The 126,994-nt window shown below is 38.7% G+C and overlaps 5 protein-coding genes across 6 annotated transcripts; 3 read left to right on the top strand and 2 right to left on the bottom strand.

Moving 5' to 3' along the window:
• Positions 1 to 595: 595 nt before the first annotated feature.
• Positions 596 to 50,541, bottom strand: LOC139734568 (uncharacterized). 2 transcript variants are annotated; one of them, XM_071645342.1, is made up of 17 exons: positions 49,700 to 50,541; positions 20,512 to 20,675; positions 17,572 to 17,719; positions 16,047 to 16,292; positions 15,066 to 15,281; positions 14,376 to 14,585; positions 13,595 to 13,831; positions 12,872 to 13,053; positions 11,763 to 11,946; positions 10,840 to 11,049; positions 9,261 to 9,467; positions 8,606 to 8,819; positions 4,581 to 4,723; positions 3,974 to 4,110; positions 3,046 to 3,226; positions 2,037 to 2,251; positions 596 to 914 (listed from the first exon to the last, which is right to left on the bottom strand). In XM_071645342.1, exons 1-17 carry the CDS (start codon positions 50,139 to 50,141, stop codon positions 825 to 827), a joined length of 3,426 nt encoding a protein of 1,141 aa, XP_071501443.1. In that variant the 5' UTR covers positions 50,142 to 50,541; the 3' UTR covers positions 596 to 824. The 2 variants fall into 2 exon arrangements, with proteins under 2 accessions (XP_071501443.1, XP_071501444.1); XM_071645343.1 differs by having other exon boundaries at positions 885 to 903.
• Positions 50,542 to 59,086: 8,545 nt separating this feature from the next.
• LOC139734610 (gem-associated protein 6-like) lies at positions 59,087 to 60,938 on the top strand. Its single transcript, XM_071645394.1, has 2 exons — positions 59,087 to 59,253; positions 60,554 to 60,938. Exons 1-2 carry the CDS (start codon positions 59,087 to 59,089, stop codon positions 60,936 to 60,938), a joined length of 552 nt encoding a protein of 183 aa, XP_071501495.1.
• A 5,057-nt stretch (positions 60,939 to 65,995) lies between these two features.
• On the bottom strand, positions 65,996 to 99,407 carry LOC139734611 (putative ATP-dependent RNA helicase DHX57). The gene is made up of 25 exons (XM_071645395.1): positions 99,291 to 99,407; positions 97,297 to 97,665; positions 96,712 to 96,909; positions 96,100 to 96,288; positions 94,562 to 94,683; positions 93,141 to 94,021; positions 92,629 to 92,750; positions 91,838 to 92,033; positions 91,258 to 91,382; positions 90,795 to 90,928; positions 90,334 to 90,388; positions 89,387 to 89,601; positions 87,348 to 87,454; positions 86,834 to 86,940; positions 86,250 to 86,423; positions 80,158 to 80,321; positions 78,950 to 79,026; positions 78,415 to 78,510; positions 77,716 to 77,856; positions 75,398 to 75,493; positions 70,352 to 70,435; positions 69,701 to 69,838; positions 68,756 to 68,932; positions 67,582 to 67,725; positions 65,996 to 66,423 (listed from the first exon to the last, which is right to left on the bottom strand). The coding sequence occupies exons 2-25, from the start codon at positions 97,644 to 97,646 to the stop codon at positions 66,280 to 66,282; spliced, it is 4,236 nt and encodes a 1,411-aa protein (XP_071501496.1). The 5' UTR covers positions 97,647 to 97,665; positions 99,291 to 99,407; the 3' UTR covers positions 65,996 to 66,279.
• Positions 99,408 to 101,613: 2,206 nt separating this feature from the next.
• On the top strand, positions 101,614 to 110,489 carry LOC139734612 (kelch domain-containing protein 2-like). The gene is made up of 12 exons (XM_071645396.1): positions 101,614 to 101,669; positions 101,988 to 102,146; positions 102,734 to 103,013; positions 103,741 to 103,984; positions 104,918 to 105,037; positions 105,638 to 105,825; positions 106,286 to 106,424; positions 107,051 to 107,108; positions 107,572 to 107,663; positions 108,553 to 108,607; positions 109,448 to 109,545; positions 110,272 to 110,489. Exons 1-12 carry the CDS (start codon positions 101,614 to 101,616, stop codon positions 110,487 to 110,489), a joined length of 1,707 nt encoding a protein of 568 aa, XP_071501497.1.
• A 5,565-nt stretch (positions 110,490 to 116,054) lies between these two features.
• Positions 116,055 to 123,308, top strand: LOC139734613 (exosome complex component RRP46-like). Its single transcript, XM_071645397.1, has 6 exons — positions 116,055 to 116,160; positions 119,204 to 119,317; positions 119,847 to 119,968; positions 121,107 to 121,247; positions 122,212 to 122,301; positions 123,059 to 123,308. Exons 1-6 carry the CDS (start codon positions 116,055 to 116,057, stop codon positions 123,161 to 123,163), a joined length of 678 nt encoding a protein of 225 aa, XP_071501498.1. The 3' UTR covers positions 123,164 to 123,308.
• Positions 123,309 to 126,994: the final 3,686 nt, after the last annotated feature.

The following is a 126,994-nucleotide window of genomic DNA, read 5'->3' on the forward strand; positions in this document are numbered from 1 at the left end:
TAGAAGCCGACCATGTTAAATCAAATAAATTAGACTATTTCGTGGTACATTGTATTGAGTACTGATTAGAATAACCATGACGAATAGTAACGGCTAAACGAGAGCATTGTCTTAGAAACGAGAGCGTGAAAGAAAAACATATTCTGTTCACAAAAAAAAAAAATAAATAATGTTCTCACAACAAACCTGGAAGCTTCATCGTCATGCCTCTGTTGGGTTTAGTACTGCCGTGAAAGTACAAGCTTGTAATAAGTAAGAAGTTAATCACTTGAAATTATTAAAATTCTAGTATAGAAAATGATTGCTTACAAAGTCACTTTCTCTGCAATATGTAGTCAGAAAATCTACTCTACACAAAATTGCAATCTATCAAAATGGGTACTGGAGTTACGAAAATATGTGGCGAAAAGGTTTTGCACGTGGTCCATGTCCAGTCTGCATGAAACACTCTGCTAGTTTTTCAAACTTATATCTGTCATGTTTACTTTACAACAAAGAGTGAGGGTTTTCATGCAGTGCTCTTCAGGGCAGCGTATACTGCTACATCTCGTATCTGTACTAGGATTTTAGATACGTTAATTGTGATGACCACAAGCGACACGTATTTCGCGGCAAATGCACTCGCATCAACGCTACTATTAACAAAAACAACTGTCAAGAAGCAAATGCATTTACAAGTTGAGACAGTGGAAGCTTAAATTCTTCGAATCAGCATCTTTAAGTCCTTCGAGATGAAATGCATGCTGAGCCTTGTGAGAAGATGTTGATAACGAAAAGTGCATGGTGTGTAGTCTCCGTTGCTCAAAAGTCAGCATCCGGGTTATTCAGTCGATGTCCAATAACTCCGCCTCACTATCCCGCCTTCCGCTCTCAAGCAGACCCGCGTCACTGAAGCGTCTTTCACTGTGTGAATCCTAAAAAGGAGAATGTAATGATGAGCAAAAGGAAATTACGAATACATCAAATAAGACCAAGCAAAGAGAACACGACAACAGGAAAAAGATAGAAAGCGAGCAAGAACAGAAAGAATAGATGGAATTGGTGCAGGGAAGGAGTAGAGTTTTAATAGATGCTAACCTGAGAATAGAATAAGTTTAGAGGTTAATACAGGGTCATCCTACGATACGAGCCCGACACCCACGAGTCATACGGTCCACCAGCTCGACACTGAAATTAGAAGTTCCATGAGTCATACAGCCAACGAGTCACACAGCGCATGACCTCGACACCAGGCAAATAAGCCCCACGTGTCTGACAGAAGGCGAACACGGCACACAGGTCCAACACTAGGCAAACATGACCTACAAGTCCAACATTGCACTTGACAAAAAAGGACCACGAGAGTGACGAGACCAACGTTGCGTACATTTAGCCCGGTTATGTAATATTGGTCTCGTGGGCCTTTTTTGCCTATAGCGTCGGGCTCCTGAGCCTTTTTGCCTAGTGTCGGACTCATGGGACTTGCTGCGCTAGCGTCGAGCTCGTGGGGGTATGACTCAAGGTTATCAGACTCGTGACAAGCAGCCGTTAATACAAGCATAAACAGCTAAGGCTTTTGCAAGAGGAAACTGTTAAACAGAGTTCGTTTGAGATGGATACGGGTGTACAAGTTGGATGTGTTTTATCTCCCTTCCTTCCGAGTCCTCACAGCACCATCTCTTATATCAAGACTGACATATTATTAGTGTATACACAAGTAATCAACTTTCTCCAATAATTTTGGTTAGTTTTAGGCTAAAGTCGGCACTCACCTGTAAACCCTCTGAATTCTTTATGACAGGTTGTCTGAATCTTGAATTAAAATGAATTTGGTCACTTTTATCAGATGAAACTGACTTGAGACTGCCAAAGGGAAAGAGCAGCTCGTTTTTATGTCACAATGAAAATGACATAGATTTTCATGTCAGACACACTTCTCTTGATCAACGATAATTCTACTCTTCGACTGGTCTGTGTGGGCAGATTCCTTTTAAAGCTTTCGATTTCCACAAACAATGTAGAAAACACATCCAAATGCATTACTCTCTCCTACTCACGTCGTTTTCGTGCGAACCCTCGTACACGTGCTCGTAGTTGGAAGATCTGAAGTTTATTGTGGCGTTCCTTCCGTAGACATCATAGCGCTCCGAGTGTCGTTTTCGGATGCGCACAAAGACGAAGGCTACGACGACAACGAGAAAGATGCATAGGGCAATGACGGTCCCGACAATAACAGCCACTGGTGACGTAAGACTACTGCCGTGTTCCATTGCTACTCGAGATTAAAAACGAGTGAGGGGGAGTGAGAAAGATTTAAAAAAAATAATTGTGAGCCATCATACATAACACTGCCATACTTTCAGCGTGTCGAGTCATCAAAGACTTGATCGTCGCAATACAAGCCGGTGATGAGACTGTCTCTAAGCAACAGGATTTTTGCACAGACTAAGTATATTATAGGCGACACAGAATTATCAGATAAGTTATGGTGGGTGACACAGAGTAAGTGACATTTTTTCTGATCCTTCTCATCTAAGAGGCTTGTACAGTGTAGCATTGATGCCGGAAATCAGACAAGAAGATTGAGTTTAAAGGTCTTTTCGTCTGACGGATGTGCGACTAAGTGTGCCACAAAATGCAAGCGTCTTTGACGAATGCAAACAATGAAAAAATGGTGAAAACGATCAATATTTTTGTATCTATTATAAATTTGGTATTTACCGATGGACATGTAAAACAGCTGAACATGAAAACCCGTACCAGGATATCTTGAGTTCCTCAGACATTACACAGTATTGAATATATCATACGTCTACTATATATTCAACTCGGCAAAGTGACATATATCATGCAACAAAAACTAGGCATTGTATCCTTCAGAATACTTACATCCATTTAACCAGGTCCATTTGGTCTCCTTTCCTGTACTTTATTTTTCATGTTTTCTTTTCTTGCGCAGCTGTAGGTATACCCATCTCAATTTATGAAGATGATATAAATATATTATTGTTCTTTCTAATATGCGCACATTTTTTTCTCACTACAGAGGGCGCACCATATACTTACGGTCTGACAAACTGTGAGTAGTGATAGGTACCGTCTTCGAGCGAACTTCTCTTGTAACAGTTTCATTATCCCACAGACCCAGCAGCTGAATGTGGTACGTGCGTCCAGACGTGAGGTTCTGAATCATGTACGACAACGCCGATCGCTCCACGATCTCAGATTCTAGTACCTTGCTCTCATCCTGAAAATGAAACCAGTGTAGGGGAAAAATGTATGTAATTATGAAGACTGTCACATGTGAACAGACACGAATAGACAGACAGGCTAAGACACACATACCCATATTGAGATCATTTTTGATCTAGAACATGGCGTAAACTTAACTGATATCACTCACAGTTATGCAAAGGTGACTGGTTTGAATTTTATTCAAGCCACTAACAGATCAACATCAAAATGAGAAAAAAAGAAAGAATGTTCCTGAACCCTTTGTGTGCTTGAGTGCGGAGTGGCTTAGAAAACCCGATACCATTGTACACTGTCAAAAAATTACTGGTATAGCATGGGTTCATTTCATTGGATTGCATGTTATCATTATTCACTACTTTGTTCTTTCTTTTGCATATATATGTATGTATGTATAAAGAGAGAAAGTGTATTTTTCACATTAAGTGGCTTTGTTATCGAATTAGCAATGACAAGTTTTGCTAAATCGTTAACGAAAAAAAAAAACCAATACAATAAGAGAATGAGGACTTGGTGACAATATTGCCTCATTTGCTATGAAAATATAATTGTGAAGAATACAGTTGTTGCTATGAAACACTGTGATATTGAAAATTCATAACTTCAGCATTTTTGTAACAATTATTTATTAAGCTTTCCTTATGCTGGCCTCGTTCGAGTTTACTCATCTATATTAGACAATTGTTAGAGCCGAGTTAAACATTTAAGTAAAGTTTACAACTGGACCAGAATGAGTTCACACCTGTGACACGACCATGAGTCGCCATCCAATTATATTTTGTACAATTTCGTTTGGCAAGGCTGGCCATCTGATCGAAGCCGTGGTCGCGGTTACGGCGTAGATGTCGATGTCGAATGGATCCCCTGGATACGGTTTGGCTATGGGTAAGAATGGGAAAACATCAGGACTGTTCATAGCTTGCCCAACATTTAAATCAGTATTACTCAGTTTCACCCTTAACTACAAAACAAAGGAAGTGTTTTGTGATCCCGTGTGCGCACACATTTATATTTTATTCGTATAATAATCATTAGTAATTAACAAGTAATGACATAAGGACAAAAATCTGAATTCGTAATTTCATTTAAATGAAAATGTGATCTGTCACATTATTTTTCCTTCAAGAAGCTTGAAATCTCCAGTAGGGGGAATCAGTTCTGCCATACGAGAACAACAGCGGAAAGTTAGTGGTGTTTTGCATGTGTAGTGTAATCTGTAGGAATCTTTTTCGTATGATAAGGAATGATTTTCACCGTAGAGATAAACAACCATTAATTTGACTGTGTATAACCAAACATATATCACTTAGTCTGCGTCGCATGATGGGTTGTTTTCAATATCTACTTACATGGTAGCCACAGTGTATCAACCTCTATTTTGCTTGTCTGAAGATGAATTCCAACTTGTGTGCTGCCAACCATCACTACTAACTGCACTACGTAGCTCCGGGCGGGTCTGAAGTCCAGAATGGTATACTTCCGTAATTCGGGTCTACAGGATGATAACAAGACAGTGTCTCAGATCCTGCTGGAATCATGTCATTCGTTTGTGTGTTTGGCAATCGATTAATATGACGCGACAGCTGTTACACTCTTGACAAACCAGTTCGTTTTGTTTTCAAAGTAAAATTGCAAGATACTCCTATCCGGAATAGTGTATCTTGAATGAACATCGTACTGCTGTAGACGATGCAGTGAGTGTCATCTGGTGTTGGGAAAATTGCTTCAAATATTAATGGATATCACTTTTCAAACAGTTAGGAATCTTGTGAAATGGAACCCAACGTTCGATCTATCTGATAAGGGCCATCTTACTATCGTCATAGCAACAGAGTTTTCACAGAGGTTTGTTTGTTTGTTTGCTTTTATTTCTGCATTCAATCAGATGCAATTTGAATGCAAAATTCAAAAAGTACAAAGACAAAGAATAACAAGTGCAGTGAAATAAATCGATAACAGTACATAAATAGATACACATAGGTGATTGCATTGAACAATGTAGATACACAGAAACATAAAATAAGATATACAGTATTTTTCAGTAAACAACAGAGATCATTGAATGCAGGAGACCACCATCATAAGCGATTAAGCTTGAAATGGATGGAGGCCTCATAAAATGACTATCCAACGACATAACTCTCTTGGAGGAAGGTGATCAGGTGAGTGCAGTGCAGTTGTAGGTGAGAGTGCAAGATGCAGTTGAAGGAAGAAAATAGAGATTGACAATAAGATGACAATCTATACTATAAATATTTGTTAGCTCAATTGGTTTGGAGAATATAATTGTATCAAATATCGTTTTAGTGAAGCTTTCAAAGAATAAATACTTGAACAAGACTTTATATTATCCGGGAGATTATTCCAAATGTCCGGACCCGAATGTCTTATAGATTTATGTGTCACTAATAATTTGGGATTCAAAAGGTGGAAATTTCTACATATACGAGTAGGGTACGAATGGACAGAAGTATTGAACCTAAACATGTTATCAAACGATGATGGAAGTTGATCATGTGGTATACATTTAAACATAATTACTGCTACTTGAATAATATTCAAATCAAAAACCTTCAATGTTTTAAGCTCATGAAATAAAGAATCAGTATGAGCCAGAAAATGCGATCCTGTACAAATACGTATAACTTTCTTTTGTAATTTGAATATAGAATTTATTTTGGTAGAGCCGTAAGTATCCCATACAACATTGCAATAACTTATATATGGGAGAATTAAGGAATTATATAATAGAAATAAAGTTGAACGAGGAAGAAAGAACTTCAGCTTGGAAATTATCCCTATATTTCTAGAAATACACGTTGTAACATAATGTAAATGCTCATTCCAAGTCAAACTTTCATCTATATATACTCCTAGAAATTTTGAATTCGTTTTCTTTTCTAATGGGATATCATCGATGTTAATATATATCAACGTATCTTCATTATGAAAATGAAGTTTGAAATGAATAAAGTGAGTCTTTTTTTATATTCAAAGAAAGTTTATTAGACTTAAACCAATTTGATACTTTACTAATTTCAATATTTAAAGTATCATTTAAAATCTTAAGATCTTTGTGAGAATAAAATATATTCGTATCATCAGCAAAGAGAACAAAAGAGAAAAGAGAGGATGTATTTATGATATCATTAACATAAAGAAGGAATAATAGTGGGCCCAGAATTGAGCCTTGAGGAACACCACATTTAATCAAAAGGGGGTCAGATTCACAACCATTAAAAGTAACATATTGTCTTCTATTAGTTAGATAATCTTTAAGCCATAAAAGTGCTTGTCCTCGAATACCATAATGACTAAGTTTGGTAAGTAAAATAGAATGATCAAGAGTATCGAATGCCTTACTCAAATCACAAAATATACCTGCAACATGTTCTTTGTTTGCAAAAGTACTCGTAATTTTGTCATAAATTTGTATTAGTGCTAAATCAGTTGAATAATTTTATCTGAAACCATATTGATTGGTAATAAGTAAATCATACTTATTAATATATGAAGTCTATTATAAACAATTTTTTTCTAAAATTTTGGATATACTAGGCAATAAAGAAATAGGACGATAATTGCTAATTTCATGAGGATCATCTTTTTATGAACAGGATTAACTTTCGCTATTTTCAGCAGATCAGGGAAAATACCTTGTGATAAAGAAAGATTAAATATATGTCTTAACGGTTCTGCGAGTGGATAAACTATTTCTTTCAATAACCTCATATTTATTTTATCAAAACCACAAGATTTAGAGCTATTTAAAGATTTAGTGATACTGATAATTTCACTGGGACTTGTTGGATTAAAATAAATAGACTCTTGATTTTGGTCAAAAAGATAATTTGTAAAATGAGCAGAAGTATTGCTTATTTTAGTTGCAAGTTCCGGACCGATGTTAACGAAAAATGAGTTAAATGAATTGGCATACATATTGGGATCCTTTATTTTAATGCCGTTTAATGTGATATCATCCGTTGGCGGAGAATCAGGCTTTTTACCTAGGACCTCTTTAATGATTTTCCATGTTGCATTAATATTCGAAGAAACCTTTTTCATTCTATCAGAAAAATATAATCTGCGGGATAAACGAATCAATTTTGTCAATCTATTTCGATGAACTTTATACATATTCAAATTAAATTCAGTTGGGTTACGAATATGTAACTTATACAAAAAATTACAAGTGTTTATGGATTTCAAAATACCTTTTGTAATCCAAGGATTTCTTGGTTTACTTCGGTTACTTTTTATTCTACATAAAGGAATGTTATTTTCATAATAATACAATAATTTATTATTAACACATTTATATGCCAAATTAACATTGTTAATACTATAAATATCTGCCCATTCCTCTAAAAATAAATTCTGTTTCAATAATTCCACATTACATTTTGACTCTTTATAATACCATATTTTATCATGTAATTCATTACGACCCAATTTGCATTCACAAATTGAAAATATTGGTAAATGATCAGAAACTTCAGAACATAATATACCCCCCCCCCCCCGTAATTGTATTATTATACACATTCGAAAATATATTATCAGTCTGAGTTGATGAGTGTGGATTTATCCTGGTGGGTTTATTGATAATCGACATAAAACCTTATGAATACATTAAATGCATAAAATTAAGGGAATTATTGTTATCAGATGTGGGGGAAAAGTTAATGTTGAAATCACCAAAAATAAAAACATGTTTACTTTCATTACCTATCTTATGGAGATATAAATCCAATTCATCACAAAATAATTCACAATTCAGATCAGGGGGTCGATAAATTAAACCTATAATAACATTTTTAGAAATTGGATTCTCAATTTCAATGAATAACGTTTCTGCATATCTTAACGTGATTTCAGAACGGATTTTGAACTGTAAATTTTGCGCAATATAAAACGCAACACCGCCACCACTTTTTCCTTGACGATCAGCCCTAACTAATTTATAATTGGGTAAATTAAAGATATCTGGGGAGTTTTGATGAAACCAAGTTTCGCTTATTCCAATAACAGAAAATTCAAAATTGTTTAAAGAGTGCAAAAGAGGTCTTGAAAGGCGCCCTGTAAGCAGGGTGCCCTGTAAGCAGGAGTCAACCCTGAAATCATGTTTGTTTGTTTTGTTTTGTTTTTAAGTCACATAGCAATCGATGCGTGGAAAACTCCTGGTGGCTTAACCCACTGGTATCATGCTCGCACATACGCTTTCAATTAAATCAGTGCTTAAGATTACCATAAGTCCCAATTTCAAAGTTGGTTGGCGATGCGATTCAAACTTTGTCAGAGGTGAAAGCGATTTAACAAGAAGACAATCATGTGAGAATGCCGATAAAACAGCTGTGAGCAGCAATCCTTATACCTGAAGGACACGGTGCTGTTCCATGACATATCACCATATGTGAGCTCCCGGTACTTGAGGCGAAACTGCCCGATGTACTGCCGCTGGAGGTCGGTCAGCGCCGGCCAGACAATTGTGGCACTTCGGGCCGAGACGTTTGTGGCCGAGATGTTGACCAAGAAGAATGACAGAGGGAGCGGAAGGGACTTGGTGGGAAACTGGGTGCTTGGTGGCGCTGCAGTTGGTAAATGGTCAATTTGCTAGCATCATCGACAAGTTGTCAGAGTAAAAAAAAAATAAATAAAATAAAAAATACATATACATATACAATTCTCTTTCCAACTCTAGGAATAACCCGAACATTTCACTTGGTTGTCGCGGTAATCAGCTATCATACTTTCATCTTGTCTACAGGGCTACCTGAGTGACAGCAAACAGACAAACAAACATTTTTAAAAAGAGAGATCAGAGTTATGTCATGATTTTCATAATAACGCAGCATGTATATGAGTGAAAGACAAAGCGCGACAATTTCAAGAAATTAAGCGAATTTCACTCCAGAAATCATACTTACATCTTTTTTCCTTATGAGAAAAATGAGCCAGTTTTGAAAGAATGACACGATTGAAAAAAAAATAGTACGAAAGTGGTATGGCATCACACCGACAGTCCTTACCGTCATAACACACCCACTCAAGGCAGCAGGTGTCTGCCACTCGGACCTGAGCGGGAAAGGAACACTCCTGCCGCGGCTGAGTAGCGGTGCTGTTACACACATTACGACACGACACTATGCCCTCATCGCAGCGACAGCGAACATCACACCCCTCCCGCCATTCCATGCCGTTCTGGTAAATCTTGTTGCTATGGCTACAGTCTCCGTCTGCAATAACGAACATTCAAACAAACAAAAGTAAACTAAGGTTAGGTAACACGAAAAAAGAGCAGGCAGCCAGCTGTGATAGCTCAACAAGACTGGGTTTATTAAGTTGCTGGAACACTTAAGGGGGTATCTCACCGGGCTTGAAACTAGTTCGCGACTAGTTTGCGACTCTAGATTTTGCTAGTTGCTAAGACGTCTCCTGAAAATTACAGAGTCTCCGATTAGTCGCCAGTTAGTCGCAAGAAATTTGAACATGTTCGATTTTTCGCGAAGTCTCCGCGACGTCTCCGAGACGTCTCCATCAGTTGCGGAGACGTCGCGGAGACTAATCATATCCGCTACTGCTGAGACGTCTCCGCGACGTCTCAGCGATGTCTCAGAGACGTCTTAGAGACGTCGCCGAGACCTGCTGGAGACCAGAAAAACTGGTGAAAGGTCGCGGAGACGTCTCCGCGACGTCTCTGCGACTCTACTTGACGCTGTTTGACCTACTTAAAAACCACGTGACCTATCTGCGTGCTGACATCCTGCCTAGATCAAGTCAGGTGATCCTGCAACGGCTCCCTCATATTTTAAATTTTTTGGCACCTGCCATAACTCGTCTCAGAGACGTCTCCTTGGTGAGACCGCAAGACATTTTTATGTTGGAGACGTCTCCGCGACTGCTGCGACTGATAAGTTGGAGACGTCGCGGAGACGTCTCCGTTGGTGAGATACTAGCTTTATTGGCGTGAAAATATAAATCATCTGCACTTTTGAATAACACTGACATATTTTTCAAATTCATGAAATTCTTCCGTCGAGATGTTTTTCATTGCAACTGATTGACAAATTGCCCTACATCGACGTAATTAAGCACTGAATTGATCAGTGTTTTAGTAGAAGCCATGATAAAAAATCATGGGCGTACATACTCGAGCAGGATTCGAACCTACGACCTCCTGATCTCCGGACAGGCGTCATCTACACTAGACCACCGAGCTTTCGCCCGACAGCAAGTGTTGGTTCTAATCCTTATAGCATGCACTGACATATTTTGTCATCAATATAAAAAAATAGAACATCCTTCATAAATTATAATCACTAATTCTTAATGTGTGTTCATAAAACTCTAGACAGCCTACCTCAGACGATCTTTCTCAGAAAACTTATGAAAATGTGAAATACCATGACAAGAAGAAAACTACGTCTTCATAAAAGTACGTTATCCGACCTGTGAAAAAAAAAAACACCACCACCAGACTTGTTACGCACAAGTATGATAAAAGAAAGTCCAATAGTGTTCTTCATTATCTGCAATAAAGTAAGTGAATGGACTCGTAGTTTTCTGTGCTTGAAGAGTGAATAAAAACATCAATAGTGAACCATTTACCATTGGGAAAACAGCGCCATTCTGGACAGCATTCTCCTTCTACGATGACCTGTCGTGGATTGGGGCAAAGGTCAGACGCAATGACGTCAGTCTTGGGACACATTTCTCGGCAGATCGTCCTTCCCGATCGACATTCACAGGCCGATTCGCACCCGTCGTTGAAGCGTTCGCCGTGCTCGTATACGTGGTCTTTGAAAGTGCAAGATTGCCCTTTGGTAATGAAGGATGAATTGTTGTTAACCACATGTCATGAGTAATACACTCTTTTAAACATGTTGATTACGAGAAGAATGGTATTCTAGTTTTGGCAGTTAATGCCTCTTCCGTTACTGAAGTGAACGCTATCACATTCGTGAAATATCTTGGAAATATAACGGGACAGAAAAAACGTGTCTACATGCTCACGAAGAAACCCTTTCCTTTTCTTCCCTGACACTCGGAAGTTTGATCTGATGAGGTCTACTTAATCCCAAGAGGAGGATCATCACAACATTTTCTGATCTGTAATATAACAATAATCTAAGGTTTAAATCAAACATCAAAAATACTTCATTTTGTATGAGTGAATGCGAGAGAAGTGGTAGACATTTTCATGATTAGGCCCTACCTTGCAAATCAAACAGGTCACTGCTGCTCAGGAATACAAATCGGCTGAATTTTTGAATGATTTGAAAAAAAAAGAAAGAAATGAAAATATAAGAATCTTGCTTGTGAGAAAGGCTTCGGTACACTGGACAGTTTGCAGTCCAACTGGAAAATGAACACTTTCTTTCGCCAGCGTAGCTCAGAAAAAGTAAATGTACATTCAGTCGTCACTCTCGTAACCAGCAGAAGTTTATGAGGTAATGGCATACTGTCTGTATCCCTGGTTTTGTTATTGGGACTTTTTTCTGTCTCATAATGAGATATTTGGACAAACTCACGCTCATTTTCCGACGTTGTGACGATGAAGATGTCGGTTGACGGGAGAGTGTTAGGCCATCTGAGCTTGGTATGGATGTTGTCAGGGATGCTGACCCGGATCTGTAAGTAGTAGGTGGTCTCCTGGAGCAGGCCATTGATTTCCATCATGATGTGACCCCTGACCTTTAGACCTTTCGGAAAGTCCTGATATCAGAGCACAGTGATACAGGCAAACCATGCGCAGTTTGTTAACAATATTGGCATTACGCAAATTATTCAGAGCTCCTCCGTTCAAAGAGTGTCAGGTAATGGTAAACATCCAAAAACGGTTTTATTTCCACACACTGTGTGCCAAGGAAGAGTATACCCTGAATAAATTGATGGATGGCGATCTGGACACATGATAAGAAGGCCCTGAGTTCGAAACCTGACTTATACGTACAACCTCGTTCAAGATGCGAGTCGGTACGCAACACGTAAGCAACGCTACGCATGCCGGGGCCCTGTTTCATAAAGCTGTTCGTAAAATTACGAACAACTTACGAGCGACTGCTGATCAGTTCTTGTGCTGAATTATTGAAATTCTGATAAGTATAGCACTCCAGAACTGATCACCAGTCGCTCGTGTAAGTTGTTCGTAACTTTATGAACAGCTTTATGAAACAGGGCCCTGGTGTGGTATACCTAGCTACGCTGGTGGTAATAATGATATCAACACTTTCCAGTAAAGCGGTTTAACTTCACTCCATGCATGTACATAAGAAAATGGCAACATGATTTTCAATCAGCATCATGGTTTACTGATTGTCAATACTACGCTCACAGCATGCCTCTTGTCCAAGCTACAGACTGCCTCCTCCAGTCTGCTTGATCGAGAGTAAGACTGGCTGAAAATCTAGAAATCTTTCGATGCTAAAACCCATTCCTTTATCAGCATAAACCAGAATTTTAATCTATACATATTGACTAAGCAATTTTCTAACCAACACTGCTCTGCCTAGTTTAAAATTAAATACATGTTTTTGCCTTTGCAAATAACACAGGACAAATATCCTTTTCTGCAGCTAGGAAGTGCCGAAAAAATACAACAAACACAGAGAAAACAGACAATTACAATCTTCGTGCACACCTTTCTGAGCGTTTGCCAACTCTCCTGGGCAAGATCGACTGCCTCCGATCGATCGGTGTAGTAGATGATGTATCCGTCGGTGATAGCAACCAGCTCGCTGTTCAGTGGTGGTGTGAATCCTACGGTGACGGCCGTAGTGTTGAAGGCCAAGACCGAGACGTCTTGGACTACGTTAGGACTGTCTGTAAAGTAGCAGGACATATGCTATTCTCACCCTTAAAGAACAATTACACTTTATTTTCAAGTTAATAAATGGAGTTCATTTGATTAACTCTGAAAGATAGAGACGTTTGATGAAAGTCGGGCAAAGAAAAAGAATGTCGTGGAATTTTGAACTCTCACATGTTTTCATGAAGAAATTCATTGTTCACAATAGGTTACCTACTCTTACGTGCATAATATTGGTTGTGGTGATGATGTCATACCCTTGGAATCACAAGTCTCTCTTGATCTGCACATAAATCTTCACTAAATCCCCCTCTTTAAGAAATTATAACATCGTGTCTTTCTGTGCAAACACTGTTGTAGTGTTCTCATCGAGAACTGATAACTTTTAGAGGTGAACGGATTGATCTTGCTATTATTATCGTCTAGGCTGATTTCTGTCGAGTTATTTTCAAGCAAACGAGTGGGAGAATTGTAAAGTGACGACAGTATTGTGAGGCTGTTTCAAACATCTCCTTCTCTCCCGCTATTTCAGTCAACTGATAATAGGACACTTACCTTGCTTCGGGTCGTGGCACGCGATCACCTTACAGCAGTCCGTTTCCCGAAGCTTTGTGACCACGGGTTCAGGGCAGAGCGGCGTTGGCGACGGAGGGGATGGCTCTGCGCACATTGGCATGCAGGTCAGCGCGCCTCGTTCGCAGAGACAACGGCTCTCACACCCTTCGTCCATCCATTCTCCGTCTTCCATAGTGATGTTTCCCGAGGGTCCGTGATACATACATCCTGGTGCCGCTGGGCATAGGAGAGGGAGGTTTTAAGACAATGAAGACTTTTGATTTGATTTGATTTGATTTGATTTGATTTGATTTGATTTATTTCTGCTTAATTCCGTTACATCAGATAGGATCATGTACATGTCATTTATGACAAACGCATGTATAAATGTACAAAGGATGGCTCTTGCTGACATCAGTCTCAATAACCCCAATAAAGTAGATAAAGGCCGTGTTTCATTGAGACAAAACTTCCATACAATTTTGGCAATGAACCTGATAATGAGGATTTGAAATGGTTCGGTTTTAGACAAGGAGTTAATCAATATTTTGCAGATAAACGCACTATATTACTATACAGGAGATTGTTTCAGGATTTTATAAACATGCTTTAGGCCAATATACAATACCTAAGTGTAACTTTGTATAAAGCTTCACTGAATGCAGAAGTCGCCTCGAAAATCCTCTAACCGCCGAATTTTAACTCGAGTACGGAATTCAGCTAAGTAACCACATATAATCTTTCATATTTGTATTATGCCCTTAAGATCATGGTGCCTTACGGGGTTGTTCACACTCCCACTGCATACAGCACTCTCCGGGGAGCTGGACCTTCTTTGGGATGGGACAGTCAACGGTTGCTGTGGCGAAGCTGATGGGGCACCGAGGGACGCACAACACGCTGCCTTCCCGGCACTGGCATCGCATGCTGCACACCACGTCAAAGTATTCCCCGTCCTCGTACGTGTTCCCGTTCAGCTCACACGAATTGGCTGAGGAGAAGATGACAACACAATCAGATTACTGTGATTTCTGGAACTTAGAATGAGAAACTGTTGATGGATGCAACATATTTTTGCTCATCTCAGACTGACATGGCCAAGTGTTCCCTAGTACGATCTCTAACTCCGCGTGAGATTCATGTGAAAAAATAATGCCTCCAGCACCCTTCCGGCGGAGGCATAAAAATGCTTGCGTATAGTTATGTGGTTGTTGGTCATAATAGATCATGATCAAAGGACCGGGTACATTGTATTTTGCTGTTGCTCTTGAATGCTAGCGGCCAGGCTTCTGTTCAATGAAATCCTCACGAGCGCATCCAGCGATTCTTCCGCCAATAGCGTCACCTGTAAGGAGGGGGCAAACATTTCTGACCTGCAACGCTTTTAATTCGACCATATATTTTCTATGTGTATTGCCTATGATTATGTTAAAAGAATATCTTATAATATTATTCTCGCTGAGGTACTCACGTGGAGGCGGACACGCCCACTGTGGACAACACTCGCCCTCTGGTGGCTCGTTGAGGATAGGGTGAGGACACGTCTGCAGGTCGGGGATCATGTCCCCTGGGTCAGGACACCTTGGTGCGCAGTCAGGCACGCCATTGTCACAGAAACACACCTCCTCGCAGCCTCGGTAGAACGTGTCCCCATGAGCGTAAGTCACCCCATTCTCTTTACAGTCCGCTGAGAGTAAGAAGAAGCTTTACATAAATACATTCATGCTATGAACTTCTAACGGCTACTCTACACCTTAGAATATTCCATCTTGCGCGGATACAATGTTAGGAGGACCCTATCCTGTACCGTGAAAACACATAAATTTTAAATCTGTGAAAACTTTGTGTTGTTATTGCCTTTTTCTACAAATGACAAGTGAATGTATAATGTATGTACTTCCATTTTATCAGCGTTTCGTGTGTGGCATTTATATGGTTGTGTTACAACGCGTGGTAACCGGCAACCCTGTCACTAAATCGCACTGTCATGTTATGTTATGTTGCGAATAGATTCATGTAAGAGTTTATTTTGGCAAGCTACTTGGGGCATTTTCACATTTCATGTAGATGTCATTTAGTTGCAGCGACTAAGTCCTATTAAGAAAAAAGATTTTACAGATTGTTCCTGCATTAACATTTAAACACTTTAGTCATAATCAAGGGATTCGAAGATCCCTGCATGCAGACAAAAACGCTATATAGTATGATGATTATTGGTTTAAGTTTTGTTTACTTCGAATTAACGTGTCAATCCTTTGTGATTTGGTTTTTCGTTATACCCTGCTTAGAGCGAAATGTGCCTTATATCGATATCAATATGCGCTGTCAGATTGGCAAAAGGTCGAGAAGTGTAAGGTCGCGATCTTTAAGATCTCGAAGTTTTGGCAGTGTGACCACGCCTAATGACACAATTTGCAAGGATGAGTGGATGGAATTATAAACCTCGTTCTACCTTGACTAAAGGGGTCACTGGGACCCTCGCTACACTTGATCATGGTGCAGCATTCCGGGTCGTCGGGGTGAGGCTCCTCGTGGCAGTTGATCGGGTTGACGATACGGACGTCGGGCACTGGCGGGCAGCCTCGGGGTCGACAGATCCAAGAACCGAGCAGGCAGTCGCAAACCGAGTCGCAGGACTGGTGAATGGTCATCCCCTCGTCGTAGTGTTCCTGTCCGTGCTCGCAGCCACCAAGGGGTGCTGTGTGAGATGTCAAGGGGCAGGTGGGACGCAAAGACATATGAGAATCATGATCAACAGGTCTATGTGAATAGGTCATGTCAGTCTCTGAATCGTCATCTCCCAAATAACACATAATCACAATAGATAGGCAGTGGGATGTATGTACACAATTTCAATTTCTCTTTAGTGACATACGTAAACGTTATACACATAATCATATTTATATTAGTAAACGTATTTGCACCATACAGCGCAATCTTTCATACTTTATGATTATTGAATTTAAACTGAAGTAAGTTTGTAAAGATCTTGATTAGGCATGGGGACTGTTACGATGGTTGAAGCGCCACTTTGGTGGCATAAACAGCTTATTCTTCACAGACAGGAGGTGTACATATTCTTCAAGGATTACTGTAAATCTCGTTATTATTTCTTTTATACGAGTAAAATTTAAACAAAAGATGTGAACATTGTATTCGCCTTTGAACTTGCCTTTGACAATAATCAATATAGGAAATAACGTTCGTCTGATCTTCAAGAGCATATTATAGAATCAGGTGCAGTGCATTATTTTTCAATTACAAAGACCGCAGAATAATCATTCACATTTCCAAGTCATGGCCCACGTCATCAACACAAGCAAGCATGGATCAGTTCCAGTGGAGAGCAAAATTACTGGTCACTGTAAAACTTAACTTCCTCTTTCATTTTCGCCAAGTTCCACTTGTTTTTCAATACTGTGACCTGCCCTATTTTGCAATTTCATAAAATTACAAAGAAAGAAACCAAAATACATCATCCTATTTTCGCCAGTTGGCCCATACCCGCCAGCCCAAGAATAATGAAGAACGATTAAATAGACCCACATGCTCCACATGCCAAGCTGACAGAGTGACCACTAGCCAGACGATATGCGCAGCAGGAGAAAGTGACCCAATACGATTCAGTTTCTGGGGTTTGCAGGTCACTGCTACCTTTAGCTTTAGTCTGGGTATTAGTGTCTCAGACATGGCGTGCTTCGTATCAAAAACGTTCCCCAAAGGGTTTATGAACCGACGCTTTTGTCGAAACCTAACCTCTGTCGGTCACGTGTTATTGATACGTGTTTATTCCCTAGCTATTTCTTGACAATCAGCCGTGATGGATCAACGTATCATCAAATTAAGAAAAGCCTCGTGTCAGGAATTACGCTTCATGAACTGTTTTGAGATTATTTTCGCGCAGTGCGTGACTTGCAAAAAGGGGATTCCGGATTCCGTGGCTGAAGTTGAAGGGAAAAATAATCTGAAGTCATTACCCGGTGTTCCCGTTCGATGTAAAGCTACTTCTGACAGGGGTCCTTCTAATCTGATGCCATCTCGACCCGGAAGACGATAGCTCACCCGGAAATAGTAATCCGTGCCGTCTGTAAGTCCTCGAATAGAAATGTATGTGTCGTTTCTGGCCTGCAGGCATGAACAGGAAGGCATGGCATTACACTTTTTATTTGAAATTTAAAATGTTTTAATGTTCTTAGAGTTAGCCCTTTATCATCGATGGCTGCTTCCAAAGACCCTCGGAAAGGCCAAAGATCCTCGGAAAGGCAAAATATCTGGTTCAATGGAACTATCTTCTCAAAATCTGACATATTTCACGCAGAAACGAGGGGTGTTCATGATTAAAAGAACAGGAGATCTAATTTTGGCATTTGAAGGTGCATACCCCAAGGTATTGCACTAATGACACCGTGTATACAAAAGAGATTGAGCCTTCTGAAACTGATGAAAGAAGTGAGGGCGGGAAAACTTATAGTGAAAGAACGGGGGTTTCCCATTCAGCCCTTACGAACCCATCTGCCTTTTCGAGGTTGCCCGAAGGTTGACGTGAAACCATCATCTATCACTAGGACCAAAATAGATAACCATCTGATCATTTAGGTGAACTATGCCAAATCCTAGAAGTATGTTTTGTTGTTTTTGTGGTTGCTGGTTTTTTTTTTGGGGGGGGGGGGGGGTGGGTGGGTAAAAAAGTGTACAAATTCCGATTTATTTTTTAAAGAAAACAAAAAATAGGAAAAAAAAGGATTTCAGACGTAACGGCACTTAGTTTACTGTTGTCAATGTGTGAAAATGGTGTGAACTCGTAGAATTGTACCAAATTTACTCCCATCCAAGTAACTCCGTTCAATCAATTTTAGAGCACTTTGAATATAGATTTCTATTTAAAATCTACTTCCACATGAAATCAGAAAAGTGCAACAACGCTGCGGCGCACTGTCGTCCATATTTGTAAACTTTGAAATTGTATGACTAGCTCGCCGGAGTTCAAGCACATGAATAATCAAAGTTAACTGTAAGAGGTTGGGTAGGGATCTGACCTTTTTCGAGAACTTTTGAAGAAATTGTTTCAAACGGATTAACTAGATGTAATACAACGCATCATATTTACGTGCGCGACACACTTTCACATTATGGTCGACTAGCAAAGTCGAAGATGGTCTTTAAGCGATGTCAGTTTTTCCTAATTTGGTTTTTATTTCAGATACAGTTTCACACGCTTGTGCTCTGTCAAAACACGGAACTGTTTTCACACAAAAAAAGGACTGTCCAAATGTTGGAAGGATCCTCCATCACAGACTATTGTGCCACCACACTTGACACCTTGGGAAACGAATTAGCACAGGGCACCGAATCTTTCGGGGCGTGCTACGTAGGACCAGACGACATCAATATGGTGTTTGGATGACGATTGAGAAATTTACTCTTTCATCGTCAAATCTGATTTCTGCTCGACCTCCACATGCTACCCGTGACCCTTTACTGGGAGTGAAACCTGGTATCAGATTGTTGGAATGCTGATCTTGTACTCGTGCGATTGATGGCCCGCTGTCGTCAATGCCACGGTGGCCGAGATCTTGGCCTGGAAAATGGCAATGGCGACATTTTAAGGTTCGGAAAATTCCTGCCCATCATACTAGAGAGATGGGACATGATGGGACAGCAGTATTTGTCAATATTTGGCTTCAATCATCAAGATGACTGAGCCAGCTCCAACTCTTGGATGTTCCCTTAAATCCTCTGTTTCAAACAACTAACCAATCGACAATGGAAATTCTAGAAAGCAGTAAAGCCCATGTAGTAGCAATATCGCAAGCCGCTGCTCGGTTTTACTCTCGCACTTCAAAGTTGCTGTTTTTTTTTTAGATGCCTTCCAAAGATAACTCAAACAACCGGTAATCACTCTGACGAAAGCTCTGTTGAAAGGTTAAAATTGATGTATCGTAAACTCATACAGGTTCGTTTCGTTTTTTGTTTTTGTTTTTTATGATTACTATTCTGACATATTGTTGGGGTATTTTTAACACGATTGAACGGTAAAAAGCTCAATAGAAACTGAAGTGAAACATAATGTGATGAAAAGGCAGACGTTTCCTTAAATCCTCTGTTTCAAACAACTAACCAATCGACAATGGAAATTCTAGAAAGCAGTAAAGCCCATGTAGTAGCAATATCGCAAGCCGCTGCTCGGTTTTACTCTCGCACTTCAAAGTTGCTGGGTTTTTTTAGATGCCTTCTAAAGATAACAACCGGTAATCACTCTGACGAAAGCTCTGTTGAAAGGTTAAAATTGATGTATCGTAAACTCATACAGGGTTCGTTTCGTTTTTTGTTTTTGTTTTTTATGATTACTATTCTGACATATTGTTGGGGTATTTTTAACACGATTGAACGGTAAAAAGCTCAATAGAAACTGAAGTGAAACATAATGTGATGAAAAGGCAGACGTCACATTCTGACAATCTTGTGCGATAAGAAAACTTGCAGAAAATATAATACGAAACCATTTCATTCGATGAGTTTGTCGTCAACAAGAAATTTCACTTTGACCTTAGATAATTCTGGTGATGCTCATCACGTGACCTTAAATCGCGAGAAAAGCCTGAAATCTGTAGTTGACTATCTCGACATTGGTTTCCTATCTCTCTCTAATATAGGCCTATACATGTATCTCTAAAAATACGTGAGTAAATAAAAATGAAATGAATAATGGTTAAAAGCATCAAGCGATGACGAGTTAAGCCAAATAAAGGTAACATTTTCTCAAATTAGTTAATGTACGAAGGAAACGTAAGGCAACGTTTCCCGTAAAACGCTTGTTGAGATGTTATGACGATGTGTTCATATTCTTCACATAATTCATGAAGATTATTCTTGTTCTCTAGGACAACGCATATAAACTGATGTCAGTTGTATATTACCTCAATTTCGCCTGGCCATTGTTCCACGTTATTGGAGAAATCAGTGGTGTAGTAGACAACGTAGTGACCCCTTGTGGCACGGCGTCCGTACGATGGGAGAAAAGGATTCCATCCCAGGTTGACGGAGGTCGACGTGGAGCTCCGAACTTGGAGATTCATCTTCCCTGCCAAAAAGAAAGAAAACCGTGACAACAATAAGCATGTGTCGACACAATGCACAGATCCATTCCTTTTCTAATTGCTATTAATTATGAACTGACATAATGCCTACACTTATCAGGGAGGTGAGAAGTCACCTCCCTGCACTTATCAAGGATTCCACTGAAAACATCAAAACTTTGAGCGACATTTTCCGTTACCGCTACGTACTAGCATTTAATAGACATGAACTTAATTATCAGATACACCAATAGAGTGTATTAAGGACATTGTTGAAACTATGAAGTAAAAAAAAAAAATTACAAAGATGAGAATCTCTTTATGCATTTTTCATATTGCGTCAGATATGAAACATGTATAAAGTTTTGAATCACCTGAAAACCATAAAATTAATAATGGGACAAGAATAATTGGGTGGTAGAAGGCTTCAGGGTGCACCACGTATTCTTTCTAGAGTATGTGAGTGACCCTGAGTGGCCCTGAAAGGGCCCTTTTCAGGGCCACTCACATACTCTAGAAAGAATACATGAACCCTTTTTACACTTGTGTTTCTTAACCCCGTACTTTCTCTGACCCAGGACTATCGTTAGTCCCGTACCAATTTTTTTCAGCTTTTTACACTCGCCAATTAGTCCCGTACTAAGCTCTTGTCCGGGGCTAAGGAGAAAATTGACCTTTTTACGCTCGTATTTCTTAGTCCGGTACTTTCCAAACCACATGAATATTCATGATTACGCTGTGTACTGTACACGTACACGCACGCACCGGCAGCACTTGATTACCTCGTTTCTGATTGGTCAGTGAGGGTCGGACTTCGTCTCCGTCGCTTAGCCCAGGATTAATTTTTCGTTCTGTTTACACTCACTTGCTTGGCACCGCAATTGCGGTGCTAACCCTGCTATTTTGCAGGGCCAGATAGTACGGGATTATCGGTGGGGCTAGCCCACTTTGGCAAAAACGAGTGTAAACAGAAAGTGGGCTAAGGATAGTCCCGTACCAACGGTGGGGCTAAGGCCCCCCTTAGCCCCACCGTTGGTACGGGACTAAGCAAAAATTTACAAGTGTAAAAAGCCCTATGGTGCACCGTGAAGCCTTCTACCACCCAACGTTCTACCACCACGGAAGCCTTCAAAGATTTCATCGGGACAAAAATAAGCTCTGAATGCGTAGATTTGTATATTGTTGACAAAGTCAAACACAGATATTATGACTAAGTGTATGATATACGAAATCTCTACGGTATCAACCCCCTTTGTGGGCAGTGCAGTTGAGGAGTGTGATTCAGGACCGAACACTTATTACTAAAACGCTGTAGCTCTGCGGTTGCAGGGTGTCAAGGACATCTGGTGAAAGACTTGATGAGAGTTCAACAGACTATAGCGAGAAGCCTTTTCCATCCGCCTGGCCGCACATTCAAGTGCATCATTGTCTTGGCAACATTCATACTCTTTTTTTCTCTCTTTCTCTCGCCTATAAATATACGGAGATGAGATGCCGAGGAATAAGGGAGTGGACGTGAAAATATTGGCTCGATTCATCGTGATTGTTCGTGCGAAGAGACGGACGGAGATGAGTCGTGAAAAATCTCTGACGTCCGACTGCAAATCATGCATCAGCAGCAGAACATCTTGAGAAGTCATTCGATATCATTCAAGATGATGCCGACGCATTCATTCGTGGAGCAACTGAGCAAGAAAGAGATTTCTGCAGTTGTTTTCACGCGACAAGAATGGCCGAGGTATAAATCATACAGTGGATAAAAGTTCATTTTCTCACAATCAGTTGCAACTGACTGTGACAAAATGAACTTCTATCCAGTTGATATTTCAATCAGATGAATCTTTTCAGCGATATAAATCATATACCATGTTTATTTTTCCCGTTGTGAGGCAATACGAACAGTCCAGTTACTGGTCGTTCTGTAAGTAAAAACTAACATCGAATAAGTTGTGATTTAGCATCCTAAATTCTTCTTAATTCAGTAGGTTCAATAGCCATTGACATGCGTGATTTACCTTGTTTTCAAGGGATACAATAAATGTCGTAATAATAAGTGATACCACTTTGTTTTGGATCTAGATAATGTGAAACTGGATCCTACATAACGAAACTGACATTAGGCATCTAATTTGAATCCTACCCAAAAACGACTGCTGTTGACTGCCCCTACCGTCTACAATCTGCATGCAGGCAAAATCTAGAAATTAAATATGTGTATTGGAGAGGATTGTGCTCTAAGGTTCCATGACATTTGCTCCTGCGACAATTGCTCCCATGAAATATCTACACGCAAAGCTAAACATAAATTCTACCCACAAATATATTATCTCTAACCCTAATCCTAATCCTAACATCAAAACCTAAATCCCTATCACAACCCTAACCCTAAGTCCTTGGAGAAAATAAGAATTAACGGAGCAATTGTCGCAGGAGCAATCGTTGTGTCATCGTGCTGTACATCGGAGAACAGAGTGATGATGAAGACAATCTAACTTACAAAAACACAAGCTCACTTTCGAAAATATCTCGCCATTATTCTCACTTTGAAATTTCCTTTAACCTCACTCGAACTGTATTTCTGGCATTTGTAGGGAAGGACTATTCGAAACAAAAACCGGCAAGTCTTACGCAATTTGATCCAATACTAAAACGTGAATTTGTCCTTGTCTGTTCGGCTGTCGTTACTTGGGACTTGGGATTGTGACCTATGTCTATGTGAGAGCTGTATCGAATGAACTTGATCAAATCCTCCTGGTTGAATTCAAGACGGATGAGCAGAACTGGCGGATTTTAGTTCATAACCTAATTTTAGGGGGTCCGTGCAGAGGTTATAAGAATTAAATGCGTGGGTGTGGTGGTATCAAACCGCCTTGTGCCTGTCCAGCAGAGAGGACTATTCAACATGTTCAAGGGACGGGAAGGCAAGAACATCACTTGGATAAGGTGAGAAACAGCAGACTCCTGCGGCGTGATTTCTTTTGATTTCTTTTGCTGGCAGAATATAAACATAAGCAACATTGTATATCTTTGATCTATCATGGAGATAAATTATTGTAACTGGACGAGATAAACAAACAACAAATACACACACACACACACAGACACTCGTATAAGATACATCAAGAGAGAGGAGATATACAGAGAAATCTAGTTGGACGATCATTTCGTCAAGCCAGTAAGCAAGCTTCTACTTGGCATTACGATAATATGACATTAGATGTGCCTCTTGTTTTGTTCTCATGCAGACAATTCTCTTTGGCAATTCCACCGAATTCCGACATTCAAACTGCTGGCTGACGGAAGTCAAACATTATTTCCGTAACTAGAACTTGATATATCTGCATACCATCACCGCAGGAAATCGGAAGACACTTGACATAAATCCACGCTGTTACGTCCCACAGTGACAGAGAGTTTCAAATATTTATAGATTAGTCTAAGGCCTAAAAATAGAATCGGTTGACCTTTCATAACGTGACGAAATGCTCTCGGACCATGCAGAGGAGGAGTGGGACAGATTACTGGAAGCTGCGTTTCAAACTTTCTGGTATCATTCTATTCCCGTACTCAAACAATAAGCGGAGTCTCAGGTTCATAACAGTACTTAATCAATTTTACCTGTTTTCAAAAGGTATACTCGTTGCGCTCTCGATACAGGACATGCCCGTAATTTGTAATAGCTCTTTGATCATTGAACAATGGCAAATACCACATTTGCACAAAGGAAATGCAAAAACGCATATTTGGAGGTAACATAATACCTTAAAGAACCATAAGTATGTTCGTGTATACCTCTTTGACGAGAGAAATTCACTGATGTTACTTTAATCTCACAAAGAACATCTTATCCATATGAACCAAATTATCTAGATTATCGTCAACCATCGTGATTATCCAATCGTAGGCTATGTTAATCATACATCCATAATACAAGAAAGGGGGGGGGGGGTATACTGACGTTCGCTGTGAAGCACTGGTAGGCAGTACATTGTGTTTGGATTGACAGAATTCTTCAATCCATCACATTACATGTTCCATAGAGAATCGCAAACTGCCAGACAAAAAGTCCATCAGCCAAAAAACTTGGCAAGCTTTCTGCAGGCAAACAATAACTTCAGGGAGGTACAAATGCCTTGATTGTAACTCTCGATGGATTTCGGTTCAGCTTTTCAAGAAAATTGCAAGTAAAACACGTGCACAATTGATAAGGCGTCCCTTCGGACGACAGTGTTCTTTGCAAAGCTAAGGGAATGGTTGAAAAAAAAGGGGAGAGTGTTGTTTTCGTCTAACGACATCGCCGTCATATACCCGAGACATGTTCGAAGGAGGTTCTGGGAATGTCAAGGTAGCACGGGCTCCCACTGAGATCTGCAAACGCTGGAAGACGTTTTGTTCTCTCCCAAGGACTGAAGACATGATGAAGGCCCCAGGAAGCAGTGGAGCAACGAGTGGGTGGAGCCAACTATAATGAATTGGGTGTCAGGGGAGCACCGCGTATTGAAGCTACTTCGTGTGGGTTTCCCACACTTGATGCGTGCTCTATGGCATCAGGAGTACCCAGCTTTCTCTTCAGCGTAAGGAATTGAAATGGAATTTTATAGGGAATATTGCAACATCGTTTGGAATGAGAAGAGCTTTGAATTAAAAAAAAGTGACAATAGGCAAGATATAGATCATAAATGCAATGAACAATTATCGTTATGGTTACAGTTCGTTATTCCGAAGGTTTGTAAAATTGAAATAATTGAAATAATTTCGGAGAATCCCTGTAAGTTCAGTAATTTCATGAATACTGTACCCTTTTATCCAACAGGAGGATCAAAGTTCTCCGTGTACATATAGTCTTTGCGGTTGTAGGTACACAGGAATAAAAGGTAATCCCTCGAATGTTTTCGTCAAATCAATACAAATTGTAGTTAGATCTTTTTTCACGAAAAAAAAAATCGTCGACATCGGTGACGGATTAAATAGTATTATTGTTTTTGACAGCGTGCATTCGCTTTTCTGGAAGACATTTCGCAATCACGAGGGCATTCACTTTTCTTTAACTTGAAGTTTTGCTGGGTTTGAAGTTACCAATAAAGGATATCGGTGTGATTCAAAGGGAAATTTGCCACTACAGAAACCGAGTGAAACAAAGGACAAAGATGAGTCAAGCTATGAATGAGTTTGGAAAGGAATACAAAACAAAACAAATCAAAATACACACGACCATTTGACATTTCACATGGTGATCAAGGTAACATTGAAAGCGACGTCATAATGATCACGTGATTACTATTGTATTCGTGATATTTCTTCCTTGTGCAAGTTGCACGCTCCTGACGTCTTTTTTGGCAAGACGGGATTTTGATAGGCCTATGTCACATTGGGTAAATGCAAATTCGCACTTTCACATCCACTATCATATAAGACATACGATGTCAATCGCTTCTTGAAAATTCAAATAACTCATAATTATTCACAAATTGCGTGAAAAACAAAACGTAACAAAACAAAACTACAAAACATCGATCTATACGTTAATTCAACCAGATCGGTGTCTTGAGGTCTCTCCAAGACATCGCATTTACTGATCTCGTTTAAATGCAAGTAACATTTCTGTCCTATTTTATTCAGAGCATCTTTCTCTTTGAGGCGATTCTCCCTTTAACACAACAACGCACATTGGATTCTCATGATTCGTCTTGCAGAAACGTGCCCTGATCTCGCACATCTTCTCCCCTCCCTCCCCCCTTTCTCTTTCTCTCTGTTCATCAGTCTTCATTCCCTTTCTTCAAGGTCAAGCACCAAGTCGAATTAAACGGATCGAAGGAAACGTTGGGTTAGCGTAGTCGAGATTTTCAGACTAGTATCTTCTGCTCGTTGAGGTTATCATAAATCAAGGCTTCAATATTCATTTTGGCAGCGGGTTATGCCGAGAAAATTATGAAGGGAATGCAAATGATGGCGGGTTGATGATTACAACTCTAACAGAAGAAACTTCATAACACTTTATCAAGGCACAAAAGGTGAGATGCGAAGAAATCGAGCCAGCCTAGAAGTGAAACTAGTGGCCATGCCTCGTCATACAGCATATCGACGCTTGGAAATTCTTCCCCACCAATCATCTGGAGAGAGCCGTTCCTGGCATTGACATCGAGTGGGCGGCAGGTAATCGGGTGGGTTTGCCCCGAGACTCGTGGCACGCGCGCCTCAGTTCAGGGTATCTCCACGACGGGCTCTCAAACATCTATCTCTTTTCCCATGACAACATCAAGCTCCCTGAGGACAACTGAGAGGAACGTGTCCGCATATAGGAAGACCAATACGGAAAGACGATAGCGATATTTTTATTCTGTTTCCCACAAATCTTCTTTTATACTATACATTTGTACTATATGATTGTACTATTTTCATGACCATATATTTTCCTTTATGATAAACGAGCCTCTTTGATTTTGCATATCTATGTATTCGCAAATATTATGTTGTGTTCATACTTTCTTGGAAATAAAATGAAATGCAATGAAATGAAATGAAATTAAATCAAATTAAATTAAATGAAATTCTGTCGCACAGCCAAAGAAGGTAGTGTATATAGACACTTGATGTACAACAAAATGCTTGAAAAATATTAACTTTCATGTTGTCTATACTGTCAAGTTCGAGTTTTCGAAATAATCATACTGCCAACAATTAACATTCAAAGATCCTCCTACCACAATCATGCTACGTGTCACAATCATAATTATTATAGCATAATCTAAGTTAAATGCCTGGAAGCAATTACATCTATTTCCTTGTTTGACTGTAATCTTGGCATTATTATGCCATGATATGGTGATAGGCTGATATCGGTTATCTGTTTTGTTTGACGAAAATATTGATCACAGCTTTGCAAACTGGAATTGTGTTGGTACTGGCATGATGTGATGACTCATCCTCCAGCCCATATGACTTGATGTTCATTTAGTTTGACGTGTCATCAACACCTTCGTCTCAGAATTCAATCATCTGGTGTGAAATTGTATTTTTGTATAATGCCTTCAGCTCTTGGTTTTCTCATCATTTTTCCTCTAGTCATCGCCCTGCGTGGGTGGAACCTTCTGGTCCCGCATTCACTGATATTTGATGCGACAAGATTGACGTTACACACACACACACACACACACACACACACACACACACACACACACACACACACACACACACACACACAAGCTTTATCGTGTGGACCCCTCTGAAAACCAGCCTTTGGCTGACGAGGGTGTTCCACCCCATGAGTGGAAAATAAAAATTGAATTGAATTGAATCTATAGAAGAACATCCGAACATTACGTATCGAAGATTTTCAGATTTTCAGAGGAGTAACCATCCCCTTGCATATAAGGCATACCACTCGACATATAAAAATTATAATAATGAATTATTTGTTGAGCACCGAAACTATTATCTATATCATACTGCACTGCCAGAACTCCTTTTAAAGATAACTTAATGTTCTTTTGCTGCACATTTCTAATATAAATAAATATGTATTAAATGAATATCAAATCCATGAAACGTCTCAATCTACTATACTAATTTACTCAACAGAGTAAATACATAAAAATAACAATATTTAACTATAATAAAGCAATCTTATGAGTGTGGGGAAACAAAGCAGGAAGCCTTGTGAATAGTCTGAAACATATCAAACAGGACACACGGTATTTCAAACGCCCAACTCTTTCTAACAATCAGGAAAGAAATTATGGTATGTGATATCACACTGACTGAAATTCCTCTCAGATGAATGTGGTTTCCAGGTTACGATCAGAATATACCACGAGGCAGAGAGACAAAATTAATGACTGACAGGAAAGGATGCATCTGGAAGTCCCATATGCGCTATATAGTCGATGTACAATTTTATTACGTTAATATTCAGTTGTGGTCCGTTTGCGTTCTTTACCATCTTGTTTTACGTCGGTTGTCAACGACAATGTCATTAGTTAATACTGATTTAGGGATACATGACGCTTGGAAAGAGAGACAGCTGAATGTAATCTACAGTGAGAAATCATTTCGAAAGCTGGCATCATACATTCAGACCATACAAAATTAAACTGTATTCAATATTCTGTGAATGCAATGAAAGTTGAACGCATAATTTGTCGCTATATAGGGCCTATATACGCCATGATAAAAGCCACACAATTCATGTGGAATTGTTTGCCATGGTATGTACATAGATTTATAAACATTACGAAATCTCTCTTTAACAATGATCCTGCGGCAGTGACGTATGAGAGATCCTATTTTAGGAAGACGATGTCGACAAGCTCCATGCAGTAACGACTCTGTTCCACGAACTGTAATGGGTGGAGGAATTCCCCAAACTGTGCAAGGCATCTTTGGTATCTCAGTGGCTTTAGTCAAACTAGAATCCAGTTTGGAAGGAATTTAAGTTCCCCTGTCACTCCAATGCCACGGCGCTGTGGATTTACAACTAATCACTTGCAGAATACATATCACTCTCAATGAATTCGAGACATAAGAGATAGGGTGAGAGAGAAAGAGAGAGAGAAAAAAAAGAGGGACTAATCATACACATACACAAACACACACACATACATACATACACACACACACACACACACACACACACACATATATATATATATATATAATATATATTACAAGTGAACGAATGAAATATAATATATATGAATATATTTACATCTATCTATTACACAATATATTCACAGTGTGTGGATGTACGTAAGACCAATATTTGTTTCATGATAATGATATCAGATAATTATACTCATCTATTATGTGCTTTCAATACAAAAATAACAAAATGATTTTGTGGTGATATATTGGCAATAAGTTCTCTTAATCATAAACCTTGAAAATCGCATGTTTTATTGTGTTTCGGAACAACGACAAACAACACACACACACACACACACACACACACACACACACACACACAAAATCTGTTCCTTCAAAATGCTCGACTCATGCAGTATTATATGGTCATCAAGTAATGACCACTTGCAATTTAGACAAGTCTATCACTGGACAAGCTACCCGTAGAACGTTTAAAAGACAGTTACTCCTTCGACTTCATGAGTTATTTGAGCAGTCTCAAAACTTCTTTCTGTGTACTAAGTCGTGTTCTAATGTTCGTGATTGTTACATAACCAAAGCTAGAAATCTGCACGAATTGTCATTTATTGGTATACGCCTGCATAAGCTGCGGCGGCATTGTTATAATACTCATCAATACAGCGGTGAGACGAATAGTCGTGTGTTCATTTACAGTCATTCCCGATTGCGCCTCCGATTGTTTTTCGTCCATTTTCTGTAGATGCGGAGCAATAAGGGGCGCCTAGAATCCGACTGGCGACGTGCTGCGTTTTCTCTGACGCGACAGGTCAACAACAATAATGGGAGCAGTAGAAACTGGAATTGCCGGAGACCATTCTACAATCAAGCAAATGGGCTCCAATTACAACCTATTAAGGTATTCACGATAGAAGAATGAAAGGAAAAGGCAAAAAAACAGGAAATTCTTACATTCAAGCGTAACCCGTTGCTTCGCATTTGCTCTGCGGTGAAAAACAAAGGTTTTCCGAAATGCAATTGAGTGGCAGCTAAGCTTCGACGTGATGACGTATTATCAGAGTATTGAAATGCTTCACAATGTTTTAAGATAATTATGTAGATACAGATATATAAATAAATGTGTGTGGTGTGTTTTGTGGAAGCAGTAAAATTCTAGTGCAAATGTGAAACTCCTTTCTTTTTCTGACTTGCTGATTGCATTGAACAAGTCATAGAAAGGTATACCTTTAGCAGATATTTGCTAATCATTCTGCCGTGCGTAGATGTCTGTGTTTGCTCCGCATCAGACAAAAGCATGTTAACTTGATAACGTGTTACGCGTGTGTGTGTATGTGTGTATGTGTGTGTGTGTGTGTGCGTGTGTGATGAGTGGTGCGTGCGTGTGTGCGCGCGCGTGTTTGTTCAGACTCTAACTCGATTTTCTGGTTTCATATTTCGAATTGCAATCAATCACAAGCCGATATAACATAACGTAATCACTCATCGGCAGGTGCATGGTTGAGAATTTCTGGCATGAGTCCGGAAACACATACCAGGTTTGGGATTTATTGAAGTCTTGAATGTATGCCAAGACAGATGGAAAGGAGTCTCCACACAACATCGTAAACTATATTCCGTCAAAGACGCAGTCGTGACGGTAAATCTTTTTTATTTAAAAAAAATGATGATAAAAGGACTTCGGAACTGTGAAATAAACAGGAGAAGAACAGGAAACGTGACCACAAAAACACCGCTTTCAAGAGTGATTATATATAAATATATATATATATATATATATATATATATATATATATATATATATGTGTGTGTGTGTGTGTGTGTGTGTGTGTGTGTGTGTGTGTGTGTGTAGGCATATAATATGACGTCCTTATATCTTGTTCGACGTGTAGATTTCTCTGCAATGTGTTATATCCTGGGAAAAGCCTAGAGCTCGGTAGGATATCACTGATGATTTCAGCGAACGTACACAATATCATCATGAATATCACTATTGTCATCATTTTCAGCTATTCATTTGTTTTTTTATCAACATCATTGACATCAACATTATCACTCTGTATTGTTTTTTCTACCATCAAAATAAATTGTTATTATCAAAACTTTCATTAAAGATCATTTACAATTCTGATTAGAAGAAGGCGTGATGTTGTCAATCGCTCCTCCTATTACATCCTCTACCAGAACTCGGACGTTGACATTTTGGCCCGCTGTTCGTCGCTCTGTACACTCCCGGGTCATAATATACAACTGCTATACAGTGTTTGTACATCATCTAGGATAGAGAGCCACACACGCGAGGGCCACACGAACTGATCAGAGATAAAAATATATTTCACAGCTTGAGACTTGATCTTTCTGACAGTCACTGGACAACGAAGAACCGCAAATAGAATTGGTGGTTCATCGTTGTCGTTCTGGTTTTTTTTTCTGCAATGGTGGGGTGCCAATTGCGCGGTCATTATCGTATAATATCCATCTTCCAGGGCAAAGTCATGAACTGGATGGATCTTGAACGCGTCCATAGAGTCAAAATAACTTGTGTCTCTTCGAATTCAACAGGAGAATGTAAACAGCAGCTTGGACATAGGCAGTCTGATGCGCCTGACGACAGTATTCAGAATTTGAGATATGCAATCTCATTTTAACGAGCCAAGAATTTTATTCGCCAGTGAAAGGACATGACACATGACATTCCTATATCATTGATTATACCTGTCTGCTCTGTGCTTCTTATTTTGGCTCGCTAATCATTTTTAAAGTATAGTAGGCCTACATCGAGGCGCTCACTTGCAATGCGTCTTTCTTTAATTCAAACTAAATTTTTAAATCAAATTCAATGTTATATGGACCGGAAACAGTGTAGCATGTTGTAATGTCATATGATTATATTTCCTAAGTTATACTGAGTTCATTTCAGTTTGTTTTATTTGTTTCCTTTATACAAATTTAAAAAAAAATAAAAATGTAACCATGGAGCTCCATGGTGTATCAGTGGCTAAAACTTGCAGAGTTTGCAGTACACACTCCTATCACGCGATTTAGCTGTTATATTACAGCATAATTAAGCCAGGTTTTAAAGAGGTTTGATGATGGAAGTAGTTGGGGTATCACGATGTTTCGACGTTTCGCAATGACCTGACGTAACCCGAAAGCAAACTGGAGCCCTCCAACCAACGTTTTGTGACGTCACAGGCATAGCGAATCCGAGAAACACCAAAATCTGATGAGTGCTGACGAAAGATGCCCTTCGCCACAATGACCTCGATCAATACACTGCACCCTGAGACAAAACAACGACACAACAACGACGAAAACAACAACAACAACAACAACCACAACAACAACAACGACAACGACAACAACAACTTGCGGCTGGACTTAGCGTCTTATTGCACTTTGTCGCATAATTACTTTCACAGCTGAAAGTGAGACTCGGGGAGTCGCAAGGCTGCGGACACAAGGTCAATGACCACGCCCTCCTCATCTCTCGTCGTGACATTATCAAAGAAAAGGCTCCCTCGCTGATCTGATGAACTTATTGGGTTGAGGACTAATATGATATTACTAGTACACTACCCACTTCCGTTCCATCTCCTTGAGACTGTGGTTGTGTCAAAGTGGGCACATGATCTGTATGCATCTCTTTCCAAACAGATACATGTATTATGAAGTTCTCTGAGGAGAACTGGCAAGCACTTCATCATTTGAGATATCGCGATATCTTGTAGGAGTTATTGTGCAAATAACTTGTACTGAATATCGATAAGAGGTTTGCTGTGATGAAGAGAAAAAACAAACAAACACAAAACGAAACAAAACAAAATGGTCTGTACTGCAAAAACCAATCTTACCAATGGCTAGAGCTAAATTTGACCATCACTATCAAGAAATATATCGCAGTCAGGATGTCAATAAGCTATGTCCAAAATCATAACTTTACAATGGCTGTGTTAATCACGTGATCGTACACAAACATATACCTCATCTGGAGTTTCCTTAGTGATTTTGTGTCTACGAATAAACTTTCTTTGTAGAGAGGTTGTGTGAAATCATGGAGCTACAAACGTTTGTAGCTCCATGGTGAAAATCAACGCGGCTGCTGTAAACACACACAAATCAAAATTATGAGAATCCCACGTCGCCATCACATGATTTTTTTTTCAGGGAATAACCAACGAATACTGCAAATGGAATGACTTTGTTATGAATCGATATCATGTCCACTAAAAGTCTCTCAAGACGTTTAGTGATAATGGACTAATTACTAATGTTTTGCTACATTAATGCCATATAATGCGTAGCCTATACCGTATTTTGTCAGACATGGTTACTCAAAAAAAAGAAGAAAATGACTGGCTGGCAGTCTAGTTGTTCGGCCGGAGACAGCATTGTTGTCTGGGTGTTCATACTTCGTTCATTATTTGACGGTTACTGCCAAGATCCTCGACTTCTTTATGACGTTGGTTTACTGGCGACCTGCAACACCATCAGGTTCATCCGCTCTGACAGTTGCTAACAGTTCCTCATCCTCACAAACTTTTACCATGACAGCGATACTGTATCCCTCAGAATAAATACGAAATAAATCGATGCCTTTATACATAAATGACATCAATCTGACTGTTACCAGTATGCCCTATATACATTCTATTATACCTCTTCTAAACTCAGCAATTTGAGTATGAACATATCTGTTCAGAGAAGTAAAAGACATAAAGATGCAATGAAAAACAGTCACAAAGAATTAAGGAAAACAAAAATAGGGGCATGCCAATGAGCCCGAGTTTCAGCGAAATGTAGCACACACACAACATACCGAGAAAGGTCTCGGGCCCTCTGTCAGCCAATGTATTTCTACAAGTGTTCATGTTTCACGTCGAAATGCAGAGTTCGGCCGCGAAAATGCGACGAAATTATTTGAATTCCGACACGTCCCACACCTGGCAAATTTCCACTCTTTCTCCCTCTCTACTTTCTCTACTTTCCCCCATACCTTTCTCTCCCTGCGGCTCCTTGGCCCTAGCAGGCAACAACAGGAAAGAAAATGGGCTATGTATACCCCAAGCGGGGCAAAATGAAATTTAGTCGTATTGTGTCAGAAGCACAAGAAATCTTAATCAATATGAAGATTTAACTAATCCATTTAAAACCACACGGAAGCAAGTGGAGCATGGTTCATGAAGGTCTCAGAAGGCATGATGGTCGGTTAAAGAAAAAGTGTAATGTCTAAGTATTAAGTGGTAAAGGCTATCACTAACAAGAGACCCGCGGGTCACGCGCTCACCTGAGTATCGCAATTTCACCTTTCATGCATTCTTGCACACTCTTACCTGAGAACATTGGAAACTTTAGGTCTGCATATGGATCCCTCCCCCCCCCCCCTCAACTCGGGGGGGGGGGGGGGCAGGCAGTCCTGGATCTGAATCTGCAATTAACAAACTTGGAACTAAAGTCATCAATGTACAAACTCATGGCATTAACTTTGCTTTATCATTTCTGGTTCTAGAGCAGAAGATTTTACATATTCCTTAATGTGGGGGGGGGGGTGGGCCCCCTAGTCCCCCCCCCCCCAAGAGGGACATGGTGCCCATTTGAAGGAATTGAGATTCTATCCCCCTAGGGATGCTACCTGCTAAGTTTGGTCAAAATTCATCTTGAGGTTTTCAAGAAGAAGATGAACATGTACAATTCAGGCTCCATTACAACTGTATTGTAGGACTTCTCCCCAGCCCTCTCCTGGGTCCTAAGGGGGGGGGGGGGCACTCCTGATTCCGCCAACCCCATGAACAAACTTGAAACTACAGTCATCAATGTACTAACTCATAGTATCATCTAAGCCCTATCACTTCTGGTTCTAGAGAAGATTTTTAAAGGTTCCTTAATTTTAGGGGGTTTGGCCCCCTAGGGACCCCCCAGGTGGGCAATGGAGCCCATTTGAACAAATTGAGATCCTATCCCCCTAGGGATGCTACCTACCAAGTTTGGTGAAAATCAGACATGGCGATCTCAAAGTGAAGATGAAAATGTACAATTTAGGCCCCATTAGGACCCCTCCCCACCCCCTCCCCTGGGTCCCAAGGGGGGCACCCCTGATTCCCCCATGAACAAACTTGAAACTACAGTCATCAATGTACTTACTCAACGTATCAATTAAGCCCTATCACTTCTGGTTCTAGAGAAGAAGATTTTTAAAGATTCCTTAATTTTAGGGTGTTTGGGCCCCCCTGGGGCCCCCCAGGTGGGCCATGGTGCCCATTTGAACAAATTGAGATCCTATCCCCCTAGGGATGCTACCTGCCAAGTTTGGTGAAAATCGGTCATAGGGTTCTCAAGAAGAAGATGAAAATTTTTAGCTCAGGTGAGCTAAAAACTGAATTCTAGAGGGTACACTCAACAGTCTTTCTCCAGCCATGTGACGGTTTCAGTGATACTTGATGACGTCACGACTTATGGTCGGGTCGTAATAAATGGTTATATACGATAATTATAACGACGAACTTCTATCTCAAAGTATGTGATCTTTCTCCCTGGAAAACTTTTCTGTTTTACCCAACCAGTTGTGTTGTTTTGCTACATCTCACAAACATCGTAATTTTGTCATGTAACTTATGTATGAAGAAGTGGCTGTTGTGCATTTTCAGTGGGCAACCTTACAATTTTGACCAATGACCTGTCCCGTACTGCTTGAGAAGCTACCTTTTGATTGATTGCTAGTAACAATAAATTTGACAGTTACAAGGTTTGATCACTATCCATCCGTTTAACCAGAATTAGTCGCTCTATTCGCTTCGGTACGTATACCTTGCAGCACGGTAGAAGGGGTCAAGGGGAGAAAAGTTGGGAAGAGTGAAAAGGAGGGAGGAAAAGGGGACAAAGAAGAGATCTGGGGACCGTTTCATGAAACTTTTTGTCAGTGATTTACACTGACAACTGTTAAAAGCTACTGAAATCCTTGCGTCTGATTGGCTGATAGCAAATTTGTCGGTGAAAACCTCTGACGAACTCGTCGATGAAACCCCCCCCCCCCCTGGAGGGATGGTATATGCAGCAGAGGAACGGAATCACTTCAGTATCTTTTAACGTGCTCCAAACATAATGTTGCTATTTCATAGTCGTATAGGTGACAGTTAGCAAAACACTGACCGAATCGAATGAATATACTAGTACTGTCTCACGACTTTTTTTGAAGCAGTCATTTGGTATAAGTGACATTCAACCGACAGATGCGTTGTCATGCATCAAACAATAGATGGCTTTATATACCGAAAGGTGTGGGGGGGGGGGGGGGGGGGACTAAACTCTACAGTGTGACAGTTCTGCTAAAAACCCTTCGAGCTAATAACTGTCACTTTCGTGACGTCATGTGAATTGAGGGGATTTTATTCAGGGAAACACGGATCAATCGACGCTCTATAATAACCCAGAGAAATGGACAAGGGGGCAACGCCATGCACGTGCATTAGACTATCAGGTAAACACCTCGCAGAGCTTCCTACATCCGCTTTCCGGTTTAGGATTATTTTCCCGCTTTGCTCCAGAAAGGTCCTATCTCATACGTTTTTGTTGATATACATGTATAAATCATATTTTCGCAGAAGCTAGGACCAATGTCTAGTTATTCGCTGTAACATTAATTCAAAATCATGATAAAATTATGACAAAATTTGCATGGTTATGAATTTCTGATCGATGATACGATGCAGTATTTGTATTTTGTATCATTATTGCTCTCTAGTCTCACGTATATAGTTATTTGCTTCTCAAAACTACACTAACTGATACTGGGTTTCATGCAACACTTGATAGACGGTGGAAAGTTTTGTTGGTTGTTTTTTTTCTATGATGAAACTTTCTTGTGGTCAACTTAACTTCAAATCCAACAATAGATCTCCATCCTTGTACCGTATGTAAAAAAAAAATACAACGAGACTCTCCGCAATGATAACTTTAAAAATAGTGAATCAATCCAAATACAATTTCAGGGTACGAAACTATAACTCATTGCCCACATCTTACAGAAAACCCCATTCGATTTGCTTCAGTGGTCAAAGAGAAATAAGGAATTTTGTAGAGCATGTCAGGAATCTCTTCCCTCCAAGTTCTGTCTATTGTGTTCACACACAATAGCATCCAAGTGCTAAACTTGGAAGAATCAGACTCATGACATGCTTTACAACAATCCACATTTCTCTGTGACTGCTTAACCAAATTGAATGGAGTTTTCTGCAAAATAGAGCTAAGATGTTATATTTTAAGATCTTGAAGGTAGCACATAGACAATTTAATCATATTGGGTGTTATCAATGCCAAAATCTGATTGTAATTTTTTTTTTTTTTTTGGGGGGGGGGGATATACTGTATAGTAAACTGTCGAGGTAGTACTGTGATGACTTCTGAAGAGAGGATCATTTGGGTGCCTGACTGCAACACAACTGCCTAAATGTTTTCTTCTTTTCCTTTTTACACAATGCATGAGTAAGAATTTGCAACACATTTTTTTTTTTCAGATGGTATTCTATTTGCTAACAACCTACACACATAGCAGGTTAACTTTATTCATGAATCTACAATAAATCACGATGTATAATTTATGATAATAACAGAGAACCATTAAACTATAAATATTTATTATAACAGACTACCGACGGCAACTGGAGGTTTTCGTTCTGCGATCCTGTGTCTTCCAGTTATACCAGCGGTCATTAGATGATGGTCGGCAAAGTTGTTGTTTGTCTAGTGCACAAGGGTGCAATTTTTCCCCTTTCATTATCACGTCCAAAATCAGATCGACTCCTTCATTTTGCGCGTGTGAAAGACATATGGCACGGTTGGGCGACAACACACAAAGTTCGTTTCATCACCAGCGTGCCCGGCCAGTCGCTTCTACAGCCACCGTTCGGGGTCACACGGTGTAAAGAAATGTTTGTGTTTAGAGGGTAAAATATAAATACCATCGTTACCCAGAAGAATACTGCAAATTAAGTCGGGCGTGCATATATTGTGGAATCAATGTGAACTTTTCACGTGAATTTAGGCAGAGGAGGTCAAGTTTGGTTTGGTTCCTAGCATAACAAATGTGGCTGGATGGATTCCGATTCCAGTGAAATATTTATAGTCTATTCGTCCTCGTCATGCTGCTATTGTCATCCATATTTCCATAACACACAGCTGGCGTGCGAGCTGAGAACTGTGGAATGTCGTTCTCTCAGTGACTGACATTTGCTTCCTACGTGACCAGAACATCATCAGCAAAACATTTTCCACAAAAGATTGCACTGTGTAATCTATACTCTTGGCAGAGCACCTAAAAAGTTCAAACACTCAATTGGCAGTTATAAACCAGTTCTAGTTCTAAACCATTAAGATAGTATATAATGCTCTAATCTGATTTCTTTTTCATGCAGCGAATAAGTCTATATCAGCGTCACTGTGATTAACATGAGCCGATATAATACGGGAATTCTTTCAAGTGAGAGCGAGCATACCAAACGATTTATATTTATATCTGCGCTATATAATTTTTCCGCCACTCTAAACATTGCGGGTCTTCAACGTCATCGCTACCGCCCGTTCCTCGATCTGATTTATGAATTAGGCTCTCGTAACCCCACGGTGACATTGACCCAAAACATACTCAAGGGATGTGTGACTGGCTACAACTGAAAGCAAACTGGACCATTTTCATCATGGAGATAATCACTTTGCCAGGTTTGATGATAATGTGCCGAACAGAGGACATTTTTTGTCACTTTTCATGGGGTTATCTCTATCAAAGCGACGCATCTTCCCTCCCTTGACTCAGAGTCTAACTGGCGCCATCAATGAACACCGGCTGCTCGGGTTGCGGATAACATCTAATAATGATGATATTCATGAAAATATTTTATTGTTTATCTAGAGTTGCCTCTTCAGTGTCAGCACTGTACGTCTAGAGGGGCCTGCCATTACTACTATCTCAGCACTGCCAGATACTAGTACACCGTACTCTATTTCCATCTAATTACAGAAGTATATAGGGCTTATAGATACAGCGGCTATACGACAGTTTAAACGACACATAGGCCTATCATCTCGGTGCGACTATTGCGCCAAGTGAATGGCAACTATACTTACTGGCAATTATTTCAGATTACATTTTTTTACAAAAGTCGAAAATTTCTACGATGCTTGTTCACACTTCACTTGATATTTCTTATGATCGTATGAAACATATTTACAGAACAACACAACTCAATTTGTATTTCACTGCAATTTTAGCATGTCAAAGTATGCAACATAATTCAGACTGAATAATACACTATATCGAGTTATTGTTACAGTTTTGCGCACTCTCACGCTTCAAACTTGATCAGAATTAGTTCAACCCGGCAAGAATTGATGCGAAATGAATCTTTTAAAAGATGGCACTGTGGCACTGTGGTATAAGACTGCTGACTTTCGATCCATGATCCCGAGTTTATGAATCCCATTGCCTCTATACGCCCTTGGATAAGATGTTTAACCCATGGTGTTCCCTTTGACGAAGTTGTAGTTCTGTACTTGAGTTCCTGGCAATGCTATGAAAAAATAATGGCAGGGCCCTCTGGTACTACAGTATAGTACCAGCAGTAACTATCTTATTTAGACAATATTCCCTTTTCAAACAGCAGAATGACCAGCATAAAAACACAAAACAAAAAGAAAAGTTTCGCAAAGGTGACTTTAGGTCCAACCACAATGAAACCATGAGACCGAAATTTCAAAAGATATGGCCTGGGACAATTAAAATGCTAGTATTTTCATATGGGCACAGAGAGAGGGAGAGGAAAATGCTAATTTTGGAAAGAGTTGAACACTGCGAGACAAATCTATTAAAGGCCAACTATTCTGACCATGATATTAATGAAAACCGTGGCGGGTGTCTTCGAACAGTGACCTTTTACCCTCGCGTTTAATGACACAACCCCTGCTGATTTCTGCCGAAACTCATGGTTTCGATAATATCCACATCAGACTCTGATTAAACTTGAAGACTGCCCATCCAGTTGACAATGGCACAAAACACACCCCTGTCAGAGAAATCAAAATAAACGAAACAAAAATCATGATGACGTCACGGTGCTACTGACATCGCCACATGGTGAAGGCAAATCAACGACCGTCCAAACTTCGGCATGATGTCATTCATTTTGACAGAAACGATTTTGATTTTGTTCAGTGGCAGCAGTATAGCAAATAACGTCATACCATCGGGATGAAATAGATAATTATGTTAAATGCCATTATTCAACATTGGGAGCAGCGATTAAAACATGAATCATCACATTTGATGCATATATTATAGTTCAATTGTATCACAAAACACCCCACCGTACAAAAATACCCAAAAACAAAAACAAAAACAAAAACAACAACAACAGCAACAACCCCAGAATAAAGCCGCGAATACAATCACTAATTTACTCAATAAATCGTCACGGTGACGGTTTATTCTAGATTTTTTTTTCTAATGAAACTATTGTTTACATTTTGTTTACATCTAACAATACTTAACAATGAATAACTCTCTTTCATATCATAAAGAGATTTTCTGAGCCCGAATAGCAAACTTGATAAAGTCGGCTCCACATGGTTTCCCTTCACCGTAAAAATGCGTTTTACCTTGATATGTATAATACCGTGTGCCACATGGACACAGAAAGAGTAATGTGTGTACCCTGTCCCCGTGACATTTTATTACTGACGGATTTTTTTTTCACAGATGCCTGCTCATATCAACTGCATTGTCATTCAATAAACATGCCGGAATGTGACTCACAGACCCAACCAACCCTTCAACATCGCCTCTAGGGCCAACATTGATTTCAGTCAACATTGGCGTTCCATCTATTCGTACCACCGCTTTGCTGCTGGGGATATTTTGATCGGATTTCTTTGTCTGGATGCATGCATGCTCTCCCTTAGCTTCATATTCGCAATCAAAAATTATTTTGGTATCCATGGTAACAACGAAATAAGAATCGATGTTTCAGGTGTGATGGACACCAGACCATGGTCAAGGTGTCCAAACAAAGACGGCGACAGAGCTGTTCCTCGCTTGGTACAGAAGCCTATCTAAACTCCAGACACAAACAGCTGTGTTTATACCTCAGCACTGTGCCCAGTGTCTGCCTTGCTCCTTAGCAATAACAAGTGGGATGTTTCCGTCATTTCGTCAAATCAGAACCAATATAAGCTAACATCGGTGCGTGTAAACGAAAAATATCCGCGTCCAGGATGTCATTAATGTTCTCATATTAGCCACACTTAACCTAATTTGACATACGGCATTTCGACTTTCAGTATGTTGATAATTCTTTTTTCCGAATGAGAGAGATACGAGGTACACTTCAACTCTTTGTGAATCTCTTGCTCCATTTGATAACATAACAAGTGACTCATGCACAGACGTTTAAAGTAATGACTTCTTTACCAATCATTTCTGGGACGAGGCGATCCTTACTACTTTGAGACATCTCATTCAAGGTTCCAGTAAGCATGGCCCGATTTCCATTTCGTGCAAAGTACCGCTGACAATTTGCTCTGATTTTATTGAGCTCATTTTTCCTGTTGTCTGACATTAATTTTTGCGTTGAAGTAAGCAAATCTTAAAGAAAGCTGTCAATCCTTTTTCATATAAAAATGAGTTCACTTGATTGATGATATGGATTTTCGTCGAAAACATTTCTGGATGAAGTGGGTTGTCAAATTGAGATTTTACTGAGCAACACCATCGTGTATCGGCTAAACAGTACTAAATGGTATGGTTTAATAAATATTCAGTTTGACTCCCATTTGATTCCATTTACTGTAATACGGGCTCCATCTTTATCATTGATTCTTTCTTCTAAATGCTACTAAAAGGACATTCGCCAGGCAGATCAAGATCAGACACCATTACCAGACGTTATGATATTCCAGAAATATTGTTTGACTGTTGCTACTAAGTCCCGGCAACTAAGACCATAATGGACAAGTTGAGACCAACCAAGGAGGCATCTTCCTTGGGCCAACCTTCAACATCGCCAGTATAGCGTCACCAACTATAGTAGAGGCATCGTTGCTAAGTCCGGATTATCTCTTCATTGAACGTGGCCGAGTCAGAAGAGGAGAGTGTTTCGACCGACCGTGTTGTCGCGGTGACGTGTGCCGCCGCGGCGTTCGACAAACAAGAGGCGATAAATCACCTTACATACGGTGAAGGTCGTGGCCCGCGAATACCATCAACACTCGTAAGCGAGAAACACATCACTACCAGCAGTACCAATACACTCCAGCGTTCTTCTTTCATAGGGACTTGAGAAAACTGTTACGAACGTCTTTTCGGCACACGACAACGAAAAAAAAAAGAAAAGAAAGAGAAACGTGGTGATTTAGAATTATACAGATGAGGTGATTCGCGAGCCTAAATATGGTTATAATGACAGTTGCTGGAGGGATGTGAAGCTTACCCTCAATAGCATTGTCATGCCTCTACTATCATAAATCAGTTAAACAGTAAAAGTGAAAATGTTACTCAACGAAACAATTGCTTAATACGATATTCACGTAAGGCTAAATTCGTAGAATACTGACCCCAGGAGCATTGCAAGAATTTTCTGTTATTGCTTATTGCTCAGATGGACCCATTACCTAATGTCCATCCCCCTACCCCCGAAATAGGTCGTAACTAAAGGGCTGTTCATTTGTGATATGAGCCTAATTCAAAAAACAAAACAAAAGAGAAACTGCGTCAACTACAAATATTTTAGTGCATCTTCCAAATTTAATTTTCAGGCGTCAGATGTTACAAATCATGGCGATTATACGTAAATCAACTTTGATAAATCTGATTACGTGGCTTTAAAAGATGGCAAACTGACACTAGCAACACAGACATTCCAGCACATTAGTGTAAGTGAAACCACATCAATCTTCCAGGGGAAGAAAAAAAAAAGATTCAGAAAGTTTTCCAAAGGGACAATCGCAGTCATTACCTGTTCGTGGACTGTCAGAGTACAACCGGATGTTTGCTCTAAATCTAATATTCTAGATCTGCAAACAGAGGCAGTCTGCACATTTTATGTTATTTTTCTAGTCTCTTTAAAAAAGGAGGGCATTTTTTGGGAGCAGCACAAGGTATCATCATAAACATTGCTGGCTTAAGGAATGTTCTGTGAGGACATGTTTCTTTGTGGTTAATACTGGAGTATTAAACAGGAAAGGGCGAACACAGGAAAGATTTTATGTTTGTCTTGCTTTTTCCTGTTACTGTCGTTGTATGGCTTCATCGGCGTTTTTCATGAGCGATTCAGTGAGTCTAACTGTGCGATCAAACTTATCTAGCCTGCAATCGAGATGAAAATGCTAGATAGTGTCGGTGCACACCCAGTACCGGAAACAATTTTACAATGGCGCGGTTTGCATGTTTTTGCAAAGTTTTCCAGAATCCATGTGTGATGCATGACCCAGAAACCACACTCAATGCTGCGAAAAACAAACTCTCGCATATTACATCTACTTTAGATTGCCGGGATAGAGTTATCAAAATCGATTGCCACGAACACTTGTTACCATGGTAACCACGGCTCTGACATCATGACCGAACAGCGGGAGAGGGACCAAGAAGCACCAATATGGGGACCAGATTTGCGATGCGGGATTGTATTGTGTGTGTGCCTTTTTCCCCCACTTTCTTTGCGGTTGGCGGACATCATGTACAACGAGAGACAAAATGTTGTGGTTAGGCAGTCGTTGGAAGCTGGCAACACGTTCTAAACACGGCAGAACCCTTCTCAGTTTAGTCATGTATATCATTATCAATTGTGCCTTTGCCACTGGTGTGCCAGTTGAAAGAACATAACTGTCGTCCCACCGCACCCTTTTGGCATTTCATTATTTCCTTCCACGTTTCGGTATCTAGAGGACGTGCCATGATATACATGTAATTAAATAGTGTTATGTGTACAGAAAGTGTAGGATTTAAGAAAAAAAATATTCCGAAAAAAAGTAATATTCGTGTAACAAAATTCAAATTTGAATCAAACTGTTGTCACAATATCATATAACCACAGTGTTAGGTGCGCAAGTGCAACAATGGGGGAAATTAGCTTTACTCCAAGGAATGAGCATGTATGATGTACAATTAGTTGAAACCCCTTTTTTCACCGTGTGCAGACGGTGAGACGCATGTTTTTACCCGCTTCTTTCTCAGAGTCAAAGTCTGTATGCCTATAAACGTATGCGGTGCGATAATCCGATGTTGAAAAAAAATAACACCTTTCCAAACGCAAGACTCTGGCATGTTTTGTTCTAGTTTGCTTGCTTGCTTGTGTGCTTTATCAATCGAACCTCACTTTTTAAAAAGGTTTAGTTTGTAGGCCCCTTTGCCTTTTTTTGCCTTTTGTGACAATATCATGCCAAACCGAAGAGGCGCTATATAGTGCATAGCACATCGACATTGTTGTGCGTCGTATATGGATGCGTCGTATATGGATGTTATTTGCTCTACGTCCCCGTAACGAAGATAGAACACTCAATTATCTATTATTCTTATAAATTTTTAAATCATGGCAGATTACATTTTCTTTTCATAGAGAATAGTCACAAAATTCCAAAGAGGATTCAAAAGGCACACTCCTCAACTTTTGAATCTCTAACAAGGAGTGTTTTCACAAATATTTTCTTAAATTTCAAGAGATCATAAGGCCTGAATATTTAAAGTAGATAAAAGAAGGGAAAAAAAGCGAAGATAAGTATGGGCCTAAAGTCCTTGTTTTAGTGACATTATACCGCATTATCATTATGCAATGAATAGGGAATGTTATCCAAAATTAAATCATGAGAATAAATAGGTATTGTCAAAGTCTGATAATAGAAATGTGATGCATTGTAAGCACATCACAGGGCCATACTTTTAGAAATTGTTTTGTTGATTTCATTTTCAGAAGCGATATATGTTCTGCTCTCAGACGTGTCAGGAGGAGAGTAGCTTATAATCCCACTGGACAACACGGGTCGGGGTTTACAAGCCACCAAGGAGAGAGTTGGGGTGGCGATTTTGGCAGCATTGCGCGTCTTCGGTATGTGGAACATTGATCTGTCTTCTTGGGGTCTTTTCCCTGGTAATTTACCAGACCAGTTCGACAGCAGAAGGGTGGATCATGAATGCGCCTCTCATGAAGAAGAATGAAACCCATTACTTCTCGGAATGATAAACAACCCTGTCCATTGATGATTGCATTATCCCGTATAATCGTTGGTCTAACAATGCTCGGTTGGTTTCTGGGCTTATAGTGACTCAATGTCCAGCCTCCGCTGCTCAAGGCAAAACAGAGCGGCATGGACAGAAGTCTAGAACTACAAAGCTGTATAGCACACTAAAGGTGTTGACAGAGCACCTCAGTAGCCGACAAGGTAGACAAGCGGAATGCGCACTTCGCCACCGCCACGTGTTTCGGGGTCTGTCCGACGGTATGCATCGCAGAGTTTTCGAGGACGGCTCACAACGAAATCGAAGGAAATTGTGAAGATTTCATGTCAACATAAAAACACTAACAACAGTAGAATTAAAGGTGCCTCCGACGAAATATCAAAACACATTAAAACTCGATCCAAGATGCTCAAATGTAATCATGGAGCTACTACTACAAAAAGCTCTATGTTCAAATCTAAAGATGCCTATTACAATATAAGACAGGGAAGACAGATATTCATGGAGACTTTCATCATCACTGTCATGGAACATTAATTTCCGGTGCGCAATGGAAAGATATAGCGGGAGAAGCTCACATCATCTTCATGAATAACATGATACACGTATAGTTCGAAATACACACCAATTCGAAGTGTGCGTATACCGCGTGCCATTATTATTCTTATTTACTTGTTGCGGATTTAGCATCTGTTCTATACTTTCCGATCACGAAAAAATATAAATTATTTTTTTTTTTAATCAACACCTCGTACTCCTGCTTCTTGCCACGGAGTAACTGCGTTCAACCTACCTCATCATCTCAGGCAATCAGCACAAAAGCAGATTGATAATCCTACTAGGAAAGACTTCACGTAATTCCTTGCTACGTATATATATTAGGGTATATTCATGCGAACTAACTCGGAACAAAGTTCTCCCTCGGGAAAAGAGACAAGGTACGCAACAATTTTGGTGCGTGTTTCGAGTTTACCTTATACATAACATGTTACAAAACTCCCCCACACAATATTGTTAAATTAGCCTACTGCAGAAAGAACGACTTCTCGACTAACATCTTGGTGGCGAGACATTGCTGTCATTTTCTCTCGAATGATCCTTTTGACTCAAGTACAAAGTACAACCATGAGCAAATCTCGACAGAAGCCAAACGGAAGTGTCAATAGTGACGGTCACTAATTATTCATGTCAGGCTATCAATTTTCTGTGAGTTTATTGCATTGAATGACAAAGTTGGTGACAGTGATACAGACATGGAGACATCAATGTTAGTTTCCCTATGGCACTTGGGTCTGAATACGACCATCATGTAATCAACAATACAGGATTACAATTCGTCTGCTCTTCATGTCCATTGATATTCGACATATAGCACTGTTGTGTTAGTTACAGCTGAACAGTACAATAAGATACTTCTATGCCATTCGGGAAACTGAAAGACTTTTAAAAGTGATGTTGACTAAAGAAACTGAGCTGAAAGTCATCGCGCTTACAGAAGTATTTGCAATACTTAACTGTGGATTTTGAAATTTGATTAATCGCCTTTAAATCCTAAGTATCAATATCTCTATCGGCATTTATCGGGTCTTTTTAAAAGACAACCAATCTAAGAGTAATATTGATTTCTCTAAAATGACAAGAAATGCACAACCCCACTATGAAGACAGTAAAATGTTCGACATATCCACTAGATGTTCCTCATATAATCTATTCGTCATCTTTCCTTCCTTCTTACTCTCGCTCTATTTCGCTCCTTCTGTCCTTAATTCCGTCTACCGATATTTGACTTTGTTTTATTGCCGTTCATGCGTGCTCACCGTATACTTGCTCGATGTGTCATTTTCTGTTTCCCCCGCCTGGAAAACGACATTGTCCCTTCTTAAACATCAAACATTTACAGGCGAGTGAATGGACATTCTCGGCATTACTTTTTTTCTACATTTGAATGTTTATGATGTCCCTCGAATAATTCTTAACTATTGTTATTGGTAGTGGCATACAGTTATAGACTCATTAACTACAAACTCAGTGGCAATCATAGCACTGACATCAAAAACTCTTCATCATAATCATTACAATTTCAATCTTTTCAGTGATATTTGATCTGCTTGGCCTCTGTTTTCTCGAGGTTTCATTATGATTATGAGGTGGCACATGATAGAGTTCATCATTATAAGGTCAGATCGCTGCCTCTCCCCACCCCCCCCCCCTTCTTGGATCAGGTTTCCGGTTGTTCAACTCCCACACCATATATATCACTCTAACCAACAACAATCACAGTCATATTCGAATAAATTTCAGTCATAACACAATCATCATTTCAAGCTTTCGTGCACGCTGTTTGAACCGGTCAGGTTAGTGGCTTGGAAGAACTATGTACATAGTGCGAATAGAATTCAATGTGAAATCATGTAGGGCCTATAATCAAGGGCCTATATAGCTTTTCAGTCTTGTGTACCGTCACTTCCTTGTATCAAAAACACATTGGTGCACTGGCTTAATAAACAGACAAATGAATTTCATGGGTATAGTGATATATAGATAAAATTTAAATTGTTTCAGAACGAAAACGTGGTAAAATTTGGTAACTTGTGTGAATTGGGGACTTCAATAAAACTTCATTGTGAACTGACCTATTTGACATGATGACTCGTTCAGAAAGTATCGCACATTTCATAATGACTCTTGACTACGATAATGAATAAGTTCATCTCCGGACAACTGGGCAAATCCTTAGCACTCAGATATTTTGAAACATTAAAATTTTCTTCTAATGTATTTATAATGCTTAATGCTTTATTAGGTGATACGCTATCAGCGTATCACCTATTGTGATTGTCAAAATTTCTCTTTTTTTTCTATTGTCAATGCTATAAGTGCTTCTAACTCTTTTCCTTTTTTCACATTGAAGATTTACTGAAGTTTGGAGTCTAACCAACCGCCCCCTGAAGCTCCTTGATGGCACACATGCTATACCGTAATAAATGCCCAGTTTTGTGCAGAAAAAGAAAAAAACTTTAAGAGGTCTCACAAGGAATTATCACCAACAGTAACTTTCATCTCTCGGGATTGGGTAACTGTAGGATTTCATGCATGTGAGATATCATCGTGGGTAATATTTTAGTTTTATGAAATGGATAGGTTTTACTTTACACTATAAACGGACACAGATGGTTACAATATTGTCGCATAAGATTTAGTTGGGCGTACTTTTCAGTTTGTTCGTCTGTTTTCATTTTAGGAGTGCGAGATCCTCACACGCTTTGAACATCATTCAGAAAACTACGAGTCCAGTCTCATTGTCATTTTTTTAAAATACCGGTTATCCCTCGTGGGTGCATAAACATATACAAATGCATAACACATACATGTTTATATCATCATAATAATACACACAAAAACACACGCAAGTTTTCACAGAATAGTAGAAAGCTGACGGTATATTGCAGCTACAAGCTCCATGGTGACAGAAAAGCCATCGAAGGACGGCACACTTCTCTCCGACACCTTCCGTCCGTATGTTCAACTCTCTCAATTGATGAGCACGTGACTGCATGCGACATGACATTTCAATGTGAGTCGGGTGTCATCGGGAATCCACAACGCCTTTGTCCCCAAAATTACCCCGCTCTAGCTAACGATAAGTATACCACACAGAGTTTCTTTCCGATGCTGCGTGTCTTCTCCAAGCCCAGCGCCTTTGCAATAATCGGTACTTGGGACGAATATAGGAGTCTCGTATGGTGTGAATACAGGTTATTTTGTGGCATTTGTGTACTGTATTTTTGCGGGGCCATGGAGTTTATCAAGTGGCTGAATAACATTCCTTTTCCATGAATGTTGTTTGGGTGGGTGACGGTTCAGCTGCTGGTGCGCAGCGAATGACCCGGTTACTGTACCTCACTTCGTTTTATCTTCACTTTGGAAATCTCGCACCGGGCTGCAGGTATTCATAGAAGTTTTCGTTACATAAAAAAAGTACGCTTCTATTCTTATCCTTTTTAGCATACATGCATCACATGAATGGGAGATAAAATAGACATTGGATAGGTACAGATAGGTTTGAGAAACCCTAATGACATAATTGATCAAACGAAAGAGCTCGATGGATTTTCTTTTTTTTAATATACAAGTCATCGTGTGCGTTGCCTCCAGACTGGCTGTATAACTATGAGGTGGATAGAGAGGAGAATGGAATTAAAAGGTCCCAAGGGAACTTACCCCTACACCTGCCGTTGATACAACTCAGCCCGAAAGCCGCATCGCATGGCCTTTTGGGAATACTGCACATTTCTCCCGCCTGCCTCATACACACAGTACAGCAGCCACAAGGGTCTGCAAAGTTTCTGTCGCCCGTGCATCTTTCGGGCAAGCTGGGGCACATCCAGTTACAACTACGATACTCCACTGGGCAAGAATCACTGGCCCCTACTTCAAGAGGGGTCAGAAAGAGATGTGCGAAGCACGCGCACACCAGCACCATCACCATCGAGACTGAGACTCTGCCCCCTCCATGTCGAACACTTCCCGGATTGGATGGCAAAGCCCTCTTCCCTCCCCATCTTTCACGGTAGAGACAATATACAGACATTGTTGATAATTGAATTTGTCCAGTCATTTTGTTGTCTTCCAAGTTCAAAGGAAACACGTTGTCCAGCGGCATCAGCTGTTGATACCATCACAACAACACTGCAGATGGCTCTTGCTGCTTCACTTAACACTTCCCGGAGTCAGTCTTCATTCATTAAACTCGAGCAACCCGAGTTCCAGAGTTCCATCTAGTCTAGTTCCATCAATGTTAATTGCGACGACAGACCAACGCCATGAATGAAAGGCATTATTCCTCATAACAAGTTTCCCTTACAGCCATCACGACATCCTCCACAGCACAGACTCACTGGCCTTGCGACAAGAGTGGCTGGTGGTGGGAGAAGAACTGGGCTCTCTACTGGCATGGGACGACTCTCTGTAGCAGACGAGCTGTAAGACTGAAACGTGGTAGCCAGCAGATATCACATAAATCTCGCAGACCGTAACCGCGCACAGCTTCGCATCGCCTTGTCTCCTCCGGTCGCCCTCTGCTATGCCAAGTGCGCGTGCGTGTTCAATTATACCCACTGTTATAATAATTCACTTCAGATATATCAACTATATTCACGTGTGCGAATTTTGACATGGGCCAAAAGCCGTTTCCGATTTGTTCCCCTCTCCGCTCCGCTCTCCTTGTCTTTCCTCTATCGCGGTGGAATGTGAATAAAGCGGCGCGGGGTCTAAGACCTTTGCTGAGGGAGGAGAAACAAATCTGTGTGTAGAGTGAGCCCAGTTTGGAGATACTCGAGCCAGAATATTGGCCGGAACAATGTAGTGCGAGAGAAATCATTCACGTCTTTACCTCGTCTGCTTTCACAGCCAGCCGATCAGTAAGGCTTTGCAGACAAACAAGAGGAGGAAAGGCAGACTCAACTCTGTTAATGGTCGACTAGTCCGCTGCCCGCTAGAGCGTTTTGACATGCTGTGCAACATACTGAGTACACAGGGGGATATCTTGCTCGCCGGGGTGGTGAATTTGCTGGGTTTTATTCTTCTCTTTTAGGAGTTATTAATACTAGAGCCCTGGGTAACATAACAACATCAAGAACTATATAAACGAACATCCAAACAATAACAACGCATCATGTGCCCAGCAACTGCATTATGCAAAGTCTATATAAATAGAATACGATAAACAAAAAGAAAATAAAGAGTGGAGTTTAATTTTAGGAAAGGAAAATCTAATTCTTAATCGAAAACAATTAAACATAACCTCTTCCTTATACAACATGTACATGAACATGTGGATTAACATGTATCAGAATACCCAAATGATGCTCTGATAACAGTCTGCCGTTGATTGCCATGAAACTGTCATATACGTATTCAGTTTATGGGTGCGCTTATGATTACTCTGAGTTGGTTTCGTGCTTTGTCTACACGTCATACTCGTATGAATGTAACAATCATGACTGGAATATGAACACAGAGAGTCGTACCAGTGAAGACTTCTGATTTCAATCTACAAAGCCTTGTTTATTAATTTATATACGAGATACATTCGGGATCTCCATCATCGCATTTTCAGTTCCCTTGTTGTCTCATCATATTTTAGTGTATGCTGTTGTTTGAAGATACCCTAAGCTCACTGCGCTAACTTTGGTATTTTGGTTGCTTTTTGTATAGAACAGAGGTAAACTAGGATCAGTGAAGCAGAGAGAAGAATTTAGACGTTTCCACAGGGCACTGGGCAAGCGGTAGATATGCGTTTAATCCGATAGTTATTGGAGCAGAATAATCTCAAACCAAATGTATCTGTCTTGTTATGTAGGCACGCGTGTCTATACTGCATTACATCACAAACTTTATATAAGTAAGCCAAAGAAAGTACAGATTCTGAAGTGCGATTAATCTTTTAAAGTTTGGGATATACACACGGTGGTACAGTCATGTTCTATTCTTATCTCTCCATAAGTCTTGCGTCTATCATTGTTCTTTTGTAGAAGTAGTTCGACTCTACATTTGACGGGTAAAGGTGCTACGCTTAGGTATAGGAGTTGGAATTTCGTATGCCATTTCCCAAGCATTGCTCTGCTATCGCAAAGATAACAGGTGCATGTGAGTTATTGATAAGTGCCTGCTTGTTCAATGAGTTCAATAACTTAGGGCGCACTTATCGCAGTGGTCTCAACCACTGATCTCAAAGACTATAAAGAACCAAAACAACAATTATCTCAAGAATTGTTTCAGCACTTTTAATATTTTTTTTTCATATGATTTAACTTAAAATAATTCGCAACTGAGAGCGCATACACTGTATGGGGTAAAACACCTAATAAGAACATTTCGTAACAGTAGAGATTCATGAAAGAAAATGTACTTAGGGAAGAGTTGATGTATATCATAATTATTTTTAAATGAGATTGACGAGTTCTTTAACACCCCCATCCCCTGAGAAGAAAGAGATTCCATGTTTCGAGGAATTAATGCTTCGCTCTCAGGGAGCATAACCAAGAAAGGACTAGCCTACATCGGAATACATGACTGCAGAGATATGACAATCTAAACCATGATTTACGCATGCGATCTACAAGTACATGATTAATTAAGCATTGATGAATGTATTCCCCAAGTGAGATTGAAACAATGTCTTGCGTTTTGTGAACACTCAGGCAACACAACACAGATGAATGTAAACACGTGAATAGAATGTAAATCAGGGCTGAGTGCCGATAGCGTCTCCATTATACCATATAAACGTTTTCTCTGTTTTGTTTCGTTTTCTCTCTCTCTCTCTCTGGCATTACATATATGCCAGGGGTCAGAAAAGTTCACATCATATCACAGTAATTTACATCACAATGTCTACTCTGAAAATTAACTGCAACTTGCGCAGCTTGTCTTGATTCATGACTACTATATTATTGTGTCTTCAGTTGTCAAGAAGACTCAGCAAACAACTTTGATATCACCCCGATGCGAATGTTGGATATCAAAATAACCATTCATGGGATAATCATGGGGATTTGCATGTACACGTCGAATTATTACGCTTTAAGTCCCAGCGAACCTCTCCCAAGAAGAACTAAACATCGATGATTATAGGGAATGTAAACCCAAAGAGCAATGTGGATTGAATGAAAGCAGTAATATTAGAAGAACACGTCAGTGAAAGTTTGAGGTAAATCGGGCAATTGATGCAAAAGTTATGAATTTTTAAAGTTTTGATGTTGGAACTGCTGGATAAGGAGATTACTAGAGGTTATGACGTATGAGAAGACTACAACATGAAGAAAATATAAAGGGAATTCAATAGAAATTCATTTTTCATGAAAATTACACATTCCATCAACTTGAAACTGACATAGTTAGGGGTAGCACTTGTTCCCCCTGCTTTCTGAAAGCGGTTAGTCAAGTACTCTTTCATTTTGCTATAAGAGTGATTTTTTTTTTGAAATTCCTTAAATATTGTTGTCCACTCATACGTCATAACCTCTAGTAGTCTCTTCATCCAGCGCGGTTCCAACACCAAAACTTTAAAAATTCTTAACTTTTGCATCAATTGTCCGATTTTCCTCAAACTTTCACTGATGTGTTCTACTAATATTACTGCTTTCACTCAATCCACATTGCTCTTTGGGTTTACATTCCCTATGGCGATGTTTAGTTCTTCTTGGGAGAGGTTCGCTGCGTAATCATTGTCCGATTTTCCTCAAACTTTCACTGATGTGTTCTATTAATGTTAATAGTTTTACTCAATCCACATTGCCCTTTGGGTTTGCGTTCCCTTTAATGGAAGCAAACGACAAAACAAAAGTAAAAATGAAATAAAGCAGAAGAAAGAAACAAAAGCTCCGTTGATAATCTTCCGGGGACGCCTCATACGTCCTAAGGGGGCAAAACGTATACATAAAAAAGAAGCCTAGACAACCTTAGGATTTGAGTCGAACCTGCCATGTTAGCGATTTTTTATTAAAAAAAGGAAATAATAATGATAATAATGAATGACATTATGCAATCCGATGCATATAGGCCTTGTCACTGCCGATCCATGATTTTAGAGTCAAGGAAGAAACGATTCAAACGGGAAATAACAATATCTTTCATTAGCAAGCTCGTTATATTTTGCTTTTTTATTGTTCGATTGAGGGTTTTTTTTTTTTCTTCTTCTTCTTCTTCTTCCTTTCTTTACGTTGACGCCCTGGCGCTAGCTCTATTCCTCTCTGGCAAGAAATATTTTGTGTTGTGTAAGTAAAGCGAAGACGAGTCATTTCTGCAAGTATATCCTTACAGCAGAATACTGTACATCACTTTTTTTTTCATCTCTCACAGGTTTCAAACAAAATGTGCGGAGTGAAAAAGAAGCAATTATACCGGAGCTAATTATCTTCGTCTCGTAACACGAAAAATTAGGCGCCAGACATGTGTCCGTCTCACATGGCTAAACAGCGAGCATTGTCCAAGCCGACTGGCTCCATCGTCCAGTCGGTCCATTCGCTTGGCCAGTGCCGTTACTTTGTTCGGCTTGACCCTGTTGTCCTTAGAACTGGGTCAAACTCATTGGCCAAACGAAGGTCCCCAGCTGACGGGCTTATCAGTAAACATTCCACAGACCATGACCTGTCTGTTTCAAAGGCGGGGGGGGGGGGGGGGGCTGAAGAGGGGAGATTATGACGTTGGCGCTGAAAACCAACGCAGCGGAACAAGGTGTAACCATGGAGCTCCTTGAGATAACACGATAATGACCTCCCGCGAGAAAGGGCCTTACAGTCTGGGAATGTCTACCAATCACTGTTACCTGACTTTCTCTGTATGGTGTTCGTTCAGTGTGTGCAAAGCGCTGCATTATTGCATCAAAATGATGAAAACGGACTTCGACAATCATGTTTCCATATCCACGCAATCCGTGCTGACTTCACAAAAGACTTGCAGAATGATTGACGCCACAGTTTTGAACAACAGGACAGGTTTTTAAATGGAAATCTGCGCTGAATGGTTTTTGATCGTTGTTTTGAAAAGAGAAGCTCGGACGAATGGTAACCTTAACACCTCAAATCCCCCTCCCATCTTTTCTGCATACTGTCGTCGCGCCAATAATTATACACACTAACTTTGAAAAAGGATACTGGTTTGGTTATTGGTAACTAGATAAAGAATCAGGATAATGTCTTCTTCCATTTTTAGCATAGCAATGACAAAGTAAATCCGGTTTTTTGTCTGGTTTATTCTTTATTCCATAACAATTTTTGAGAGAAGTGTCACTCAGATTGTTGTTATGACACTGTGAAGATGTAAAAACAGCCACAGAAAATGCGTAGGACGTCGACTTCTGTCTCATTTTTTTTTTCTTGATTTATTTACATAGCCATATCACAGACGTGCGCACAATTAGACACAAATATAGCTGGGCAGGAAAGTGTAGGCGTGGGGGCGGGGGTAGCCCAGACTTCCGCCCTTCCGACATAAATCCATCGTTGCTAAGACTATCGGCGTCCCCCCAAAAACAGCTCGTATCTGCAAAATACCGTCTAGAACGGTGAGATGGCGCATGGAGGTGATCATGTTGTGGTGGTGGTAGTCGTGGTGGTATGTGTGTGTTTATGTATGTGTGTGCGTGGGGGGTGGTTAGGGCGTGGTGTGAAACCCCGTATTGAACACATAACAACCGGATCATTAAAGCAAACTTTGTTTGAGTTTGGTTCCGCAATTCACAATCGAGGTTTCTTGCAATGTCAATCTCATCTCACTGTTGCAGGGTAATCATTAGGAAATAGCAGTGCAGGAATCATGAATTGGGCAGAAAGCGCACACTCTCACACATTGACACCACTCTTCACACTAAAAAAGATTTTATAGGTAAAAAAACAAAACAAAACACAAACACACACACACACACACACACACACACACACACACACACACACACACACACGATACAATATTAGGGCGGCTTCTGATGGTTCAGGCTCTAGGGCATTTAAAGAGGAAATCCACCCCAAAAATAAGTAAACTCAAAATGAAAGAGAACAATATTGTCCCTACAGATCATACCATAAAACATGACCAAAAAAAAAAAAAAAAAATCGGATAAGAAATAAGGAAGATACTGGTATGACATTTTGAAATTGCAATTTTTTCCGGAAACATTTCTTGATCAGTCCTTATGAATATTCAAATAATCGACTTTATGATGTGATGCCCTCACAATTTTTCATAATAATGATTATGTTATAATATGAAATTCGGAATTTTTTTAATTTTTGACTGATAGGTCCTACAAGTTAAAGCATATTGCCATGCCAAAATATACCAGAGTAAACATTATTTTTGTTCTTTTTTTATTTTGGGTGGTTTTACGGCAAGGTTTACATTCATGCAGCTGGAATGTTTTTTGTTTTGTTTTGTTTTGTTTTGTTTTGTTTTGTTTTGGGTTTTTTTTTTTTGGGGGGGGGGGTCATTTCTGTATATGAAAAGAATAAGAAATAATGTGAGAGCGTGACATCCTCAACTTGCTGATTTGAATATTCTGGTCAAGAAGTGTTTTCCGAAAACAAAAATGAAATTTCAGAATGTCATAACTTCCTTATCTCTCATCTAATTTTGCTCATATTTGCACTGTTCTGCAGGGATTTTTTCCTTTTTCTTTGAAATTTATAAAACTTTCAAATGGATTTCTTCTTTAAGTTAAAATTTCATGATTAGGCCCCATCTCAACGAAGATCGAGTTATGATCTTAACAATGGTTGTTGTCGGCTGCCTTTGGCGGGGAAAAATGGATGAGGTGGACGGACGCCTGAATAATGTCAATAATACTACTACGAACATGTCTCCAATATCCCTGACACAACCCGGAGGCACATTGCCAACTGAATTGCCGTGAATTAAACTGCAAAGGCCTCGAATTTTATGTTCAAGCCATCCACTGCAATTTGGTGTGGCACATTCAAATTAAGCTATTTTCTTCTGGAGCTAATTATATGATTTAAAATGACAATGAATTGAAATCACTGACGTCTTGCTTTGTCATTATAGTTCGTATTTTTTATTATCATTATTAGCATGTATCTTTCGACTATATCCTATACATGTTCCTTTTGAAAGCTTTTGCTGTTGGACCCAGTGTGCACTACAGTACAAGAAATTCCTTTGTGCAAGTTGGTTATCACTTTTGAATTATAAGCACTGTGCAATCCAATAGCTGTTAGTGCATTGATCTAGAAACTGTAAAACTTGCAATAGCCTACTCTCACTCGCAACCAAAAAAAGAAAAAAAAAAGTATTGCTATTACTAGTATTTCATCGCTGTGCCATATTAGAAAGGGAATTACAAGAATATACAAATATGAATTATTACAAAATTCACGCACACCATAAATTGGACCAAATTTAAAAGTCATTCCAAAAATGACTGGTTGAGTTACCTCTGGTACCAAGTAATGGATGTTCAATATGGTCTAGAGCATGGCCGGCGGAAGCGGGGGCCGTGGGGGCTCGGGTCCCCACACTTTTTGTGCACCATAATACAAAGGAATACATAAGGTGTCATCACTTTGGGCCTCCCGTAAGTGGCACAAAAAAAGGAATAGATAGAGATCTTGAAGTGTGATCGCGGTAAGGTTATGTTTTTTTCCGCTGAAGACCTTTTTTTTTGCTTGTTAGCTCATCAAACCCGGAAGTGCCCCCCCCCCCCCCCCCCCACACACACACACACACACACTTTTGAAAACGCTCCGCCGGCCCTGTGGATTAGGTTTGTTTTGTTGGTTTGTTTGTTGTTTTTTGTTTTGTTGTTTGTTGTTTGCTGTTTTTGTTGGTTTTTTTTTTTTCATCAGCTAGTAAAGAGTACGCGGGAGTTCTCAAAAGTCGGGGTCAAAAGTACAAGGTGAATTGCGTTCACTGCATACGTAATGTACGCACTTCTTCAATTTGGCAAAGAACAGAGTAACAGTGCCGTAACTGCACCAGCAAAAATGACAAAGTGCTAGTGTAGGTTACCTACGGTGTCGTACATAGATACAGATTATGATCTCTCAAATACTAAGTACGGCACTGGCAAAAAGGCTCTGGCAAGTGTTAGGTCTACTGCAAATTGAGTCTGGCCAACTCGGTTTTTGGCCTACTTGTTTTGAAGCCTGTGATTGGTCAAAAGCTGGTCCCGTGATCTACAGGCGCCATGTCGTTACTGAAGTGCGCTCATACGCAATGCCCATTGTTAACTGCCCCTTATTTGGCTTGGTTATTTTGTTACGTCTGAGCGTACACGCTAATCCTGTGACGCGTAATACGCGCGGTAACGACATGGCGTCCAAATTAGCAGTTGGCCAGACTCTCTTAAAGGGGCATAGTCCCGGTAGCGTGTTTTTTTTTAGACGGCACAGATTGGGGAAACTAAAAATCTATCGGGGACCCTATCCCTAAACCTAACCCTAATCCTAATCCTAACCCTAACCATCAAACCCTAACCCTAACCCTAACCCTAACCTCAATCCTAACCCTAACCCTAACCATAACCATAACCAAAAACCCTAACCCAACGTTTTTCCCATAGGTTTAACACGCGCCATGCCCCAATCTGTGCCGTCTTAAAAAAAAAACGCGTCCCGGTAGTGTAGATGGCGCTGTTGATGATACTGCCGAAGATTACCGAAGTAGAGCTGTCATCAAGAGTAAAGTGCGTAGGTGTTGCTAAGTAACGTTGCCTTTGTTGTCTTCTCTGCGCATCGCGCAGTCTGTAGTAATGCCAGGGTGCGTGCATATGTGCTTGTTATTATGACATCACAAAAGAAGTTTGCTGAAGCTGTCATCCCCCTCAGCCGAATCATGAGCCGAAGTGTGATCGGACCACTGACTACAGTGAATCGGTCTTCTTCGGACTCGGGAAAGTGGGCCAAAGCGTAAGCGCCAAAAGAAGTCGATAGCGTAGGTCTCTATAGGAAACTTGCGCCGTGCGCCCGCGTACGCATTTGACTAAAACACGGGGACCATGCACCTTTAATATACGGCACTGGCAAAGTACAGTGTAAAGTAATGTCAAGAGCGCCATCTGTGTTGAAAAGCTGCTTATAAAGTCTTATCAAAATGGCAGCGCCCTGTGGAGGGAAAGACGAAATCATTGAGGGAGATGTTTTCCGGAAAATGGATGCTATATCTTGGCAAAAGCTGGTTTACAAGAAAGTTCGGGTACAAGCAGCTCACAAGTATAGCTACACTGGCTGGATATACACTATTGATCCTGTATCTAAAAGGTATGAAAAATTGAAGCATATTCAAAGTCAGATGACGGGATAATGTTTCTATCAGTCCCATCTATTAACTTTCATGTCGCTTACCATGCATTACATTACGGTAACGTAACCAGATTTTAGAGTGGTCGCCGGGGATCACCCGCCCGGCCCCGGTGCTGTAGATCAAGTCTGATGTGAAAGGGATATAGCACGTTGACTACTGCTTAGAAATTGAGTTTCTGTAGTCATGAATATAGATCTAGTGCAATGATTCTCATGAGCCTGCTATTTGATGTAACGACCATGTGGACTATGCAGTTGAATTGTGGTGTAGCCTGGGCCCTGGATCCAAAAACACCTTGTAACACTCTCCATGCTAATTTCAATGCTATTGTATTGAAGTAAAGTTTAGTGTATTACAGTTGTATGTCAGGAGACCCTGACGACAATCGGTCTTTTAAATTCAATGTAGGTCTACATGTAATTGGTATGCAACGTCTCTTAACTTATGTAGTTCTGTACTAGACTACTAGACTAAATAGTGTAACGAAAGTATTGTTGAATACAGACAAGTGCAGTGTTGACTCTAGGGCTGGATACGGATACCGGGTAGGATAATTAAGTGCAATCTCTTTTTTTAATTAGATAAATATCAATAAGTAGTGATACTATATAGACTGATGGAACCATATAAGTAAAAATATACCCACTGCACTGTTTGGTTGTGATGTTCTGAAACTGAATAGCCCGTAAGTGGTGTACTGAAGTTCGTCAAAAAAAGTGAATATTCAGCGCCAAATTGAGATTTGTACCAATTATCTTCAGGTCATGTACAATGTATGCTGACAATATCTATGTACATTTGAACTAATGCATTTACTGCCGGTATATGTGGGTGAATGGAATGCTTCCAGCAAATAGCACCTATTGTTCCTTTGCAAGAGCTACAGTCAGTAGCAGAGACAGAAGACTGGCAAAGTCTAAAGTCTGAAAGCTAGGCCCTTTCTCATCTTTGATGGAAGTTTTGCTGACAAGTCTCACTCCATACACCAATTTATATACAATGGAATAACAGCCAACCCCCCCCCCCCCCCCCTCCCCCTTTCTTTGAGTTGGCTGTTTAATAAGAAAGGGGGGGGGGGAATCAATTAAATTTTTACAGCAGCTATAATCAGCTATACAATGAATGCATTCACTTTTGACCAATGTGCAATAAGGCTTTAAACCTTCATAATACCAGTTAATGTATGTCTGACATCAAGTGGTTTTCTTGGTTAGTGGTAGCGACATGTTTTAAACTTCCTGTATTCTCCATCCGCAGCATCCTCTTGGCTGACTTTGACACCAAGTCCTCAGATGGGCAGATACCTCTCACTGTCGTCCTGGGGCAGGAAATATCCCACGTCCACATCCTTGAAGAGGACATAGACAAGCATAAAATCTCACTGGACCAACTCTTCCATTGTCAATCACATGAACCTTCACTGTCCAAAGAGGAAATATCTGCAAAGAAGCAGAAGTTGAAGGAGTGGCTGGAGCTACATAGGGTCCCTGTTACGGAATCTGGCAAAGATGGCGAACTGCTTAATGTCTCACAGGTGTTGACCATTGAGCCACCATATTCAGCAGAGAACTGTGTGTGTACAAATGAGATCATACTTGCTAGAGTGCAAGCACTAGTGAGGAACATGCTTGATACAACATGACAAAGAGGCTGCTTCAAAGAGGAAAACAGTGTGATTGGTTCACACAAAAAAAAATGTCATAAATTTGTATCAACTTGTGAGCAAGTCCTAATGAGGTGTTCTTCAGCAGAAATAGACCATAGAATGAAAGGATGCTGTGTGGATAGTCCATGTGATGGTGTTCATCTGCAATGAACAAATATTGGCATAAATGTCTTGCAATATCTATCAGTAAATATAATGTACTCTCTGTCTTGGTGTTTGACAACATTGCATCAACCAAGTATTTAATATGGAGACTTTGTGATGACACGGAGACAATCACATACACATGTATGGGGCACTCCATGTGCAGGAATGAGTATGCGCAAGTAAAGTGAAACTGTTCTTTGTAGTTACAAAATACTGCTTTAGCCATCGAAGCACACTTTTCATGTTGCACAGCCACTCAGCATTTGGATTTCAGTTTTGTGTAGAGTAGAAAGACACGCATTCAGCATAGAAGAGAAAGTGTTATCCATTGCACAGAAAAACAAAGAAAAGAAAAAGAAGGTACACTGTATAGCCCCACTAGATGGAATAAGGACGTCACACTTGATTCTGTGGGTAAATACATTGCTAGAATGTTTAAGAATGTGTAGGAGTGCTTTAACCTGTTGAGGATACTCGGGCAGGTGTCTATGGGAATTTCGTGCTGCAGCAAAATCAGCCCGTCCTCAACTGGTTAATGGTAGAATACAATTAACCTCGCGAAAGTCAACATGCGTGGGACTGGAGAAAATCTGTCGACTTAAGTGAATGTTGATTTATGCAGAAGTCAATAAAAGAAAAGGAACTTCAGAATTCAGGACTTTTTCTTTGAAGTGACTTTTGCAACTTATCAACTCATGTGACATTGCCTTAGGTTTACATGAGATGACTCTTGAGTGATACAGTCATAACATTGTGTTGAAGCAGTATATTTCATATGTCTCAAATACTGTAAAAACAACTTCAGCCATTCCAACAAACAAATGGGATTGTTGCCATTCAGACATTCTGATGACATTTTAATATCTTCTCCTTTTGCTTGACACTGAAGTACAATCGCACATTTTGATCTAATAATTTAGTATTTTCTTTTTCTAGAGCTCTACAACTACATTTCTGCAGATAAATATTTTGCATGGACTTCCACACATACAATATGTTTAAAAAAAAAACACCATCAGGTTATCATAACTATTTCAAAGCCTCAAAGCTTTGATAAGGTTAGATTATGCTTGGCACTTTATTATTAACACAATAAACAACTAGAAGAGTCTATTTTACGCGGAAATGTCACTAAGACAGTACAAGTGTAATTCAGTATGGATTTTAAGCATGCTTGAGTTCAGCACAATGCAATAGCGCAAGTAACACACTGTATTTCCTGATTAGCAGCAAGATTTCTTTGACCATGATTGCAAGGCACCATTCATGTAGACTAACATTTCTTGGAAGACTTTTTCTTTACACTTGAGTAAATTGGGGTTTAAGTACAAGCAGACCAAACCGTTTGTCCTTATGCCTTTTAAGAAATATGGCAGCAGCATCTCCAACAGAGTACATGTATTTATGTTCCATAACATGTAAGTTTTGTAACAGTGATCCTGTTTCAAGAACAAATAGACTGTATATTTCTTCGAATGTTTGATTACACATTCAAATACATGTTGAGTATATTAAATTTGCATACATATAGGGCATACCAGCTTCATGGGCCTACCAAAATAAAACCCGAAGTAAGACAAATGCAGGAGGAAAAGTACTTCCTAATATTGTGCGACTCATATGGAATACATTGGTACATGTACATTGAGAAATGGATTAAAATATTTTCTCAGTTCCAGTGCACATTATTTACTATACTTTGTGTTGTCATGTTCCGTTCTCAAACATAAAGCCCTAATGATAAAATCTGACTTCTCATATTCTCTTGCAGTCACTGAGGCAATCCTTCTCGTGCAGCGGACAGACAGTCTCACTCGGCCCAATCCTAGCGTTATTACAAATTATTTCTAATAAAGTCCAAAGTCCAAGTTTATTTGCTCCAATGTGGGAAATTTAAAAAATCAAATGAAAATTCCGAATTCTATTTGGTCTTCCACTCCTTTCATTAATAGCCATTATTAAATGTACTACAAAGTATACTTGTATACAGGTATGAAAGTTGTATTTCAATGGTAGGGCCTTCAGGAGTGTCATTTCTTGGGTATGATCTTGAAGGCCATACACAGAAGTCAAAATGTGACACATTACAATGTATATATCAGTCATTAGAATATATTCGAAAAATAATATGTCTAGATTCCACAAGCAAAATTACAGACCAGTGAAATGACCATTAGTGAGCACTGTCAGAACAGTTTCAAGCACATTGTATTTGTAATGCCATTTGGTCATCTTACATAGCATTCAACAGGGAAAGCTGACACTGAAAATATGTTGGTGTGAATAGAAACAGAAGAATGAGAGGAACAGGACGGTGAAAGTTTGAGCAAATTCTGTTCAAACCTAAGAAAGTTGTGATTTTTTAAAGTTGTGGTCTATCACACTCAAATTGGCAACTCCATGATGTAGTATGTGAGCCCACCTTCCATTTGTCAAGATACATTGTAATAAAATTCCACAAATCTCTCTCTTTATGTTTCATCAGAACTGCTCAAACTTACACTGTCCTGTTCCTCCATTTTTCCTACACACTAATTTTCAGGGTGGACTTCCCCTTTAATTTGGGGACTCAATGTAAAATTCTCTTGGTCTGGTGACTTACTCAGTTTGCAAGTGCACTTGCACAGACCTTTGCAGGTAAATTAAAAAACAAAACAAAACAAAACAAATTCAATTTAAGAAAGGCATGTTGAGCTTGTACATCCAATATGGAGATTGCTTATTTTGGTTCTCTGTCACAAAATTTAACATTGCATGACAAACACATACAGCGGAAACCATCATCTCCAACATTTGATAACACACTAAAAATAAGAAACTTGCATGCAAGTTATGCAAGTCTACAAACCAATCTACATTTCTCCCTTGGATTACAGCTCATTCACCAAGGTCAAACTTTTAAATACAAGGTGAAGGTACTGTATTTCGCGAGTCGGGAGCTATTCGCGAAATTAACAACACGCGAAAATATTACCTTCAAAAATGAATCCCTTGCCTTGATGATACGAACATTTTAGTACTAGTATACCACGTCACGGCTTACCGAACAGACCATACTGGCAAAGCTTGTTTACGCACGTCCACGTCTACTTACGAATACTGTAGAGAGCCAATCCATTATCGCAAGGGGACCACTCGTCAGAAATCTAGCGCGATGGACTTAACCACTTCAAAAATGTTGAATTCTAACTTACTAGTTCGCAGAGTTTGGTAAGTTTTTTTCATGCAGTGTATCACTAGTATCATTCTTATTTGCTAGTAAGTTGAAAATTCACACTTTCTTTGCCACTTCATATTTTTCTCTGGTCCCCCAATCGCGAATTTAACCACTCGCGAAAATGTGTGACAGCAGCAATTCGCGAAAATTTATGTATGCGAAAATTATAGCGTATACAGTAGTAGCCAAAGCATCTAGATATATCCCTATATATTGCAGAACCATGGCTAGACCCTGGCTGGATCCTGGCCAGTACAACAACAAGATTTATGTGGATTTCCATTCACACGCTAAAATTTCAGGTTACGGACCGCCCTGAACCATACATGTTCTTTCATTTTTAGCTAGATTGAGAAAATTTAATTCAAACAGATCAATACATGCTGTACTCCTCATGTACCTGTCAAAAGACAGTTAAAATGATGTAGAAGCTCATATTCCACTCAGCACATGTACAACAGTTCATTAATTTGGGGAGCATATGGCACAGACTCTTTGGTAAAAACTTGTGATGCTTCAATATTTGAGCATGCACTACAGTATTCTTCTCAACTGAAATACATTGTATCTCACATCTCCTGATTTCTGCATACACACATTGATAACCACATTCAATGCAAATAGTATAATTGTATAATTGTACAATGTATTTGCTTTTCTCTCAATCTCAACTTTTTTTGTTGTTGCAATGACTAAGACAAATATTTAATTCATACTGACTTCCATATATGTATTAGCATACTAGCGGAACTACATCGAGTGTAGACATATTGTAGGATTGGCAGGCTTATAGCCTTGTAATACTGTACATCTAGTTTCATATTTTCACTTTTGCATACTACATTGTACAGCTGCAATTTACTTACTGGTAATTCATTGCTAGATGAAAACCCAAGTTGTGACAAATAATTGCACTATACCCACCATGAAGAGTTGTACTGATTGTATGTATCATGCCTTCATCAAGATTTTAAAAATAAAAGATCTAGGCAATACATTGCAACTTCCCCATACGCAAAGTTCACAGAGAGTTCTATTCCCTTCTGAACACGAATGCACAATTAAAAACAACTTTAGTTGTTCATAGCATCTCCTTCATGGCTTAGTTGCACATCATGGCACTCTTTGATGTTATTGCTTGCATAGATTAATCTTCTGAATGGGACAGGATTGAATTCATGAATTCATTGTCAAATAATTCATTCCCTTTGCACATTTGCAAAACATTCATATAATTCTATTTCATGTGCCTTGTAAATTCTAGCAAAGTAATGATGATAGTAATGAATGAGATTATAGTGATGATGAAAATTATAATAATTTTCAATATTACTCTTCTATTGTTATGATTTCTTGCCACACTGGTAAAGTAAACAGTAATCAGAAATGCCTAATTCCAATTGCACATCTCACATTAAGGATGTTATGTTTAAGTGGCATGCCAACTAGTCAAATATGATTATAAATTATATATCATCCAGGTACTGGAACTCCTAATGATAGACTTCACCTATTAGTACACTGATTGGTCATGCAAGCAAGATTCATCTATTGGGAACTCAGAGACTCCAACCCCAAGCACCTTCTGATCTGGAGATTCTCCCGCCCGAAACCCCTAACAAACGGGAGACTCCAAGTTGATGTGTGCGAAGCGCGAAGTTCTTAGGGTTTTAGATGTTCTCTGGTGCTATCTAAGGCTTATTTTTTCAACATACAATAGCAATAAGTAAGAAATCCTTTCCACCGGGAGACACAGAGCCAGGGCGGGAGAAATCAAATCTCAAACGGGAGAACGGGAGATTTTGCGAAAATGGGCTTTCGGCGGGAGATCTCCCGTCGAAAACGGGAGGGTTGGAGTCTCTGGGAACTCCCTACATGGCTCCCTCATTTGAGCGCTTCAGTTTTCAGTTGTGCGTAAGGAGACAGACATCTTCTACTGTCAAGAGCCCAGCATCACTGGGTGCTGATGAGCTGCACGATGGCTGCAATGATGCGGCTCCCTCGGGGGCAGGTGTTGAGATCCATGTCTGGCTGCTGGATCTTGTCAGCCAGGAGCTGATCCAGCTCCCTGCGCAGCTCCCTCATGAGCTCTCCCACCTGCCAGGGGGGGAGTCGGGGAAGGTCAGGGAGGTCACTTTGTGGGATAGGCATTAACCGTTTTGTCTGATTTTTTTCTGACAAACTGATTTAAAGGGGAAGGCTAGTAACTGATCAGTGGGAATCAGTGGAAATGCTGGGAGATGATTGTTCCAATCCTTATGGGATTCATTCAAGAGTTCATTGTATATCTATTGTTGTGTGAAAATGATTTGCTTCAGAACGGTCTCATATTCAAGTAATGTGCAGATTAATGCTCCGTCACTGACCAGGGACGCTAACCTGGAAGCATTAAACTGCACATTACTTGAATATGAGACCATTCTGAAGCAAATCATTTTCACACAACAATAGATATACAATGAACTCTTGAATGAATCCCATAAGGATTGGAACAATCATCTCCCAGCATTTCCACTGATTCCCACTGATCAGTTACTAGCATTCCCCTTTAAGCTACTGAAATCTATTATTGTAAAACCAGAAATGTTTGCCTACATGAAACTCACAAAGTTTGTGAGGAACCATGATAAGCAAAACTAAAATGCACGTAAAGGTTTTTGTCTCCACAATCCAGTACATGTAGTATATTCATAAGTTTGTTTTGTTTTTTCTATGGGCGGAAATTTGCGAAAGTTTCATGTTGCAAATGTTTCTGGTTTTACTGTAGTTCCTCAACACATGATATCTTCATACAATTTCCTCCACAAGAAAACCTCAGCTAAACGTTATATTTGTTTGTGTACATTTTCCTTACAATGTGAATTTGTCTATACATGTACAATACTTAATAACATCTCAGTCATTTAGCAATAAGATTCTTATATCAACTGTGCAAGAGTATAACTTTCACACAATTATCCCTCCCATTCCTGCACAGACTTTTGAAAGATTATCCCTCCCATTCCTGCACAGACTTTTGAAAGAAATCTAAACTGAAGATCAAAAGAGATACTTCTGTCAAAATCAGAATTGGTGTATGCTAGACATGTTGAACCATGTTGTAAACTATCAAGCAAAGTCATTCTCCCTGAAAAATAAGCTACTTATTGATCAACATCTTAAATTTTCATGTACTATCGATAACACACACATAAAATTTGAATATGGTACTTTGAGAGAAACAAGGAATTAGCCTTTGAAGACTGGCACAGTTACCTCAATTGATTTGACCTTAAACTGAATCCAGCCAGAATCAAGCGAGATGATGAACTCCCCGGCTTTAAGGTCAATGTTCAGCTCACAACCACCAAACAGCAGCAATGGGTAGACTGACACCATGCTGCAGTCACGAATGTAGACCTGTTTCATAACCAAACACACAAGGACAGTACGGATGGATGTAAGCTACGATTTGCAACTGTCACTGATGTATGAATACATCTACTCAACACCAAAGACACAGAGATGACATAGACACAGATGATACAGAATGCTGGAGTAACAGCTGTACACCTGTATCACACCCATCACAAGTGTAATACAAATTAATTAATACTGCACCATGATGCATTGATGGGTGGACATCTGCTAATTCCATACCAAACTTCTGATGATGATTTTTTTTTGTGTGGTTTTTTTTTTTTTTTTTTTTTTTTGGTGGGGGGGGGGGGGGGGGGGGAGCAGTCTTGAGTGTCTACTTACATGTAATAAACAAGTGTGAGTGATCTAGACCCTTGTTTCTTTTCTACTCAAGAAGATATTTAGTAATGTAGGAGAGAAGAGGGGCAGAAACAATACTTTTCATCCTCTGACAAAGCTTGATTGAATGTAACACGTAATTATACTTGTACAGTTTTACAAATACATATGTGGCTAGCACAATGCACTGCTGAATCCCTTGCTATGAGCAATAATGGGACTTCTATCTTGTTTAAATAGTGTTGATAAAACAAACAATACAAAACTTTACTCAAAACAGCCTTTAAAGAAGCAAAACCTTTGTCTTTAAAAGTATTCTTACCTTCGACGTTTTCACCTTCTCCAAGAAGACAAGGTAATGTCAAATCATAAGCTAATTTAAAGTGCAGTGATATACAGTGACACTCGTGGCATGATTTTACAGTCAAGTTCATTTATAAGGTCAGTTGTTGTTTTAGGGGGTTTTTTGGTGGGAGAAATTTATTACATGTATGATACTTGTTCCCACTGTAGTATGCAATTTTAGATTTGAAGCAGAGCATAATATGTTATCGTAAGAATTCAGTTTCTCCTAACACACTGATATGAAAGCTTCTTTCTGACAGTCAATATCACAACAAAACATACAGTATGAGGAATTTCTTTCCCCAGACAACTTAAAAGGAAATCAGGATTTATTCCTTAAACTCACATAGCCATCATCCTTGGTTTTGAACTTGAGTTCCTGGGCCTTGGGGTTCATGGGGATAGCTCCTGAGCTGGTCAGACTGTACTTGGCCTCCGGAGTGAGGACCTGTACCACGTTGGGATAGAGGGCAGCACACAGTACTGCTACAATCAGCCGGTCATTGTTGGCATTGGTATTCACCTAGGTCCAGAGGGAAAGCAGTAATGAAACAGAGATGTTAAGATGACAGTTATTCATGAAAAACATTAAAAAAACACTTTGTCTATTATTATTTTTTCAATGATTGTCAGGAAAAGAAGGAAGCAAATGGCATGCATGCACATGATAGTCCACACAAGAGCAAAACAAAGATGCTGCTTGATGAAATTCAGCAAACAGTTTTGGCCTACCTAGTACTGCTTAAAAATAATACTTATCATGTGCTGGTACATCTGACAAACCATAATGTATGTTAGCATTTCTATGCATACATGGTTTGTGGAAGGGATTTGGAACTTTTTTCATCCACACTGTCAACTCTTAAGCAAATATTTAGCAACATTTTCTTTGCAAATTTTTTTGATATTAATCAATACTAGGTTAAACAGTTAAGGATGACAGAACTATTTGTATTTGTGATATCATTGATTACAGCTTAATGAAACCCTAAAACCCTTAAAATCCCCTATAGAAAATTGATTGACATACAAACACCGGTGTACACATACTTACAATTTACAACTTAAAAAAAAAAAATCATCATGTACCTGACAACACATGTTAGGATGGGAAATTTTGTCTATGTCCATTTTGGACAGCATACAGAAGATTATGATACTACTATGAGAAAGCTTTGTAAATCAAGCCACAAAGCATAATATTCCTCCTCCTAAATATCTTGATTTTTTTTTTTTTGAGTCTTTCCAATAACATGGCATGATTAAACATATGATAAATATGATATCATACCTGTGGATGACAGGCCTTCAGGATCATGTCCCCAAATCCGTTAGACTTCCTGTCCATCTGGCGGGCTGACATTCCCACATCCACAAAGCCAATACTGCTGAGCAGCTCAGCAAACTGATGCTTCATGCTGGCTATCATCTACACCACACAGAAGCAGACATGTGGGACTAAGAAAACATATACTCTAGCCATGGGCTTCTATCTTAAAAACTGATGAATAGAAACTGCCCCTACTCGATTTCATGTCATCATTGACCTTAGTGAAATTGCTTAATATCTTTTTATTTAAAAAAAAGCTTGTTTCATAACATTCTGCAAATCACTTTAACACAAGAAAAAAAAAATGATCCATGACAATGTGAAACATCTATTGCAACAATTGTGAACCACATAGAAATCTTGACAAAGTTCCTCCTTCACAGAATTTTATACAAATTATTGCTTCTTCTTTCCTTTGTTGTTTTGCCTAAATTTCTTCTTGAGAATATATTTGATAAAGCAAATAGACAAACAAAGTTTTAGTGCTCTATACATTTTCTGATTATTTTCTTAACCGAAAATGTCTGGTATACTGTACATAAATGAAACTCTCTTTATTGTAGATGATCTTTCATAGATACTTTTCTCTCCACACATTGAAATCATACCTACCTGAAGAGTCTTCACTGACAGAAAGTTCTCATGGCAATATCTGTATCCAAAGTAGTTACTTCTGTCCAAGGCAGTTGTCCAGCCCTATGAAGTCATCAAAGTAAACAAGACAAATAAATAATAATAATAACAATCATGCTCAAATATGCACCTAGAAACGGTTCATTTACTTAACCATTGCATGATAAACTAAAAGATTGATATTCAAAAGCAATTTGAAGTAAAAGCAAAGCTTCAGTATAAATATGTAGACTCATAATAAGAAAGTTATAGAGAATTCAGTGCCAATGAGTTACTTACATATTCAGTTGGGATCTTGGAATAACCATTTATGTCATTTGGCACCAACTCGTCTGCCAACTCGACTACTTATAGTCTGGGTGCCAAAGCCACTTTTTTGGCCTAACCTTGTTTTACCGTCCACCCAATGTTTTTTGATGGTTTTACCCTATTTCGAGGGTGCTGAATCCGAATCTGGATGATGCAACTCTTGCATCCTTGAGGGTTTTGAGATATTGAAGATGGCCGCCAAAATGGCCGCCCAAACCGGAAATTCCCATATATTTTCTTCTAAATGGTGAGAAATTGAAAACATTTTGATGGTTTTATCCTGTTTGGAGGGTGCTGAAACCGAATCTTGATGATGCAACTTCTGCATCCTTGAGGATTTTGAGATATTCAAGATGGCCGCCAAAATGGCCGCCAAAACCGGAAATTCTCACGTATTTCATTCTCAATGGTGAGAAATTGAAAATACTTGATGGTTTTACCCTATTTCGAGGGTGCTAAATCCAAATCTGGATGATGCAACTCTTAAATCCTTGAGGATTTTGAGATACTCAAGATGGCCGCCAAACTGGCCGCTGAAATACGGCCGCCAATTAAAACCAGATATTCCGATGTATTTCCTTCTAAATGGTGAGAAATTGAAAACAATTAATGGTTTTCCCCTGTTTTGAGGGTGCTGAATCCGAATCTGGATGATGCAACTCCTGCATCCTTGAAGATTTTGAGATTTTTAAGATGGCCGTCAAAATGGTCGCCAAAACCGGAAATTCTCACGTATTTCATTCTCAGTGGTTCAAAATTGAGAACAATTGATGGTTCTATCCTATTCCGATTTCAAAATGGCCGCCAAAAGCGGAAATTTCCACGTACACTATATTAATTTTAATGTTTCGCAATTGAGAACAATTTTATTGATGATTCTACCCTATTTCGATCACTGTGCTGAATGCGAATCTGAACGAAACCACCCTTGCATCATTGAGAGTTTGGAGATATTCAAGATATCCGCCAAAATGCTCGCCAGAATGATGAGAAATTGATAACTGTTTTTGATGGTTTTACCCTGTTTCAGGTTTTCGTCAATGGCAAAATCTAAACCAAACCATACTCTGCTGATAAACGAACGCATATTGTACATCCCACTTTGAGCTTGCTGTACAGTGAAACCAGCTTTACCGGATATCTTGGAGTTTGTACGATACAGCTGTGCCAGGAATGAATCATGCAAGACTACAGATGCGGTTGAATATTTGAAAGATTACACTGTTTCATTTACATATCATGGATATGTTTTGAACACTAACAATCAGTGGACAAGACATACCCATCTCAATCATTATTGTGATAGTGATGTAGAGAAGTTTACTGAGATTCCCAATACAATTTGTATTGCCTGTTTTAATCCATGAACAGTTTTAATCGTTTCATCCATGAACACTCATATTGGTTAATTGGTTTATATTGGTGGTCTTGATGACATTGTTGAAGACAAGAGTTGGACATTTTTATAGTTCTGCTTTAAAATTTTCTTCAATTTGATGCATATATATAATATATATATATATATATATATATATATATATATATATATATATATATGACCGTGCACCTCAAAACGAACATAAAGTCCCACACAATGATTTTGCGTGAGGACTGAAAATAAGTGAAATGGGTCAACCTTGCAGAACTTGACTTTTTCATCTTTTCTGAAAGAGCCGGTCGTCTTTTACATTACGCTAAAATTTGGTTTCATAAAACGGGCAGGAAAGTGTGTTTTTTTTTTAGCAGTTTATCTCGAACATTTTTGGTAGAATAGCGTGATTAGGTGTGTCTTTAGAATCCCTTTTTCATTTCTGAAACACCTTGTCCACATTCTTCACTTTCAACTCTAATAACTTTTGAAAGGATAGTGCTACTGCTTTGAAAGTTGGCATTGATTATGGACAGAATGTGTTAATGAGGCATAAATAATTTCACTTTAATCTGGTAATCCCTTCATTGTTGTTACTCTGGTGGTTTACTTCCTGTTTTTTTTTGTCGCATTCATCGCACAGCCAGCACGGTTTGGTAAAGATTAAGCGCTTGAATAGACACTGTACTTCAGAGCCACACTTTTCCAGAGTTTGTGCTTTCTTTCCATATTTAGTGGTTAGGAGAGTCCATTTGCTTTGAGTTATTCATCATTTTAAAGCTAAAAGTCTGCTCTTTCAGAATATGGTCTTAACTAAAAATTCATGTCTGGCGACTTTTTGTTTGTTTTGAGGTGCAGGGTCACACACACACACACACACACACACATATATATATATAATATATATATATATATATATATATATATATATATATATATATATATATATATATATATGGGGCGACAAACCTCGTATCTACAAAAACAAAAAACAAAAACAAAAAGCAAACAAACATGGCAGCCAAAAGCACTATAACAAATGAGAGAACCTTTCATTTGACATGCCATGGTAGCTTCATTTTTGGGGTAAGACAGCTAAGGTTTGGACAGGACATCATTAACTGATTATCTGTTTAGTCAAGAAAGTCATTTTCACTAAAATTTCAGATACAGGGTCTTGTTTTCCAAGCGACGATATCATATATACACACGATGGGATGGAAAAATCACAGGTAACGCGCAGTAAAAAAACAGAAATGATAAAAACAAACAAACAAACAACAACATGTAAGTTAATAGTTGATAGCCCAGTACTTACGAATATCATAATCACGCAGAGTGCTTTTGAAATTACCTTTATATTGATATCTACTATAGTGGTCATGGATGCAACCATTTCTAGTGAAGTAATCAGAACATGCCACAAGTTTCATCAGAATACGCGGCGAGACTCAAAAGAATACAAGACAAATTTCAACACCAAATACCATCAGCAGGCCATAATTTAATATTACTCTTATAGCCAAAAAGGATTAACTTCACATCAGTCTGCGGAGCCCTTCTTCGCTATCACAGGCATTACTTTATAACAATTGTGCATAAAGAAATTTTCAGTCTTATCTCTGTGTTTGTACGTTTCAGTATGATGTCAATATCATTTTTCTTCCCATTACGTGTTAAAGTTCCGTTTGAGACATATCGGAATATCTCAGTATATTACAATACCATTGTGGCAGTCATTTTGGATGCCATTAATTGTAGGCTGATTTGACAAATTTGCTCAACAGAGTCGAATTCAAGAATACGGATTATTGCTTTTGAGCACTCGCTTCACGTAATAGCACAATATTTCACAATTTGTAAGAAAATATCAAGAAATTTCCGTTCATACAGGACATTTGTAAATATCTCAAAACCTTAAGCACCCTCGAAATGGGGTGAGACCATCAATTTATTTTCAAATTTTCACCATTTAGAAAAAAAAATATTAACATTGGAATTTCACTTTATGCCAATTATTTTGGCGGTCATCTTGGACATCTCAAAACCCTAAGGAACGCAAAAATGGCAACAACAAAAATGATGTCGAGGGTGCTGAATAGGATCTCAAAAATTTCAATACTGACAGTTATTTTGGCGGTCATCTTGGAATTCTCAAAACCCCCCAAATCACAAGAGTTGCATCAACCAGGTTCGGATTCAGTACCCTCAAAAAAGGGTAAAACCACCAATTGTTTTCAATTTTACACCATTTAGAACGAATAAGGGGGACCTACATTGGAATTTCCGTTTTTGACGGCCATCTTTGTCATCTCCAAACCATTAAGGATGCAAGAGCTGTATCCTGCAGCTTCAAATTCAGCAAACTCAAAATAGGGTAAAACCATCAATTAATTTGTTTTCAATTGACACCATTTAGAATGAAAAAGGGGGTCTACATTTGAGTGTCCATTTTTGGCGGTCATTTTGATGGCCATCTTTATTATCTCAAAACCGTTAAGGATACAAGAGTTTTATCAAGTCTGATTCAGCACCCTCGAACTAGGATAAAACCATCAATAGTTTTTCAATTTCTCACCATTTAGAAGGAAATACAGGGGAATTTCCGGTTGTGGCGGCCATTTTGGCTGCCATCTTGAATATCTCAGAACCCATAACGATGCAAGAGTTGCATCATCCTGATTCAGATTCAGCACCGTCGAAATATCTTCGAACTATCAATTGTTTTTAATTACACACCACTATTAAAGAAGGAAATACATAGGAATTTCCGGTTTGGGCGGCCACTTTGGCGGCCATTTTGGTGGCCATCTTGAATATCTCAAAATCCTCAATGATGCAAGAGTCGCATCAGCCAGATTCGGATTCAGCATCCTCGAAATAGCTTAGAACCATAAATTGTTTTGAATTTCTCACCATTTAGAAGGAAATACATAGGAATTTCCGGGTAATTTGGCTGCCATTTTGGCGGCCATCTTGAATATCTCAATATCCTAAAGGATGCAAGAGTCGCATCAGCCAGATTCGGATTCAGCACCTTCGAAATAGCTTAGAACCATCAATTGTTTTCAATGTCTCACCATTTAGAAGGAAATACACAGGAATTTCCGATTTTTGCGGCCATTTTGGCGGCCATCTTGAATATCTCAAAATCCTCAAGGATGCAAGAGTTGCATCATCCAGATTTGGATTCAGCACCCTCGAAATAGGGTAAAACCATCAAAAAACATTGGGTGGACGGTAAAACACGGTTCAGCCTTTGGCACCCAGACTATTAAACTTGGAAATAGCTACCATATAGGTTTGAGGGAAATCATTTTAACATTCACACAAGTTCATGCCCTGACCTTGTATGCCCTTAAAAGTGTCAGGTGATCACTGTTTCCAACAGCAAAGTCCAGTCGCTTCTTGTCTGCTTGGTCTCGTTTGTCAAATGGCGCCATCTATAGGTTGGAGATAAAACGTAGAATGTCATCTGATCAAAAATGAACACACACAACATATCTCAAGCTAAGTGAATATGCAAGAATCTCATATTTAATGTAAACACCCTTTCCATGATGAGGGAAACAACTATGAACCTAGCAGATCACATTCAAGCAAGCAAACACTAATCAATGCTATGCAAACATGCACTGTAGCTATAACTCTTTTACAGGTTGGCAAAACAACAAAGGTAATTAAATGATCAGAGACACATTAAAAAAAAACATGATATCTAAAATTTTATGAACAAGACGGAGCATGAGTAACTATAATTGTATAATTCATAGTATACTACTCTAATGCAGGGATTAAAGTCAATGTTTGTTGGTGATTGCAAATCTGTGTACAAGATATAACTGAAGTTACCCAGGTCGAAAAACCAGTAGAAACCAGTAGAAACCAGTAAGCATTTTTAACTGGTCTTTACTGGTTTTAACTGGTCTTAACTGGTTTCAACTGGTACCAGTTGAAATCAGATGGTAACTCCAAATTTCCAGTAACAAAATAAGCAATTCTAACTGAAACCAGTTGATACCAGTTGAAGATGTACTGGTACCAGTTGATACCAGTTTAATCATACTGGTACCAGTTAATACGAGTTGAAGTTGCACTGCTTACCAGTTGAAACCAGTACAAGTCTACTGGTACCAGTTGAAGTCTTACTGGTACTAGTTTATACCAGTTGACGTTGCACTGCTTACCAGTTGAAACCAGTACAAGTGTACTGGTACCAGTTGAAGTCTTACTGGTACCAGTTTATACCAGTTGAAGTTGCACTGCTTACCAGTTGAAACCAGTACAAGTCTACTGGTACCAGTTGACACCAGTTCACATCTTATTGTGTACCAGTTGACACAAGCTGAAGTCTACTTTTTGAATTCCATTAGTTCATCAATTAAAACTGAATTAAAAGATTAACAAAACTTAGTTAAAACATTGAATTAAAAAGTAAACAAAACACAATTAAACAAAACATTTGACGTGAGTGAACTTGGACTCTTAATGACTTCAACTAAATGAAACTGGAACCAGTTATATAAAGATCAGTTGACACTTCAACCTGACAGACTGTATTTTGACCAGTTTGTGCGTGTGTGCGTGTGTGTGTGCGCGCGTGTGTGTGTTTCGGTGTGTGTGCAAATTAGTTTACGCAATTTGATACCCATGTAACAAACTGGACTTGCTCATAACTTCATTCCATATTAACACCCACTAAATCATCGAAATTCTAATACCAGTTGATACCAGTTGGTTTCTATTGGTTTTTACTGGTTCTTTTGCTTGTGAATATTCATAAGCTATTCAAATTATCTTCGTGAAAATGAGAAAATATCGTTAAATTCATCTTTTTTTATGATTTGAATAAACTCAGAAATGTCTGAAATGCATTAGAAATTTATTTAATATTAATGCCGTGATATTCACAATTTCATCTTGTACCTCTGATGAGGTATTTTCATATTTTTATAATAAAAGTTTAATCTACTTGGTAACCATGTCTTAAATCATTACAGCAATATAGCACTATATATATGAATGAAACATCCCTGGTACTAACTAGGTCTAGGATGTAGGCTAAGCCTTAATGTAGTTATAAGTATAGGATTTAAGACTAGCTGTAGGATTATGTTAGGTTAGATATTAACAATGTCCTGACATACACCAAACACCATACCCCAAATAATTCAACACCAAATTAATTTTGTCAACTGGATCCCAGTTGATTCCAGTTGATAGGTTAGATATTAACAATGTCCTGACATACACCAAACACCATACCCCAAATAATTCAACACCAAATTAATTTTGTCAACTGGATCCCAGTTGATTCCAGTTGATACCAGTTGACAACTGGTACCAGTTGATACCAGTTGACAACTGGTACCAGTTGATTCCAGTTGGACGAATACCAGTTGATACCAGTTGAATGAATACCAGTTGATACCAGTTGATTTCTAGTCACTCATTCCAATTTCCATATTTAAACCAGTTGCCTTAACTGGAATCAACTGGTACCAGTACCAGTTGCCAACTGGTTTTTCGACCTGGGTAGAAACTAGACAGGAAATTTAAAGAAAAATAAACTCACAATAGGTGATCTGCTGTAGTTTGCACAGCCATGCACCAAAATATAACTAAAGTTAGAAAATAGACAGGGGGCGGGGGACCCTGAACTTACAAAAGGTGATCTGAAACTGAGACTAGCTGCAATGGTGAGTACAGGGTCCAGGCACTGAAAGATGGCACCAAACAACATCAGCTTGCCAATACGGACATCGACAGGGAGAGAGGCCAGATGGTAGCCCAGAGAGGTCAAATCCTGGTGGGTCAATTCAAAATGGAGGTGAAACCAAGGCCTAATCCATACATGATTCGACATAAATAACTCAACAATATCATGAAAAGTAGTCGTCATCGATATACTGTACATAGAACCTGTATGGAACTTAAAATATCACTGCGTGTCTTATCAGAATTAGATTGTATGGCATTAGACATTCATTTATCATCAAAGTTGGAAACAGTCAGTAAATGAGAATTCAGTTCATGAATACTTATTATATTCATTGATTTATACTTGTATGTGTATCATACATGTATGTGGAAGTATGCATCATGGAGGTTTCTGCACAATACAGGAAGAAGAGGAAGAAACAAAATGATTTCTCTATTGGTATTCATTTTACAAAATATCTACACACACTGTACACACATCACTTGTGTATCACACAAATATTTCTAAGAAATAATGCAGTCACTATTTGTGTCAGTTTTTGCAATGCAAATTCTGCATATAAAAACCAAATTTGTACATTCAAGCAAAGTCTAAATATTTAATACATATTAGAAGTCGAAAGTGAAAGATGTATGAATTTACCTGCTCCACTGAGAGGGCACCTAGGTCTTGAAGTCGCTGCACAGCATCATCAATACTCTCAGTCTTTGGAGGCTCCAGCAGTTTGTTGAGAACATCCTTATAGGAACATGAATCGATATAAACTTTTCAATACATCATTGAATACCTCAAGCAGTTTGATATGACAACACATACCACCAGAAATATAAGCATGTTGTAATTCAGTTATACAAGAAGTAAATTACTAGTGTTGAAAGTCATTGCAAACACAGGGTTAGATTGCAGATATTTTTAAACCATGATAATATACTAATAAATGATGTTGAAACTCTCATTCTGCCCCTTCAAACATTAGTATTTTATCCAGTCATTCAATTACCCAATTCCTAGTATTCCTAATATGATGTTACAACACATTCTGCTTATCTTCACATGTCGATAACCTCTCTACATTCAAATGGTGCTAACCGACTTTTGTTAGCATCTGTAGACATTAATGGAGTCAGCCTGAATTGACTGATTACAAGAAAATATTTGGATGAGCACATGTACAGACCTTAACATGGTATCCCTGGAATACATCCAAAATCTTAATCCTCAGAACAAGTTGCTCAAGAGGAATTCGCTGGATCTCTGTAAGAGAACAAAAATTACAGAATTGAGAGAATAGTATTATTCTGTAACACACACACATATATATCAATCAATCCACCCATCTGTGTGTATCTAATATCTATAGGTTTAAACATGTGCATATGCATATAGTCTGCATATTACAATAGTCATTTCGGCATTTGCCTCAGATGGGATATATTTTGAGATGTGGAAAATAGCCTTAAATTTTCTTTAATAAAAACCAGATATATCTTGTATTCAATATTTGAGAATCCATCATATCATATCATATTCATGGACATAATATATCACATGGCCTTCTCTTACTAACTTTATTGTTGTTAGTCCTGGTCACTAGCTATATTGCAAGCCCACTTGGTAATGGATGCCATCTTTTACCTACCAAGAGAGCATTCCTTCCCACTTCTCAAAATCAAGATCAGTCTACATACTAGTAAATCTTTTACATCCTGGAAGGTACCTAGTCCACTTCTAGGCAGGGTGCACACAAACATATTGCTGCATTATCTATGTGCGAAGCAATTTCATTGGCATGAAGATAACTAGCCCTAACACTAGTGTCATTGAAGTTACCAGCAAAGCAAAAACTAAGTCAAGCATTAACACTGCCACTCTTTTCAATACAAAAGAGATTACTAGAATTTCTGGTATGTAATTCCAGTCCATGAATGGTAAACTTCTGGAAATCTGTTCTCTGATTGGCAAAACAAGTACAGGAAGGGGTCACAACCACCAGTGCCAATGCCCATACTGTAAAACATGATATTTTCGCGGCATGAAATTTTCGCAAATTGGAGCTGATAGCTTTTTTCACTGCATGAAATTTTCGCAAAGTGCCTCTGGCATTTTATGCATATAGTGTAGACAAGAACTTTTGCATGCATTTTAATTTCACAAATCTTTTCTCGCAAAATTTGCCAAATCAAAATGCACATAAACATTTCTCATTTGACAGAATAGGCCTACACGGCAGGGAAAAAATTCAACCAACCCATCCACATTGTCCATGTTTCAATTGAAATCATGTCCACAAACAATCCAACACAAAACAAAACAGAAGATTTGCACATGATTGTTATCATCATCATCATCATTATTATTTTGTAATCATTAGAGACCACACCATACCTGGTTGCTGCTGGTCCCGAAGAACGTGTCCAAACGTATGGTTGGTGAAGAGATGGAAACACACACCTGCTGCCACACGACCTGCACGACCTCGTCGCTGCATGGCATTAGCCTTAGACACCCAGACTGTTTCAAGGGACTCCATACGCTTGCCTGAGTCATACCTACAAAGATGGAAACAAACAGAGAGAAGATACAGACAGAGGAGAAGGAAAGAGGACAATGAGAAGGAAGGAGGAGAGACAGATTAGGGAGAAAGAGAATAGGGAGAGGAGGGGAGGGGTGGAGAAAAGGAGTAGAGCAAGAGAGACAGAAGACAGAGAGGTGAGGATATTATGCAGCTTTTTCTTACTCATTCATAACATCCCATCTGCAGGCATATAAGTAATAAAAAAAATCATAATTTCTACTCTATACTGCTTTTCAATACATCAAGACTATTATAAAAGTGTGCATGGAGTACCAGTCATATAGATAGAAGCTCCTGTTTACATGTCCTTACTTATTTCAGACAAAACTAAGCTGAAGTTAATACTTGGTGTAAGAACAGGAGGTGTCATATCAGGATGTAAACTGCATACGAGCATGGCAGAAAGCATAAAGTAATACTTAGTTAAATAACTAATCTGCTTTGTGAGAACTCTAAAGGTTTCTACTAGCCACCTTGGAATAAAAGAATAAATCAGTTTGGTAACTCATCACATAATCAGCATGAACAGAATATTGTGGAATGCTTGCCTCATGAATGCCAATTCTAAGCTCAATTACATCTTGTTTGACAATCTGTGTGATGTTTGAAAGAATGAGGGCTCCTTTATTTTCAGCTTGAATGAACCTTTCCTATTATGTATTCAATGAACAATCAAGCACTATTGAATTTAAAGAATGCACCAGAAAAAAAAAAGCAGTAGCATGTCATGTGGGTTTTTTCAAATGGCAAGGAATATATGAATAATTTCATGAAATAACACATTGATAAATAGCCAACAATTAAAAAAAAAAAGTGTTACATAAAACCCAAACAGACACAATCCATCTGCTTGTGGGGGAATTCAGGAACTTAAAGTAAATAATACTGTAAACGTCAATATTTTCGCGCGATTAATTTTTCGCGCTGAGCGGCTCGAAAACATATTCGCGGGTTCTTAAATTCGCGCTCGGCAGCGGGTTAATACACAATCGCTGTACAGCTGTTTTCATCCAGCGATGCCAGCGTACGATAAGCGACGTAGCGAGCGGCGCGAGTGCGAGTACAAGTAGGCCATGGGGTGAGCTGGTTTTTTCGCTTGTTTCGTTCCGACAACTGCGGCACTAAAATTTCTCCACAGCTACGTGTAAACAAATAACCAAAAAGGCTACAGGAAAAAGTTCGACACAAACCCTCCTGCAGTATTTTGGTAATTTAGGGGGAAAGAGTGAACTTTTTTGTCACTGAGGAGCTGAATATGTACACTTTGCCGTGTACGATATTCATTCGCGAACGATCATGTGATGTATGTTATCCAATCCGAATCGAGAATTATTGTTTACGAGTCAAAATGGCCGCCCCCTGTTAGCCTGTCGACGCGTCTACGTCGTCTGCTCAGCCGAAACTTATTATGCGTTATTATGCATGTAACATCGATGAAGTTTGAAAATTTCACGGCTATGACAAACCTAAGATAGACGAAACCTATTTTGTGTGCCAAAGAGTGGATCAAATTGAGTGGGGGAGACCGTGAAATCGCAGACCAGAACGAAGTGATTCAGCTGCTCAGGGGGACTGACTGCAACCTACGTAGTATGTAGGATAATTTACAGGTTAGTTTACGTGCGTACAGTCGAGTCGTAGCAGTCGACACTGCAGTGCAGTCTCACTCATAATGAATTAATGTTAATGACCATGATAACTACAAGTACAATTGTACAACGTTTAATAGCTATGTTATGAACGTTGCTTGTGTATGTTATAATGGGCGCTAATGCAGTAGCTTAGCCATTAGCGTGTACGCCTTACTTAGATAAATTATCTTGAATTTCACCTTAGTCCTTGGCATGGCAGAGCGCCGTTATAATGTCGCCTAGATGTAATTTTACATGTTGTTCTATGTACAGCCCAGGTTAGGTTGATGTAGCTGATCGGTGATATTGTTTTGTAAAAGTCTTGACACACAGGACTGGATTGAAAAAGGTCTAAACTGCATGTAAATTTATATTTTCATAATCATGGCCATGGAGTAGAAATCCATCCTGTTTCTCTCACCCCGAAATTGGCGAATCCTCCCTCAAAACACACATTTAGCATCTCATTAAATTAACTTATTAATATTTGATATAAATAGATCTAAAAGACCAACAATGACAATAACATAATTGCAACAATTAAACTCCCTAAAACATATGATTACCATTATGTTGTGCCAAACTATAAAGCAGTGGGTGGTGGTGATAGTGAAAGGCCAAGGATTCTAGTATTAATGATGATAAGGCAGTTGTATTCATAATTATGATAATTGATATTGCATGTGATCAGGTGCTGAAAGCTGTAGATGTAATTTAAAATCAGTAATTGCACTGCAAGTACAAGTTGAAGTAGTTGATGATGACAATGATCATGAGGTGTTAATGATTTGGCATAGTACTAGGGCCTGTGCATTGGTAATTACAAGATTCAAATATTGGCAGTCAATAGTCTACCGTACATTTAATGATATATTGAGTGTAATGTTCAACCCCTCCCTCTAGCATTTAGCCTTTTTTCCCCCTAACAAAATCCAACGGCTAATCATTGCTGTTCATTTCTCCATTGTATTAAATAGGATTCCATGAAACGTGCTACAAGAGGTTTATAGATAGCAAACGCCTGAATCTCGCTAGGAAACGAAAGCTGAAGGAGGAGCCTGGTCCGTCAGCAGGAGCATCTGTTTCCTCCCCTAAGACGCCCACATCAAGATCAAGATTTTCTTCTGGAAGCTCTTCAGGTTCTGCTGTGTTGCCTGTGAAATGCATCATTTGCAACAGAGTCAACCTGCTCATTAATTGCCAAGGGAAATAGGTTAATATGATTGATATTGAAGCATGAAAACATTGTCATGTTACTATAAGTTGTCCTTGATAAAATGGAGCAATATATAGGCCTATACACCACTGAAACATTCACACACATACACAAAGAACTTCAGTGCAAAGTTCAGAAACAACAGAATGTACTGTATATGCACCAATGCTTTGGTCAATGTGATTGATATTCAAGAATTGACATCTTACCAAAGTTGTGCATGATAAAATGTCTTTGTAATACAGATTGCTTCCTGTATTTTGAATGCCAATGTTTATGCAACATGTTTTGACTCCTTGCCTCAGTATGTGATTGTTCGCCCTTTAGCAAACATTTCTGCCCACTATTATGATTTGATTAGGGTTGAATTATTCTAAGAACAAAGATGTTTTCCTAAGTGTGTTTTTTTTTTCATAAAACTGAATGACTACGATTAAAATTTGTTTCTCCCACTCTGGGGAAAAAAAATATGTAACTATTATTAATACTGAAACAGAATGTTCATGTAGAAAGGTCAGTACAATGTAGGTGTGAGTACAAAATCAGTTTGCTAAAACTAATACACACCAGCCAAATGAAAATTGTGCATAAGTTGAGTCAGGTTTGCACAGATCCTCTGATATTGGATGTTAATTGCAATGTTATCATAATTTTTAATGCCAAACCTGTTTTATTCTCTCCAAGATTTTCAGGTACACATTGCCTCCAATGCAGATTCCAACAGTTTTCACTCACGAATGGGTAAACTATAATTTTGCCTTTATTTTATATATTGGCATTTTTCAAAACTTTTACACCCTTTCAAGGATATTTGAACCATGGAATGTTCCAGGAAATTTATTAAAACTAGAAAATTTGACTGATTATCATTTTGAGCTATCTTACATGAAAGGAGGTAGTGTCCCACCATGTTGTAACCTAATGATAGCAATGAAAACTTCAGGAAATTTTATGAAGATTAAATTTTCATTTTGAGCTATCTTACATGAAAGGAGGTAGTGTCCCACCATGTTGTAACCTAATGATAGCAATGAAAACTTCAGGAAATTTTATGAAGATTAAATTTTCTAGTGCTAAAGTAATGTATAATATTTCATGAACAACGTGATTGCTATGTGATCTAAGTATATTAAAGCTTCTTAAGAAGAAGAAGAAGAAGAAAAGAAAAACATGTTTACTAATAAACAATATGATCTGTTTAATAGTAATGTCTCATGTGTGTAAATGAGTTTGTATGTGTGCGTGTGAGTGTATATAATATGTCAGCGTTTTTATGCACCTGTGTATGTGTAATGCACTGATCAGTACATGTATTATATCATTGTGTGTGTTCATGTTTATGATAATCTTTTTTATGATGCTGATGTGATAAATGGCCAAGGCATGAAGAATAATATTTTAATACACTTGGGTATATTGAATCTTCATAACTATGTGTGTGCGTATGTGTGTGTGCATGTGGGTGTGTGTGTGTGTGTGTGTGTGTACAATAAGATTCTCCCACATGCACGCGGACACACACACAAACAAACACACTGATTTTGTTTTCTTTTTTTTTTTGCCTTGAATGATTAGTCATTGATTAATAACATGTCTTTGAACAGAATATAAGGCATTTGCCTTGACCTCTGACGGTCAGTCAGTGCTCTCTCTCATATGGTCTTGGAACCACTTTGCTCTTGTCCTCCTTTGCATAGCCAGCATCAGGAAAAGCTGAAACGTGAGATATAATGCAAGTATTAAACCAAAACTTCACTTTTTTTTTCTAGGTACAGTATCTGGCTAAAAGCAGTGCTTTACAAATGTGTATATGCATTTCAGCTTAGAAACACTATGGGAACTACTAGTATACTGCGGCTAGCAGCCCCATACGCATAACTGCGGCTAGCAGCCCCATACGCATAACTGCGGCCAGCAGCCCCATACGCATAGCGTCATGGGGCTGTGAACTGTAGCATACAGGATCATGACGGATATTTTATCGCGGACAAATATCAACTTAAAATCGGGAAAAAATCTTCAATTTGAAGACTTATTAATAAATTTGAAGTATTGATAACAGAGTTCGTGCTAGGTTTGCTTCTGCAAATATTTCCTTTCTGTTCAAATTGATGACTAAATGTGACTCGGTCGAGAGGAAACTGGGAGAGCTACACTGAATTGACGGCCAGCGCATGCACACACAGACATCTAATATCCAGTCAATGGATACGAAATTTGTGCGCAGTGATGTGTGCGCCTGCGCTGACCGTCAATTCAGCGTAGCTCTCCCAGATTCCTCTCGACCTAGTCATATTAAGTCATCAAATCGAACAGAAAATGACTATATGTAGAACCAAACCTTGCACGAACCCTGTTGTCAATACTTCAACCTTACTTGTAAGTCTTCAAATTGAAGAATTTTTGTTCGATTTAAGGTTGACATTTGTCCGCGATACTACTCTGTCATGATCCTAAATGCTACAATCCACAGCCCCATTACGATATGTGTATTGGGCTGCTGGTCGCAGTTTATAAAATATGGATTTTCGCAAAAACTGCAGGATATTTCGAGGAGAACTTTTTACAGTACATTTAGGATGTACAAAACATCACATATCCGCATTCAGAAAGTAGTGCCAGTGTTGCTGGAACGAAACCCATTTTCTAAGCCTCTTTTTCAGCTTCACCCCATGGCCTAAAGCACTCAACTACGTAGTACATGTATTTTACTCGATACATGTTCTGTAGGACTAGTACCTGTAGTCGCGGGGATGTAGCACACGAATCGGCCGTGGGCTCGGTGCGTGCGGTGCGTGCGACGATACTGCTATATGCGTAAACATGTCTGTACTACGTAGCAGTTTCATCGATGAAGCGCACCAGGCCGTTCAAAATGTGCATAGAAAATTGCGAAGATATATTCGCGCGTTTTTGAATTCGCGCTAGCCGAACGTAGCGCGAAATCCGCGAAAATTAATGTACCGCGAAAATTTCCACGTTTACAGTAAGTTAATTGATACATTAAACAGAAAAAAAGCAAGAAACGTAAATGTCGTCTCGTGGGTCTACAAACCTCTTCTCTTTCATTCTGCCAGCATCAATGACATACACAATATCATCAATGGTGATGGAGGTTTCAGCAATGTTGGTTGCTATGACGATTTTAGTGACACCCTCCTGGGGCTTGTCAAAGGCTGCATTTTGTTCATCACTTGATAGGGAAGAGTGCAGCGGTACCAGTTTGTATCTAGTGGACGAGATCAAACAAATTCATTAGCATAAAGGAAAGCAAAAGTGCATGAAACATTTGACTGCAAAAGGCAACTTTTCCAAGTTTACTCATGATTGGTATCAAATTCCTTCACAGTAATGTATATTCTCATTACAGACTTTCTGAAAGAATCATACAATTGGCTTCAGGTAGTCATTACTAGATCACATTCTTGCAACCTCATCCATGTGTCCTTGTAATATGTCCACTATCAAAAAATAAGGCCCCAACAAAAGTTTGTATATGACAATATGGTAAAGGCATAAAAATATTTGAAGGACATAATCCTGACATATCCTGCCTTTAAAGGAACAAACAAGTAAGTGAACACCAACAAATAGAAAAAGTAACCAACCATGACTTCTATTGATGAGAGCATCACTCACTTTTTCTGTTTTCTTGGTCCACATAGAGAGCTCTGGAGCTGTTCATACAAGTCTGATATTTCCCCCATGCCAGGCAAGAAGATCAGAATAGCACCATCCTTTGGATACTAAAATAGGATACATCCAAATGATACAATAATAGTAAACTTTGAGGTACAGGAATCCTAGGTAAGATTAGTACGACAGTCCAAAGTAAATGATATAATTTTTCAGCTACAGCTAAAAAAGCAACAAATAACATCCCTATGCATCCCTCCCTGCACTCAAGGTTTTATATGCCTCCTGTTAAATAATTGTATATCATCAGTGTTGCTTTGCAATTTTCCCCTTGTGGTTTCCCAAAACTTAACAGCCTTTCCAACATTTTAAGAAATACTAAGGCTGTCAAATGTTCAAAGAAATTTGTAGAGCATACTGTGAGGTAATCCTTGCTGCAATGGGTCATATAACTTAAAGAATTAACTGCAGTTTGAGTACACAAATGGAAATTCTTTGAAGAGAATGACAGACTTACTTCATGATCTCCATCAACAATCCATTTGACAAGCTCCTCTATAAGGTCATTGTTGAGTTTCTCTGGGTCAATGGTGGCAAGAGTCTTGATGGTTGACATTTCATATTCTTGACACAGAAGGAAGAAAAAAAAAGGCATATTACTACTAGTAGTTGACATTTATAAATGCTTAATTTTGATTTGCACATATGAAACACTACTAACTCTGCTGCATTTTCAAATGTGAAAAATTAAACAAAAAGAGATAAGAAATGACTTAAGCTATATATATATATATATATATATTTTTTTTTTTTTTTTTTTGAAACAAGGAAGGAAAAACTGACCAGAAACAATTGTAATAATAAATAGCGAAAACTTTGAGCAAAGAAAATGGGTTTTCATCGGGATTCGAACCCGAGACCTCCGGATTACTAGACCGGTGCTCTACCGACTGAGCTACAATGTATTGAAAGCCCTAGATCGGTGTTCGTCCCAAACCCTTAACTCTCTTTGCTCGTGTGGTCAGAAGCTATAGTGTGTGTATGTGTGCCACACACACACACATTAACCTGACATAAACCCAAATGATGTAAATCAACTTTGGAATAAATGTGAGGGATCGCCGAAGCGATGCAGCTTTTTGTAATATATTTTGAAACAAGGAAGGAAAAACTGACCAGAAACAATTGTAATAATAAATAGCGAAAACTTTGAGCAAAGAAAATGGGTTTCTTTGCTCAAAGTTTTCGCTATATATATATATATATATATATATATATATGGCTGCTGCATTCCTTCATAGATAACAAATTGACACATTTCAGGAATATTTACAGAGTATAACTGGACAAAAATTTGGAAAACTGCTTCATACTTTATGCCTCATATCCATGAACTTTGGATACCAGCAAAACATGACATTAAATCCTCTCCTACAGTATTGCTTGTTCATTCTGTTCCAGGGCTCAAGTTGCAAAGACCTTTTCTTGTCCACAATTACTCAGGCACTCTGTATTTCTCTTGCTGTTGATACTATAGAACTTGTACTGGTCGTTTACTTTGGTGCTGATCTTCACTGACATGATATCTTTATGTACATATATCCTACTGCATCTATAGAGTCACTCTAATACTGTAAAACATGATATATTCATGGCACTCAATTTTCGCGAATTGGAGCCGACAGCCTTTTTCGTGGCATGAAATTTTCGCGAATTGCCACTGGCCTTCAATGCATATAGTGTGACAAGAAATTTCGCGTGCATTTCAATTTCGCGAATCTAGACGCTCGCGGAATTCGCAAAATTAAAATGCACGCAAACATTCCTCGTTTTACAGTAATCAATCATACGCAAGTTCAATGTCAGGGAACAATGAAGCCAGTAGTATCCTCTGCTATAATATTCCTGTGAGCTTTCTCTATTCAATTATTCTTCAAATGCCAGAAAGGAGTATATTCAGTAAATACAGCTTGAAGGGATGGTACAGTATCGGCGGAGATGAGAATTGGGCTTTTAACTTTTTGCGAGATACCAAGAAAACACTTATGAAATAGTACAGAGCATACCATTTTAAGAGGAATTCAAAGTTTACTTGGTCAATGAAAACCGGGTTTTAATGACTGAAACATCCAAAAAACAGAGTAAAACAAAGCGATCATATTACTATTAGTAATAAAATGTGGGGTCCCACACTTTATTAGAATCGCTCTGTTTTGGATTTCTCAGCCATTTCAAAACCAGTTTTCATCAAATAAACATGGAATTCCTCATGGAATTACATGCTTTTTCATATTTCATAAAGAGGTTTCTCATTATCTCACCAAAATGGAAACCTGAAACTAGGTCTCAACCAAAACTATACGATCCCTTTAAGAAAACATAACTTCTTTAATGTGAAATTAAATACAAGATTAGGCAATTCTTCACGTAATTCAATTCATTCTTGTCAGATCTTGTAAGACACCTGCATACTCAGTCATTGAGATTGACTTCCAGTCAATTTTTCTGACCACCAGATGTCTAAATTAGAAAGCAAAGGCTGCCACAACTATTTACCCGAGTATCTAAGAGCCACCTGAGGGACGGTCAGGTTGGAATCTCTGATGTTATCAGCTGCTGGAGTGAACGTAGTTTGAGCAAATGCTGCAGCAATGTCTTCCTCGAGGTCAGCATACCTGACCTTGCCTAGCGCCCTCGCAGATGCCTCCGAGGGTGCCGCATTGCTTCGTTTGAGAGGTCTGGCTAGCGGGGAATTCTCATCAAGGACATACCTACCAATATCAAAGAGAACAAAATGATATAGCTTTATCTTGTTTCAACTAAATTTTCATAGTGATGCCAACAAATGTTGTCTTCAAACATGAAAGTCTCTCTCTAGGATTTACTATCTCTATTGTGATCAAATATGCTGTTGTATCTATGGGTAGGGTGTACATTCATTGGTCAATTTGTAAAGGGGAAGAGAGAAGAAATGACCATGACTGTGGCAGTGATGCATGTGAATTCCTCAGAAAAAAAAATAGAGGTCAACAGAAGTGTGAGACTGTTGCTTTGTACAACACAGTTGCTTTTGTTTTGTGCATTCATTTTCACTGTGCCACTTTCAACTGATTAAGTGATGTACTAGATCTAAAAGTAAATGCTCATGATATTGTTGGCTAATTTGACACAGTCCTATTATGCAGACAGAGCATGAATTTCTGCTGACTTCTTTCTATCCATCAACCTCAGCTACTGCTAACTTACTTTAACTGTTTCTGGTAAGTACCTGTGATAACTAGAATGAAAGAAATGCATCAGTGTTGAAAGTTAACAACTATAGACCATTCTACCTTTTTAACGGCTACAAATTAATGATTTTTATTTTGACACTGCTCTTTTAGGCATCTTCTGATAAATGCTTACATATGGTAGTCACTCCCCTTACAAGCAATGCTGAGTCCAGAAACAGCCTGGGCAGAAACACAGAAAAGATGACTTAAAAATGATCTCGTCAAACTTACCCAGTAAACTCTATAGCATCCTCCAGAAAATACTGGTCCACAGGAAACGTTTTACCTGTATATGATTTGAAAGAGACTCCAGTGTGACTATAAGAAATATTCTTCAGTGCATGAAAGATGAATTGCATGAACATCAAAATGGAATCAGATCTCTCAGATTAGGTTTCTATATAGAAATTGAAACATACATTTGCTGGTCTATAATTGCCTACAAGGTGCAGCTCATAATAATATCACAAACACTTGTTTCTCTCATTTGTACTAATTTACTAGATTCCCTTCAGCAGTGGCTACTACAACTTTGCAACAATGAAATGTACGTCTCCATTTCACCTGCAGGAACTTTCTGAAAATTACTAGTTTAGCTGTGATGAACTGCACCTTGAAATCGATACATATCTAAATAAATGTCATGCAGATCTATATCAAACAAACACAACACTTTGTTGTTGGCCACATACCAGGTATATTTATGACAGGGCAGTTAAAGAAGTACTGAGAAAAGAGATCTGCATTCAGTGTGGCGCTCATGAGGATAACACGTAGGTCTGGTCGCTGGGGAAGCATGTCTCGTAGCACCATCATCAGAAAGTCACTAAATACACGTAGGAGAAAATGCAATCAGAGGCAAAATATACATTACTGGTATTTAAATTGACATGAAATCAAGGCGTAATATACATGTAATCCATGAACTAGCACCTCATCAAACCTCCATACATGAAACATCAAACTTGAAATATAAGAAAAATTCAGATGTAAAGGAGAATAGGAGTGTGTTCTGAAGTACATACCATAGGCCCTTGTCACTTACATTGATAAAAGTAGTGCGTGCAAGCAAGTACCAACCCAAGTTCTGAGTGGTCTTTGCCTCATTTTTAAGTTTTGTCTACAACGACAAACTCGTGGAGACCTAGAGCTCACCTCTCTTCACTTCTCTCATGGACCTCATCAACAATGACATGACTGACCCCACTCAGCTCAGGGTCACTCTCCAGTCTCCTTAGGAGGATCCCCGTTGTGCAGAAGGTCAGTCTGGTGGATGATGACTGCAAATACAAGACGGTTCACAACATCATATTCATCAACATTCAACTTTCAAAACCTGGATGTTGATTCCAGTATAATGTGCCTTCACATTTTTCACAAGATAAATTCCTACTCACAAAGATCAAAACCAATTGGATTGACACATTTCTGGGAAAATAATTGGAGGCTAAAGATGGCAACAGATCAACACTGCTATGTGTGTCAAAATTTTTAAAACAAACTTTTCATTAATGTACTACTACAGGAGCTCCATTGCAATACTTTGTTTCATTTGTCACAGCATTCCACATTTGTCAAATTGAACGCAAGATATCACTTATACGGAAGGCAGGTTTTGACAAAAAACACGTAGTGATCTGGCTATTGGTAGCTCTGGAAGAGTTTCATCTTGATTTTTGTCTCTTGTTTCCTATGCAGAGGTCAAAGTGACAAATCAATCATTGTACTCACTGACCTGTTTATTTTCCAGTCTGATCTGGTAGCCAACAATGTCTCCTATCCTAGTGGTTCTCTCCTTGGCAACTCTCTCTGCCACAGCAGTGGCAGAGATCCTCCTTGGCTGGGTGCAGATGATGTTGCACAGCTCCGACCCTTTCTTCCTCAGGGATGTATCCAGGATGAACTGAGGTACCTGTGTAGTCTTGCCACAGCTGAGTTTCACAAAAAATCATATGTGACTCACATGTAAGCACTGGTCCAGTAGTGTTTAGTGTGTTTGGTTTGCAAAATGTCTGTCACAGGTCTGAGCTCTAGCTCTTTCATGGAAGTCCATAAAGCATGGTTAAATCTTTACTGCTTCTGTTTGCACATGTGATGTGTGCAAGGTGTACCAGAAAAAAAAAACAAAAAAAAAAACAAATGGAATAAATCTAAAATAGTCTATCACAATGAATAGGCATACTCCTACCATGGCAGAAACAGTGTGCAAAACTATTTTAATTTCAGATGAATTAAAGACTATGGAGTGTCAAAATTACTTAAATAGCAATTTTGTAAAACTGTTGGTACACAAAGAAGTAGGATTACTGGGGGACAGGGTGTCTGTAAACAAATTAATAGGATGCTCAAACTAAGTTCATATGATTTCACGATTGGATTTATGATATCAACATATCGGTTTATTATTTGATTGGTAATGCAAAGCCTTGCCTCTCATAGCAAAGTTCAGATAAACAGGAAAGGAGTTCGAGAATGGGGGCTCATATCCTTAAAGGCAACATGGAATTGACAAAGAAGTTTATTCACCCTGTAGCTCCACTGACAACAAGGACCTGATATTCATCCAGGGTCTCCAGGATGTTGTCCTGTTCTTTCCATGCTGGTAAAGTCTCTCTTCTTCCCATCATTGCTTTGTAGGCACTGCTGGTCTAAATCATCAGTAAAGAGGCATGTACATCCATGAAATATCATGAAATGGAAGTGCATACTACATGAATAGAAACATAGAATTATGGACGAAGGGAACTATTCTTAAAGTGCATAAGAGAAATACAGAAGGAAATTCTTTATTGTCTTCTAAATTCTATCCTCCAGTGATTAAACATGACAGCTCAAAATGTCAAGGAAACCTCACTTGTGCTAGTCTACCTTCAATACTGGATGTTTACGGAAATAATATTGTTTTTAGATGTGAACTGAAGCAATGTAGCAAAAAAAAAATGTCATACGGACTTATCAAACAAGAGGAATTAATACCCAAATTAATTCTATTATTGAAGTACTTGAGAAAAAAAAAGGAAAAGAAATAAAGAATGAACCTGTGATCTCCTGAATTGGTCTTTCAATCTCTTGTTATCCTTCTCCTCATCTTTTCTGCTCCTCTTTGGTGGTACATACAGGCTCTTTCCCAGACTTTTGGCCCCATCTCGTCCTGTTAGCACTGCAGACTGCTTTTCAATTTCCTTTGAAATTTCTGCAGATTGGCTACTCGAGGGCTCCTCCAGGATTTCTTTACCAGCATCCTCCAATGGCTCGTCATCTTCATCGTTCACTTCCTCATCTTGCACTTTACTCTTGGAGGCAGATGACTTTGACGACTGGAACCTGACCAGTTTTTCCACCAGCATGGCTGCCATGTCCTCCTCATCCTCCAAGATGCCCACGAGGCTAAACACGGCAGGGCTCCCACTCGGGGCCTGCTCAGCCGCAGCACTCGCCAGCCGCTTCGTCACATTCAGGCACCGGGCAGTCTGGAAATCTGGATGGGTGGAGGAGAAACCTATAATGGGCGGTTCCCATGGATACAGGTTATCTTTGGGAAATCTGATCTCCAACAAAAACCACTTGTTATCCTCTACGGCCTCAGATGATGCTTGTTCAGCTGCACCCTCCTTGGTGTCCCAGAGGGGGTCATGGAAAAATTTGCAACTGCTGCCAAATTTACAGTGTCCCTGCTGGTAGAAGTGGCACACATTTCGCCTCTGCCCACTCGGTGGGCCTCTCCTTTCGGTCCTTTTTTTATTGTTCACATGGGTTTCTTTGAGGCATGTATTGATGTGCGAGAGCTCTAACTTCATGGTCCACACATTGTTAGGTATCCTCTCCATGAAGTCAGAGCCATAAATGGCACTTAAGGCAAGGGCTTCTTCTTGTCTCTGTTCCAATGCATCTTCCATGGAGACACTATCATCGAGTGCGTCTAGACAAAGAGAAACAATACCACATACAGGTAAAGCCTTAACATTAAACATCACAGAACAGTCTGTGGTGAGATAAAATTTCCCTCATTTCACTTCCAAGACCTTTAAGCATCTTATGAGATATATTTGTATGTCTCTTGTACACATAATTCAAAAATATCCATTTCTAGTCTGAAATGCATTGTATCTGCTAATATCTTGTAAGGAAGGCAAAGTTCAACTGCACAACACCTCACAGAAGAAATTTTAGTGGAATCAGATTTCTTTGATTATAAGAAATCTATCAAGCCAAGAAACAAGGCAGTTCTGTAAATGGTGAAATTCATCTTATCTTTCATTGTCCATGGGTTCTTCTTGGTTTTAGAGAAAAGTCAGAGACTTTTTATCACTTTGCATGCCTAATTTCTACTGACACAGGAATCTTTTAAACCATCGTCAGCAATACATGATGCATGTGACTTATCTTTTGAATTCAGACGCAGTGAACAGTCAACTTTTAAATTGTCACGCGCTGAACGAATAGCCCCTTTCATGGGTACCTTTATCTAATGTAAGTTGCACACTCTTTGTGAAATCCCGATAGAGTTGCTCAAGGGCCAGCCCGGCATCTCCATCATTCTCCTCCAGAGCCTGCATACACTCCTGCCTTGGGTAACCACACCTGTAGGAAGACACAGTGTGATCATACAGTGGCCTGTAAATACCGGTAAAGGCCCTCTCGCTTTAAAAGGTTTACATTCCACACTTTGCATATTCTTCCAAGACCAACAGTAAGGCAAAGAGTGAATCGTGCAAGTGATTTACGCTCCCAACAGAGCCTGTATGGACACAGGTTGGAATTCTTTCTATGTTAAAAATTGTTTCCTATTTGAATTCTCTATCGAAATGGTATTGGGCAATCAGCAAGCTTACAGTTAAAATGACATTAGTCTATACTTGATACATTGATCTTATGCAGCTGAAGATGAAACACTCATTTCATTTGTTTTCATTTGACACGGCACACACGAGCCTTCCCCCTGGATACAGGAAGAGTGCGACATACATAGACTAGTGCCTTGATGGAATGCTATTTATATGTTTCATATGGGGATTGTTATACCATGATAGGTGTAATCAATAACATATCATATTTCAGTGCATTAAGATATCACTTTATCAGAATTAATAATGATGATACAGTACATTGTATATCACTAATCATAATCAAAGTTTGCAATCAAAGATATCCTTTTATGAAAGAAAATAGACACTTCTGTGAGTTTTACAGCAAAAGCACACTCTTACATAGAAAAGGTAATATGCAAAACTACACACAATTCTGACACAGAAAGAGAACAGATATTGACAGCAGAAACTCTGAACTTTCTAGTTAAGTAGTTTTTCACCTCAGTAATACTCAAAAACAAGAATTTAGGCCACAAAGGCAGACACAATAGTGTTCATTTTGGGCACCTGATATACAAGGTGCCTGTCTATAAAATTGATGCTACCATCTGGTTTTGTTATGGCATGCAACAATTTATTTCCTGTTTGCAATGCTACCAAACTACGTTCACTGTACAGTGTATGTCTCTTTTCCTTAGTCAAATAATGTGAAAAATCACATTTTTATTTCAATTCCCAGTACCTACTTCCTATTTGTTTCATTTTAGTTAATGCAGACACTTGCACTTGTAGTTTTACTAGTACACATCTTCAATGATCTGTCAACTCAGACCTCTTTGAAATGAACACATAGTCTACATACTACCGTAAAACGAGGAATCTTCGCGTGCACTTTAATTTCGCGAATTTCGCGAGTGCCAAGATTCGCAAAATTAAAATGCACGCGAAAGTTCTTGTTTACACTATATGCATTGAACGCCAGTGGCACTTCGCGAAAATTTCATGCCACAAAAAAGGCTGTCAGCTCCAATTCGTGAAAATTTCATGCCGCGAATATATCATGTTTTACAGTATATCCCACTCTACTCTATCCTCAGTCCAATATGAATTGGACATGGGCTATGAGCTGTAGCATGTCTTGTTTTGTTCTGTTCTTGGTTCGCCATGATGAGACGTGGAGCACACGTACCTGATCAGCTTCTCAACCGCATACTTGCTGAACTGCTGTTTGTCTTTCTTGGCATTGCCATCACTTCCCTCTGCCTGCCAAGCAACCAGTGGATTGAAAACAGATCCTGCTGCTTCTACTACTAGCGAGTTATCATCTGTCCAAAAATGCCTAGCAGTGTCATAGTCCAGCTCCTCATAATCCTCCTCACTGAAACAAGCACAGGAAAAAAGAAACAAATTATCAATCATAAAACCATTGTATCTGACATCTCAGTTTAAGATCGCCCCCTCAGTGTATCCTAAATAGTCACATCCATTTATTGTCAATTGTTCAATTCAACAACATTCTTATATTTACTGACATCAGTCATCTAGCAGATTAAGTACAAATAACAGGACTTTAGTTGATACACCTTCCTGTTTTGTCAGAGTTGGGTTTGCATCACGTAAAATTCAAAATTTCCATGATTTTGCTCACAGGTTTGCTGCAATGACATAAGACTATAAAAAAGATCTTTGTTGCAATCTAAATGCAGTAAGTATTCTAATTTGATCTGCTTGCCGAGAATGAATTCTGAAGAGAGGAGGAAGATGAGGAAAGAGCAGTAATCTTGACAATGTCATAACTCACTCAATGTCAAAGTCCATTTCAGTTCCATGCAATTCTCTGAGGACATCCTTGACAAGTTCCTGATTCTCATCACTCATGTGGAGGGACTGCATCTTGACCTTGCTGGAAGGATGGGCTCGTCTTCTGCCTTGATGAGACTGGTTGTAGCCTTGATGAGACTGGTTGTAGCCTTGATGAGACTGGTTGTAGCTCCTTCCACTATCAAGGAAATGGAATTACACATAATAGATGGTCTTATCATCTGACAGTGTACACTGCTTGACCGATATCCTTGCAACGACCTTTCCATGTAATAGTTATAAATTCATTGATCTTATTACAGTGAGACTGATCCACAGTATTCTCTGGTGAAGGGCAAAGGAAAAAGTGTACCAAATTTGCATCAATCTTTATATCTTCACCCTCTTTGGAACACTTCACATCACAAGGCTAAAAAAAAAACACAACACACAAATCAACTGTCTGTAGTATTGAGACTTGCAGCACATTTTTTAAAAACCAAATACGCACAGTCAAACACAATTTCTCTCTGCTGTATTGTACATTGTTTGACATTGCTGATAAAATAAACAGATATTTAATTACCTTGACGAGCTACCTGATGAGCTTGTTTTCTCTTGCCGAGGCATCAACACAAAGTCATCATCGTCATACATCATGTCAATGCCTTTGCCTTTCCTTGCACCAGTCTCTGCTCGTGGTCCCTGGGGCCTTGCCCCTCCCTGCTGCCTCTGCTGCTGACCCCCCTGACTGCCAGGGCCACCTCCCCTTCCTCTGCCTCCTCCTCTGCCTCCTCCTCTGCCTCCTCCTCTGCCTCCTTGTGACCCTCTTCCAGCCCCTCTTCCTCCTCCACCTCGACCCCTTGGCTGATTGAAGCGCCCACCACCTCGATTGGGTCTACCCCCTCTCTTCTTCACACCTGTTGGCTGACTCATGATTCTGTCCTCCCTTTCACTGATAGATACCAAAGAGGTTCAAATGAAACTGGAAAATGTGATATGAAATGTAGGTATTTTCAACTATGTCAGAATGTTGGCACGTTTGACACTCTATGAAGTACTATTAGTACTATTAGTAAAATGACAGTACAGTTCGACCTCGATTATCCGGCCATGTCGGGACCGGCGCTCATCCGGATAAGCGAATTGGCCGGATATGGGAGACACAATGTTAATGTATAGCTGCCATCCAAGCTGCCGTCCCAGTGCACTGGCAGCTAGGCAGGTAGCGTACTCCGCAACGGTGGTGATGACTGCTTACTTTTACGATGATAATGTGGTGTGAAGGAAAATCGTGTGAGTTTTGTAGAAATTTTCATTGAGTTTAAAGTCACTGTTTTATCTAAATTTTTGGATGAAAACAAAAAGTCTTTCACTGCATGAACGTGTCCGGATAATAGAGATTTCCGGATAAAAGGAGGCCGGATAATCGAGGTCGAACTGTACTTATTTGGAACATGTCACATGAAAGCAATTCTGAAATTGTGTGCAGCTTTGTACCATCACTTCGAGCTGTCACCTGTGAAATGTAACAATTTTTAACCAAGTATTTGTAACATCACAGAGCAATTCTGGCATCGTGCACTGTGTTGTACCATCAATCTGTGAAATGTAGCAATTTCAAGCAAAGCAATTGTGATGTCACAAAGCAATTTTGATATTGCGCAATGCTTCATACATTCAATACGAGAAATGTAACAATTTCTAACAAAACAATTGTGATGTCACAAAGCAAGTCTGACATTGCGCATTATTGCTCATACTGTCACTCTGAAACGTACCATTTTCGAACAAAACAATTGTAATATCACAACTAGCAATTCTGACATCATGTGCTGCTTCTATCTTAAGGTAGCCTAAGTGTAGGGCTCCCTCACAACATTGCATCACCGACATGACTTCTTGCCTCACATGTTTTTCTATTTTCCCCTTGTTCTGTTTACATTTTTTATCCAAAATACACACACAAAAAATATAGATCTTGACAGTCTATGCCTTCTTTGCTTAATTTCGAGTTTCTGGTTAGAACTGTTGTCTATGTATAGGCCTCTGAGCCAGTAGTTTAACCAGAAACTCTCACGGCAAAGTATTTGTATGTAGGCCCTTTCTCTACTAACCGTTGGAACTTTAAACCCCTAAGCAAGTTGTAACGTGTTACTGTTTATACTATGATACTAATGATAGTACCGGCGGTACTTGTACTGATTTTTGTGCCTAGAATTTCTAGTAGAAAGAGAGGGAGAGAGAGGAGAAGTATTAATTGGAAGTGTGGGGAAGAATATAAGTTTTCAATGAGGTTTATGCTTGAATAATGCTTACAAAAACAACATTAGATGAGGAGGAGGTAAAAGCTATGCCAGAAAGTATACCTCTATCATAGTCTATGACGATAAACTCTCGCAACGTTGCAGTGCTAGTAGCTAGTGCTAGGGCGAGCGAGTGATAGTGAGCGAGCCGCACTAGGCTTCGCCTGTCTGCCATGACAGCTAACACTGCAGCAGCCCCCGCATGTGCACTAGACTAGTTTCTACTCCCTAATCATCCACAGCACAGCATCCATACAAGTCCTAAGTTACAAACCTTTAGATATCTACTAGAAGTCAGTCCGTGTCACTATGCGAACGGTTCTGAAGATATATAGGTGCTAATACATTTCGGGCTTCTTTAGACTCTACATCGAAAGCTGATGAAAACAGCAAGCCAGGCCGGGTAGATAAAAGTGGCTGGTGTCTTCCTGACTGCAGCTAGCGCTGTGCACACTCTCCGTCCATAGCATACATGTACAATGTACGTAGTGTAGATTCCAGTACAATGCAAAAACTATTTTTCTGAGATGTCAAGACGTTGCGCAACATCATGAATGATCATGTTGCATGCTGTAGACTAGACGGCAGCGGCAGTGCAGGGGCTTGTACAGTTGCAATTACTGCATTGATCATGCACGCACACGCACACGCGCACGACACAAACTTACAGGATCAAAGAGATTAGATATAAAATCTCTTTTGCACAGGATCCTGACCTCGAGGATCACTTGAAAGTTAGAGTTGAACGTTTATATTACTACTCAACAACCCATATTCTGGGTATTGGAGTCCAATGTAAAATCATAAAGATTTCACGCTATAAATTCGATAATACAGAGTTGCAAATTACTTTAACAATATAAAATACAAAATAACTAGTGTATAATAAAGTAAACAAGAGTGAAATAAAATTGATGAACAGAAAAAAATTTACAGAAATAAGATATACACGATATAGTGATCCGAACAAAAAACAAAGGAAGAAACATTTATGACGAGAGGGAGAGAGGGAGAGGGAGGGGGGAGAGCGAGGGGGAGAGAGGAGAAATGGAGGGGAAGTAGGAAGAGTGAAGGATGCACCAAAACTGATTACAAAGTACTTATAAAAATTAACAATAACAAAAGAGACACACGTGACATAATTGAAAAAAAAAGAAAAGAAAAATGCAAAGATGTATAGAAATAAAAAAGTGAACAAAGAATGTAGGAAATATGGAGAAGAAAACAAGAGGAGATCAGAAATGGAGAGGAAGCGGGGAGATCGAGCTGGAAAAACGAGTTACAAACTGGAAAAACGAGTTACAAATTAATCATAGAGATGAAGATCCCAGGCACAGCCTGTAAATATAGCTTAGGTAGTAACTAAGAAAAGGATGAAATAGATAATCTAAACATGTGTCATATATGTATTTCACATGCAACTCCATCTTCATATATAGTTTCAGGTTTATGTCTTTTTAATTCCAGTATTTGTTTTTGTTGTTCATTAAAGAGGCTGCACTGATATAGGTAATGAAATTCATCATCAATTTCATCTTCATTGCAATGGGTACAAAATCTTTCATTTCTACTAGGAATGTGATTATATCTTCCAGATACATTGGCAATATGTGATTACCACAGCGGAATAGGCCTATGCATAAAAATTTCAATTGCAAATCAAGTGTTGAAAGTATTTCTCAAAATGAAGCTCCCGTTTGAAAATTTGATAGTTCAAACATTGGGAATTTTGTTTTACAACACTATGCCACTCTTATTTATAAATGCCATGTAATATATTGGTGCTAACTACTAAACTTTTGAAGCCAGCTGTTTTGGATGAAATCTAACTATTTGGAGGGTCTTGCACTGGGGTCTAGAGACGAGTCTAGCTAGTCGTATGGCCAATTTCATGTACTGATTTTATGATAGGTATTATTGTTAATAAATGTATCATAATAAAGTATCAGTATGAAAAAAAAATATTTTTATACATATAGCATTTTATGTATTCTAAGTGGTTTTTAAATATTCTATTATAGCCTATAAATACTTGAAATGAGAGATTTTGTAATAGGATGGTCATCGTCAGTAAACGCGCGACATGTGAAACTGTCGCTGCTAGCTAGCCCGTGAACAACAAGCGGAAAACCATACCCAAGCAGCTGATTGACACCGGTATCGCGCCTTGCCTCCACTCCGCTCCTCCGCATCCGCCGGCCTGCCCGGTACTTACAGCTAGCCACCGACGATCGAACGTGCCGTGCAGCCGTGAACACAGGATGAACTGACCAAGCTGACTGTTATGTTGCCTAGCTGCCTTTCCTGCTGCCGAGAGCTCTCCCTCTAGAACGCGTTCTAGTTCCCTAAAGAGCAACATTAGTACCCTAGCTACGGCAATAAATAGATATTGACCGCAGTTAAGACCTGACGCGAGGATATTTTCGATAGTGCTCAGACTCAGGTCAGAGACGAGACAAGAGTAGGCCTACGACTAGATCTGTGAAGCAAAATCCTGAAGAGCTGATGCCGAGCTGATCGACACGTTGCAATAGCAACGAGTATCGAGTTATACAGTGCAGTGTACTCTAGTCATAGTCGTACCATTGACATGTGACATGGAGTACTACGTCATATTCTCTCCATCTTCCAAGCCCACTGGCATTACTCCTGGGTAAGTTCAGTTCATTTCTTTCCGGACAAAATCATTCATTGACATTGTGTTGGTTATGTTTGTATGTCTCCAGAGGAAAGCTATAACGTCAACAAATAAGACTTATCCAGACAGATGGATCTTTCTGTCTATGGTTATGTTTTCACTTGTAGTACTACAGCAATATCATGACATTGATATGTCTCATAGAGTCTTTTTTAGCTGGATTGTGATATGATTGTACAATGTACATGTATGTACGGTTCCTTTGATCTCATATATTATGGTGTAGGGCTAGATCTAAATCTATGCATTTCATGTAAATCTCAACCTCCACAGGCAGAGCTATGTTCTTCCTCGCTCATTTCCTGACGTGGTAGTGGTGTTTGCCGTGACATCAAAGCCATGGAAGAGAGACCTCAGGCTGCAGGTTGTCCTTGTGAATCTGAAGAAGAGGTCAGATCATCTGAACATAGGAACCATGCATCAAAGTGAAAGGTCAGTTATTATATGGGGGGAAAACTCATATATTGCAACAAAAATGGCAATAGTGTTTTTATTGTTTACTACAACTACTTAATCACAGTCCAAACAGATAAATCACAGCGGCTTGCTAAACACATCTTCAACTGTCAAAGGCCAAACATTTTATTAGCGTGGTAACACGCACTAAGAGAAAAGATAAAGATTGGTAACTACTATAGTAATATACGGCAATAGACAAAATTGAAATTGTGATCTGCCTACATGTATCTAGTGCAATGACAAATCACTATTTTTTGCCAGACTTGGTTTTCTGGAAACCTGTATTTAATGCCTATCTAGGAGGAATTATAACTGTAAGGATATTGATTTGAGTCAAGTTAAAAGCAAGATAGTCAACAACAAGTTTGAACAATATTAGAGAATTTGGGAGATGAATTACCTGCACTCTACTAATGATGGTTGTGAGTCACAAGAGATCAGGGCTACCTTTCAGGTTGTAAGCATTTTTTACCTACCACAAACTCTTTTATGTTTTGTTTTGTTTTGTGTGGCTTGGTTTGTTTTTGTTTCAGAGCAATTTCTTGGCAACCTTGTTATAGCAAAGGTTTTAAAGTCCCAAAAGGAACACACAACTACCACCTTTATATTGGGACTGATGCAGAACTGAAGAAGTTTCTTGAGACTCCAGAGAAAGCTGGGTACCAGTTATCATCTGTGACAAAGAATCAAGAAGAAACAGTCGAAAGTTCACAGACGGAATCTCAGGAACTCATGATGGGTGATTGCCTTCCTGAGGCTGACAGGCTTCTCATGACGTCCACAGCAAGCCCCAGCCCCAAGACACAGGGCAAGGCAGGCATTGATGAGATAACACCACAGGTATATACTATCCTGCATAGTGTACATGACATAGTTGTTTGAAACCATCTTTGCTTATGGAGCAAATAACCATTATAATCATTAGATGGTAGGATTTTGACAGTTAAGAATTCTATCACTTTACACAATGTACTTCAAGAATGTTTGTCCTCTGGTTTGTCATGTAACCTGATGATGCATTAATAATAATATCCTTACCAGATGCAGCACGAAAACCTCCATGATTATGTTTCATTTGCTTCTAAGTCTTAAAAAAAAAGTTGTGTGCAGTATAGAAGGATTGTTATTACTTTATCAGCTATAGTGCTGATAGGACATTTTGTATGAATCATTCTAACATTGTTACTTTGTTGCTAATCTCAGGGTGGTATAAACGTTGAAGTCAGGAGTATTTTGTTCATGTACAGATACAAAGTTTTTGACTGAGGCAGGCCTCAAAGCCTCACATCAAATATCCTCTGCTTTCAAACTCCATTCTCAAGTATTGCTTGGTCCAGGTCCTCTTGCAGAAAGCATGTTTGCCTATTTGTCCCTGCTACTGCTCTCTTAACCCAATAGGAGTTTCGGTATTTATGCTGCAGTTTTTATGTTTTACAGTACCAGTATGTGTTCTACAGTAATGTAATACTGTATTTAATTGCATGTTTAATTAGTGTTATGGTGGGCTCATAGTTGAGAGACAAACACTTGCCAAACCATGTTGACATCGTTTTATGTGCTCCTTTAGCTGCAGATACAGACAACGCTCAGTACACCACCACACCTTTCACACTCAGCCAGCAAGAAACGGAAAGCCAGCCTGGGAAAAGGCAACACCTCAACACCTCCCTCCAGAAAGCGGCAGTCAATCAGACAGAAGTCCTCTGTTTCATCGCCCCTGTCTTCAAAGACTGAAAACAGCAGAGGGCAGCAGACTCAGGCCACAGCTGCCCAGCAGGCATCCTCTGCAAAGAGGGACAGTAGAGACTCAGGTAAACTCAAACAAGTACATAATTGGGTACCTACTCGGCAAAGGCAGCCTTAAGTATGGTTAGAGCAATCTTGACCTAGCGGTCAAGATGTACCACTTTCAGGAGAGGAGGTGGTGCATATTACCCAGAGGGCCCACCATCCATCTAGTAGTTAGATATCCAAGTTTGATGTCAGCTTGATAGCATGCCAGGAGCTTACTTTAACAAAAACATATCCATCATCTATTGTAGAACAGAAAATGGCAGCTTCACAAGAAGTCTTTACTGACATTTGTTGTTGTTCATTTCCATCTGCGAAGATGGCTGGATAGCCCATATTCAGCTACACTAAGCTGGTCTTCCATGGGGTCCAGTTGGATGTGGGGTGGGACCACTTCACCGGGTTAGACACCCTGCTCTTTGCTATGAATGAATGAGGCGCGATCTTTTACGTGCATGAGCTGTGACTCTCTCATACACGGGACCTCCATTTTATGTCCTATCCGAGGGACAGAGTGTTTTGCCTCTTGCTAGAGGGGACGGTATGTGTACACACATTTTGATATTGGCATAGCATGCATCAAATTTGATGCAATTACAGTAGATCAATACACACAATTTTGTTATCAAGTGACTATGTTGCTAGTTTGCTGATAAAGTCTTTGCTCTAAAAGACCACATCACGATGGCAGACTACATTGTAATAGGCTGTGTATTTTGACAATTACCTTAGCAGTGTTTTGTTTTCCCTTCCATTTTTTGTTTTGTTTAGTTCTGCTACCTGTGCAGATTATCCTTCATTGTGGTGAATATCATTTGAAAGAAAGAACTATGAGCTTATAATGATGATAGTAAGTAACTTTTATATAGTGTTTAACACAAAAGTTTCTAAGCACTTAAGAGCCAAGGACCATGGCTTGCAAGCTTCTAATTCATCAGTGCCTGTTTTGACAGGACCTAGTGCCCGCTGGGGTCACACCCTTTGTTCCATTGGAAGCAAGAAGAGTCTCTTGATTGGTGGACAAGGCCATGGGCAGGTCATTAGCAGAGATACCATCTGGATGCTGGACACAGGTATGTACATCTGCTCTGTTTGCACATTGATATATTTGAAGTAAACTAACTGAGTGTAGATTGATTGGTAGTGAGATTCTCAAAAGCAATTTATTGTTTTCTGGTTACACAGTTGGGTCAAATGAGCAATGCTAACAATGTTTTCATTGTCCACTATCAAAGCTTGATTGCCGTCCTAGCTGTTGTATCAGCTGCTAGATTCAAATGACATCTTGTATATAGCCAGTGTGAGTGACTTGACAAATACAAATTTTCTTCATCCACTAAGATGACATTTTTTTATTAATAGCTGCTCTATAGTAGATATATCCATCAACTTTGTAATTGTCAAATGTTGCAATGCCTGTAGCGTTTTCTTTGTTAGATTTATGTGTGTTTTGACTCTTTTGTTTGCTTGTATCATTGATGAACAGGAGCTGGTCTTAGCTATATCTCCACTGCTTGTTTGGCAACAAAGATCACTGCATACACATTGTTTTGTTTTATGTATCTATAGCAGCATTCCAAACCAAACAGGTGAGTAAACAACACTCGGTATATGCTCCTCAGACGTTTAATGCCTTCATTCCACCAGACTACACTTACCTTTTTTGTTCTCAGAGAATGGTGACTGGAGCAGTCCACCTACAATGGAGGGGTCTGCCAAATTACCACCACGGATGGGTCACACCGCAACCTTTGACGCACAGGCTAAGTGTGTGTATGTCTATGGAGGTTCCAAGAATCTCCGCTGGTTTAGTGACATGCATGTCCTGGACCTTGAAACTTGGAACTGGTCACATGTGGAGGTAAGCATGTTTAAAGCTTAGAGTCAATGCTTACCCGACTCCCATCTTCATTTCTACTATTTATTTTATTTCACAGTATGACTCATATAAAGTCAAACCTGCCTGTAGTGGCCACCCAAGGGAGGAAAAAGTGGTCATTATAGACAGGTGGTTGCTATGACAGGGTTTTGTAATGTGGCTTTTTTTCTGGGGGAGATTTTTTTTTTTTTTTTTTTTTGTGGGGGGTCATTTATGGCAGAGTCTTTAATATGGCTTTTCTCGGCTGCTAGGGCAGGTTTGACGAGATATGTTTTGTTGCTTAGGAATTATCATTGTTACTGTAATGAAAATGAAGGACATTTTATTGTATGTTGCCTCTTATCTGCATCTACATAATACTTACATTCAAAAGCAAATACAGCGAATGCCATTTGTAGCCAGAAGAGTCAATTTATATACCCTCTGTCCTTCTTGTCTAAAGGCCTCTGGCATTGCACCAACCCGGGCGTATCACTCGAGTAACATCTTCCGCAATGAGCTGTACATATTTGGTGGTGTCTATCCTAATCCAGACCCCCAGCCAGATGGATGCAGCAGTGATGTCATCATTTACAGTCCAGGTAGACTGTCCAGGCTGTAGGGCAACAAACTTACTGTAGTCCAGTTTGACCCAACAAACCTTGGATACCATACTTTGGCACTTTTATGCTGCATGTGTGTTTTTTTAGATATGATTTTTACTATTGTTCCTAAGTATTTCTTGGGGATAAGTAAACAAAAACAAAAAAGAAGAATTATTCATTTTAGCTTCTTTCATCATATATTATGATCGTTTGTTTCTATTGCAGAATTTTCAAGACCTCATAATCACCAATATGATTTAATGACTTATATTATCATTATTATTATTATCATTATTATTATTGTTATTATTATTACTATTATTCATAACTCATTCTCAAATTGGCAACATGATTTGGCAGATTAAAGTTCCTATTTTTCTCTTGAAATTGCCACATTTTTGTTCATGTCTTTCTCACTTTGTGCCAATTTAATGATGGCAAGATGATAAATCTTTCAGCCAAATCCCCAAGTACTTCAAGGATTCATGGAGTTGTGATTTATCACTGACTGTATCTATTGTATATACTTGTTCTCTGAAACTTTTGTTGTTATTGTATTAATTCATATGTTCTATCTTGCAGTGAAACATTCTAATACAAAACCACTTTGGTCCATTTCACAGATTCTGAAAGTTGGTATCAACCTGTGACCATGGGGATGAAGCCAAAGCCTAGATCTGGGTATGATTTACAAGTAACTTTTTCCCCTTTTTTATTAGTGAAACAGCTGATGTCATGAAACTCTAGGAAAAAAAAATATCTGGAATCATGTGTTATCAAAATACATCAATACATATAAGCATAGGATGATTCGTCTGAGTAAATTGCTGTATAAGAACCTTAAAAAGTGAAATGTTTATCATTGACTATCTTTCTGAATTTCCCATTCTTGATATCAAGTTCAGAGTTCAAAGTGTGGGCAATTGACATCTGAAACAAGGAGAAGGCAATTCCTGATGCTCCTGGCGTAACTTAGATTGCATGTGACGGGAAAAAAAATATGTATGCCAGCATACTATACTTGAAACCACTGAATTATGTATATTTCCTGGTTGAATAAAAGGGTACCTACTCTAGGAGGCATAATAATGTTTTCTGAGCACTCATCTTCCTTTGGTTGAATTCTTTATGGTTGCTATTTCAGGCACTCGGCAACACTGCTCGGAGATAAACTGGTCATTTTTGGTGGCTGGGACGCACCATTCTGCTTTAATGATCTACATATCCTGGATCTGTGTAAGTATGGATATTTCTTGTGAGGCTATTCATTGATTAACAATAAGCTACCAGTGAATACTGCAAAGCAGTCAGAGCCATATTCTCAAGTGACCGAAACTGATAAAAGCTGAAGCTTTTTGGATTGACCCTTGACATTTGTGATGTGTTTATTCTAGTACAAAAGAGTGTAATGAAGGACAAGATTACAGGGAGTCTACCAAACTCATACCCCATTTATACTGAGCAAAAAGGGGGTTCTGAAGCCTCCTATAGCAGCCTCAGCAGCCTTTCAGCTCAGTATAAACAGACAAAAGGAGATCAGATCAGATCAGGTCAGGTTCTGAAACCACCTACAGGGGGTGGTTTCAGAGCCTGCTATAGCAGCCTTTCCTGCAAACGCCAGGGGATTCGAGAAGCTGCTTTTCAGCCGACCTGGAAGTTATCGCTGAAGGTCACCGCCCGCTTACATAAACAACCCAGCCGTCTCGACCAATCCCCGCTGAAGAAAGCCTTTCAACTTGCACACTTTCGTGCAAAAGCCCGTGACATGTATCAGAGGGAAGGAGCCGGTTGGGCCTGCTAAGGCCTGCTTTTGGCAAGCAGTATAAACAGATGAGAGGCTGCTTTTTCAGAGTGGGCTTTCCAACCTCCTCGAGGAGGCTCTGAAACCCGCTTGCATTATAAACTGGGTAATAGAAGGCAGGTACATTTCTATGTGCAGTGAACATGCAGGTGCAGTAGGCATTGAAATATGTATTCAGGCATGATCATCATAATATTCAATTCAAGGTGTTTGTTGAATAAGAAACACCAAACCAAATTTTTAACAGTGTAGTTGAAAGGAATCAATTGTTATAGAAATAAGTTTATTGACATGATTGTTTTATCATTTTCTTTCTTGTATCAGGCCTGATGGAGTTTACTGCTCCCAAAGTAACAGGTACCCCACCATCACCCAGAAGGTAATGCAGCAATTTTATGACCCCATGATTTGTTGCAATATTCAACAATGTTTGGACCCAACTGTTTGGACTTAAAGGCCCGAATTCACGAAGGGGGTTTAAATTTAAACCATGGTACAAATTTAGACCATGGTCTAAAATAAGCGTTAAATAGGCGTACCAATACTTGCGCGCATCAATGCACGTTTTTTTACTGGATGGCTGTTAGCGTACGCAATCTGTCAATCATAAATACGCAGAAGAAATATGCATAAACCATGGTTTAAATTTAGACCACCTTCGTGAATTCGGGCCAATTTGTGCAGTAGTTTTCATCAATCAAAACAAAATATCCTATGTATACTGGTATGCGATAACTGACATCAAAGTGTAACTACATGTCATCCTCACATTGGTATTTAGATTGGTACTGAACCAATGAACCAACTTTCACTATTTTAATATTGTATGATCATTTTTTTTATCGCATTGATATTATTACTTCATTATCATTATCGTCAATGTTATGACTGCTACAGGTACATGTACCATTAATGTCATTATGATACTATAAATAGCAGTATTAATAATGATAACGATCAGTGGTATATATCATCCATAGATAACGATAAAACATGATTCATGTGAAAAGATGATGTGAAATTAACTCAGTAAAATATGTTGAAAAGTTAACTTTGAGCACCCCAATATGATTTAAAAATGCTATCGTGTGTGCATATATATATATATATGTATATATATATATATATATATACATATGTATATGATTACATGTATCATTAATGCAAGTTTTTTATTTGGAATAATGTAGTGAGGCATTCTTTATTCATTGCTGTGTAGTTGGCATGCATCCATGGCTCTTCCTGGTAACCGAGTTTTGATCCATGGTGGTTACAATGGTAATGATGCTCTTGCAGATGCTTTCATCTTCCATCTTGGTGAGTAAACTTTTGTTGGCATGACCCCTCAGCTTAAATTGCTGAGGATATGAAATAAGCAGGAATCTCAAAGTACAATGTATTTAAAATGAGTACCCCAAATTTTACCATTAGATACCAGTATGACTCAGACTCCATCGCGATCCTGATTTAAGTTTTACTGATTACTTGCATTCCCCCCAAGTTCTTATGTGATTATGAAAAGTATACACACTCATTCCTTCAACTTGTTCCTGACAAAATGTTATGGGTAATGTTACTTTTCCTGTCATTTGGAAGAGATACAAAGTCAAGTGCACTTTCATTATACTAGAAATAATAAGATATGCTGAATTCTCTTCATCATAACATCATAAACTGTTGTAGTCTTCTTATCCAGCTATGACTGCACATTGATTCAACAAACCTTACAAGTTTTGTATGGATTGTTAATTTTTTTTTTCCTTGAATGTCATTGATGTGTACTATTTACTGATATTTCTGTGTTCGCTGAATCCATGGTCTTCTTGTTTGCATGAAGACGGGACATTGATCAAAATACTTTTTCACATTTACAGTAGTAACCTCTAACATTGCTGTTTAAGGATTTGAGAAAATCAAGCTAAGGTCAGATGTGCAAATTGAAAAGAAAACTTTGAAAAGTTTACTTACATCAATAACTTAACTGATATTCATCTGTTTTCTACAACATGTTTTCTATCTCTTCTTTTATTTTGTTAACTCAAGACACGTACACCTGGACTCCAGCTGAACTGCACTCAGACACTCCCATAGGCATCAGAGCTGGTCACACTATCATCAGTATCCATGGCAACCGGCAAGTAAAGGACGGAAAGGAAAATACCAGCCATAGCACCACAATGGCAATCTTTGGAGGAGGTGATAACGAGGGCAATTTTTTCGCTGACCTCATTCCTTTCAGGATGGTATCGCAGGATGCATGAAACTCTTGTAACAGTCATGAACTTCAAAAGCGCTCTCCAGTAAGAAACTCTACAGCCACAACATTCCAACAACTTTTCTCTGATCAGCATTGCTTACTATATTAAAGCCATCCTCCGGAACTTGCATCTGCTGCAGGAAAACTGAAATGAAGCCCAATTCAGGAAATAGGACATGGTTTGTCTCACTGCGGGAATTCTGCTTTTTCATTATCTAGGGATAAAGAGTTCATCCCTTTGAAACTTTAATGAGATGAGTGTCTGATGGGTTAAGGTGTACAGCAGACTCAACTGGATGTGTTCACTTGACATAACCTATGCATTTACAATGTACCTGTCTTTCTTGAAAATGAATGTGCAGTGATATCATGCATTCCATTAACCACTAAAATTACCACAATTACTACAATTACAGCATACATGACCACAAAATTTCTTCAATGTGTATGTGGTTTTTAAAACCACAATGTATATGATTTGATTCTTGCATTTTTCCATGAATAAGGAATCAGTTAGAAATGGCTCACTTAGTTTATAATGACCTTGTACTTGATTGTGCTTGTACTGTATCAAATCTACAGCACATTGATTTTCTATCTTGTCTACCTCTTTAAACATTCCATCAAGCCATTTTTCTTTTCTTCTTTTTTTTTTACATTTTAAACTTTTTTTCGTAATTCATGTGTAGGTCTAATAGTGACAGTCTAATCTATAATTCTTTGTTGCTTTGTACATGTAGCAAGGTTCACTAAAATCTTTAATTTGCAGCATATGTAAATTTTGTTCAAATATTTTGTTGAAAATATGTGGTGCAGTATAAATATGGTTATGTTAACATTTGACAATGTTGGTTGATTTGTATATGAATACCAGTAAGCAGTGAATGACACAGTAGAACCAGAGAGGTCAAATATAACAACACCCTCTTGTATATGACAATGCGATTATGCATGTCCTAACTCTTTACTTTTTTTTAAATTGTTTTGTACCCCGATATAATGAGAAACCTAATATAAAAAGGTAATTGTTATGGTTTTTAGGTCCTTGTCATAACAACATTCCTTCGTAATTGATAGACTATATCTCATTTTATGTCTATGTTCCTTTTTGCTGGAGTAGTGATTATAACTTGTTTCAACAGGTAAGGGTCAATGGCTATCCACATTCAAAACACTTACAGTGCACTCCCATTATAATGAACACGGCTCTAACAAATTCTCTTTACAACGAAGTAAAAATTCAGGTCCCAAAATTATATCTTTCTATACTTTACTGTTTGGTTATAATGAAATTTTGATATAACAAAAGAAAGCCGCTGGTCCTGCCAACTTCATTATAACTGGAGTGCACTGTACGTATACATGTAATTGATTTAGATTTAGTTATAGTTCATGTATAGTACCACATGTGTGACTCTAAACAACTGTAGCTAGCTGCTTCAGCACATGAAATGAATATCAGCCCTAACCTAAAAGTGATTTTTGCATGAAGGAAATACAGTTTGTCATTAATTTGTACATTGGCTGCAGTTTCTTAGAAAGTGATTGGTCGATATGCTTCATTTTCATGTTTGAAAACCTTTGATCTCATTCTTTTTTTTTTAAGAAAGAAAAATAATTATAAATATAATGTAGTGAAATTGCATACAATTTACAGCATGTTACAATCCAGATATACTTTATTTTTGTGTGGTTTTTTTTTTCAGTCTCAATGCCATATAATGTATGATTCACTGACTCTACCTAACCTGTCTCAAGCTAATCAATATCCATTCAGCACCATCAACAATTATATCTGTGAAATTACTACACATAAGGAATATTATGTGATGTTTTGTATTGATAGTTTGTTTGTGATTTGCCTTTTGTACTCTTTTGAATGCAATAACGTAAAGATTTAAAGACATGAAATTGAATGTCAAAAACATTCAGACAGGGAAAATAATAGTACATGAAGTACAGTATGCACAATTTTTCTATGAATATGATAGAAATTGCAGTAAATTTGTAAATACTGTATACACTGGCTTGTAAAATACAAGGTGTGCATGTTGCTGGCTTCCTTTTATACATTTGTACATGTATTCATGGTGTGAAGGTAGAGCTAAGTTGGCAATTTCTTGATTAAGAGCTTGCCATTAGAAGTTACCCCTATTTTTTTTTCTTTCCTGACATTCCAAATGGGAAGAATTTTTTTTTTCATAAAACATGCCCAAAGTTATACAAATTAATCTGAAGTGTATACATGTTTGATGTGGGTTGAATTCATTGTCGGGAATGCCATGTAAAGTATGATTACCGGTACATTATAATGGAACAAATAAAACTGGATGCATTCATGCAGGACCTTTGTTTTTTCCCCTTTTAGCTTTCTTTACTGAATTCTCACATTTTGATTTCTTTGCTATATGTACTGTACATGTACTTTCTCTTGTTTATTGTGGTACATACATAACGTTTGTTTGTCTGTCTCCACCTGTATGAACAACTAACTAGTGAACAACTATTACTTGCATGCTTGTTGATGTATGTGTGTGTGTGTGTTTATGTGTGTGTGTGTGTGTGTGTGTGTGTGCGCGCGCGCAGTGAAACCCCATTATGATGAGTTTGATATTAACTCTTTCTTACCAATTCCTTATAATTGTACACATGAAAAACAAAGAAGGCATAACCACAAAGTCATTTATTGCAATGTACCAATTAATCAAACTGATGAACAGTTGTTACACAAGTAAATGGATCAGTTTTACTGAGAAAGAATAAAAAGAATCATTTATGAATTGATAATGATGCGACAAAGAGAAAAAGATGATCTTGGAAATCTCTTTGCATGTTGTATGTATACAGTATAGGAAAACCTTATATGTGTACACATACAAGATGTACATGTACATAATTATAAGACATATGTATATACAATATACATGTACGAGGAAACAGGCAGACATTAAAGTTCATGAGGATTAAGGCCTAGCTTTTCATATTCCATCCAAGGGTGAAATGTGCTAAACTGTGGATGCCATAACTTTACAAAGAAACTTCACATCATGCTCAAATTGACTTGGATTAGAAAAGTGATGATTTGAAAGTGGTGCATAAATATTGACTGCTAGTATTGCTGATACAAATGTGTGTGGGTATATATATATATCTATATATATATATATATATATATATATATATATATATATATATATATATATATACACTCAGCAAAAAAAAACTTTTTTCAAGTTCATATTTCTCATAGAAAATTTGGCTAAACATTAATGTTTTATATACCATGTTAAAAGTGATTTGATTGGCTATCAACATGGCAGGTCAATAAAAAGGCAAACTTAATGCATGAGTGAACAGATTCATCTTTCTCTTCCAAAACACAAAAGTAAAAATTGCAAAAATAGACAAGTTGTCATTCATGCGTATGTGCTCTTCCATGTAACAATGACAAGAAGAGACAATTCAAAAAAAAATACAAATTAGGTTTAAAAAATCATCCTATGTTATCTATGATGACTTCGTAGCCCGCCAAGATAAAGAAAGGCAAAAAAAAAAAATAATTGAGGAAATTAAGAATCTTCTGTCCAATCCAAATTCAAATGGCATGAAAGAGGCAATATTAACAAAAATGGTAGAAATTTCAAATGTTTATTTGAAAATGATATTTGGTTCTTGACTTTGTCTCATGAATTCTTAAATGCCTAAATCAAAAGAATGAAGTAAAGAAAGTCTGTCCATTTTATCACCCTTGCGACTTACTCTGTGTCATTTGAAATTAGATTCAACAGAAAATTCTCATTTTACCCTTTAGTTTCCCCACTTTGTTTGCGTTGGAGAACATAAAGAGATACAAGGGGATGAAAACTTATTTTCGCTATTTCATTCATGTCTCTCATTGTATCAAATTAGTCTTTTGTTATCATTGCTATCTTAAAGGGCATTTGCAAATGAATGACAAAATGTCAATTTTTGCAATTTTCACTAATTTCCCTTGATATCATAACCTACCAGGTTGGTAGGTATATGACACAATGATTTTGATCAAAATCTTCTATGAAAAATATGTGCTGGAAAAAGTGTTTACATTCTTTTTCTTTTTTTTTTCCTTTTTTTTGTGCTAAGTATATATATATATATATATATATATATATATATATATATATATATGTGTGTGTGTGTGTGTGTGTGTGTGTGTGTGCGTGTGTGTGTGTTTGTGTGTGTGTGTGTGTATGTCGCAATATTTTGAATTTTTCTATCAAAAACGTGAGAAAACTAAATAAATATTTGGGGAAATACAAAATGGCTACATCGCAGTATCTTTGCACGTCTGCGTCAACTAAGTCTCCCGGCTAAGTCTATGGAGGTGGGGGGGGGGGGGATGGGGACGCCTAATAGCTCTCCCAGACGACGGAGCTTTTGCATTTTTGGATTTCAAAGAAAACAATCTAATGCACATGCAGTTTTGTGGAATATTCAGAAATTTGTCATTTACTTTAGTGTACTAAATCCGTGGAGGGGTCATACCGGACTGAGCAAGGAGGGTGTGTGTGTGTTTGTGGAGGGGGGGGGGGTTGTATCCCCTTCTGGGACTTTTGCATTTTTAGAATTTAGATTCAACGATCTCAGTGGCACACACTTTTGGTGGAATATATGGAAATTCGTCAGTCAGAAAAGTCTCTGGAGAGAGACCAGGGGAAAGATGTGCGAGGAGAACCCTCTTATAACTTCTGTGAAGAGGGGGAGGGAATTGATTGGAAGGGGAGATTAGTGGGTAGTGCATTTTCAGAATTGAAATTCAGCGATCTGGTGCACAGTTTTGTTTGGTGGAATATATGAAAATTTGTCAATTAGAAAAGTCTGTGGAGAGAGACCAGGGGAAAGATGTGCGAGGAGAACCCCCTTATTTCTGTGAAGGAGGGGAGGGAATAGATTGGAAGGGGAGATTTTGCATTTTCAGAATTGAAATTCAGCGATCTGGTGCACAGTTTTGGTGAAATACAATGTATTTGCTTTTGCTTTTGCACTTTTAGAATGAAAAAGAGATGATGTCTTATAAATCTTAAATATATATATATATATATATATATATATATATATATATATATATATATATATATATATATATATATTCTTCTCGGGAATGAAGGGTAACGGGTGGGGGAGTTATATGGAAGAGGACATAAGGGAAACTAAAGCATTCTTATTAATATTATCATGACTGAAATGACAGATGTGTGGCACATATTGAATTTTGATGAAATAGGCCTATAGTCGAGAATTTGTCCAACTCCCAAGTGCACTAAATCCATGGAAAGAACAGAGAAGGGGAGGGGCGGTATCCCCCTCCCACGTGGGGGAGATTTTACACACTTTAGGAGAAATATTCATTTCATTTTCGTTGCATGTCTCCCACCCCCACCCCCTTTCAGCCGGGCAGCACGGAGGGGGGGGGGGGGGGGGGGGCGTTGCGTGCACGGCACCGCACGCGCACGTGGACGCGGTAAAATATACTAGAAACTCTCTCTCGTGTAACATATCGAATCGAGGACTGAGCAAGAAGACAGTGATGATGGCATCCACCGGTGGTGATAATTTATCTGCTGTTGAAATACGTTCTTTGGGATCTTCACAAAGCTGTTTGTCTAGACCAGATGGCTCTGCTGTGTTTACCCAGGGTAAGGCAATTTACAAGTTCTGATTAGTTGTGGTAACGGAGTGGACAATGGAATATACCGAACGATTTGTCGCGCCCGTTTTCCTGTCAAACGCCTGTCGCTCGTAGATTCAGCCCCCTAGGTGTGGGGCTGATCTGTGCGAGCACCCGGTACCCGCTGCTAGCAGCTAGTGCTGGCTTCATCGGTGAAACATACTCATGGCCATGGCGTGGCGTGGTCGGCATGCATAAATAACTCAGTTACCCGGTATCGTTTGCATTCAAGCTACAGTAAGCAAGATCCCACAGTAGGCCTATGCATAAGGAAATATGCATAATATTATAAGACTGACCACGCACGACCGTCGAGCATTACATTGACCATTGTTCGTTCTTGCTTTTGACAACATACTAACGTAAATCTGAGTATGTGGGAAAGCATGTTATAAGTGAAATAATTTCGACTTGAGCAGACTCCAACCTGGCTAAGCACCTTTACTGATCTGGAGATTCTCCCGCCTGAAACCCCTATGGCACATCATGCCCTAGCAAACGGGAGACCCCAACTTGATGTGCACGATGATGCACGAAGTTCCTTGTGGCCGGTGTCCTGGGGGGCATTTCATGAAAGGTCTTGTCGGATAAAATATCTGACAAGTCAGTTATATCCGACAAGTTCAGAGAAATCAGCCAATCAGACTAAAGAATTTCTCAAAACTTGTCGGATATGATTGACTTGTCAGATATTTTATCCGACAAGTTCCGACAAGTTCCACCTCGTCTACAAGTCATCTCGTCTACATTCACTTTGTCTAGTTATCATATCGTCCAACCCTTAGTTCGTCTATACCCCCAACTGGTCTACTCCCAACTGGTCTACACCCAACTGGTCTACTCCCAACTGGTCTACACCCAACTGGTCTACTCCCAACTGGTCTACACCCAACTCGTCTACTCCCAACTGGTCTACACCCAACTGGTCCACTCCCAACTGGTCTACTCCCAACTCATCTACACCCAACTGGTCTACTCCCAACTGGTCTACTTGTTATATAGTTGGTTTTTTGTGTCTACTACAAACTCCTTACTTAAGTCTACTTCATCCAGTTTCCTTTCCCATTGAAATAGGTTGAACACTCTTGGTGCCCCATTTGGTTTAAATTTTTTGTTCTAATTATGACAATTTTATCACTTTTTTTATTAAAAAAAATAATGTCACAGTGTGAAAAACTTGCTGTGTTACATTTGTGCTGGATGTGTAATTTATATCAGAAGCAATCATGCTGCATTTATATGTCCAAACTTCAACACTCCATCCATTCACCTTTGATACACAAAAATCATAAGTATGGTAAAAATGAAAAGGTACACATTAGACGTACATTATCAGTATTCTGGAATCTTCATTCCGTATGACTGACAATTCGTTTGTGATGGAGGATTGTAACTGAGCTAGTTTATTATTATTTAGTTATTTTACGGCCAGGATGTTGACTGGATAGTCGTGTCTCACCATTAATATGTCTTTATATTCAGCATGTGCGGAATAATTAACAACTTTAAAGAATAGACTATCATTGATTTTTGTACCAGGGCAGGGTTATGAATAGTTCATGACAGTGAGACGGACTGGACACTAGACAAAGTGGTATATTCATTATTAGCATGACCAGATGGGAATGATCAGTTTGGGTAGATTGTTGAGAGTATACCAGTTGGGAGTAGACCAATATTGGGTATAGACGAGTTGGGAGTAGACCAGATGGGAGTAGGCGAGTTGGGAGTAGACCAGATGGGAGTAAACGAGTTGGGAGTAGACGAGTTGGGAGTAGACCAGATGGGAGTAGACCAGTTGGGAGTAGACCAATTGGGTGTAGACCAGTTGGGTGTAGACCAGATGGGTATAGACCATGTGGGGTATAGACGAACTAAGGGTTGGACGATATGATAACTAGACAAAGTGAATGTAGACGAGATGACTTGTAGACGAGGTGGGAGTAGACAAAGTGGCAGTAGGCGAAATGGATATAAGACTACATGACAAGTAGACATTGTGAGTATAGACGACTTGGCTATTAGATCAATTGCTCAGTAGATGAAATGCTCCTTAGACGAGTTGGGTATTAGACAGTACGGGTAGTGGGCAAAGTGAGTATTAGACGATATGTGTACTAGACAAAACAAGTTGTAGACCAAATGGGTATTAGACGAATCGGTAATAGACGATTTGCCAGTAGACTAATTGGAAGATAGACAGAGTGGCTGTAGACGAGGTCACTATAAACCAATGGTAACCGACGGCGACAAGCACAGCTGTATTAAAGGAGAAGTCCAAGGAAAGAGTTCCTTGTTCAATCAAAGTCAGATTGGGTTTCCAGTGGAGTGTGATTTGACATCTCTTGTCCGTTGGGCTGTGGTCACCTGATATTTGTTTCTATTTTTTTTTTTTCAATGAATGTTACTGTTGTTAAGCAATTCATTGTACATAATTTGTGAAAGAAACATTTGACATCTTCATGATTTTGCTGAAGTATAGCAACTTCTCAAAGAGTGTTATGAAAAATTTTATAAGATATGAATACATGTGTGTACCACAGACACTTAATATACACAATACATACTATTATTCACTCACCTCAGCTTAATGAGACCAGTAATAACCGCAGTATGATACAGCCCTGAAGGTAGTGTAAATTTTAAAGGGAACTACAAGTGAGCAATGATTAGAGCTCACATAAACTGTATTATGAGTATCTATAATTGGTGATCAACCATTGATATAATTGGATTCAGCATGGAGCACATTTAGATGACAGTCTGGCTGATGTAAGAGCTGGGAATATGCTGGTTTGATATTACGCAGTGATCAGGGGAACATGATTTGTTTTAACCAAGGTGATGTTCTGGAAAGGTGCCTCATTTTTAAGTATTCTTGTGTCACTAGCATTAAAAAAATAAAAAAATAAATAAAAACGGATCATAAGTAATATAACTGTGCTCCATGATCCACTTGAAATTGTATAATTATCATCTTAGTATTTCTAACTCTTTCTTATTCTTCAAAGGCGATACTTCAGTAATGGCAGCTGTGTATGGTCCTGGGGACGTGAGACCAAGCAAGGCCTTAATGGACAAGGCAACAGTCTCCGTCGTCTACAAGCCTAAAGTTGGACTTGCAGGTAATGTTTTGTGGAGCAGTTCATCATCTATACATATGCTGATATAAAAAAGTTAACTATTACAGTAGAGAAAAGAAGACATTCATGTTGATGTAATTCATTTCTGTCATGGAAAGTTTCATTATCAAATTGCTTTTTACTTTTCAATGTCTTTCATATATCACATGATATCATAATTTGCACTTGGTTCATTAGATATTTGATATTAAGTAGGCCTACATGCTTTTACAGTATTTAAAGAGAGTAAATAAAACATCAAAATGAGGAGTAATTAATACAATATATGATTGCATGGTCAGCCAATCATGCTAGATGAGTGACTAATTCTCTTCAATGATTTAATAGATTGTAACATTTTTTTTATGCAATAGTTTTTGTTTTATTGTATATTACAAATTAAATGAAGACCTGAAGTATGATGTGCTATGTATATTCAGTATGTCAAAATAAGTGATGATACAGAGTTGTACCAATATCAACAATTATCAGTTATTCTTTTATTGCATCTGGATGATTGTTCTTTCTTCAGGTGTGAGAGAAAAGGCCCTTGAGAGAATGATAAGAAACTCTTGTGAAACAGTGATTTTGACCACCCTCTTTCCTCGATCATCCGTGGACATTATTGTACAAGAGGTGCAAGATGCTGGAGCTGTATCCTTTGAACCAATGCCTTCACTGCAGATTATTGAACTGAAGAAATATTAGGAAGGAATGGATGCATTTCCTCTAACAATCTCGATCTAATATTTTATTTATTCATTTATTTTTATTTTTTAAGGGAAAAGAGTATTGATGTCATTCTGAGTAACATCATAAAATATGAATGTTCAGTATCATGCTCTCTGTAAAGATTGAGTGAGCTATTGTCATGAGCTGCCTTTGCTGTGCTATTTTTATCTTTGGGAGACGAAATAATTATTGCGAAACTTGGAAGGGAGGGAAATTTGGTGGCACAGCAACGTGTCACACATCTGACATCAAACAAATCACCACCACCATGACATCGGACTTAAGTAACAAGAAAACTTTATTCTTCCCTCGCCTCAAGTGCCATTGTCCCAGTCTTGCTCCATCCTCTTTCCCAACTTGGGCCGAACAGGCCACACCCACTTTGCACAAATGCATATTCATGACATGATGCAGTTCGAAGATTTAAGAATACAAAATTAAGATGTTGTTATAGTAATGGCCAAGCAATTAGAAATATGAGCTCTGAATTGTATTTTCTGTAAGAAGGCCTTCCCTGTCTTTTTCTCAATGTATCAAACTTTATAGCAAAAGACACATTAATGTACATGTACCTGGATGGTACCAGACTTTTTTCTATGGAGAAAAGTAAGACGATATATAGAAATTAATTTGTATCATATTATACCCAGCGATACAAAGTTACTCCATTTTGTCTACCAGCATCTTATGGTTCAATGTATTTGTTGTTCTTGTTATTATCCTCTTAGAAAGCTACCAAATACAGTAAACTTCACGTAAGTCATCATCCCATAAGTCAGCAAATTGCATGAATTGACCAATGAACAAGACCTAACTTTTCTGTCATTTTCTAATGTTATTTTTTTACATCAACAAAATCCACTTACATTGTACATGGGGTTTACTGCATCTTTTTTGTTACAGACAATAGTGAATACTGATACATGTATTTATTGGTTTTGTTGAACGGTCCTTCTCCCTGACTGCAAGAAACAGTCATATTATGTTGTGTTGTTTGTGTGCACTCACTCACAAAGTAACAATATCAGAGTGGCCTTTCCTTCACTCTGCCAATCCCCAGCTACTTGCATGTAGCATCAATGCAGCATGTCTAGCCATGATCAATGCAGGCATCCCGATGAAGTGTACTGTGGCTGCATCCTGTTGCATGATGGGTAAAGATGGAGACTTCTTGGCTGACCCCACGAAGCAGCAACTCAAGGTAGCCCATAAGTATCATAATGTTTTGCCCAGTAGGGGAAAATGAATGCTGTATTTCACCGATACTACAAATGTATTTATTCTCTCACTCACTCTTTCCCTTTAGTTTTGTTTTGCTTTGTTTTGCTTTGCTTTGCTTTTTGGTTCATTTGCCTATTTGTTTGGTCTTTGGTCCAACTTGTTGCTATTCATGTCGTTTCAATCATGTGGTAGAACAGAATGATATTGATTAGAGATTGGGAAATTAAAGTGAAATAAAGATATCAATTGCCAACCCTGTTATACATCAGTGGTGTTCAGGGTGGTGTTATGTTGCATTTTAAGGTGAAGCTCATATTCTGGTGTCGGTTTATTTTTACTCTCTGAATGATTCTCTTGAAGAGTAACATGGATACTTCATTTTTAAGCAAAAGAGAGAGATACACCTGCAAAGAGAATGTCTACTTCGTTTTGGGCATGCAGATTCCATCATACAGAGCACCACGCATCTTCGCATTAATATGCCCACCCTTTTATTTTCTTTGTGATATTATAATTATTTAATGAGTGAGATTTATGTCAGAATAGGAAGCATCAGATTTCAGGGCAGTTTATATCACAATAAGTCTGTGTTCGTTAGCACTCTTCATTGAGGTAAATTTGCAAATTGTCAATGATGGCTTCTTTCTTCAGATATCTGTATGGAATGAAATGGTCACAAATCTTCTTAAATTGAGAAGGAAACAATACAGATATTCATTTACCATAAGTGGGAATTCTGCATTCAGATTTTCTAATTTCCTTGCTGTCAATTTTTTTTTTTCATCTTGCCAAGTGCCAGAGCTGCAAAGCAATTATGACAAAGTTATAAAACTGCAACACCAAGACGAGAAATTGCTTTATATGCTTTGGAAAAAAAAATGATAGAATTCTAGAATTAGATGTATTTTTGTAAGATAACTGTCATCACTGTCCTGTTCTTCCAGGATGCCGAATGTGTGCTGACAGCTGCAGTAGATAGTGGGGCTCACAACCTTGTTGCATCTACAATGCAGGGCAGCTGCAGTGTAGAACAGGTAAGTCTTGTTCATCTTATCCTGTCAAGCTTTGAAACGTTTGTTGAGGAAATTTTCATGTTCTTGAAATCCATACCATCTTAATAGAACGCAGAATGTATTGACAGGGACTCTCATTTTCAAGTTCTCACTTCACACATGAATTATGTTTATTTTAGATTTTAGATTTTGATGTGTAGTAAACTTAATGGACCTTCATGTACTTTAATGCTTCAAAAATTAGCAGTGCAGGGAGCAATATATTTGAGGCGTCCATCCACTTGGGTTTGCATGATTATTTGTTTTTTTTAGATGTGCATTTCAGATGTGCATTTTGATGTATAGTAAACTTAATGGATCTTAATGTCCTTTAATGCTTCAAAAATTAGCAGTTCAGGGAGCAACATATTTGAGGCGTCCATCCACTTGTGTTTGCATGATTATTTGTTTTTACGGTAAGCTTGAATTTTTGATGAGATGATCCCAGAAGCAGCTCTTTCCAAATCTGAACTAGGATGAGATGTGCTGTGACAGTAGGTGATGGTGCAGTCAACATTTTGATATTTTTATTTATAATAAATTAGTGATGTGTAAATTTTAAAAAGATACCCTTAAAAGTTTACAGCAACCAGAAGCTTCAAAATTTCAAAGCTTTGAAGCTTCCAACAACCAAAATATTAATAAATATGTACCAAAACTCGTAACTTGTAGTTCTCATCTGACAAAGTGAAATTCTGTGTGGATCATGCAGTTTTTGTCTTGACTCTTGTTTGCTCAGTATCACAAGCTGGTGGGAATGGTGCAGAAGGCCTGTGAGAAGGTGTTTGATTTCTACCGTGAAGCTATGGAGAGGACTTTGTCTAAATCAGGGACAAATAGGTAATGTCACCTCCCTTTTGGACTCTGCTGGAAGAACTTTTGAATGTGAACATTAAGGCGTCCTTGGAGAGGAAAATGGAAAGAGGAGAGGGAAATATTCAAGAGAGCAAGACGCAATCACCTTTGCCTTTTGAGGCTATCAAAGTTATTCCACGGAAAGAGAAGGTGAAAACCATGAGATATGTATAAAGGCAATGATTAATATTTTTTTCCCTATGTGATTCCATCGACACAACTTCAGACAGGAATGTGTTGCAGGTAGACCAAACCTTCAAGGGATTGCAAGAGAGATATTTCAATATATGGTGGCAAAGGTGAAAGGTCAGACTTCAAGTTGAGTGGTCAATAACCATCGGCTAAATATGCCATCTTTACATTAAGTCAAAGTCGTAAGTGAATGTTGATACTGTGGTTTTGAAGAAGTGCATCATATATATTTGAAAAAAAGAAGATAATATGTAAAAGTAGGAGGGTCATTGTCAATTACAATCGTTATTGCATTTTGTCTGGAAGTATCATTTCCTTTGAAAAGCGTGCAAGATGAGGTGACCTGAAGTAAGGATAAAGAGACTAGAAGATAACTACCATTGATAGATCAAAGGTTATGAAGTTGTGTGGCTCCAATTTCTTCTCTTTTGAACACTTTAATAATAATGGTGTTACAGGCAGTATTTGCATTCTACAGTAAACCTTGCTGAAGTCACAGTGCACAGTCTGTATTAAGGGTTTGACAAGAAATCAAGAACATCCAATCCATGTCAGTAGACTTTCATGGCAGCCAAATTTTTCTTGTTCCAGTGCTGTCGCTCAGCAAATTACAGTAATGTTTAGGATTATAGATGTGTTTTTGTTTTGTTTTGTTGTGTTTTGTGTTTTACATTGATACAAAATAGACACATTTCATATATTACTGAAAGGAACATAGTTTCAGTAGACTTTGCTTAGAGGCAAATTTTTCTTCCAAAAAAGCTTCTTCCCCATTCTTGCAAGCTTTTGAACTTATTCAAAACTTAAACAATACATCGGTTTTACTGACAACTTGTCAATGTAGAATTATGCTCCTTTAGAAAAAAAAAATGAGAGCAAAAAACCCCCACAAATATTTGAATGCCTGTCATGAAGTAAATGTGGACCAGCAATCATCCTTGTACAGCGTGTAGCTACCAGAAGTATAGGATATACAATGTACTTATGAAAATGAAGGAGATTGAAACGAGGATGTTACTTTTCTCAGTGCTCATTGTTTGTGTAGTATTTTTGTGATTGTTAAACTATATGAGTGTTCAGCATAATGTATTGACATTGATTAGGACACCAGAAATCATTGCATGGGCAAGGACTACATAATTATGTTATTGACGCCATTTATGCGGATATATAGATTCAAAGTCAAAGTACTGTACATTACCTGCAAAGTGAACTTTATACTCGAGTCATGACACTATTTCAAAAGAAGGGAAAGACAAAAAAATAGAGTGGATGCCCTAAAACTTACTCAATAATCCACGGTGATACACTTCAAAGTACTTCAGGTTAGATTGACACTGACCAAGAATTGTGCCATTTCTACTTTATTGAATGTAGCATTATTAAGAGCTGTTGCTTGCTAGTAGATGAAAAAAAAAATATTAATTTAACATTTGGTCAGTTATAAATTTAGAATGCAGCTAAACCAGAATGAAGAATGGCGAGAGAAAACACAAACAAATAAACAAAGAGGTACTAGGTGAGACTCGTGTACTATGCATAGTAATGTGACACTTTTAGACATTCTTCAGACAATAAACTTTGTACTTGAAGTACATGAATGACTACCTGTCAACATTCATATCTTCTTGTATGCATGGTGCATGAGATGTGATGTGTGCTGGCACTGTACAGTACAATGCACTCCCATTATTACGAAGTCCTCGGGTCCAGCAGTTTTCTTTCGTTATATCAAAGCTTTGTTACAGTCAAACACTCAAGTATGCAGAGATGCACAGATCATAATTTTGAGACCTGAATTTTCACTTCATTGTAACAAGAATTTCATTAGCCATGTTCATTATAGAACGGTGTGTAGTAGTATGAGAAATTTGAGCAGCTGTTTCTAGTACAAACGCTGTAGTACATGTCTGCAGGAAGAATAATAGAAAAATGGACGCACAAATTCATCCATAATCAAAGCATCCTTGATCAAAGCATCCTTGATAGACAAATCAGTCGATTTTGCTGTAGGGTGACAGAGCTGTACTCAGTTGTTGGAGATTCAGAAGAGTGACCAAATTAGTGAAAAGACTCAGTTTCATATGCAAGTAGGCTTGGAAAACAAAGATGATATTCTCTTAAACCTGCTTCGTGAATACCATGAAATGTCATACATGTATAGAACAACGGGAATGCACATCTTAATTTCAAATGCTCTCATTGCAAATACAATTGTTTTCATACAATATGGCAGCTTGTTACAGATAGTTAGTTACAGAAGGATGATTTACATGTACAGTCCAACCTATGTTATTTGGCCATGTCTAGATAAGCGATATGGACAGATATGGGAGAAACAATGTTTATGTATATATTAACATGTAAGTAGGCTGTCTACCCAGTGGTAGCTCTGTAGGTAGTGTACACCAGAACAGTAGTTGCAATTTATGCTAGCCTACTTAAAATCAGTCATGAAAATGAAACATTTCAATAATAAAATTCATAACATGTTTCTGTAGGAAATATACATATATAAATTGCGTGAGTTTTGTGGGAGTTCTAATTGTGTTTGAAATCACATGTTGTGTGCCATGTGTGTGTGTGTGTGTGTGTGTGTTTTCTTTTTCTTTTCTTCTTCTTCTTCTTCACTGCTGGGAGGCATCTGGATGATAAATAAGTCCGGATAAGAAGGGGCCGGATTATCGAGGTCGGGCTGTACTGTGTACAACATAATATACTAACCAACAATTACAGAAGATGGCAAGCTACTGCCTCCCACTAAGCAGGACATCCATAACAGTGAAAATGACGAGAAAAACAAAATTAGAAATAAAGAGGAACAGTGGTTTGCAATAACACAATGTGTATCTTGTCCTTGGAAGAACTTAACGCATAAGGCGATTCAATTACACTGATTGAAGGAAATCCAGAAGTTTTCATAGTAAGTAACTATTGAAACTTAGAAAACAGATTTGCATTGCAAATGCAGACTTTTTATAAGATGATGTCATATTGCTTACTAAAGGTATTCTTAATGTACCGAAAATTCTGCCGTAGGTGGGTTTCTGCCACTAACTTCTACATCATTGCAAACTAACAGCAAGTCATAAGCCGGCACAAAACGTAAAAATGCACTTTTCATACTGTGGTATTCTTACAGTGCAAAAAAAAAAAAATAATGATAAAAATCTAAGTACTGTATACATTGCAAACTGACAGTGAGGCATAGGCCGACAAAACCATAAAATGGCTGCTGCACTGATATTAACCATTCAAATGACGTTGACTGCGGATGTACCAATAAAGTTTGTCTATAAGAATGTATGGAAACACAGAGGCAGACTAGAATCACCTGTTACAGCAAAAGAAGACTCATGCTACAATAACGTATCCAGAATATTGTCTACAGGTGATTCCAGTTATAACAAAGTCCTCTTTTCTTTCGCTATATTAAAATTTCGTTATAGGCAAAGAGTAAAGTATATAAAGATATATATATATATACTCCTAGATGGGTCATTTGGAAGACATTTCCATTTGTTTTATATGCAAATTTTTATATACATGTTCAATGGCAGTTTACGCAATGGAGACACGAAAATTGTCTCCCTAATGACCAGTTGTCTCCCTAAGGTGCCAACTAGGG

The sequence above is a fragment of the Diadema antillarum genome, unplaced genomic scaffold, assembly GCF_040938485.1.
Source record: "Diadema antillarum isolate AM-2024a unplaced genomic scaffold, OU_Dant_1.0 seq00000533_RagTag, whole genome shotgun sequence".
NCBI lineage: Eukaryota > Metazoa > Echinodermata > Echinoidea > Diadematoida > Diadematidae > Diadema > Diadema antillarum.

Coding starts and splice junctions, on each gene's coding strand:
- LOC139734610 (XM_071645394.1), top strand. CDS start 59,087: ATGGCAGCGCCCTGTGGAGGGAAAGACGAAATCATTGAGGGAGATGTT. Junction 59,254..60,553: donor ATTGATCCTGTATCTAAAAG/GTATGAAAAATT, acceptor CTCCATCCGCAG/CATCCTCTTGGCTGACTTTG.
- LOC139734613 (XM_071645397.1), top strand. CDS start 116,055: ATGGCATCCACCGGTGGTGATAATTTATCTGCTGTTGAAATACGTTCT. Junction 119,969..121,106: donor AGGTGCAAGATGCTGGAGCT/GTATCCTTTGAA, acceptor GCCAATCCCCAG/CTACTTGCATGTAGCATCAA. Junction 121,248..122,211: donor CCACGAAGCAGCAACTCAAG/GTAGCCCATAAG, acceptor CTGTTCTTCCAG/GATGCCGAATGTGTGCTGAC.
- LOC139734612 (XM_071645396.1), top strand. CDS start 101,614: ATGGAGTACTACGTCATATTCTCTCCATCTTCCAAGCCCACTGGCATT. Junction 101,670..101,987: donor CCCACTGGCATTACTCCTGG/GTAAGTTCAGTT, acceptor CAACCTCCACAG/GCAGAGCTATGTTCTTCCTC. Junction 103,985..104,917: donor GAGGGACAGTAGAGACTCAG/GTAAACTCAAAC, acceptor CTGTTTTGACAG/GACCTAGTGCCCGCTGGGGT.
- LOC139734568 (XM_071645342.1), bottom strand. CDS start 50,141: ATGCCGCTGGACAACGTGTTTCCTTTGAACTTGGAAGACAACAAAATG. Junction 14,586..15,065: donor GTGGGCGTGTCCGCCTCCAC/GTGAGTACCTCA, acceptor TCTTCTCCTCAG/CCAATTCGTGTGAGCTGAAC. Junction 13,054..13,594: donor GTGCCACGACCCGAAGCAAG/GTAAGTGTCCTA, acceptor GCTACTTTACAG/ACAGTCCTAACGTAGTCCAA.
- LOC139734611 (XM_071645395.1), bottom strand. CDS start 97,646: ATGAGTCAGCCAACAGGTGTGAAGAAGAGAGGGGGTAGACCCAATCGA. Junction 96,910..97,296: donor TCATCAGGTAGCTCGTCAAG/GTAATTAAATAT, acceptor TTTCCTTGATAG/TGGAAGGAGCTACAACCAGT. Junction 96,289..96,711: donor GAAATGGACTTTGACATTGA/GTGAGTTATGAC, acceptor TGCTTGTTTCAG/TGAGGAGGATTATGAGGAGC.